The following is a 144,179-nucleotide window of genomic DNA, read 5'->3' as shown; positions in this document are numbered from 1 at the left end:
GTGCACCTTAGCAGACTTGTGGTAACAACAGTACACAAATTTGAAATAAATTATTTTGCTAATTTATTTATTATTTGCTTTTTCGGGAGCTATTTCTCTCATTACATCATGGCACATCAATGGAGTAGTATTTTTAAAGCATTTTACCATTATAGTTAATGCATATTAATTATCTAATTAACAACATTTTAACAAGTTTTAAGGTTATTTTATCCCTCCTTTCCCCATGCCTTCGTGGTGTAATTGGAAGCACCCTCTATGCGTGTTCGCGGGGTCCACGATTCGAGTCCCGGTAAAGGCAATTCATATTTTTACGTCTCTTGCTTTAAAAAAAAAAAAAAAAAAAAAAAAAAAAAAAAAAAACCTAATGACTCTACAAGGTAAATAATTGTACAAAATGCACTATGAATTTTGAATAATTACAAGAATTTTATAATAAATGTTTATGCTTGCTTTAATTTTATTTTTTAAAGTGCATACATATTCTGATACAGAACTACATATTCTGATTTCAAGAGTGACTGCAGTATCTAATTAAAAAAAAAGAGGAGTGTGAGGATCTCCTTTACTTATCTCAGTCTTGGAGTTTTCCGATAATTCATGCTGTGCCAATGATTAATCCGACTATCGCCTCATGTAAAAGAAAAATTTCTTAGGAATCAATAGTTTCACAACCTTATAATAGAGGCCTTATGTGTTTCTTTTAAAAATGCAAGTGTTATTACTGTAAGAATTCTAATCACATAATGGATATTTTTATTTTGTAATATAAAATAATGACTTTAAAATACTTTTATAAAATAACTTAACTGGATAAATGCAAATAATTCACAGATTAGTTCGGCTACTCCAGCGAGTAGTTCGGCTCTCTCGGCTGTGTTACATACTACGATGTCAGTGCCTCTGCCAAATCTTTTACGTCCTTGACGATGTAAAGGAAGTAGTGTAATCACGAAAGATTTCGGGCATCATATTTCAACGAAAATATCCATTTTGACCGCTTAATGAAGTTTTTGGGTGACATATGTACGTAAGGACAGAATAAGGCTCTCTTTTTTCCAAGACGGACTATAAAATGGATTTAAAATGGATTCAGAAGAGATTTTCCCGTGACGTCTGTGTCACGGGAGTACACAAGTACGTAAGTATGTATCTTGCATAACTCAAAAACGAGTAGCCTCAGAACGTGTACATTTTGTATATTGGACTGCTATAACATGCAATAATGCATTCTTTTTAGTTCGATTTGGCCGCACCAAAAATATATAAATATCTATTATATATGCATAGTTTATCACTCGGCTCGATGAACTCGTATTTTTGTTTCTTGAAAGTTATTAAATTGTGCATTTTATGCTTTAAAAAGTGATTGAATTGTTGTTATTATGTTCTGGGTAAAGGTTTTATATATTTAGTTAATCTACAGGCAATAATTGTAGAATTATCAATAATTTGAAAGTTGTTTAAAAGTACGGCAACCCTAACGCAAGAAAGAAACGTCTAACGGAGCAGCCGCATTTGTTAACATTTGAAACTTAGCAGAACAGTGAATTAAGTCAGTTATAAGTTTAAATGAAATGCAGCAAAACATGTCTACAATTTAATAGGCCGTACAATGATGTCATGTTGTGTCTTCATCATATTTTTGGTTAACGAATTATAACAACATTTTACGATCTTTTAACCTTATTCTTAACAAATATATTTCCAAAATATGTTTTATAACACGAAGGTTTGTTTGCGCACGGTTCCCTTAATGTATTTTAGCGTAATTCGTGATTAAACTGCTGGATTTACTCACCATTTCTCGCTTTCATTTTAAAGTAAGTAAATATGTAAACCGGAGCAGAATGAATAAAGCTGCTATGAACTAAGTTCAGAAACTGCCTGCATTCAATAACTAATATTTAATGCTATCAGGGAAGATCGTATGAAATTTAAACTGCGTTTAAATATATGCTTAAATTTAAGGTAAATTCGATGTTGACGCAGAAAACAGTATTTGTTTTCATTGATACATTATCAATTTGAAAACAATTGCTAATATAATCAAGATTATTGCATGGACGATGGAAAACAAAGCAATCTGAAGCATTCAGATTTGCACCATCCAGAAAAAAAATTAACCTTTTCACTGAAGCTAAAGCGAGTGTGATGATCATTTAATGTTCACCTATTATTGACGCAATTCGTTCCAGTCATATTTTCATTTAGAATTGTAAATATTTATAACCTAATCGTGCTTACAACACCATTAGAAAAATTTCTTCCACTTATATTATTATGCAGAACGCATATAATATAATAAATTTCGTAATATAATGACACTTACAGCGATGTTACTACGGTATTGATTCAAAGCCTGGAAATTCTAGTAACGTCAGATGAGTATAATAATCAGTTAAATGTTTAAAGACGATTGTAGTTGTATATCCGATTGGATTCATTGATTGAGGCAAAATATGCGACAGATATCTGGTCTAGGAAAGGTCATCTTTTTAGATTGTGTTTAAAGAAATCTTGATTCGCGTTCATGTTACCTTGTTCACTTTGATCCCAATTTGGAATGGCATTCTAATGTTCAACGCTGTTATCCACTTATATTAGTGGTTCATAACTTACTATAGATTGGCTCATTTGAATATTTGACTATGCAAAGCACTGTAGGGCTACCTGTTTTTGTGGAGGCCTTTCTAATGGAAACTGACACGAATCCACGTGACACATGAGAAAAACCATGAAACCGTACACATACAACAGCCAGTTCATCTGAAATCGAACCCAGATTAAACAACCATCATTCAGTGACTTTACCGCTTGGCTACTGGTGTCTCAGCTTATTAAAGAAACGAACTCTATAAAAGTTGCCAGACAAAACAGAGATGAGAATTAATTTGGCATTTATCTTTGACTAAAAACTTTAAAAGCTGTTTTAACTGAAACTAAAAACAACTAGTTATTACCATCTTTCTTAAGTAGGATTTGAGGAGAAAACTACTATAAACTACATATAATGGTTTACACATCCGACTGTTAATAAAATATTTACTTGAATGCTTTACTTGGAAAGAAAATTTAGAGAAATTTCCTCTTGGTTTCATTACGGAAATATTCCTAAAGAAATGTTGTAATATAGTATATGTTAAAGAAATCTGCTTTCACAAAGAGGGCTGTTGTGTACAAAAGGAAACAATAGCAATTTTAAAACATCTGCTAGCAAGTCTTTGGTAGTGCAACAGACAATTTAGGTCTGGATTCTGAAACAATTTCGTAACAGTAAAGGGAAGAACATTATTTTTAATAGCTTAAAGTATAAAACTACAAGGGGCAAACCTCAGCATATTGACATAGGAAATGATACTTTATTCGACTGCATTTGCTCAATTTCCTGATAAACTTTATATCCCAAAAAACCATCAGTCCAATAACAAAATAAACATTATCTTTAGTATCTGCTTATTCCGTTTCTTTTGATGATATTTTGCTGCTCTCTGTGACTCGATTTCTATTAAACTCTGCAACAGAAATGATGTACAACAGATGAAAATTTCGAATTTGTTATTGGACTATAATTTTGACTTAGATAAAATTGAACTTTAGAGAAACGGGCAATTATTAAATTTCCTGTTTATTTTTTTCTGAAAATCTCATTTCATGTCCTTACGTTCTGAACTCTCATGAAAATTGTCACTAAATTTAAAATAAGAATTTACAGAGTATAATAAAATGTATTTTAAACTTTTCTTTCAAAGGAAATAATGACTAAGCTAGGTTAATTTTACAACTGAATTAATTGTTTAATTTTACAACTGGTTAATTTTACAACTAATTTTACAACAGAATAGGTATCTGTAAGATGTATTCTAGTATAGGTAATAAAGTAGAATAATTAATTCCCCCTCCCCCCCAAAAAAAACAATCGTTAATGCAGAGTCACTGAAATTTCTTCAAGTTACATTCACACCAGAAACTAAAATTAGAAATATGTTTAACTTAAATTCAGTATTTAAAAAAATGATTCTTGGTAGTCATCAACTGACTGAATGTTTATAAACGAAAATTTTCTAGAAGAAACATATCATGCAGTTACGGCATGAATAGTTTCAGCAAAAAATTATTATATTAAATTAAAATATTTCAATGTAACCTGATGCAATGATTTTAATTTGAACTCCAAAATAAAGAAATACTTCCGCTTACATTAAACATATTTCTTTAATCCTTATTAACCACATGTTATTGTTGTTACTTAAGTTCACTCGTCTGATGTCATCAGCCAAGCTGACGAAATTCCTCGTGGCAAGGAGCGCTAGTTTACTCCTGCGGTTGGCAGGTGACAGGTGACGGAGGACGCGGACGCCTGAAGTTTAACAGAGGTTAACAGGCATATGTCCCGCGTCCTCCCCTGGAGTTTATTTAATAGTTATAAGTGTGGATACATGGCCATACAGGGCCAACTGTTTAACATCTGGCATTTGAAGTACATTTGAATTAACATACAGGCCCGGTAAAAAAAAATAAAAAATAATAATAATAATAATAATAATAATAGGTTATAACAAAAGAAGAAAATTAAACACCTAAAAATGGTGTTCAATTTTCTTCTGCTCCTATGCAGTCAGAGATTAGATGGTAGAGCATTAGAGTGCACCTGCGGTTGGCAACAGCCTTGAGCACCATTCAGATGACAGTGCGATTTAGCTCATTTCCGATGGCGACCACTCCTTGGGAGACGGATCCAAGGATCGCCCACCCTCTCCGCTTCCATCAAACCCGACGAGAAGACTTTCGGTCTTGCCACATATTTAGAGTGCCACCACGCCGCACCGACATATTGCATTTACAAACACCCATGCCTTTTCTGTCGAACCCAGGCCTTTCGGCAAGGCAGTCAGCGACACTAACCTCAATACCGGCTGGGCGGCGTAGTTAAATGCATGTTTGTTAAAACATACAGTTTCAGATCAATGAACCCATTTTCATAGCGTTACTTTGTGAGATGTGAATTGAAGGCGTAATGGGTGTAGTATATTGATTGTTCCAGAATCTGTATCACACACCAACAAGTCGTTGATGACGTTTGTCATAATCGTTTACTCATCGTGCACATTTCTGCAAATATCTTATGCGATCGACATAGGGATGCATAAAATATTTGCAATACATCGCAGTCGTGAGGCCTACTAAGAGTAAACGTCTTGTGTCTTAATAGTTATTAAAACAACTCATGCTCTCTTGCAATGTATAGTAGGCAGTAGTGAGAATAATAATCAAAATTTTAAATTGTGAAGAAATTTATTTTGGCAACAGATTTTAAATAAAACTATCAGTTTTGAAGGCATTCAGACACAACCTCCATGAAGGCATCCTTCCCATTAAGCAGATAGCCCTTATGTGCTTTCCCGTATTCGAAGAGGAAAAGTCTTTGGAACCCTCGATAAATATGCAGATGATTATATTTTCTGTAAACGTAAGCATCATAGACTTAGGAAAAAAGAAATAGTGTTGCTTTTTCCTTGCATTTCTGGATTTTCTGACTCATTTATGTCTTGCTTAGTTCTCACTTCAGATTTTATAATTAAGAACAATGATTTTGAGCTTTATAACAAATCTTTGCTCATTAATTAAAATTGTGCCTATAATTGAAACAGTTTCTTTCATTTATCTCAAAGTTTTAAAATTGTTTCTGATAAAAAAGAGTAACTTTTTATGTACCTTTTTTATAAATTGCTGTAATTTTTACTTAATAAGGCGACTTGGGGAGATGGAAAGCGTCAAGAGCACACACCTGGCTATAAGCCAACAAAAGCTGATTTGCAAGCGTATTAAATTTAGTCTTTTTAGGTATCATAAATTGTAACCAAACGTTCGATACAGTTACAGCGAATTTTCGCTAAATCTGAAATCACCCCCGAGACTTGAAACGGGTGTAAAACACTCTTTTGTTAAAACTAAAGACGAACAGAAAACACACCTGGTGCTTACAACTCAGCCAGCACTTATGGCGACATAACTTAAATACCAATAAGTTCAAATTTAAAATAAGCTAGTAATCAAAGGCTACACAATTCAATTTAACGTGAAGTTGGTTCACAAACCTAACCGGCGTAGATAATTAAATATCAGCAATTGAATCAGAAGCTGTAAAAAGAGGCTACGTGACAAAAGTCAAATAAATAGATAGTTGGTAATGATAGCAGTTGAGGGTGGCAATGCTTTACCGCGTGGTAAACAAGTGTTGCCTTTCGACTGCACCTTTCTGCATACCTAAGTGATATAGGAAATCCAAACTCTGTCTGAAACATGCAGAGAGTATCTAAGTGTGGTAAAGATCAGCTTTGCTTTGTACAATATAAATGGTCATGGTATGCTTTTAAGATGACTAAAATTTTTCCAGAAATTTAATAATTAATAACTTGTAGATACATAATTTTTTTCTAAAGCAGGAGAGAAGAAAAATGAACAATGCCCTGGCCGGGGCTCGAACCTCGGTCCTCTCGATTACGCGCCGAGTGTGCTGACCATAAGCCACGAAGGCATGTTAAGAAGGCGAGAGGAATACCATATAAACTTATATGTTAACACATTGTTGTAATACTTGAAAAATATGTATATATTAAAATTGTGGTACCCTTAAATACACTGATATCATTTCATTTTTGTTTCTTATTTTTTTTTTAACTTTTTATAATCCAACAACATTTATTGATAATTTGGCAGTATGCCAACATATACCTGTTCAACGAATGTTTCCTAAACAGCTTCTTCTTTTCTAGCAAGAGGTATTTCATTACAGTCACTGGAATTAGTTCAAGGATTTACCTTTCCTTCGAGATAATCCGATTTTAGCTTATTGTTTGAGAAGTCAGTGAAAAGGATCAGCAAGAGATATTTCATGCGAGAGGCCTACTCTCTTTTTCCTAAAACATCCATACTGCAAAATACAAAGAGTTTATTAAAGAAAACTTCCATTCCAATTAGATTGTTTTATATTATATAACAATTACATTAATGTTTTCTAACTTAGTCTCTTGCATGCAAAATCGGTCCAAAGAAAGTCTTAATTAACCGAATTGAGTAAACCAGGATAGGATTGGGATAATCGGCTTCTATACTTAGAAATGACTCTTTTAAGTAACGTATTTACTATTGGACATTATATTAGTAATTTGAGCTAAATATTCTTTGAGCTAACAGTAGAGATTTCTTATTAAAGTGTTAAGCATTTTATTTTCATATTAATTTATATTTTTGATGAAAATGAACAGAAAACACTTAGTGCTAGTAGAAAAGACACCTATTTGTTAAGTGTTATTATGATCTGCAGTTAACGGAGTTGCTGCTTAAGATTTCTTAACAGATTAAGCAAACAAGACTATTTGTATTTTGAAATAAAAGAGAATCCGCTACAATAAGGACCAGAAATACAAAAGCACGTTATATCCAACCAAAGGCGCATCAGGTATTTTACTTACCCTTAGTACGATTAATGTGCGCCTCTCTTTAGCTTACTAAAGTGAATCATTTAAGAAATTATTTTTTAATGCGCATTTTTCTATAATAGTTTGTAACGATTGCTATTTACATCATATGATTGAATAATAAGCCTTATTTCGAAACTTTTAACATAATGAAAATGTCTACTTCTTTTGCTTTTCTATAACCGCTCTGCATTTGAAATAAAACTTAATAGTAAGGAGGGAATTTTGTACTAAGGTAAAAGAGCATTTCATTATGTATACCTCTTTTGCCAATCTTACTCTAACAATAACTTGCATTTTTTACTTCCTGATACCTTTATGTTTACACTATTTTATGTTCAAAAACTATATACCAAAGTACTTCTTAAGAAAATGCGGCAATAGTGTTATTCTACAATTAGCATTATCAAAAATAGGTATCTATCATTCTAAAATTGGTCATTTGCAAAATTTAAAGTCTGCACTCGTTGTGTATGCTATCGTCTGCATAAAAAAATAAACCCTATAGGTACAAAAGAGTTTTAAAGTAACATATAGATCATAAGATTAAATTTAAGAAAGAAGTATATAATATATACACTTCCTTTATATACTTCATATTCTTCTCGATACACTTCTTTCTTAATTTTCCACATATGGTAATATAATATTTTTTTAGCTCAAAGGGCGTTAGTCTAGAAGGGTTATTTATTTCCTTTTTGGCATTTTGTGGCGTTTCACTTTTCAGATTATTGCCATCAATTATTATCGCCCTGTATTATATTTAAAGATATTAAATAATGAAGAATCTGCATAAATGTATGTATGTTTCTCGCGCTGTGCTAAAACAGCGGTACCTAGAGCCATCAAATTTTGAATAATGTAATACGCCATCCGAATATGGGCATCTGGAAGCCCAAATTTGGAATTTGCTTTATTATCTATTTCATATTTTGTAAGGCATTTATGAGTTTTTGATTAAGAAACTCAACGATTTCAAAGCTAGCAATGGCAACACTGTACGAAAAAAAAACATTTTTATCTCCAGCGCGGCGAGACTGTGTATCGGTAATCCTAAAATATGGTCTTTTAAATATTTTCTGATATTGTTGTTGAACTGAATTTTATGCTTTAAGCGCGAAGAACATGATATTTGTCTTTATCCTTTAGTGGGTAATTATTTCACAAGATACACTCATTTAAACTACATGCTTCTTTTATTATATATGCAAAATATATCATCACTCGCATATACACTACAGCTATTTCAGAATTACAGCTCCTCGCATTCCAGTCCTTTTCTTATTACTGCGCGCGCTTCCATGCCTGGCGCGGTGCCAGCTTTTAGCTTATTATGATATACACATCGATAGTTCTCGATGTACCACAATATTTAATAAATAAAAGTAACACACAAAACGTTAAAAAAGCCCCCTTTGGGCGTAATTAGAATCTGAAAACATTTATTTTTTTTTTTTTTTTTTTTATTTTTTTTTTATAGTTTCTCATTATGCCATTTTGCGTTAAAGAAAGATAAAAATAAAAACAGAAACTTTTAAAAATAATATCCTCACTGAGTCGATTTTTTATTTTATGTAATAATAAATTTTATCCTTATGAGTTGAGAACAAAAAATGTTTTTTTGTTTAAGAGAAGATGATTGATTTGAGTACAGGCAAAACACGCTAGAGCAATCTGCCAAGGAAGGAAGGAGTCATATTTTTGTTCATTTTGTTTATATATATATAAAACACTTAAGGTTCGAATGTAATTTGAATTTTTCAGACTGCAATATTTTCTTTAAATTCGATTCTTTCAGATTGCAAGCTTTTGCAAATTTTGGTTCATTACAAAAAACGTTTCGATTAAATTCATAGTTGTGCTTAGCAGTCTGAAGAAATATAAATTCAAGTTGCCAGGCAATAGAAAGATGAATTGCAACAAATAGAAACTACATAGGAAAGAAAAAACTAATAAGATAGTTTTATTCTCGGTCAAAATTTACTCTCGCCCTTTTAATATTCAGTTTGGTTAGGTCGGTACAGGCTGAGTCAGTACTTGAGTACTGATTTTTCAAAATACGGCTAAAGAAATCTTAGTTTCTAGGATTCGAACTAACTAATTATTTCTGCTATGTTCTAGGTGCTTACACTGCTGGACTATTCCAAATGACGGATTTCAAATGGTAAAGATAAAAATACGGCTTCTTAGTTTCTAGCATTCGAACTAACTAATTATTTCTTCTATGTTCGTAGGTGCTTAGACTGCTGGATTATTTCAAATAACGGATCTCATATGGTAATATAGCATAGTATTAAGCAATGGTTGAGACAAGGAAGGATAAATTATTCTTGTTAACATACTGTTCAGACATTAGAATAAAGGACATTTAGGATTTATTTCAGGAAAATATGGAAGGTTTTGGAACGTTCAGAAGTTAAGAAAGAGTTTTTTAAAATTTTAGATGCTGTGCGCAGAGGAATGGGAAAATGCATATGAACGACATGTAAAACCTTTGAGAAACGTGTCAATATGGTATATGTCCTTGTGGAATGAGATTAAACATTCCACACTGCACATGTCATACTTTGCACAATATTTTATGGATCAGCTGTTGAGGCAAGTGATCTCACTACTCTGTCAATACACGGATAAGGGTGTTCTTGTTCATTTCAGGATATTTTAGACTAGCAGGTCAGCTTCTCAGAGAATCCCACACATTTTCAAAGGTATCAGTTCTGGAGAACGTGCTGGCCATACCAGGCGTAAAACAGTCTCGCTGTCTAGATAATCCTGAACAGCGAGTGATCAATGCCATAGTGCGTTGCCGTCCATGAAGAGCAATTTATCACAAAAAGCATCATGGTAAAGGCAAACATGAAGCAGGAGAACTTCGTCAATAAGTAATTGGTAGACCATAGTCTTAGTTCACACTACATGTAGGATATGCGGCTATTGATCACGATGTCAATCTAGGTATGGCACGATGCTGCATCTGGAACACCGGCTCCTTTCCTCGATATTGTCTGAAAGGTAAGAGGTACCAAAATCATGCCATTTCAGTTGTGTCTACAATCTTATGACAGATTAAACCTGTCATCTGAGAATAGTACGTAAGCGCAGGTCCTGTTCAGTCCATACGATGCTCGCTACACCATTGCAACAGACTTAACTTTGCTGTCTGAACAAAGAAACACGCATAACGTATAGCACTCCTCCTTTCAAACGAATGGCTAAAGTTTTTCGGGTGATCCGCTGGCATGTTGCCATCTGTTGAGCTGTGATGCATCGGTTTCTTTTTTTGATGCGACAAAATACCTACTATTTCTCGCAGGCATCGTATATCTAACACGACTTCCTCTAGATGTTTCATGTCTACACATTCCAGTTGTTTTAAATGCTTTCCACAACCGCCAAACATAGTTTTGGGAGACATTGAACTCCCTGGCAACATCTGTTATTCTCCCTTCTTCTATCTTTCCAGCAATAAATGGAAAAACATCAAAGTGATGTCAAAAGGACATACCGAAACTTTCAAGATAGTGAATTAAATCTTTCCCATAAAACTTTTATTTGGCACGGCGACTGCCAGAACACATCAGATCCTTTCAATCTTTTATCAGCGCTATCATGTAATGAGCAGACACGAAAATCAAAATCTGCAATGCGTATACCTCTTCCTACTGTTTTGCGCATTTACTTTAATTTTCCACATCTTGCTTCCTTTATTTTGTTGTTGTTGCCTATGCTTACTTGTCAGACGTAGTCAGCCCAAACCCACTAAATTCCTCGGGACAAGGAGCGCTAGATTACACCTGCCATTGGCAACAGCCTTGAGTACCATTCAAGTGACTGTGTGATTTAGCTCAGTTCCGCCCGCAATTTTGATTGAGAGCTCCCCTGGGGGGAGGGTCTGAAGGTCTCCCACCTCTCTCCCCTTCCTTTCCCTTCTCTCTTTCCTTTCGGCCCGCCGCATATTTAGAGTGCTTCCATGCCGCACCGACATTATACATTTACAAACATCCATGCTTTCTTCGGGATTCGAACCTGAGCCTTTCGGGACGGCAGTCAGCAACACTAACTTGTATACCGGTTGGTCGGCTCCTTTATTTTGTAAATGCTAGTGATAGTGATAGAGTTGTCTGTCCTTAGTAGTTGTCCAGCAGTATATATATTAAGCTGAATTAGTTAAATTGGCTTTCATTTAATAAAAATGTATGCTTTTTTTTTTGGAGTGTTAAATCAAAAAGGAAAGCATATCTGAATTAAAAACCGAAACATTTATTTAAAATAGCAAGCCTTCAATGTCCGAATAAATAAAACCCCAGAATATTAGGGGCTAGTCCTGGTTTGGAATTCCGAGGCATGGGATACTAGTAGAAGTGTTTTCCTATTTTTGAAATGTGAAATTAAAATAAGAGCCGATTTTCCTTTGAATGGCATGCGCGAAGGTTTGATTTGTCTTATGAGATTAAGGTAAAGCACACTAGAGTTATCTGCCTAGGGGATGGATGACTTTGCGAAAGTTTGTCTAAGAGAAATTGCCACTTAGTCACTTATTTACAAAGAACTTAGTCACTTATATACAAAGAAAATCACGAAACTAGTCACTTATATACAAAGTCACTTATATACAAGTCACTATTAGTCACTTATATACAAAGAAAATCACGAAACTAGTCACTTATATACAAAGTCACTTATATACAAGTCACTATTAGTCACTTATATACAAGTCACTATTAGTCACTTATATACAAAGTCACGAATTAGACACTTATATACAAAGTCACGAATTAGTTACTTATATACAAAGAAAATCACGAAAACCCTTATGCAGCCAGCCTGTTCTCTGACACGTGAAAATAAATCTAATGATTAGTGTTGAGCGGTTTTATCCGCTCGTCCACTAGTCAAACGTTGTATGAAGGTATCCCTATTCCTATACTCCTATAACATATAACCTTAATGTTCTGTGTTACATTCAATTAAAGAAAACATATAACTTGAAACGGCTCGTTGTCTTTCTTGTCATATATTGTGTTAATATTCAGTACGTAATACAAAAGTAAATGTTAGGAGATGATGTTTTTAATAGTGTTATTTAAAGAGAATCATCACTAAATTACTTATAGAATAAATCGAAAATTGCAGAAAAAAAGATATTCTGGGTATTTGTAAATTTAATAATAAATATGGTGAAATAAATATAAGAATTCAATTTTTGAATTTCCTAATATTTTATGTGCACCTTATATCCACTTTATAAATTTTATCCTCATAAAAGCCATAATGTTTTAGAGACATTAGATATTTTTTGAAAGCAGGAAAGATGAATAATGAGTAACGCCTTCGCCGGGAATCCAACCACGGAACTCTGGAATACGTGCCCAGCGTGCAGACCACCACACCACGAAGGCATGCTAGGAAGGCAGGAGAAATGCCTTATGATGTCATATAAATATGCTAACATTTATTTGTAAATAATTTTAAGGCTATGCATGGAAGTTTCCAAAAAACGTTTACACAACGAAATAAGTAAATAAATTTCGATATCAGTATCTTATTTGTGACATCCATATAAATCAATATTAATAATTTTTAAAAGTAAAATAATAAAATAAGAATATTTGTTATTAAAATTTGAAAACTATTAAGAGCGCTGTTAATATTTCATTTCTTTTATTAAAGCATCGGACTAAGCTTTTGAAAGCAATATTTCGCTTCTCAAAATCTGCATGATTATAAGTATTCCGAAGGAAATTAAAACGCACTACTCTCAGAAAGTGGTAAGTTTAGCTAACAGCATTTCGGCTTAGTAATGTGTCTGCAAAACTTCTGACTATATTATTTTCCCCAAACAGCCAGAGTCCGCAGGGAGCCATTTCAGTTAACATTGCGAATTTTAAAGGGGAATAAGACGAGGAAGTTTTTCAATTCCCTTCTCTTTATAGCTTAGGGTTAGAGGAGTTATAATACTTTTATGTGTTTTGACTGCATCTGCCGGCCTTGAGGCTCCTTCGTGTGTCGAAGAATATAATTTACGAGATCACAACAAATATCTCGTTTTTCTACTTTAAAACAACTAATTTTGCGGAGAAAAATGTAAACAATGTGTGGTTTGTTTTCTAATGTTGAGTGTTAATGATGAGTTAAGAATAAGAATACAAGGTCTATGAACTAATAAAAAATATAATCTGGGAAAAATGTTTGCGAAAAAAAAGCAAATTCTTTTTATTACCGTTTAAATTATGAAAAACATATAAAAATTACTAATTACCTTACAATTTAAAAAGTGTTCTTCTTTTAATACTAACAAGTATAAAAATTAAAATTGAAGATATATTTCCTTAGGTGAACTTGATAAATCTAATAGTACTCTTTTGTTTTTGTTTTGATAGAGTTTCCACTCTTCTCTTCTCCATTTTCATTTTGTAATTAAGATTAGCATTTCATAATTTGGTATGTATCTTAGTTAATGAATTTTTCAAAGAATTAGGAATAAGAATAACAAAATTTCAACCCGTTTTCTACTTCTTTCATTTTTTAAAGCAAACGAAGGAACGATATGATCCTGAATTCTATATCTTTTCCATCTGACATCCATTTTTACTTCTTATTGAACTGCTTATTTTAATTTATATTATTAAATTATTTTATTAAACTAGTTTGCAATAACAGCTTAAATAAAAATGTTTGAACTAAAATTTTCCCTACCTTTTTTGTGCCCACCAGTGGTCGAACGGCAAAGTCATTGAATACTAGTAGTTTGACCTGGACTCGATTCTAGAAAACGGGCTGGTTGCCTGGGTTTTTTTGAAAGTCACTTTAAACTTTACTTTAAAATGTTACTTTATAAAAAAGTTTAACTTTTTAAAATATAAAAATTAAATTAAAAATTAAATTTTTATAAAATTAATTAAAATTTTATAAAAAATTTATATACAAATAATTTATAAAAAATTTATTTTATTAATTAAATTTTTATAAAAAAGTTTAACTTTTTTGTAAAGAAAACTTTCATTAAAAACTGTTAAAATTTTTCCCATGTATAACAAGCCAGGCTTCTATACAAGGCCTCCATAAAGGCATAACTTCCCATAAGTAGATATTCCTCACATGCTTTGCATTAATCATATAAACCAAAAACTAGTTTTTTACTTCCTTGTTCGAAGTAAAAAAGAAGTATTGTAATCGCAAAAAGTTTCAGGCAGCATATTTCAACGAAAATATCCCATTTTGACCTCTTTCAAATGCAATTTAACGATGTATTTCCGTAATATATGTACGTAAGGACAGAATAAAACACTCTTTTCCTCCAAAAAAATTATAAAACTGCTTTAAAATGAATTCTGAAAGAATTTTTCGTGGCGTCTGTACGAACGTATTTATGTGCGTAAGTACATGCGTACGTATGTATCTCGCATAACTCAAAAACGAGTAGCCTCAGAACGTTGAAATTTTGTATATAGGACTGCTATAACATGTAGATGTGCACCTCATATTTTGGTTGCAATCGGCCGCACCAAACGTATATAAATATATCTATATATATATCCACTCTCTTACCCGGCTCAGTGATCTCAGTTTCTTTACTCTTATATAGTTGTAAATTGTACATTTTTTGCTTTAAAAATGATTGAATTATGTTGTTCTTATCTTCCGGTTAAGGTTTTTATGCCTTTAGTAAATCTCTCTGCAGTAATTTTATAATTAACAATTTTAAAATTGTTTAAGTGCCGCTAAGCCTAATAATGGTTTTGATGGCGGCCATTGCTCTTGTTTACATTTGAAACAGCAGGATAGCGGATTTGTTGTCAATCTAGAGAAACTTAGCTTCGCAACAACAAAGATAACGCCTTCATTTATTATTTAAATCATGCTTAATCCTTTCTGGAATTTTTTCGAGGAAATAAGCGTTTGAGATTTACTTTGTAATTTTTAATACAGATATTTTGAGTTTTTAAAATTATTTTATTAAACTAGTTTGCAATAACAGCTTAAATAAAAATGTTTGAACTAAAATTTTCCCTACCTTTTTTGTGCCCACCAGTGGTCGAACGGCAAAGTCATTGAATACTAGTAGTTTGACCTGGACTCGATTCTAGAAAACGGGCTGGTTGCCTGGGTTTTTTTGAAAGTCACTTTAAACTTTACTTTAAAATGTTACTTTATAAAAAAGTTTAACTTTTTAAAATATAAAAATTAAATTAAAAATTAAATTTTTATAAAATTAATTAAAATTTTATAAAAAATTTATATACAAATAATTTATAAAAAATTTATTTTATTAATTAAATTTTTATAAAAAAGTTTAACTTTTTTGTAAAGAAAACTTTCATTAAAAACTGTTAAAATTTTTCCCATGTATAACAAGCCAGGCTTCTATACAAGGCCTCCATAAAGGCATAACTTCCCATAAGTATACGTATTATTTACGTATTTTTGCCTTGTCGCGAAGTGAAAACTGAATTAATTGAATGAGAAATACTCAATTGTCTGTGAAAAACTGTTTCTTTTTTGTTTCGTATGCTTAATTTCTTTTATACATCGTTCCAGCTTTATTATATTATTTGAATAGAACATGTGGCAACAATTAGATAATTCTTTAAATGATATACATTTTGTGCATTCTGAGTTATAATACGAACGAAATATAATACTATTAAGTGAACCTAGCGCCAGAGTGTCGCTGTGGTAAACAAAGTGAATTTTAAAGAATGCATTTATTCTCTTGTGGTTTATGCGTTGTCGGCGAAGTAGGTTTAATTCAATCTAATAAGTTTAAATGTAATGCAAGAAAAAATGCGTATAAATTAATATTCCGTACAAGGAAGTCATGTGGTGTATACATCAGATTTTTATTGAAGATACCAGCGAGTGAGAAACATGAGCCAACTTTACGTGATTGATCAAAGTAATTTCAAAAGTCATCTAATTATATGTCATACATAAATAACATGTAAGCTATTTGCAGGAATACTGATGTTATTATTAGTTTACAATGAAGAATGATTGAGGAATTTTTAAATTAAGTAATCATTTTAAAATTGAGTAATCATTTTCAAATGATTTACCACCAGTATGTTGCTGGAAGAATTGAAAGGGCATTCGTAAATTCCTCTATGAATCTAGTTAGACTCTGGTGGACTTGATTTAATGTTACTGTAAAACAAGTGAGACAAGTTGCAACAATATTCCCAGTCTCATTTCAACCGTAACGTTAGTAATAATGTTAGGTGAAACACCGAAATCTGGAGAATGTCGACTTTCACCGGTGACTACGTGAATGTGAACATTCACGTAGTCGCTTGGTGTATCTCCGAAATATTTTCCAAATATTCTTATTTCTCACTTACACCAGTAAATTTCGATATTCACCATGTAAAAATGGTGCATGTTGAACATATAAGAATGTAATATTTTCTTCTCCGTAATTCAGTCGCGAAAAAACGCATTTGAGACTTAATAACTTAAGAATATAAGAACTTAAAACACACAGTACATTCAAAATGAGTAAGGAAAATAATAGAAGTTAAAAACTTACTGAATTATGCCAGTATGTTCTAAACGAGAAAATAAAAAAATAGTAATAAAAAACTTACTAAATTATGTGATTCAAATCTTCTTTATTACAACAACTTAAACTACTATGACACTTTGAATTGTCGATTCCTCTCTTTCCGACCTACACCAGAGCATATCTGTGATTGTCGACATACACCGGTGAGGATCCGAATGTACAAGAATGTAATGCAATATTCGATCTTTCACAGATGTATTTGGTGAATGTTGACATTCTCCGGTGAAAGTCGACATTCATCAAGTCTTTCACGATAACAATAACACTATTTTAATCAGGATTACTAACAAATGATTACTAAACAACACTATATTGATCCGGATTCTTTTAATTTTTGTTTTAATGAACAAATGCTCACGATATAGGAAATAAAAATAGAGAAAAACATAGAAAGACGGCCTAACCGCTTCTAAAATGCTAGAGCAATGGTCTGGGTGATATTACAAACCAGTAGTGCCTAAATTATATGGCAGGACAAGTAGAGTAATAAACTACTAGACCAACTCTCATAATTCCAGTTAGCGATGAATGGTGACAAGCAGAGAATTCTGTTTCTCTAATCTTATCCAATTTAATTCACTGAGAAAGATGCAACTGCAGGCAGTATTTTATTGTTAGCGTTTCAGCGTCATGTAAGAAATCTTTTCCCAGAAGTTCTGAAACATTTTTTTTAATCTCAAAGATATTACCTTGAATACTTTTACTCTCAGCAGTAAATTCACTTAATTCATCTTCTTTACAACTCACAATAATCGAATCAAAAATTGCTTTTTATTCTTCAGATGACTGATTAGTTTTCTATTAAACATTTCTAGCTTTTCTAACTCAATAATTTCTTTGTTCTTTACTTTTTCTTTTTGCCATGTTAATTACTTTTAACCTCGCGTTTACGTACACGCAGTTGCTCCATAATAAAGTAAAAGAAATAAATGGAACAGACTTACCAATTAAAAATTTCGAACTCCCAATAGCAGCTCCACGGCGCGTTATCCACAGCACTCAGTATCCAGGAGAAAATAACTGCATATTCAACTTTTCACCGCCAATATGTCTCCGGTTCTTCCAGACCATAATCTGACAATGAAGAATCGCATTGTATTAATAAAATGTAATAATAGAATAGTTTTACGGGGTCAAATGTAAACCGCAAAAACCCATAATCCTTGAAAATGTAATAATAAAATGTGTAATCTAAAAAGAGGAAATATGAAATTAACGTAACTTACCCCAAACGATGACAGATATTACCAAATAAATTAAATTTATTTCTTCATCTTCGTTGCTGAAATAAGCCTTAACACAAATAAAAATTATCTACCAGATAGACAAATGAATGAAACTGAACATCAGGCACGAGTGATGCGCATCACCAAAATAGCGTTGCACTGAGAAGAAAGTTAATCTTTTTCCATCAGCGCGAAACAAGGTCTCTGTGCTAAAGGAACAATCAAATTTTGATGGCAGTCATTAGGTGTACTTGGTTAAACGTAGTATTATTGCCTTTTCTTCTCAGATCTCAAAAACCCATGCGCGCGAAGAGTTCTTGAAAGGAGGAAGGAGCTGAACAAATTACGATGTATAGGAAACTGAAGTAATTATTTTGTTGAATTTTGAACTAAAAATCTCACTAAAAAGGATTTTCGTGTATCAGCAGACAGCATCTAAGGAAGCAGCAACGAGGAAAATGGCACATCGCATCGGCCGTTTACACCTTCGGACCCCAGCAGCAGTGAGGGAGAAACTGGTTGTTGCAATTAATTTCGTCTTGTCATTCGGCGGTCGCAGTGAGCACACCTGACGCTGAATAATGTGGAGGCTTGCCTGCACACACATCACACAAGGTAGCCATAGATCGTTGGTTATTTAATATTCTAAATTGTTGTTACAATGGCTTCGTAGTGATAAGCTATGGACACACTATGCAACTACACTCCACGGCCATAGACACTCGGGGTGTCTCAAGTAATGTTTAGCCCCTAGATGTAAGGATGCAGCATGCGAATTCACTAAACTTATCCCTTAAGAGAAAAGAAAATTTCGGAGGAAAGACCTTTCATGTCTAACAGTTTGTCAGGTAAAAACTCAACTGAATCCTATAAATATCCAGATTATTTTGACTTGTAACCAGTTAGCGCGCGTGACATCGTCACATTTAATCCATGCTAAATAAAAACTGGAAAGATGTCCTTAACATATGTCGTATGTGTCTATTTAAAGAATATGTTCTTTACATATTTTCATCTTATTGGTGATAAGATTGCTGCAGAATAGTACTCCGTGCAGTTCACTTCCAAATGGATTTTCATTATTTTTCAAAAAGCGTCTTACTCAGCAGCACCACAAGTACTTGACGCCACAATTACTTCTCGCCAAATCGGCTACAATAATTAGCTTGATTCTCAAAAATGTCAAGGCCTTAGGGCTAAATTCTCAACAGATTGGGAAAATACTTAATCTGTAGTAAGCCCATGCAGCACCATGTAATCAGTGTTCCATGCTCTAACATCTATCTATCTACATATATATGTGTGTGTGTGTGTGTGTGTGTGTGTGCGCGCGCGCGTGCGTGTGTATAGGTTAAGTCAGGTTTTTCAAATAGGAAAAGCGCATTCTCCAAAGAGAAAAAAGTCTTCGTGGAGGACTATCTGCGGGAAACTTCTGCATATCCCCGTTACACAGGGGGAAATCCTTGGAAACACCTATGCAATCAGTCTGTTTTCCGAGATTGAAACCGTAGTAGAATTACCAGTACTCAGCGATCTTAACTACTTGGCCACTGGCGAGCCATCCAACAAATCAAAAACTATCTGTAAAATGTGTGCAATATTTTGTTTACTATGATATTTTCAACATGAAAACGTTGTTTGCAGTAGCAAATAGGAATAATTCTGATTTTTTTATAGAACTGATAATCTAAATTATTTTTAAGAAAAGACTTCATTTTTGATAACTGGTCAGTTACATTATTGATACCGAACTGCTCTAAATTAAATTATTCACTCTACTATATACACTAGTTTTAGATAAATCGTATTGCCTCGCGTATTCTTTCATCTAGCTCTTTCTACTCCAGGTTCTGAAAGGTTTTTAACTATTGAGTTAATTTTTCTTTTCTCCCAGAGAACGAGCTACCCTAAATTGTAATTTGTCCACGTAGCAATTCTTTTCGTCTTAATAACAAAGATAACGCTCGCAAATTATCTGTGAAGGTCTCACTTAACCTTTCTGTTCTAACTGTTGAATTTTATGCTACCCTACTACAAGTATCGATTAATTACAACTACAAATTGACATTCAGAATACGATTTCAATGAGTCAGCTGCACATTCACCTTCTCTAATTTTTATCGAGGATTTGAGACCTAAGGAGTAGTACAGAAAACAATAACAATGGGCGAGTTTCAAGTTACAAGAATGTAGAAATGAAGATAACTTATTAGATATTATAGTGTTAATATTGCTATTTATTCTTGCTGGAATGTAGGTTTTCTTAAAGAGATAATTACTGGTATAGTAACTTGTAGTTTATTCCCGACTACGTTTCTTTGATTGGTTCTTACTGTAGCCGCATCCTTTAGGAATTAAATTATTCATATAATTTTCGCCTCCCGATTCTAATGAAAAGAAAAGGAAAATATGTTATGAAATACGGTAATAAGAAATCCAAGTTATAGTTTAGATTGGAATTCCAAGGTCTTTTTTCTGTCCATATAATTTGTTCATATCTTAAAATTACTTCATGCATTTTTCTCTAAATCCTAAAATACATCTCAGCATTGGACAGGAAAATTACCTGTTTATACTTATTCAGTTATCCGCTTTTGCAAAAGTTGAACATTTCATTGAATAGAGTGAAGTACCTCATTGGCAGAGGAGTAGAAAAGCAAAACAAAAGAGCCCACAAAATATAGCATCTAAATTCAACTCCCTAAAAAGGTCAATTAATAACAAAATGTTGATGTGTGAAACACAATTCACTAGCTTCGCTCATTATCCTTCCATTAAAATACTTGACATACCAGAAAACGCTGCCTTCGGAGGCTAACTGTATTGACATATTTGCTTCAAATTCAGTGATATTATTTTGTGTGAAAACCAGTTAGAAGTAAAATTAGGAGCTACTTTCTGCATAGCTTAGCAGAATATCATATGCTATCACCTCCCCGAATAGTAATTACTCAATTAAGTAGCTATCAATTCACAAATAAAGCGATGATTGATAACCCATCCTGTGCTAACACGACGATGTTCGACAAGTAATCATCGCAGGAATAGAGCAGGTGTGAAGATTGTATTAAAAGGAAAACATTTCCTCTCCGTAAGCAAACGGCTCCCTAATGAAGAAGAGGGGACACGGACACTTGGCTGAGAAAAGTAGCACGTGGTCACAAATAGGCCTGTGCAAGTAGAAGCAAAAGCAATTACTAAAGTGTGGAGGAAGAAGGTATTTTTTTTTTCCACAAAAAAACTTGTTGCCTCAGTATACTTCATAGAATTTTATTTCTATTCTCCTTGTATACTGAAGAATAATCGGTTTCGCTAATACTTTGCACTATAGCAAAACTGACATTTAAGGAATTTAGTGCCTAAAAATTGTAAATGGCTCTTTTTGTTTTCATTTATCGGCATTTTAATGATAGTTCCATGTATATAACGAATAGTAAAAGAACAAAATAAAAAGTTTTCCTCATTTTAATACGCATTTGAACAACAATTATTTACAAATTTTATTTTTTTACTGTCCACTAAAAAAACTGTTTATGGGTATTTTTCGATTTCTCGTATTCTAACACCTTTCTAGCAGCCTTTTGCACTGTTCATGTCCCTCTGCAAATTAAAATGCTACGTTCAGCATTTTGATTACCTTCTGCCCATCGATGGCCGAGTGGTAATACAGTTTAACATTGACAGTCAGATGGTTGAACTTCACTCTGGAATAAAATCTCGGCGAACGAACTGACTTCATGGAATTTTCATAGTTTGAGGAAAGTTTCTCTTAAAACGTCATTCATGAAGGCATCTTTCCTCTTAGACTGCTCAACTTCGTATGTTTGTCTCCTACTCGGTATCGTGGTAGCGATGGGCCCGGGTTCAAATCCCGGAGAAGGCGAGGCTGTAACTGTCCATCTCTTCAAAGAAGGAAACGGTTACCAAATATTAGGTGCTTCAATAACGAAATGGCCCTCACTTTCATCACTTGTATTGGCTCATGTTAAATATAGCGCTCGGCCATTAAAAAAATGTTAAATGCTTTAAAGTAATTCAAATAACACCACATTCAGTTTTCATGATGTGCTGGCCAAGGAATGAACAAGTGATTAAAATGCGAATTGCCAGTAGTTCTCATTTTATTGCATTCTAGAATGTTCTCATTCCGTCTATGACATAGCGCCAATTTTCTCAGTAAATATCGTCAGATGAGCGATTTTAAGCCAAATATGGCAACCCTAAGTCCGCCGTTCCTCAGCCGGCAGACTTCTTTCTGCGCTCCGCTAGAGTAGTTTCTTTTTCGACCCGCTTTGCGGGGAAGCTATCTCACCGCGTAGTCGCTGGGCATTTCGTGACAATATTATATTTTGACATGTTTTGTTCACTCTGATTTAATAAAGAATATATTTTAAATTGTTCATTTTTCGGTTGTAAACTACAATATAATTTTAAACATTTTGTTACATAAAATTTTGTTCTATATGAAATTACTCTTATGTGCACGTTATGCCAAATTTCGAATTTTTATGAAAAATATATTTTTATGCCCACTTATTATCAGATGTTGCCTTTCCAGCAAGTTATTATTTATGTACAGTGTTTATATACAGTGTTTACCGAATACTCCTCAAACATTAACGAATGAAGAACAGAAAGAACAATAGAGAGCAACATTTTGACGAAAACGTTACTTATCTCATGATATTATCCTAATCCTTTTACACTTCATAAAAATTCAATTAGACTACATTTTCTTTCAAATAACTGCTTCCTTCTTAATAGTTTCCTTAAGTAACAAGACTGTGAATAGAATATGGGATTAAAACGAAATTTTTATCTTCATATTATACAGTAACGCCTATTACACTATGAAATAAATTTATATTTTAAGAAACATTATTTGAAATTAATTATATCATTTTCAAAATAATAAAAATAAAATACCAGCTAAAATGCTTAAATCGCATTCGAATGAAATAACCAAATTTTAGAGTTTTATAAAAATTGAAAAATGTTTTTAAATTAAAATATTTAGCAAATGAAGATTATTTATGTAATTAATTAGATTTCATACTACAGAAAAACATTTGCAAGTTGTATAATGAGAAAGGGTGTATTAGTTCCTTAGTAAGTAAATAGAAGTTCAACTTCAGCATTTCCCGTTATCACTACAAAGACAAATATTGATTACAGAAATATGTTTTATAAAAAACAATTCATGCTTCGTACATCGTTGCTCATTTATGTATACTTCTTTATACTTTGTAGAAGGTTGAGTTAGCAGTTACTGAATAATTTTTTATAATAAATAATAAGTCGCTTTTGTCTAGAATAATCTCTCGAATCGTTTAATAAGCTTTTACACTATTTATATATACACATACAAAGTGCAACATTCTTTCGCTACTAATGTACTCTAATATCTCAATTTTTTATAATGAGTTTTATAATAATAAATTTATTTAACAATTGAAAACAAAAGCAATGATTCAAAATTTATCTGAATTTTACTCATAATATTCTGTAACATGAGCTCTTGAAGTCCCATTATTCCCCCAGCCATATGAAGCTTTACGTCATTGATTAGCACCATAGCAATTTGGTGTTTATGCATCGAATGATAATGTGTGAGCTCTTATTTGAAATAAATATTCTAAATGATAGATTTAAAAAATAAGACTATTAAATGGATAAATATCCGATTTTTTCTATTCGTTTTTAACTTCTGAAAGTCACTTTTACTTTTGTAATATGAAACGAATGATCAAGGAACTGAAACTGTTGTTTTTAATGACATTTTTAACAGTTTGATAAATAAACTTACATGAAATGGAGGATTACAACACATGGATTAGCAAATATCCTATTTATGGAAAGTTTATTAATTTATCAATTATTTTTAATCTCTCAGTCCTACTTTTCTGTAAACTAGTCGCCACGTAGTGCCAAACATAAACTTTGTTGCACAATCTGATGGCAGCAGCTCTAATGATATGTCAAAGTTAAAGGAGAAAAATGAACTTAACAATACGATATCACATATAATATATACAGGGTGATTCAGAACCATTGTTAAAAAATTTAGATGTAATTCAGGGGCACGATAACAAGCAAGAATCATATAGGAACATATGGTCGTAAATAAAATCTAGACGCGTAACATGCCCACAAAGCGAGAGACTAAAGTATGCGAGACAGGACACAAATTATTATAATTTATTACACAAAGACGAGTTTACACTATATTTTAGTTTGCAAGAAATTTTCAAAGGTTCAAGTTCAACTATTATCCTCGTTTAAGGCATTAAGAAAACATATATAGCTATGATGGTTAATTAAATTTCCTAAAGGTACCAAAAGCTCTAAAAATTGAAGTGTTGAAAGCAAGCAAGTAACAATGTTGACATTATTACTTGCTTGTAGAAAATATATTTTTAAAATAATGATCTAGTTAGATTAAAGGATTTCTGTGGAACTCGTTAATTAAAGAAGCATAAATTACATAAAAAAAAAAACAGCAAATTCGATGATGATTCTTCAGAAGATCTGTTTCTGGCACTAAATGACAAAACTAAAGTTTTACAAGGACATGCTTCTGTTAAAAATGATAAAAATGTATTAAGGATGCAAGCAACTCCTTGTCTTGAGTCATTAGAACTTTCTGAGTAGAGAACGTGAAAAATAGGCAGTGCCATCACCGAGATTTGAACCTAGACCTCTCGAATAGGGGCCAAGTGTACTATCGTTACGCCACAAAGGCATGTTAGACGGAGGGAGAAAATACCTTATATACTGCCCCTTTTAAAGAGCGACTAGGGATCAATAGACTAAATATCCAAATCCTAGTGGTGATGAATTATTTTGCACCCCTTTTTTTAGTCTGAGAGCTATTTACTGAGTCATTAGGTTTTTCTGATGCAGGAGACGTGAAAAACGTACAGCGCTCTCGCCGGGACTCGAATCTGGGCATCCTGAATACGTGCCAAATGTGCTACAGTTACACCACGAAGTCCTGCTGGAAGGAGAGAGAAAATATCTTTTAGCCTTCCTGAAACAAATAATGCAATGAAAATTTTAAATGCCATCTAAGATTATGATACAGACCTTAAAATTATTTTTCTGTCTAATTTAGAAGCTCCCGGCTTGATAGAAGATTACTAAATCGTCCTAGTTTGTCCCGGGCTTGTTTCGTGGCAACTGAAGAGCCTTGTTATGGTAGGTTAGGTTACGTTAACCGATCAAAATAAAGATGTGCTATGAATAGGAATCTGTTTTCCCTCGAAAGTCCTCTGCAAAACGCTTTATAATCCTCAAGCGCTTTTCATAATACACAATGTGAACTTTCTGGGGACTCATACACCTTAAAATCCATAAGATCTTCGAATATGTAACTGTTGCAAGAATTGGGATAACTTACTTATTTTAAAAGCAATTACATCCAACTTCTTACAGCTGACTACATAATATAGTTGTTTTCTGAAATAGTAATCAGAAAGTTTGTGTTGCCACAAATATTTTTGTAATTTAATGCGCTTGGTGACAAAATTTTTCGTCATGTTTCCACCTTGCGCGCAAGGTTTAAAACATTCTTTTGCATAATTTAATACCATATTTAACATATAGCTTTTATAATATTTGGAAACTACTGTGAACCAAAATTTCTAAGAATTTCATGTTAAATTTTTATTTTATTTGGAGTTGAGTTTATAAAATGCATTTTATTAAAAAATCTGTAATGATATTGTGCATAATTTTTTTAATAATATTAAAATATTAAAAAGATTTTTGGTTCAGTTAGAAAATAGTGCCCATATAAAGAATTCCATCTAATTTCAAGTATGTACCATTAGCTACTTTTAAAATATCACGCGCGCAAGGTGGAAACATGACGAAAAATTTTGTCACAAGCGGATTAAATTACAAAAATATTTGTGGCAAAACAAACTTTCTGGTTACTAGTTCCCAAAGCAGCTATGTTATGTAGTCAGCTGTAAAATGTTGGAAGTAGCTGCTTTTAAAATAAATAAAATATCCGAATTCTTGCAACAGTCCCATATTCGAAGATCATAAGGGGTTTAAAGTGTATGAGCCGCTTTAACAGCAATATTATTTCTCACAGATTTTTATCATATGCTTAACTGGTTGGAAGGCCTGTACAACGTTCTTTGGAAATGTACTTTTATAAAGATGAAGGAAGAAGATTGGTTCGTAGCTTTAAGCAACTCAATTAGTCATTACACTTATATATAACTGAAATTTCATATGCAGATTTTAAGAAATTAAAATGTGATAGTTCTTTGCAAACGTGTGTTTAGTTTTATTATTTCTCGTGCTCATCAAGAGAAAGTTTTAATAATATAATAATTTAAATTATGTTTTCGGTAGTTGTTTTCTTCAAAATATTACAAATAAAAGAAACATCATTTGATGTTTGTGGGAACTAATTAACATAATAACCTTCAAAATTTTCTTAGAACTGATTTAAATTTCTATGCCCATCAGTTTTGGAAATGTAACTCTTATATGTAGGTCTTAATAAAGCGAAGGCTTGATATGGTTTAGATTTCCTATAAATTGTAATGTCGTTTACACAAGCGATTCAGAAAAGTAACATAAGATCGTTTTTATGAAAAAATGAGTGGAGAAGATATAAATCATTAAGGTAAAATAAGAAGTTAATTTAATGGTATATATAAAATAGTTTACGATCTGAATGGCTTTGAAAGAAATTTCTCTTCGTATTTAATAACTGATGCTTACGATGCAGATGCTGTACACTGATACTTGCAATGCTGAACCTTGAAGCTTACGAAGAAGACTGGTACAGATCAGGAAACATGCTCGGAGAGCACGCTGTTTCGATTATAGTTAGAGTACTTAAACAAGGAAATACCAGGGTTAAAATTCCGTCTTGGAAAAGGAAATTTCAAGTGAACTCTTGAATAAAAAAAATACTTTTACTGGTTTTGTTGCAAAAAAACACAGATTTATGAATTGTATCACTCAATTTCTTAACTAGCATTATGTAAATATAAGAATAAAATGTCATAAAAAATTGCAAGATATCGTAACATGCTTACGTGGAAAACATTATACAGAACACTTCTATTTATTCTTACTGGTAAGTTAATTAATACTGATTGGATAAATATGTCTATAAAATTAAGACTAAATAAATAAATAAAATAAGAATTCAAAAAAGGGGGGAGGACAGAGAATGACGAAATAAGCTTTTTTAATATAAAAAGAATAAATCCGTCTCACAATCTTCAAGATCCTGTAGTTAATATTACGTTTCGTAAATTTGAATCACAGTCCTCATATATATGTTCATCTGCAAATATTAGATCTCCTTTTGCGTACTCTGAGAATTAGCAAGTATACATATGCTCATCTTAAGCAGGTAGAGGATTGAATTGAAGTTTTTGCATTATGGCGAAATACTATCCAGGGCCATCAGCTTAAAAAAGAGGCTCCCTCCGTGGAAAATGTTTTAAGGGAACTGGATCATATTCATGTTACACATGGAGAAAACCAGGCAAAATTTTATGCAACTAACCCGTTTTTTCGGGATTTAAATCCCGCTGAGCTAGTAATGTTCTGCGATCTTACCCCTTACAGATAGTCTTCGGCCCCGTTTTTTCGGGATTTAAATCGCATTGAGCTAGCAGTGTTCTGCGATCTTACCCCTTAGACATGGTCCTCTGCCCCGTTTTTCGGGATTTAAATCCCGTTGAGCTAGCAGTGTTCTGCGATCTTACCCCTTACAGATAGTCCTCGGCTCCTTTTAATGACGATAATACTCGTTCACATAAGGCTCAGCTGGTCAGTCAGTAGCTGGAAAGTGAGGATAGTCGTCGCACGGATTTGCCAGCCATATCTCCTTACCTGAAACCTATGGTGTATGTCTGGAACGCTCTTGGGACGGCAGTTTCATCTCATCATCCTCTTCGAGAGCCATTCCGAAGTTGAAAAGTGCCTTGCTGTAAGAATGGGATTGACTGCAAAGAGACTCCAACTACCCACTGCCCGGTATTCCATCACGCTGCGAGATCTATTTAGTTGTGAAAGAGGACCATACCCCACATTAGATTCATTTTCAATACGATATCTCAACATGGATTTTGGAAATCCCTGCAATATGAGCTTTACTTAGAATCATGCGTACATAACATGACTTTTGAATGGTACATCTCTTTTCCTGTTATAAATGTCTATTCATAAAAAAATTCATTAAAATCTCTCGATTTGCTTTTCAAAAATTGGATGTAATGTACAAATTCTCTTAATTTTCTACAAGAGAATTTTTCTAGATGATAAAAATGGTAGTCTCTTACCTCTCACGTCACAACACAACTAGCGTCTCAAGAGAACGTTTGTATCGACAGATTTTAAATACCTCTATTTTACATATACAATATATGTAACATACATCATGCTCTGTCAGAGATTTAAAGCCAGGCCCACTTACTTGTGTAGAGAGTTAACTAGTCATATTGTCCACCGGAAATGTTACCCGGTGTAGAAATTTAGATTTCTTTATTGTGTCTCCTCAGTAATAGATTATACAGTTTATAAATTACACTCATGAGATTTTTTTCTTAACAATTTAATACAATGATCTGAATTACTGATTTTTAAATCTAGAAGCTTTTAAAGCGTTTTAGTATCGTCTTTTCCAAATGCTTTCAGATTTGTGCTGTGTGATTTAAAACGTATCAGGTTTTTGCACTTGGATCGTATGTAACTAGTAATGAAAGTTTAGGCGATGTAGGAATTTGGTGTTGGTAACAGACACTGATTTATTTAAAGTATATCCGCTTACATCCGAAATTGCTTTTCTCGGATTTTATTTGCCTAAGAACGCAATAAAACCGAAATATTTATTTATAAAAAAAATGTTTACTCTTTCACATTTCTAATACTAGAAGAAAATTAATCTTCATGTTTCATGCCCGTGGTAATAAAGGAAATTCATCTCGCACAAAAATTCTTACAAGATTTAATCTGCATAAAATATTCTTTTAAGTTTATGATTTAAATATGCCTACAGCTACGATGTTTTCCTAAAACTAGTGCAAAAAGTAACTTGACGGTAAGGTTGGCTCAAGAAATGTATTTAATCCAAGAACATTTTGGCCTTAACGTAAATACTGGAATTTTCCAATTTTAAACCCCGCCAGGAATCGAGTGAATAAGATTCCTGAACGCTGGTGATTCGTCTCTACTTTAACTCTTGGCGAACAACCTTTTTTTTCTTTTGAGGAAGCGGGGTTGCTCCTTATGCAGGGTTAATTTTCGGTCCTTTTGTGACTTTTTGTTTTCCCTTAATTACTGCATACTAGACGATACGGGAAGATCAAGTACAGTAACAAGTACGTATTCTGTGATTTAACAAAATCTTTCCAAGACCTGTTGTGAGAGAAGAACACACCATACATTATTTTTTATTTTTGTTAATTAACTTGCATCAGATTTCTCTATTTTGAATTGTCACTGATTTTAATTCAAAACAAGATTATAAGGAATTGGAACTTATCTCCGTCATGTAATTATTCCAATCAACCGTTGTGTTGTGATTTACTTGAAGGAAGCTTTCGTTCGCAAAAATCAGTACATGCTAACTGGTATAGTAGAAATGAAAGGAATGCGTGATCCAAGAAATTACATTTGGATTCAGAAAACTATTTTTACTGTACTTACGTACTATTATTCCGTTGACCATGAAACTGTCGCCAAGCAGCACAATTTGCCGCTAATTACAGATAAGTGTGACGTAACAACCAGCCATAACATACGTGCTTTCGTTTGATGTAAACCCGATTCTCAATAAACCTCTTTTTTATGAACAAAAATATAAATTAGTTTTAATTGCTCCATTTTTTTCCACTTTATATTTTGAAAAAAAAATCATTAAAATTTTGGACTTGAAATTAAAATTAGAACTGCAAGCAATAAATTATTTTCAATGTTATCGGATCCTACCATAAAAAAGTGCGTAGTAATGGACATGATAACTTCAGCTGCATAGAGCCAAAAAATATAATAAATTCAAACAATTGCGTGCGTAGATTTGTACTCAAAGCATTCTAAACATAACTTGTGATAAAATAGGAGGGCTAGGATATAGTAGAAATTGACGAAAGAAAGCATTTTTCTCAACTTCTAAAACGAAGTCGATCGAATACTCATTGCTTGTTGCCAACTTTCACCATTCAGCGGTAGCCAACTTTCAATTCGAAGGGATAATACGTATTTATTTTTTTTCTTTCCGACATGAACGAAGGATATGTAACCATTTTGGCTCAGGTCACATTTTAATTTCGTGAGATGGTTATTAGAACACTATCTTTTAAGACACAATAACACGCCGAATAAATACTAATTCAGAAGTCAAACAACAAAAATCAGCGTTATACCTACAAAATTTTCACAGGACTAGTTTCGATGGTTTTACCGAACCATCATCTTCAGCTGCAAAACCGCAAATGAACAAGATAGGAAATAATAATTAGATAAGATAAGAAAGCCTGGACAAGAATAAGCAAGTGGCGCCATCTGTTGGCGAAACCAGAACTAAAACATAATTTCTCTAAAAGCCGAAGGCAAATTTGGATTGGAATTAGGATCGTTAACTAGAACAGAAAGATTTTTATGAATGTGAAATGCCTCTAGAAAATCCAGTTCTCCAATGGAAGATGTTTTTTGAATAATTTTGGCAGCAGAAAAATTGAATGTGTGATTTTCGGACCAACAATGTTGAGCAACAGATTTTGCAGCTGTTTTGCAGCTGAAGATGATGGTTCGGTAAAACCATCGAAACTAGTCCTGTGAAAATTTTGTAGGTATAACGCTGATTTTTGTTGTTTGACTTCTGAATTAACACTATCTTTTGTTAAGAAGAATATCTGTTTACTGGTGAATCAGGAAGCCGTTTGTTCTCCTCTTGAAAAATACTAGATCATGAAATCCTTCGCAATTAAACCATTTGAAGGCCAAAACGCCCGAGACAAGCTTTCATTCAAACGACCACAATTACCTAAAACGGCCGATATTGCGATGTCGTTTTCTTCCCTTCTCCTAAGATATGTAGTAACAGGAGCAGTTTTGTCAAATGCATTTTATCAGTTAATTGCAGACAGCTTGTCCTACAACGCTAATGGAAGCTTCTTTCTTTGGAAGTAGAAAGGATGTCGTTTGAAATCTTCACACCTCTTTGTGCGTTAATGGATGAGGAGAGGAGGAAACGGACGGGACGTGTAATGAACGGAGGCGGGCATTTCGGTATTTTAAGGATATATGTTAAAGAAGGTTTCGGTTTTCTAAGGTATAAGAAATAAGCAAATAAACTGATTATACGAAAAACGTAGCTGTGCGAGCATTGACTACAGAGGCAATTATCGCCACAAAAGAAGGGAAATCAGATTGGAGGCATCTGGCTCGAAGATAATGCGCCAGAATAAAATAGCACCCAATGATTTGGCATTAACGGAAAGAAACCGAATTTTCCTCTGAAAATGCTTCATAATAACATTCTGCCTAAAGTATATAGTCCGATTAACCGTAATGGTATAGGGATAATGCTCACGTCCTCCGTTACTATTACTATTACTAAAGTATGAAGCACTACTTCAGTAATTAAATTTACTAATTTTATATCACTGAGTTTACACCCTCTACCATTCTTTCACGCTCTATCTTAACAACTCAAATAGGACCTAATTTTTTTTTTTTTTTTCATTTTATGAAACTACGGTTCTACTACTCAACTTGATTTAACACTTAACAGCAATTTTCTCTCTTTCCAGTGAAATGGATCACGTTTAATATATCCAATGGTCATCTCTTTTCACCGTTTTTTAATTTTCATTTTCCATTCATTTTTCTGTTTAATTAATTTAACTGTTATTAATTTATTTTCCCTTAATTTTATATCTTTTTTCCTTTCGATATATTTTGCCTTTTAGGCTGTAACGTTCCATTCTCAACAAGCATAACTTTGTTTCATTTCCTTAAATTTTAAAGATTTAATTGCTTTTATTTAACAGCAGTATTTTACCAGTTTTGCTATTTCTTAGGTCTAAATATTTCGAAAAATATTAATTTAGCTTATTATATTTAGTTTGACCAACATCATGTGAATGAATTTTTAGTTCTTGTATCACACTTTTCCTAAAATCTCGAATGAATCTTCATTGCCATTTATTAAATTAATTGTTTTTCCGAATATTCAGCCCTTTGCTTGCTGAAATATTTTAAAATTTCGACTAATAGGTTACATTCTCAAAACATTTTTCTAGCTTCGTTTTCTTTAATTATTGACTTTAATTGTTTTTAGTTTGAAACAGATTTTCACAGTTTTTAAAAATGTGAATTTAACTTATTACTTCTAAGCTGACCAACTGTTTTCATGTCTGTAACTTCGAAAATTTTAATTTGTTCTGTATTATTCGTTTTGATTCACGTAAGAGGAAATTATATTATCTTGATGATTTATTAAAAATTCTAAAAACATATTTTAATTAGTACTAATGCTTTGTTTTATTGCATCACATACCCATACTAAAAATTTTTAATGGTGTTGCATTATTTTAATTAATTTAATTTGTTTTTTATTTGACGCTTACTTTTGATTAAATTCGTGAAATTATAATCATCTAGATGTAATTCAGAGACGTGGCTTTGTGGAAAAAAATTCGGTGGCTGGTTAAAAAAGACCAAAATTTTAAGCTATTGGTTTTAATAATAAAATCAATATCTGAAATCCACATAAAGTTTGTGAAATTGCGTATTCGTGTAAAATTACCTTTTTAAGTTTTTGACTACATACTTTTAACGAAAGAAATAATGTTTAAAACAATTTTAAATCAGTTAAGAGACCTGTGCATTGATTTAACAGGAAATGTAAATTTTTGAAGAATGTTTTGCAAGGTTTTCGAGCCTTGATATATATTGTAAGGCATCTAGATTCCTAGGTATGAATCTAACTATACTAAGCTATTAATTATAATAATTAACATAATACTAAGCTAATATAATTTTTAAAATATACTTTCATCTCATCAATTTGAATGCCCTTAAAACTTACATGGTTTGCGAAATTAAATACATATTTTCTTGAAAACCACATGCTTTTCTTATCTGATTCTGATTTGAAATAAAGATTAATACATTAATGAAAACATTAACTGAGTGCTCAAAGTTGTGGTTAATTATCTTATATAACGTCCCCCCTCAAAAAGAGGTTCTGACGTCGATAAAAACATACAAGTAACTCAAGCTTGGAAACAGATCCAAAACAAATACGGAAAAGGGTACAGTGGATGATATAAATAAGGGTCTTAGTATAAATCATAATGTAAAATTACATTATCCTACATAGCAAGAAAAAACAATTAATTAAAAACGTGTGTTTATTTTATTTTTAAACTAAATCAATATAAATGAATGTTGGATGTTTTATTAAGAATCTATAATATGCAGCCTCATTTTCTTTCAAGTTTAATAGAAAATTTACCAAAAATATAAGAAATAAGTTCAAATATTGAAAACAAATGTTATTATTAAAAGCACTACTTAATTTTTCTAACTTTCCTTGTTATATCAATGGTTTTAGCTAGGCTAAAAGGTTATATAAAAGAAACCCCAAAACAATTGAAAAATTAATCGCAAACAGTCGAACGCATGCCCTTTTCCAAAAATTAATGACTTTATACTGGTAGAGAAAATTACTTCTGATATTGCAAGAGTAATTTCTAGATAATTGCTTTCGCTGTACTAGAGGTTAGCACTGAAAGGCATTTGACAGCCACCAACGCAAAGTAATAACAAACAGTTCTAAAAAGCACATTTCAACAATTGTCAGAGATATTAAAAAAATAAACTCCCAATCATTGAAGGAACCACATACGAATGAATCATACGTCACTGAAACGAGTGTTTTCCATTGGCCAGCAAAGTTGCCTTCGCTTCTGCCCATGCACCGTGACGTCAGGATCGTTTAGCGAAGATTCAGAGAACGGATTTTGGAAGCTGAGTTTAAAGGCGAAAGAGATCTGCAGAGCAACTGAACACTTGAAATTAACCAGTCTGAGACCAAATCAAGAATAACTTGTGAGAATTTTTTTTATTTTGGAAGATGGACAGCAACCTGATTTTGATTCTGACTCTTCTAATATTGGCAGAAACTAGTTTTAGTTTTCCTAGGTAAGTCTTCTTATATCCCATTCCTGTTTTTCCCAGCTCATAAGATGAATATCAACAAATAATAAATAACGGTAAAAGTAAATTATATGTGATTACTATATTAAGAACAAATATTTTACATTTAGTGATGTTATTCTAAATTATTCTTTAATTTTTGTTCTAGTGGAAAATGCTTTGATTTAACTTAATATTTAATACATATAATGCATATCAATGATTACAAAAGTTTTAAAATAAATGTACGGAAATGCATGAATAATTTAAAAAACCTTTACAAATGAAGTAAAACTGTTACATTTTAAGATTAATTAAAAAAATTAGTATGTAGACTGAAAGTAAATAACTTTGAAGCTTCACGAAAACATACACATTGACACTGAGAAGTAATTTGAACCAGAAATATAAGTTTGTAGATTTTTCTCGCACTTGTACCGTAAACTGTCTGTCGAATATAATATGAATTTTGTTATTTTTATATTTTACTTTAAATATTTTCTTCTGATAATACATATACTCATAAATATGCTTAAGATCAAAATAAATGATCTTTCAATCATTTATTATTCTTATGATAGCAGAATATGATTAATCATAACAAATAACTGAATGATCATTTACTGCGATCATAAAAAATAGCTTCTTTAATCAAATCGTAAATAGCCCTATTTTCTATCTTTTATGTTTTTTAAAATTTCAAATTGCTTCTTTTATCAGTTACTGAGAAGTGAAATTCAGTATTGTAAATAAGATATCATTTTACGTATTCTGACAATCACCAATTAAAAAAATATATTTTGATTATTAAGTTTGTAAATGAACTGATATATCTAATCAAAGCGCTGCGATGCATAAATGCATACATACTAATTTAAAGATTAACAGTTAATTTATTGAATTATTATAATGTAACATGGCGAGGTCCATTAATCGCTAAGTACACTTTATTTTATGTAAATGTATTGAATTAGCGATATAAGTTTGCAGAAGCATTCGTGTATTATATTTTTAATTTCCCTATTCTTTATTCTAATTGACTGATTTAAAGGTTAAGTATTTTAACCATAATGAAGATAGATCATAATTTGATTCTGCTAAATATGTCTTCAGTACACTTTTTTAATGGTTGTAAGCTTTCGACCAAACGAACATAATTACGCTTTTGTATACTTTGATGCATTTGGTTGCTGAAAATTTAACACCGCACACATACAATTTTATCATTTTATAATTATTTCTATAACTTACGGTTTCAGGTACACCAACAGCCGAGCAATAAAACAGCTGAACACTGGTAGTTTCGATCTCAATTCGATTCCACGCGAACAAGCTTGGCCGTTTTCCAACTTTCCCCCATGTCATCGTATATACGAGTCAACTTTCCTAAGAAAGTTCTTCACGAAAGCATCCCTTCCCCCAAGCAGATATAGTCCTAGTGTTGTTTGCCATAAAGAACTAAACCAAACCAATCGTAAGGCTGCAAGGATGAACTAAATACAATATAGATCCGATTTCACTTAAAATACACAACAAAGGTGCAGTTCTCGTAACTCAGTGTGCCAGCCAAGTTGCCCTGGCAGCGCAACACTGATGACTCTGTACTGCTTGATTTTATGCGGTTACACGGTAAAGTTGCATGAAATATTCGTGTTTTTTACGTCACATAAATAACGATAAGTTTCTCTTCTACAGTCTTCTGAGAAAATATCTTTTTCCATAGATAGATAGTTCGAACGTACTTTCCAATAATAAAACAATCCGATCCAATCCAAATGTTGAGCGTAATTTTGACAAAGCCTATTCATAAGTATGATTAGTAAAAATGATAGATTTAATATCATGCTGAAAAACTAATAATTACACAAAATTACACTCTCTTAAAAAAGAGAACAAATAATGATATAGCACCTTACACACCTCATATTAAAGCAAGTAAAAAGTTTTTAAAGTTTTTTAAAATTGTCTGCAGTATGTTTTTAGGTAAACAAGACAAGAAGTTTGGGAACTTTCGATAATATGAAACTTTTGTTAACATTCTATTGGTTATTTATTTCATACTAATATACAATAAATGACATATCTCTAGTATCATTTCAATTCCGAAATTTTTGCATTTAATTCCGTATATTTTACATACTTTCGTTAACAAAAGTGCCAAAGTATTTGTAAAAGAATATCTTCGTATTCCAAGAGAGATTTCCGAGTTGATGTAATTGAAACATTTCCTGTTTTAATGAATAATTTCCACTGTCTTTTAGCGTCTATCTGATCTAACGTTTAAGCGAGAAAACAAGGAACTGAAACAAACGCTGTCAGGTAAGTATTCCGTTTAAGCCGCTGTATTCTGATTCATCAGATGCAAGCTTTGTTTCTCAAAATTAAATAGACGTTTGCTGTTGACACCATAAACAAAGGAATCGGCAATAACGAAAGTAACACATGATCTAACACACTCCGTCGGTGTTTGGATACGTCTTCTTCTCTCCTGGTAGAAACAAAGACTGAATAGCCATTTTGGCGAGTAAATTAACATTAACAAAAAAAGTACTGTGACTTTAATTGGAGTTATCCAATTGTAATTAACAATTTCAATATATATATATATATATATATATATATATATATATATATGTAGGGTGATTCTAAATTGTTTTTACAAATTAAGAAGGATGGTAGTACTCATTCAGATGAGGAATAATTACCATAGAACATAGGGTCGCATTCCACTCTGGGAGGGGCCAACCAGCGGCCGAGCGGTAAAGTCGCTGAACACTGGTAGTTCGGTCCAAGGTTCGAATCCCATGAACGGGCTGGCTGCATGGATGTTTTCGTGGTTTTCCCCATTGTGTAACGTGCATATGAGCCAATTTCCCTTAGAAAGTCCTCCCCGAAGCCCTCTAGTACTTTGCTGTCATCAAATAAATAAAACCAAATCCATGTAAAATTGCAAATGTTTTACACAAGGAAGAATACTCTCAGACCTTGAAGGAAAATAAATAAGTTGAGAATTCAAAATAAAGTTATTTATTAAATTACAAAAATGACAGTAAAGTTAAAAATTTTAGTACAAGTACCAACTTCTATTACATTCACTAAAAATGTGCCAGCTGTGCTTCTCAAACATGGCCTTTTTTTCCGTTTTGGAAATCTGAAAGATTAAAAATTTCTTTTTCTGTCGAAATAAACATCAGATCTGCCACTGACACACATTATAAAACTACAAAAGTGCGAAGTTAACTTTATGTTATACTCAAAAGTCGGAAAGCAACAGCTAGAAAACTAAGTTCGTAAAGATGTCTTCAATGTATCATTTAAAATTTGCTCTTTCAAGTGATTAACTACTGATATTTTTTCAACGTTTTAATATTGAAACGAAGAATCCTCCACGAAGGCATCCCTTGCCTGAGGCAGATAGCCCTCGAGGCTTTGCCGTAATTAAATAATCTAACCTAACGTAACCACTCTGGGAGGCAGAAAAAAGGAATACTAGAATTTCAATCTGAACTTGCAACAGTTTTGGGAGAGCGAATAAACAAGACCAAAAGTTGCACAATCAGTTCAGTGAAAAACTCACGGAGATTACACAAAACGGATAAAACAGAAAGCTTGGCACTTGGCATTCGAGTGTTAATTCGAGTTCAGACTTGGCATTCGATTATCTATTGGGGGGGGGAACTGCTACCTTGATATCAAGTATCAAAGTAGCAGTTTTTTCCTCTTTGCCATCTTCTATCCTGTTGTCCTGGACTTACTGTGCAGCACTCATTCTATTTGAAGCGCTCTTCTAATGGGACACGAAGTTCTGACAGCCGGAAAGCAGCATGAACTTTTCATTCTAATCTCGGCATTCAGCGTAAGTTGGAGTTAGTTGATAATATTCAGCCCTTGATTAAGTAATTACCTTGTTACAATCGTTTGCGAGGTTGAGACCTTGCCGACCAAAGATATGCATCTGAGTGTTTGCCATCAAAGTCTGAGCTCGAATTAACACTCGAACGCAAGCTTTCGATTTTATCCGTTGCGTGCAGCAAGTTTTGGTCTCGTTTATTCGCTCTCCCAACACTGTTGTAAGTTCAGGTTTTAATTCTAATATTCCTCTTTTCTGCTTCCCAGACTGGAATGCGACCCTGTGTTCTATGATAATTATTTTTCATCGAGTACTATCACCCCTCTTAATTTGTAAAAACAATTTAGAATCACCCTGTATATATATATATATTAACACTCCGTAAATTCCGAAGATCCGATATGTATTAGAACTATCTACGGAACTTTTCTGTAGTAGGGGGCAACACACACCAAACATTTTTCTGTAGAACGATGTACAGACGAGGTTAATGCTTCCAGTGAGAATCCTAATCAGATCATTTCATATATAGCCGTATGAGACAAGGACCTACTAATGCTCGCATTACACTGACTAAAAATGTATTGGGTCATAAGAAAAGTTTCAAACACTTGGTAATTCAGATTTACATACTGGCTAAATATGTTTTCATTGCCTTGTGTATCTACATACCATATTACATTTATTATGAGGAATAACATTAAACTAACTGATAACTGAGATCTTTTAAATACCTTTTCTTTAAATACGCATGTTAAGATACAAATGTTACCGAAAAATTTCTGAGATTTTTGTTTTGTTGTTGTTAAGTGAACAGACTTAACAATTTTTCATTGGACTCGCGAAAAATCTGAGAAGATAGAAATTTAAAACAAGCTGAATCATTGAATTAAAAAAAGTCTGTTATTCAGTAATGATTTCGAAATGCCGTAGAAGGAATTTGACTAAAACAAACCTTATATTCCAGTCTTATTTAGCATATTTGGGATAATTTTCAAGATAAAATTAATAAATTCAGGATTTCCAGTTAGAGATGAACTTAGAGAAAAACCCACTACAAAACGTGGAAAACTGGAAGCAAATATACTTACAAAATCTTGTGATATCCATGCCGTCAAGAATTAGTGAAGTCATGACACGGAAAGCAAGCCCAAAGCACTATTAAAGTAAACTTTAGAATAATTTTTAGTAAGTATATGTGACCTAATTGTTTTTCGATCATTACGGTCTCGTTTGTACAGAAGAAGTGTATAATTTACGATTATTTTAATTAAACTTTAAAGTTTTTCGATTTCATTTAGCTTTTACATATTGTACTTAATAAAAGCTTTTCATTTAAATTAAATATCTAAAACTGTTATGAGATATAAGAATTACAAATATTACTGACACATAGGAAAAGCTGGCATACATATATTTATGTAATAAAAACAAATTTAGAAATAGTTATAAAGGAACTATGAGACGTAGAAACGCAGAGATACTGATTGCACAGCACGGAAATAACATAGATCCATATTGAATGGAAAGAATTTTGATTGCATAGAATGCGTAATGACTAGGAAACTTGGTAGCCGAATAAGATTAAGTATTCATTTTTTTTTACATCCATTGACATTTGTGGCCACAATTCACTTGGCACTCTAATCGTTCCTATTTCCAGAATATTTACATTTTGGATACTGTTGCGAGAGAAAAAGAACATAATGAAACAGCGTCCAAGCGGTACAGAAGCAAAAGTGCACAATTATCCAGTATAGAAGCTCACGAAGAGAAAGTTTTGGTTTAGATTTGAAAGGTTTCAGTTCTCATAATTTTGAGTTCAAGTTCCGAATTAGCTACATCAAGTACCTTACGCAAGCAATGTGGCATAAATTAATCTAGAAATAGCGCAGTCCAGAAACGTTATTACTGCTTTTAGAATACACAGAGGAAATACCCAAATTAAAAATGAGGAATTAAGAGACTATTACTAAATTAAATTGTAGGGCTGATTTACATACTTTTTATCTTGCATATAACATGTATATATATATATATATAGAGAGAGAGAGAGAGAGCTTTCTATGTAAAATTGTTTAGCCTATTTTTTCTTATAAGATAAATCTGTGAGTAAGTTAAAGGTTAGCTTAGTGAGTAAGTGTTAAAGTTTAGAATTAATGCTGATTTTAGGAAAATTAATCATAATCATTAGTTTATCATATATTTTTCTATAACCTTTAGATAAAGCTCTTTGGCAGGTAAGAAGTTAAAAATATTCCAGACTGCATAAAAAAATTAAGCAAAATTAATTCTAAACTTACCTAAACTTTTGCAGCAAATGCGCTTTTACCTTTTTTAAAATTATTTTGCAGCAAATACGCTTTTACCATTTATTGCAGGAAACAGACGAACGATTTTTTTCTGTATTTCTTTAGGTATACAGAAAAGATAAATTCGATATTCGATTCGGGTATACAAGATAAATTCGGACTGAAACTGCTCATGTTCTGAAATTCTCTAAAAGGACTTCCTTAGTCTCATTCTTAAGTTCTAGCTTGAAATGTTTAAGAATTTGAAAACTACTACTAGTACAAGGGTGCTTCCAAGGACTCGTGTCAAGTCATCCATCGTAACACTCTTAAAAACGTGCTTTTCACGAAACGTCAGAAATAAGATAGTATATTTTTTCTGCTCTCTCTTACGGAATGACGTCAAATAGTACTAAATGTTAGAATTCAATCTTTATCCATTCCGACGTTTATCGCCGGTTGCAAATCTCCCCAGTATATCTTAACGATGAAAACATGGAAATGCATATTTTGGGTAGATTTGTGGGACGATGAAGATTCAATAAACGTTAAATAAGGAACAGTGACTTAGCAATCAAATTAAAATAACATTAAAATTGCTTATATGTTTATTCTCATTGTAAACCATTTATTTATCGATGTTCTCTATAGAAAACATTTGTGCAAATGTTATTTAATTACGTTTCTAGTTTACGTCTTGAATCATTTCTGTCTATCAGCGTTTGAATAAAGCTGATTTTTAAATTGATTTGTTTGAACTGTTACTATAAATAAACTTATTTGGGAAATTTTGATATCGGTTTAATATTTTGAGATGGAAATCACAAGAAAAATTCAGAATCACGTTATTCAGTAATTATTTAAATTTCAAGTCCTTCAAATTAGAAATTACTAAAAAAAAGCTACTTAAAATCTGCTTGATATTGGAAGGATCGGATTTATGGATATAAAACGAAGATGAAAGTACTTTCCCGTTAACAGGCGTAAAAAGTAAAGTTTGCTTCAGAATCTTAGCAGAGCTAGAAACGGCAATTCTACCGATATTATATACAGCTTCCTGAAAAAAAAAAGTCTGTTTTATTAAATCTAAAATAAATGCAAGCAACAAAGATAAATGAGAAATTCATGAATAAGGACGTATGTTTCTTAACAAATCGATGGTTGATGGCAACAGCAAGGCTTCTACCAACATCAGCCTTGACATCAGAAGTAAATTAATTGGATAGCGATTAGAAAAGGAATGTGCGAACCTTCGAATCTGCATACGATCTATTAATTTCATATTTTATGAAACAATTTTTCGTTTAATCACCCTTTTTATAGTCAATTTCACTTTGTTGTTTTCCCATATGTAATTTCCGGTATGGTCATTGTCTTGAAATTATTCAATCAAGCTTCTTTTGTTTGGTAGTTTCCAGGTCGGATATTTTCTATTTATTCTTTCTTTAAGAAAAACAGTATTTCAATAAAAAAGGCTGCTGAAACTATACATTAATTTTAAAAGACGTCATTTATAAGCTACTCGTAAAGTGAAACAAACACGTAACCATATTTGGCGCTTTCTCCATTCACGGAAATATATTAGAATGAATTCCTAATCAAAAGTTATGTCAGAGAAAGCTCAGATATAGATGTTCTTGAATACGAATATGTTCTTTCCTACTCAAAAAAATGTATAGAAACATTCCGCCTCATAGAATGATCGATGGGGTTTTATGAATGAGGTGCCATTTAGGCCCACACATAAAAGTTGACACGAAATCTATCTAGATGGCGGAAATCTTAACGAAGGATAAGCCTCAAAGGAAATAATTAACTCTTAATAGCACTAATGGCTCCTGTAATAAATTCTATATAATTTTTAATGTGTGCAATAGCGAATTTGAACAAATATTTGATTTTTTTATGGGAAAGCACCAGAGAATTTCACAAATTCGGCATCGTCCAGAGCCTTGGTATTGGGCGCATTAAATATTTGTAAAGGTAATTCATGATGCGATGTTAACAGGATAACATATTTGGTGTTTCAACACACATTTGGCAACTGGCACATCTCACGACTGGCACTCTTAAATCATAAGTTTCCTTAATCATAAGTTAAATTATAAGCCTTGGGCATGATTAAAAGTAGGGCGGCGGGCTTAGTTTCCCGACCCCTGATCTAAAAGGACTGAGATAGAAGTAATATCACAGTAGGAATATATATTTATATTAAGACCAACTAACGTCTTTTGATGAACTAGAAGTATCGGTACATTAACATATATATTAAACAGTAGAATCATGTTCAAACAAACTTAGAAGCAGCTCAATGAATAGTGATTATTAACTTAACAGCAATAATCTGATCTTGCTGATCAAATCCAAGTCAGTATTAGCATAGCTATGGACGAAAGTTTCTCTTAAGTGGAATGTTCTACTCAAGGAATAAGTGCGTTACATTCATTACCAGAGAAAGTTTATTAAAAGGTTTGAATAGTTAAGAACATCATTAGATGACTTGGGCTTATAATTGTCCTTAGTAGTTCTAAAACTTTTAAAGATTAATTCGCAATGTATGGTAGCAACATGAAAATTTCATACCTATTCACTCAAAAGAATCTTATAATTTAATTATTCCTATCTGTCTTTCAAATGCTAATAGTATAAAAAAATGCAGAATATATGTAAAAAGAGTAGGCTAAGTTCATTCATTGACATAAAACTAGTAAGTAGAAAAACCCTATACTCTTTGCGGCAGTACAATTATAGTTAAATTTTTAATTCCGAGTTATTAAGCTTAAAGATTAATAGCTGCGAATAAGAAAACATAAATTTCGTGTTATATCCGTATAACTGAAATACATATTTAGTTTGGGTACATTTGTAAATTAATTTTCGCTTTTAAATTGGAAATATAATCGATTTTCCTAACATGAAATATTGTTATAAGAAATTTCCGATTGTAAACAAACGAAATAAAATTTTATTTGACACTGTATTAAACTTTAGGACGATTTTATATCCAATGCGTTGTCTATGTTTTTTTCTGCATTGACAGGACAGTGGTCCTACTTAGGAAAAGTGCAAATTTTATTACCTAATAAATCTTAATCTATAAATGCCAGAGTAGCTGAAATCCTTACATACTCATTCGACTTTGGTTGGTATCCTCAGGAATGTGGCACTGCATGGACGATTTTTGTGTTTTCTCCTCATGTACAACGTCCTTGGGAAGTCCTCTGCGAAGGCATACCTCCCCTTAAGCGGATACCCCTCCAGTTGGTTTGCCGTAATCAAATAAACCAAACCAAAAACCTTATGTGTAACGTGAATACTATTCGAAATTTGTGATCTCTTTTTTTTTTTCTTCTGAAAACACGCTCTGCTAGGATTAAACAATGAACTGATTTTTTTAAAGTAGTTTCCTTTTCTTAATTTTCTTTCAAAACCTTTTGCATTAGTTTTAGTATGACAATCTTTCGCATATCGATAGCATATTCGGAAGTATTATAAATGAAGGGAGAAAAATAGAAGAGAAACACGCCAAGTGAAAAATAAATGAGTATCACAACAACGTTGAGTTTGGTATAGATTTAAGTCAAGATCTCAACTGATTTCTACAGCAAACAAGTATCGATTCCTCTTCAACAGAAGCAAAGAAATTTACTGTCAACTATCCGGATAACAGGATTCTGCACTACAAGAATAAATATGGAGAATCAGGGTAGAACAAATAAAACAGGTTTCCTAATTAGGAAAGAATACTCGAGATTTAGCAAAAATCAAATTTAGTAGTCCAACCATAATATTTCCTCTGCAAAACTGTGAACATCTTAGTCTGTACATTCTAAATGATCCACAAGGAATAAACACCTCTGATAATACGGTATATTGCAACAATCCATAACACTTTCAAACCGCTAGAATGTACTCTAAGATTTTTGAAAGCCATCGACGACTCTACTGCCAGCGATAATATTGCTCCTGTAAAATCCGTGAATATCCTTGTCTGGTCTGTACTCTGTATGGAATCCACAAGAACAAACATCCGTAACAATATGTTAGGTTGATCAAGAATATGATAGAAAAGCCGATATAAAAACCAGACACGTAGTTATTCAGCGGCAGAGTTTGAATTTGAAGAGTACGGCAGTGTAAATTCTGTAGATAATCTCTCCTGAAATTTCAGTGATGATGTCAAATGGCCCATCCAAATCGCATATATTTTACTTCCTCTGACATACTTGAAATTTCTTTAAACTCCTATCCTCTAAATCTGTAAAGATGTGGAAAGCCTCTTTTTCTCTCTTTAAAGCTTCTATCTACTAAATTGCTTTTCATTACAAAATAGACACCTAGACTTACTGTCTGTAGTTAAGATTCAAAATAAGCAATGGTCAGAAGCTTTGGTTGATCTTTCAGAGTATAAATTCGTAGATAACTTGTGCACGAAATGAAACTCACAACGTAGAAAATAAAATATCAGATCATACGTTTCTTATCGCACTGGTTACATGGTCTGATATTCCTTACTGAATCCGCCATGAATTTAATAAGTCATCGAATCAATCATGTGAGCAAATGCTTCTAGTCACCTGCATGTAACAGTTTAAAATCACTCCGACGTTTAGAAAATCTGTAAAGTCTATTGACTCAATATGGACGCTCCTTCAGCAAAGGAAAAGGCCCTATAATTGTGTTCGGGACAGACAGAAACATTAGTTGCTGAACCTATATCTAAAACTTTCAGAATTCGATGAAAGAAAGATATATTCTTCTACAAACACTACAACAAAGCTTCAATATATACAGGTAAGTGATAAAAAATTTCTTCAATCGATTTGTAGATAATATATTTTTTTCAGGAAGGTAAACATTTGATCAGCATAACATGGGAAACGCAAACTACTCGCTTTTTTATGACCTTAAGAAATTGAATCGAAATTCATTAGCAGAACACTTCAAAATCTGCAAATTACTTTAACCCAAACAGCAAATAAAGGTATAATAATTATCCATCGCTCTATAAATCTGAAATTAATGCTGATTATATAACCCATAAGAGGTATGCAACTTACAGCGTTTTACTCATTTCTGGAACGGCAAAAGCACAGTAAGAAGTTGCTTTCTACCTTCATCTATACTCTTTACTTTTGACAAATCCTGTATCAGTATCTATAGAGAAGAGGATTCTCCGTTCAGTATGGTAAATTCTTATTTGAAATCATGTTTGTGGCAAGTTCAGTTCACTGGTACTTTTTTTAGATAGAAAATGATACTGCTGAAGCATTAGATCATGATGACACATTTATGACTTCACCTTGAAGAAAATCACGTGCTTTTTATAGGAAATGGTTTGAATTCTTCGTATTTAGATCTCATTTATAACAAGCTGCAAATGTTAAGAATATTGTGTTTTTAAATGACTACAAAAACTTGAATTTTATCATTTATAAACTAGTTTCTGTTACAAGTTAATTCGAGTATATAAGTCTAATTTTAAATTAGTCAACGATTCTTCACGACACAAATTGAAAATTGAAAGTATAACCAAATTTTAAATTCTTAGTCTTAAGTTTTTATTTATAAAGCGTATCGTCGTCTATGCCGTGAGTGTATTAAATGTCAAAGACGTCAAGAAATAAAATTACCTTGTATGAAAGAGAGAGAACCCGAGAAATCGTTTAATATTTGCTACAGAAAAAAATCTGGTATTTTATTCGTTTTGACAATTATATTTGTATTTTATAGAGCATATTAATAGTTTTGTCTTCCTATGCAATGTCATAGCTAAATCGACAATATTAAGAGATCAGTATACGATCTATTAGTTAAATCATGATAGCAAATTTAAAGTTTTTCCTAATATTTCAAGTACTCTAAATAGATTTTGGAATGAATAATAATAAAATAAGAAATAAAATTCCTTACGGATTGGAAAAATGTTTATCCGTGGATATAAGTGAAAAGCAGCTACAGATGGAGTGAACAATCCATCATCGTAAATTCTATGAATAATTGATGGAAATTTGCAATTTTAAATCCCATCATTCTAAAAAATATCGCTGACTGTTATGAAAGTCTCGGAGAAAAAGAAAGTTATTCACTTTTCATTGAAATATATTTGACAATATTAGATTAATAAGTATATTTTGTGCATTACAAAAAACAGATAATCTTATTAAAGTTATTTTGAAAGTTTTATTTGCACGACAGTTTTTTGCACCAGAGACCGTCTATGGATATTTTTATGTCGTTATTGATGATATCCAAAAAAACAAGTGTCTTATCTGGAAAGGTAGAACAAATTTAAAAATACTACGAGAGAAGAAAATGAAACAAAATATTTTCATAGTTCAAAACATTCTTCTTTAGAGATTAATGTATCACATCAAATTAAATAAATTGGATAAAGGCATTGCGATATCATTATTGCTGCAATGCTAATAAGCAAGTATGCTTATTATCAAATGGAAAATTTGTGATCTCTTTTTTTTCTTTTGAAAACACGCTCTGCTAGGATTAAACAATGAACTGATTTTTTTCAATTAGTTTCCTTTTCTTAATTTTCTTTCAAAACCTTTTGCATTAGTTTTAGTATGACAATCTTTCGCATATCGATAGCATATTCGGAAGTATTATAAATGAAGGGAGAAAAATAGAAGAGAAACACGCCAAGTGAAACATAAATGAGTATTACAACAACGTTGAGTTTGGTATAGATTTAAGTCAAGATCAGGACTACTATTCCTTCTAATTGCCTTTGCAAACATAACTGGAGTGCGTGTGTAGAAGACACGACACAAATGGGAAGGGTTTAATAACCCTTTATTTCTCACAATTTTCCCGCTCTTCCGGAATACAAAGACTAGTACTTATGGTCTGAATCGTAGAAAATAAGAAACAAAACTAAATTAAATAAGAACTAAACTCGGATATTTTACAAAGACTAGTAACACGGAGATTGGCCTTTTAATCTCTACGTATGTAGTGAGCAGAATGCGGGAAACTACAATAAGTCTTCAAGTAAAGAGAAGTAAGTTCTGGCCTCAAAGGCAGACAGGAACTGACTGAAAAGCGCGTGGTAATGTAGCGAGAAGTCTCCCTCTTGGCTAAAAGCCACAACTTAATACTTAACAGTTTGCAAGCTCAATTTGCATAACCAAATCTGTTCGCGTTTATTCTGGCCGGAAATGGAAAAAAAGAGAGGATAGCAAAGTTTTAAAATAAAATAAACGTTACTAAAACTTAAAATCCTTACAAGTTTAAGAAGAAACTATCATAAGCTAAACAGTTTTAACATTATTTACAATTATACGTGAATTAAACCAAAAGTAATAGTCTTGCATGAAAAATTACGAAATATGTTGAAATTAGTAAATAAAAGTTTTCTATTCATACAATGAACATTGAGAGTTTACTGAGAAGATAACCTAGCACATAGTTTTACAATACAAATAAAACAATACCTTGGCTTACGCATCGCGTAGAGTATTATTCTCCGATTAAACATCAGGTAATATGCGAAAGAAGAATTAAACACTGTATGAAAATGTAAATACAAATATGGGGCATTATTTATAAATATTAGTGTTAGTAATCATGATGAGCAAAAATGAAATACAGGTATTGAAATAGGTAATGATTTGTGTTTGCTTCAATATAAATACCGTATTTATTATAGAAAATTCAAACTAAAAACTAAACCATCACACACACGTATTTTCATATTAGACAGAGGCCTCACTTTGTAGTATAAATAAGAAGCTGTTATCAAGTAAAACGAAATAATCTTAAATTTATCCTATGAAAGGAAAGATTTGCAAAGATTTTTTTGTTAAATCGAAAGTTAATGTCAAACTTCGAAGGCTTTTCCTGAAAAACTATTCAACGAATTGCTTTAAAAGTAGGAATTCACATATTTATTACTCAGAAAACGTAAAGAAATGTTTCAGGATAGGAGGAAAGTGCATGGCCAGTTTACTGCTTAATTCTATGTTTATTTTTCTATTTTTTCGTTTTTAAAATACGGAAGCTTAAAATATTAACATGGTGCCCGTCTAGGGTCAATTTAAAATTCAATGCATTGATAAATGTTTTGAGAATACATATGTAACTTGTCTCAAGAATTATATTCGGAGCTAATATTTTTGGGCTTTTGTAAATTAATGTAAGCATTAAAAATATTGAGTTTAATAATTTAATTTTTGACAACATTGGTTTTTAAGGAGTCGAAATTAAAACTTTGAAAGATGTAAATTAATTTTTCTGAGTTATAGCAGAGATTCTCAAAAAAGGATTAAATTTTAGGGAATTTCTTAAATATCTGTAAAATGTATTTTATTAAATAGTTATTTAAACAGCTTTTATGTACATAAATAACTTCTTGTACCAATAATTGTATTTTCATAAACTATTAAACAATACTATTCAGTAACATTTTACATCATCTCATTTTACATAATTTTTAGAAATGTATGTACTTCACAGTATATATAGTATATATTTCTAAAATATATTCTATATATAAAATATATATTTCTAAAAATTATTTCTTTCTCTTTAAGAAATTTCCCTATTTCTACAAATTAGTTCTTTCCCTTTAACGTAACATGTCAAATGTATTATAAATGCTATGCAAATTTCGTCAAATTTTATGTTTTCTCAAATGAGACGTTTTATAAGTCATCTGTAATTTTCACCAAGTTTTCGGTTTTCTCAAGTGAGATGGGCTGCAAAAAAGGTACCAGTTTAGGATTTGATGTCATCAAACGTCCTAGGCAGTAAACATAAAACTTGACCAATGTGGATTTCTTGCGAAAGATTAAACACTATTTTCAATAAAATAAAGTTTATTAAACTTATAATTTCACTAAAATTATTAAAAAATTTAAAATTACTCTTAAATACTCAGATCGTTATTTTTTTAGTGCTAGTGTAATTTTTTACTAAAAACTCCATTTTCAGAGCCTTACAATTTAATAATGCCGTCTTTAATAAAAAATATCTGTCAAAACCAAGCACTTAAATACTAATGCATTAAATATTTTATAAGCAAATATCTAGTAGTAAGAATGAGGCTTAACCAAAAAGATTTCAAAAATTTATTTTACTGATTTATGAATTTCTAAGTTTATGCATATAAGAAAAAGTATCCTGGGAATATCTAAGAAGAGCTACCATCTTTAAGGGTTTTCTAAAGAAAAAAAAAAAGGCTCTTGCGATACGCATACCAAACGTTGCAAAAATATTATTGCAACCAACTGATAAAAATCGAACGTTAGGTTAACACTACTATTGCCCTTAACCTTTTATTCTGACCAATTTTATCGAACCTTTGAAGTCAAATGACTCCCATATGATTATTTGGATACACTTGTATACATAAACTTATTTATATCGGTACGGGAAAAAAAAAATTCGAATGACTTCAAACATGTAGCGGCATTTCAAATTGGCATGTTTCTATTCCATGTATACCAAAAATCTTCACTGTGATAGCACAATAGAGTAGTGGAATATTTCTATCTTCCTCTAAGTTTTTAACATATATAACAGTAAAGAATATTTTCTAATTTAATGCTAATATCTATAATTTGTGTTTGCATAGATTTTTCTATGTTTAAGTTCTGCAGAAATATGAAATTCTGTGAGAAGCTGCTAGGGATTAGGTTGTTGTTGTCGTCTTCTCCGTGTAATTTCATGCACGAATGGTTGCAGTGCCTCAGGGGGGTTAGAGTTTTACGTTCCATCCTAGTTTTGAAAGAGATCAACCCAGAAGGGCGGATCTCCCACATCTTGCATCTTTCCCCTACCACCAAACCACTCGAGAGGACTTGGTTCGCCATAAATTTAGAGTTCCCCCATGCCGCAAAAATACAATACATTTACAAATATCCATGCCTCCCCCGGGATTCGAACCTGGGCCCTTTAGGGATCAGGTAATTAACACATTAACTGTAAAAAATTACTTAATATTAAATTTCACTTTTTTCACGTTATGGTGTGTGTGTGTGTGTGTGTGTGTGTGTGTGAATGACTATGGCAAAGCCTCGAGGGTTATCTGCCTGAGGGAAGGGATGCCTTCGTGGAGGACTTTCTAAGGGAAACTGGCTCGTATACACGTTACACATGGGGAAAACCACGAAAACGCCCATGCAGCCAACCCGTTCGCTGGATTCGAACCTCGGACCGAACTACCAGTTTTCAGCGACTTTACCGCTCGGCCGCTGGTGGGCTCTCACGTTGTAGAGACATTGGGTTTATTTTGAAGCAAGAGACTTGAAAAATGGGCAGTGCCCTCGCCGGGACTCGAACCTCGGACTTCTCGAAGGCATGCTAAGAAGGCAGGAGAAATACCTTATATCCCCCTTTTAAAAGGAGACCGGGGATGAGGAAACCCAATCGACAGATTTTGGTGGTGAAGAATCATCATCCACCACTTTTCTTACTTCGGTCTTTACTGTAGAGACAAGGTTTTTTTCGGAAGCAGAAGTTACAAAAATGAGCAATGCCCTCGCCAGGACTCGAACTATGGACCTCTCGAATACGCGCCGAGTGTGCTGACCTCTACACCACGAAGGCATGCTAAGAAAGAGGGAGAAATGCTTTATAACGTCAATTATTTAACTCAATTATACTATTTTTATATTTCTAAAATATTTAAGATAGGATTATTTCTTTCCTCCTTATACAAGAATTTTTTTTTTAGTTTTAAATTAAAAAAAAAAAAATCTGCATGTTTTATATATTTTGCGAATATCATGAAACAAACGTTGATTTCGATAAGTTAAAGCATATCATTCAATCTCACTGAGTTAATCTTGTTATTCATTGTCACTGAGTGAAATGAGTGTTCCAAGAACAGAAAAAGGTAAGGTTCTCTCACAGGACTTGTTTTTTTTGTCACTGATAGCTGTTTAAAGTTCCATCAAGAAGAAAATTTGGGAAAAATTAACTTAAACGCATTTTAAATAATAAATCTACAAAACCTTCAAGCCATTAAAAACACATATTTATGTAGTGATAAATAGGAAATAAGCGATCCACTTTTAGAATATTTAAATATGTAGATTGGTTCAGATCATTACTTTGGAACAAGAGCTATCTGTCGTAAACTCTTCTTACAAATAATTATCTATTCCTACAAGGACACTGTATGATGATGACATGCATGTGCAGATTACTGACATTTTGGTGAAAGTCAATTACCATCATTTATTATTCATTATGAATGATAAAGTTCTTTAAATCTGATCATTTTAAAAGTTTTAGTTTCCAAACTTCTAAGCTTGTTTTGATTTAGTGATTACGAAATCAGGTTACACTTCATAGTGTAACCTGATTTCGTAATCATGATGATCTTAATGAGGTAGTATTTGATTGATTTGTGTCTTGATGATGATCTTAATGATGTAGTATTATTTAACTTAAAATTTTAATAAATACTACATCATTAAGACTATGTCTTGGCTTGAAAGCGTCGCGTTGACTTCACAATTCTTTTACACTTAGCAATACCTTTACTGTTTCTTTTACCTAGCAAAACGAGAACCAACTGAAATTAAAAAGTATGAATTTTTAAATGCCGTTTTACATAAAGTCATTGTCATGTTAGAGGAAAGTATATCATTTCGCCTTACGCATTTTCATGATGTCAAGTAGTTAGCAAGCCCAGCTAGACGGTAGAAGAGAATTTGGCTTCTCGATCTGAAAAGCATATTAGTCTCTCCTGAAGTAAAATGTGAGAACGATAACTAGTTAGCACTTAAATTTGACTAGCTGTGCCTTGTGCATCTCTTAAATAGAGCTTGAAGTATGGGAAGAGTGAAAAGAATTACCACATCCTCCGAACGTCCTCTCATAATCTTTAGTGGCTAGCGCATTTAGTTAGCAGAATCGAAGATCCGTGATTCGAAGTCCTCAGAGGATACAACTTAATTTCCACATTTCCTACAGTGAAAAATATAATAGTAGGTTCGTAATAGATTGAATGCACACAGAATTAATGTTAGTTTGATAAAATTTGTTTTACAAAACCAAACACTTCACCAGGTCTGTGACTTTCCACAAAAATACTTGTACAGTTATTCACAGTATCACAAAGTATAATCAGTAGATACACTTCAAGCCACTAAGAGCGTTAGACAGAACGCAGTGAAGAGCGCATCTTAAGAGCAAAGCTAACCCGGAGATATTTGAGTACTCCGAATTCACGTTGAGTTAATAAGTGAGAGCAGATGCTGTCTCCGGTCTTATATAGTTTTCACCCGGCCATTGAGATATTTCTAACACTTTCTGTTGAAATTTCTGGAAAGTATATGAGAGCCGAATACGGTTATAGTTACACAGAGCATAAATCACAGTTATTCAATTAACAGTATCCAATACAATTATACAGGCATTGGACCAAAATGTCGCCGAATTTCGCGACTTTTGGCGATTTTTATCCAAATTAGCAAGATAGCCATTTACTAAATGTTACATAGACTTAGTCCTGTATTCTTATTTTTCCGCAGAGCATCGTTACTCTCAGCTTTTAAAGTTATATTCCTACCAATAGCTTTTCCGACACTGTTACTTTAAAAAAAAAATTTTTTTTCGTTGTTATTTGTATCTTGTCGTGTTCCACATAGAACATGACGGGACTTGTACCGAAAATTCTTAGCTATAACATAGGAAATAATAAATACATGGGATAACAGAATAATTCAGCAAATATGTTGCAAAGTTCTAGTAGTAATTTTAAAAAATGAGAAAATTAATAAATTACATTAAGAACAACGTAATTAAAAACAAAGATTTTTTCTTTGGACTGTAAATGTTCAGAAAAAAATTGGTAGCCCAGATGGCAGTTAAGTCCCTTAAAATGGTCCGAAGTACCTTCACTTGCTACACGTGATGAATATACTCGATAAAAACGTAATTGTCACGTTTAGCGCCACTATTACAGCTGCTTTTAATAATTTTTAATCTTCTAAATTATTATCACAGCTGATAATAGGTAAAAACTCCTACGTTTTATGTTTTTTATAGTTTAAAATATGATAAGGAATCCAATTACTTTTTAGGCTTCATACACTTCTAGGCAAAGTCAAAAATGCACTACATGTTAATTTGATATCATGCAGTTTTAGCGTGATTACACTTCATAGAATACATAAATTATTGTATTAAATGAACAAAGAAAGCCAAATCATTATCGTTGTTGGTGACTAATGCTGATTTGTCTGACTACAAAATCAGCTCAAGTCCACGAAATCCCTCGTGGTAAGAAGAGCAAAATTACGCCTGTCGTTGGCACAGCCTTGAATTTGATTCTACGGGGCGACGGGTCCGAGGGTCTCTCAGCCCTCTTTTCCTCCACCAGCATCTCAAGAGGACTTTAGGCTTGCCGCATATTTAGAGTGCCCCCATGCCGTACAAACACTATACATTTGCAAACATCCATACATTCTCCAGGATTCGAACCTGGGCCCATCGGCAGGGTAGTTAGCAACGCTAACCACTGTACCGGTTGCGCAGCATCATTATCATTTTAGACAAATAAAAAAAGAGCATAGCTTACATAATAAATACAAATAAAATTAAAATGCTGAAATAATGCAGTTTAAAAGATTATATCTATAATAATGTGTTATTAAGTAATGGTTTGTTGCATTTTTAAGAATCTCAATTGATCTTATAGAATAGCAGCGTAATAAGCGAATTAGCTGAAACATTCAGTATACATAACTAATAAGGAATGCAAATTATGTTTCCTAAGAAATATGAAAGATACTCATAGAATTAGTAATATTCTTAAAACATACACCAAATGCATATAATTGAATTCTCCTATTTTTAAGTTATTCCATAAGGTAATTTCTCTATTTATTCCATAAGGTAATTCTCATGTTCTCATTCGACTTCTGAACGCCTCAATTAAATTCACCTTCTTCTCATCTAACTCATTCATCAGATCTTTGCCCTTTGTGAATGTTACACCTTCGGGTGTACTCTGTTTTTCCTGATAATTAACGACAACCAATGGATAATATGATAAAAGTGTACAGAAGCTCGACTTTACATCCACGAATGCGATATTTACCTGAGTGTGCTGAAACACAGAAAGCTTTATCGGCTTATTTTTCTACAAACATTCATTTTTACATTATTTTTGAAATCTTAAAATTATGACATCAGTGCTTCATTACATGTTCATCTCAGCCCGCTTTTATTAACTTGTTCATCTCCAAAGTCTTTGAAAACAGGACATTTTAATATTGCTTTTTTGTGTAATATTTAAGGGGTAAGCTTAAAATTTTACTTAATTTTCCATTAAGTAAATATTCTTCGGCCACGACTGCCAGCTTTATAAAATAACAAAAAGAGAAATAACCTGAAAGTATAAATTTCAGTTTCCACTTGAATGCTTATAAATATAATATACAATAGCTATCCGGTTAATGAAAAGGAAAAAACTTTATCAAACAGATTAAATGTGCCTCATTTTCCTCTTATTAGCCATGGAGCTTTTAATTGTCGTCAAAGGTTTTAAAATTCAGATTTTTATTTCCTGGCTTTTGATAATAATGCCAATTAGCAAGGCTTAAAATCCTGATTATCATAATCCCAATACTTGCCAGGTTGTCAAAATGCATCAAGGAATATCAACATATAAAGCTTCTCGTCTTGCCGCTTCTTTTAATATACAGACTTGCATGACCACACTTTTATCCATTTGTCAGCAACGGTGTACATATGTTCTGATTTCTGGAGAAAGCAAGTTTAAGGTTTATGTTATATAATGAAAGTAAAATTCACATAATAACTCCTAAACATGTATACAAAAAATTTTATCCCTGTTAAAAATTGTTATAAGTTCAGTTCTTGCTCTGGACACATAAATGATGCAAACTGATAAATATTAATCAAGTCTTACCGTCAAACTCATTTCGCAAATTATATGTTACATGCTTGGCATGCAACTCTTTTATAAACCAAACTTTAATAAATTTTATATTTATATTATGTTCTCAGCATATCAATTTATTACAGAAAATAAATAATGATTGGGCATTAAATATCAAAAATATGTTTTATCCGCCCTAAGAAAAGTTAAATAGCTGTAAAGCTAAAATCGTGTATTTCATAGCAAAGAATGAATGGCTATACTTTGTCGCAATTTAATTGCGAACCTGAAGCCATGAAATTCGGATTATATCCGAATTAATTTATGAACTTTACACAATAAATAGAAAACTAAAACTGCGATCCAGAAATTTTAGTAAATTTTGTATATAAAATAACGTTAATATTTAATACTCTGTGTAAATATACCGTTTATTACGTTGGTTTTCTTACGATGCCGCTATCATACGTTGCACAAGAATAGCAGTACAACGATGCACTCGCCTGACTGAAGTAAAAATTTGGTATCAAAATGAGTGGTACAGTGACAAGAATGCACTTACTGTCATTAAAAATTACTCAATGGGTCATAACTCCTTGTGTATCTCCAATATGTGTGCGCTGCAAACGGCTTAGCTGAAGCGCTCACCTTACCTCATTTTAACCAAGGCACCTCATTCTAACCAAGACAGAAAATGTTCTCATCTGAGAACGCAACAGATCTCCACTTCGGCCCACCAATGAGCACTAGCTTGATACCACCAAAGTCGCAGATGACGGAAACTGTCCGTTAAGTAATTGATTTGTTACAATTCGCTGTGTCGTTCTGGTATCAATAAATCTCGAATGTCAGTTGCAGATGCAGTGCGATGCACCACAGACAAGCGGTGAATATAGTGGCCTTCTCTTTGAGTGGTGGCACGTGTACTACCGGACCCAGGTCTTCTTCAGGCAGTACCTTCAGTTACCACTGCTGCTAAAACGCCAGCACCGGGGATACATCTCTACCAAGACTTTCTGCAGTTTCTAGAAAAGAAAATTCACCTTCTCCTAGCCCTATTTACACGGCTTCGTTCAGAATCTCAGTAATCTGCTGACACTGCTTCCTTTGTCACCTTAGAGACATTCTTGACGTCAATTCCGCTTATAACGTCCAATCCGGAAGATAAATAACAGTACGAAGTTTATGTAGTGCGTTTAAAGCAAATGTGGTCTGTATGTTCATAGTGCACTACTAGAGCCACGCTTTTTCGTCGGGTACGAAATTTGAATAGACGTCTTCTTTCAGGTGTGCAACACGGCTTACGAATTCCGCTTTTCTACCACAATTCCTTCTTTTTGTTGGGATCTCATTTTCAATCAGTTGCATATACAATTATGTATACTATGTACATACTACAATTATGTGTACCTGATAAGGCGGCTATTTCATTACCGACTTTGTGGACTGGAGAAAAAAGTTTGTTTGGTTGCCCTTTTTAATAGCTTTTAGATATTCTCTTTCATACAAATAATAACAAGAAAAATAATTATAATAAATTTTATGAGAGGACAAAAACAAAAATCTGTAAGAGCGATATTTACAGTTTTTAAAGAGGCTGGTTACTGTTTGGCAAGATGACAGGTTAAATAAAAAGCGTGTGTAACTTCATGAATACTCAGGCATGTGTATTGTACACATATACGTGAGTTGTTTTTTTATACCGTGTATACCTGGAAAGTTGCCAAAAAAGAACAGCAATTCTAAGGAGTATTGGAAATGATCATACAAGTAATCAGAAAGTAGTTTATAATTTAAAGTTAAATCCTATTACTGAAAAACAAACTATAGAAAAATAATTTAAATGCATTGGCATTAAAAATATTATATCTCATCATGCAACAGACCAAAAGATAATAAAGGAATAAAAATTTGGCGACTGAGTTTCACGACATAATTTTTAGAATTAAAACTGGATAATTTAGTAGATGTGCCAGTTACTCCACGAAGGAGGCAGAAAATGCCTTAAAATTCTGCAATTGATGAACAATTAAATGGATCAAAATCAGTCGCAGTTTAAGTGACGTATGTGTTCGAATGGGTCGAATGCATTCTTTGGCAGTTTGATTCGAAAAATGTGTCGAAATATTTTTTTAAAAAGTGCCGGATAAGTCCCATTTCGAAACTTGTGTCTAAGCTACTAATCTGATTACACAAATTAATGCAACTAATACATTTAAATGATGTAGTAATGCGACATTTCTCTGATGGTTACATGACCAAATTTGGTGAACTAGTGCACTGTCTTTTGAAAAGTTATCTCGAATCTCCTTAATTAACGGAAACCCAATGCACTTATATGTTATCTAGATTTAGAAAGAAAGCTTCAAAAGTTTTTAGTTAATTACATTTTACAATATTTAAAACTCTTTGAGGGTTATGGACGTAAAATTCCGTGACGAACGATGGCTTTCTCATTTGTTACACATGAAATTTTCTGCGTAATCCTGAAGGTTGGATGTATATTGGAAGAAAATAAGTTAACGTATAAAGAGAAAGGTTCCTTTCGGAATTATAATCAAAGCAATACAACTTATCATGACATTTTGGGGAACTTTGAAATTAGAGGGAAAAACCCGTAACGCTCAGAGTAGAATATGAGTAAAAAATTATATGTAAAAATATTTTCTTAATTTGGTACGAATTTTACTGTTATTTAATCTCGAAAACAATTTTTAATTTACTCATGTGTCTCAGTTTTAAGTATGGCTACCAAACTTTTGAAATTTATGTTAATTTTCTGACAGTTAAGTTTTTAAATTTTAAGCTGTCTATTTCTTCTTCGCTTCCGTCGCAATAAATATTCCAGTTCAGAAATATTTGCAAACCTCATTTATGTGGGCGCGAGTTTGAATTCGGCCATTTCTTACATGAAACTTATACTGAATTAGAATGAGACTTGTTATTGTTAAGAAAAATGCTCATCGTTTTGTGAAGTATAAAACAGCCTGTATTTAGGCTTAGAAGAAAGTTTAAAGGGTGAACACTTTTAAGAGTCTAACTCACTGAACATTCAAATTCGTGAGTTGTCGAAGGCATTTTGGTAAATGTTTGCGAGCTAATAATTCCTGGAAGATTTATGTTAAATAGCACTTTAAATTCAAACATAAAGTATGGTTTTGAAAAACGTTTAGTTATTCTTATTAGCTGTCTGCAATTTTTTTCCCTTTCCTTTTTTTCTGTTTGTTTTTTTGTTTTGTAGGCTATAGCTGTTCGAAATGCTTCGCATTGTTAATCGAACCGTTAAATTTTACACATTTGCTAAGCAGAAGATATAAGGTGAGCCATAAATTAACCAAGCTAATAAATAAATGACTGCAATTTTACACATTAATTAATTAAATTCAGGTTAGGTTAGTTTATTCTAATATGGCAAAGCACGCAAGAGCTGTCTGTCTAAAGGAAGGGATATCTTCACGGAGGAAGTTTTAAAGGAAAATAGCTTGTATTCATGTTACATATGGTGAAACACACTATGCAGCCAATTTGTCCGCGTGGGCTTGAAGTGGCCTAACTATCAGTATCGAATAGGGGCTCTCCAGTGGCCGAGTGGTAACGTTGCTGAACATTGCAACGGGCAGTCTGAATGGCTGGTTTTTGAGGTTTACCGCCCAGACGGTATAGTGTTTATGGGAGCCTACTGCGGTACCGAAGGGCCCGAGTTCGAACCCCGGAGAATGAATGAGTGTTTACAAATGTGTAAAGTCTTTGCGGCGTGGAGGCACGCATGGAGGCCGAAAATCTCAAAAGGTTGTTAGTAGGGAAGAGGGATGTGAGACCCTAGGACCCATCCCTCCAGGGTCAGTCCATGAAAATTCGGGGAGGGGCGGAACTGAGCGTAGTCGCACTGTCACCTATATGGTGCTCAAGGCTCTTGCCAACGACCGGCGCAATCTTGCTCTCCTTGCCACGATGAATTTCGTAGAGTTATTCTGATGTTACTGTCAGACAAGTGAGATAAGCCACAACAACAGCATATTTAAAGTGCTTCCATGCCGCACAAATAGTTGCCCCCCAGACGGTTTTAGTAGTTAGGGAAGCCCTTCGATATCGCAGTCAGCCGACTGCGATACCGAAGGGCCCGTGTTCCAATCATGAACCCTTCGGTATCGACCGCGGGCTTGTAAATTCTCTGTCCTCTGATGGAAGGAAACGGTGGCCGCCTATTAGGTGCCTTCACAATAGAATGCCACCATTTCTGGCCTTAGGAGTGGCCAGTGCTAAAAAAAGCAAGTGCCCGCCATTCGATTAAAAAAAGGTATCGAAACGGTCATTCAGTTATTTTGATTAAACTGAGAGTAAAGTACCTGAATATAATAATTGTATATCAAGCTCTGAGTTAGCTGTATTTTTATAGTTAGGTACAACCTGCTATTACTAAGACCTTGTAAAGTAAAATTTTTAAGTTACATTCGGAATATTATTCTATAACTTCAGACTGTCAGTAAACAAATTATATGAATGTCAGTTAAAAAGAGTATATGAATTTCAGTAAGTAAAAAGTACATAAATGTCAGTAAAGAAGTACATCAATTAGGAACACTGTTTACGTGTTACTAATTTAAATATCATTTCGTGACCATTTGACGCAGAAAGTTAATAACAATAAAACATTTTGTACTGAGGTTTGGGCCATTTCTTTACATTTCGTTCCTAAAACGAAGTGAAACAAATTGTTTGTGGAATAATATTTGATTTGTGTATTTTCCAATATTTTCAAAAGTTCATCAATTTTGTATTGTCAAAATTTAAAATTTAAAAAAAAAAGTTTTTCGTGTCGCTTTCACAGATCGGGGAAATGAAAAATTGCTGCATGGACTGAAACAACTTTGTTTACTTTTTCGATTAGATTTCGGATCTTAGTTTCGTGACTATCATTCTTGTTAACGAATAAATGTAATTTATTCTTTATAATCGAATTTATCTTCTTATTTCTTTAAACTCCACACAGACAATAATGATTAATGCATCATACAAATGTTATGCAACATCATTTCTATTCATAGTTTGAACACGTAGTGTAATAACGTATTACTTAATGTTCTGGAAACATTTAAATTCTAACTTCTTCTGTATAACTGAAATTCGTACGAAACAGGCTTATTCAAAATGGCTTATCATATTTCAAATGGATGTTTCTTATAAGCAAGTATAGTGGCATGTAATACGTAAAACGAAGGGGTTTAAGATTATTTAGATTATGGCAAAGCTCAGAAGATTATCTGCATATAGAAAGGAATGTCTTTGTAGAGGACGTTTTAAAGGGATCTGGCTATTTTTTATGTCACACATACAAGAAATCGTTAAACACAGACAGCCCTCTCCTCAGTGTTTGCATCCGGCTCAAATACGAATGTCAACGATTTAATCGTTTCACCATTTTGTTAGTCCAATATTGACTAATAGATTGACTAATAATAAAATTAAAGTATTGTTCAGGTGCTTACATGTTATCTCAACAACTTTAGTGGAAATCGCCAAATTTTCAGTTGAGCAATATCACCATATTAGCATGTTTTCTTTTTGTTGTATTTCGACGACTTTTAAAAATAAATCCTGATATTTTATGCCGTAAACTAAATTTTAAAAAATGCACCTGTGAAATTCGCCAGCGATGGGACAAATCGGGAAAGGTTTCTTCAGAAGTTCACAATTTTTTTGCGTAAAATTTTTAAAGGGAGCAAAGAGGAGATGCTTTTGGTAGATACTCGATGTTACCAGAGTTTGCGTGATGCCGTGGTTCTGCAATTCTTTTATGTTTTCTAAGTGTAAACAGATTGATGTGTGTTTGGGGAGAAAATAACAAAAAAGAAATACAGAAAGATTTGGAAAATTTATGTCTTATTTTTTTAATGCATCACGTAATACCTATTTAATAATTAAAATTTGCATTTTATATTACTAATATATTAAGTATATTTTCTTTTCATAAGCTGATAATGTATGCTAACTTACAATAAATATGGATATTTTGGAAACTTAAATTAAAAAAAAAAAAAATAAAAGTCGTGAAACTCGCTGTATTGCGTTGTCTGATACGTAACTTTCGCCTGCAAATCTTTTCGCCTGCAAAAATTCGCCAAGCTGGGCTTAGCGTTAATACATAAGTACCGTTATTCTTCTCTTTCTCATAACATAGGTTTCGATTTTCATAAAAAGTATTTCCAAAGCGTCATTCTGTTCTGATTTTTGCTTATTAAAATTGCTAATCTAATTGTGATATTTCTTATCACAGTCGAAAACACTGTTGGCGAAAGTTTGCTTTCTCGCTAAAAGTGTCAATTTGACACATACACTTTTCTAGATAGAATTATTTGGCACGAATTGTCCTGTAACAGATACTTAAAAAAAATTGTGTTTAATTACATAATGGCTTAAAAATCAAACTTTTGATTAATATTAAAAGTGCTGAATATATACTTATCCAAAAGTCGGAATTATGAAAACTAATTTCGTGCAGTTTAGCATTTTCAGTTCCAAATGGTATAATCCCGGCAATCGCTTGGATGCATGGGCGTTTTCGTAGTTTTCCCCGTATGCAAAGTGTATAAGAGTCAGTTTCCCTTAGGAAGTCGACCACCAGCGTCTTAGTCGCTGAACACTGGTAGTTCCGACCTGTGTTCTATTCCAGGCGAACGGGCTGGCTGCATGCGCGTTTCATAGTTTTCTCCATGTGTAACATATATACGAGCCAGTTTTCCTTAGAAAGTCCTCCACGAAGGCATTCCTCCCCTTTGCCGTGATCAAATAAACCAAAAAACGTTCCAAATGAAATAGTTATACGTGAGTAGGAATTTCAATGTAATAAATAATTTGATTTTAAATAATAGTACTAAATTTTAAAAAAGTAAAACTTTTTTTATGGCTTTTCATATTTATAACATAGTTTGTCTTGGTCAAGTTTGGAATTTATTTTTCTTAAGCGGGAAAAACGAACTGAGAATTAGCATGGTAAATATATTGATACAAGTTTCAATAAAGAAAAGTGTTCTTTTAACAATGCCCAAGTTAATATAAGAATGTTTCTACTTTTTAAATTCCTACTATTAGCTCACACTCTCAGTATATCTTGTTCAAATTTTCATTCTTTAATAAAATGCTTTTTATTCATCCACTCAAGTTCAAATACATCTTTTTAAACTTGTAGTGGATGACACTTGATGTTAATACAGTTTTTCCACGTATTAAAGTCAGTTCCTACTTATTTATTCATATTCTAATTTACGTTAACGAAAACGAGTTAACGTAAATTAGAATATGAATAAATCTTCAAAACAAGTTCACGTCAAAGCGAACTATCTTAATTTCACGAGTAACTATGAATAATTTTAAAAAATAAATTAAAATATTTCTTTGTTGACCTAAGTATTAATTGACTTAAAAAATTTCTTTTTATATTACTTGTAATTCAATAAGTCATGTTTTAATGAAAGTAAAATAGCTACATAACACAACAAAGACAATTTTGTTTTCTGCTTAATGAATTTTCTTACGTCAAAAAATTTAATCGTATTCGTTAACATTCAGAACCCTTAACCTGATACTTAAACAACTACTTTTTTCTCTCCAGGGTATATTTTTCTATTCAAGAAAGATTTAAAAATTATAATAAATTAAAGCATTTAAATAGCTTTTTGTTTTTGAAATATTCTCTTATAATTTTAGGTGGATCGAAAGTTAATATAAAATGCTAGACTAGAAACACAAGTATGTAGACTAGAATAGACAAGTATGTTTTTACATTCACAGGCAATATTTGATTTAAAATACTCTCAAGCGTTTTTGCTAAAAATATAATATACGTAAAATTTTTAAATTTTAGACACGAATGTTATATAATCTAAGAATAATGCGGAAACGAACAGAACGAATTTATTTTGGAGGTATTTTGAATTTGGCATTATGATGTAAACATAAAATTTTGCGTTTAGGAAAGAGAAGGAAATAAGTAGTACTCTAAAGGCCGGAGTTGTTTAAATTATTGCTTTTAAATTTAAGAGTAATGTTGCCGTCAAAGAAGAAAAGAATTTAGGTAAAGTTTACAGAAGGAATAATATTTTTCATTCAGTGCATAGATGCTGAAATAGATTTAAAATCTGCGGATTGCGTTGTTTAGACAAGAAACTAATGTCTTTGCGAGAAATTTCAGATGTTCCCCAAACCCAATTTTTATATTGATTCCTCTCTATGAGACTTTTATCTGTAAGAATATACATTCTGCATGTCATTTGCCATTAATAATAATAATCACAATTATTATTCGGCCCTAAGGCACTACACGGAAGGTTGGGATGCCTTTGTGGAGGACTTTCTAAGGGGAACTGATTCGGAGTAACACGTTAATAATGGGAAAACCATTAAAACGTCCATTCAGCCAGCTCGTTCGCGGGATTCGAGCCTCGAATCGAATTACCAGCATTCAGGGACTCCTCATTTGGCTCGGCCGCTGGTGACTCTTGTCATTAATAATGGACATAAAGATTTTGGATTCACTAAAACAATTTTAATGCAAATCATAATTTACCAAAATAGTTGATTTTCCTATGTTCCTCACCGTTTACCCATTTGCACTGTGAATATGGGCCAGTCTGTTCCTTTATGTTCCCCACGAAAAGATAAGCTGGTTTTAGGCAGATAGCCTTACATTCATTGGATTAAATAATGATGCAATAAATCAACATCCTATTCAAAGTATCTGTTATAAATTAACAGATACTTTGAATTCATGATGATGATTTGTTAACATCTACATTACAGTAAATTCATCATATCTCCATTAGTCATCTGTCTTTTTTATCACCATTTGCGTGTGGCACACCAACGTCTGAGCGGTAAGGTCGCTGAATACTGGTAATTCGGTTCGAGGTTCGAATTCCATAAACAGGCTAGCTGCATGGCCGTTTTCGTGGTTTTGCCCCATGTGTAACGTTTATACGAGCCAGTTTCCCTTAGATAGTTCTCCACAAAGCATCCCTCTTCTTAGGCAGATAGCCCTCGAGGCTTTGGCATAATCACTTACACCAACATTAGCCATTTGAATATTTTTCTCGAAATAGTATACGCTTCTCTCTGGAAAATTCTGTAGGCGTTGTATCTGCTTGCTTATACGTAATAAGCAATATCTTATTCTTCAGATCTTTAAATGAAATTGAATTTCAAAGAAATAAAATCACTTTATGAAATTTCTTTTGACACTATGAATAAGTAAATAAAATGAACATTACGGAATCCTTTAAAAGACTAATAACTGAAAATTCAACTCAACCAATCAGAATCCAGAGCTATTCTCTGAAAATAATTCTCAAATTAATAAAGATAGATAGATAAAAGTGTAAATGTATTTACATATAACCCAGAATTTATATAAATAAAGAAGATAGCCAATGCAATGTTAACAGAAAAAGAACTAATTCTGTAATTTGTCTCATATAAAATAATGATTTATTTATCTAAATAACTCTTTTTTTAGATAAGTGACGTAATCAAGTAGTCTTAGATATCAGATTTAAATTAATAGCTTTATTTCTCGCTTGGCCGTTGCCTATTTTAACCCTTGGCTGTTAAAAGTGTAGGTATACATTGAAAATGTGAGGTTATATAACTTCCTGTAAATGTTCTTAAACTTTTACCCGATCTTATGTGCTATTTATTACAACCGACGGTATCAAAATTATTACGTGCGTACGTGTTTGTAATAGATGCAGTGTACACAGCTCCGATGATAAGTTGATAAAATTTATTTTATCAAAAGAAGCACATCAGAGTTCTGGAACTTTCCACAAAAATACTCATACAACTCTTCACAGTATCACAGAATAATAGGGAAACTGGAAAGTAATGTCGTTTCTACGCATGTCGACAACAACATGCTAAGGGCAGAAGTGGAAGTAAATCCATGTCAAACACTCTTAACCAACCTTGGTCGACCATCCAAGAACATTTAAATCAGAATGGAAAAATAATCAAAGCAGGTGTTTATGTCCCAATTAATCTGTCCGAAGAGAACAAAGCCAACCGATCCATCACATGCAACTTATTGCTTCAAGGGCACCATACAGAACCGTTTTTTGATCATTTGATTACTAGAGACGAAAAATGGGTCCTATATGATAATTCAAAACCCAAAAGGCTTTAATAGGGGTTACAAAGGGTTTACATCTGAAAAAGGAGCTTCTGTGTGTTTGGTGGAGTATTCGCGGAATTGTTCAATATGAATTGCTGAAACCTGGACAAACTGTTAATGCAGATCTTTATTGTGAACAGTTGGATCGAGTGAACCAATCTTTAATCGAAAAATATCCGGCGATTGTGAATACAAAAGGCATCATTCTGCAACACGACAATGCAAGACCGCACTGTGCAAGACGGACACTGGAAAAAATTAAGGAATTGGGATGGGAGGTGCTGCATCACCCACCATACTCGCCCGATATCGTAGACTTGGATTTCCATTTATTCCTATCCCTACAACATTTTCTTAGTGCCAAAAAATTTGAAAATTGGAATGATGTCCAAAATGCCAACTTGAGATATTTTACTCAAAAACCAATTGATTTATATCGGTCCAGGGATTGAAAATCTGCACACTAGATGGCAAAAGGTTGTTGATGACGAGGGTGATTACGTTATTGATTAAAAATAAAAACGGGTTAAAAATTTATTCGTGTGAATTTAATGTAAGAAAGCGACATTACTTTCCGGTCCCCCTATTACAATCAGGAGTTACACTTCAAACTACTAACAACGTTAAATACAAGGCAAAGCAAAGTATTTCTAGTTCTGAGGTATTTCTTGTATTTTCTACTTCTCGGAATTATCGAAAGGCATATGAGGGCGGAATACGGTTACAGTTACATGTAAAATCAATTACAGTTATTCAGTTACAATATCCATCACAGGTATACAGGGACCGAATCTAAATGTCGCCAAACGGTCGCCACGTTTGGCGACTTTTGGCGATCTTTTACAAAATTTTGGAACAAAAATTAGTTGCCAAAACTGCTGCCAGCCTGACGATATCTCGCCAAATTAGCGAGATAGCCGTTTACTCAATGTTAAGTAAACTTGCTCCTGTGTTCTTGCTTTTCCGGCAAAGCATGGTCTCTGTAGATTTTTCATGTTACATTACATGGAAAAAATACCACAATTTCACATATAACTGCACTAAAATCCTATATGTATGTAGAAAATTCACAACATTATGATGACAACAGTCTCTTGGTGTAAAACTTTGAATGTTCTTGAGCGAACATAATTTTAAATTGCGATCCTCTCCAACTCTAAAATTGTACACATATCGCGTATATACGAGTTTAGTGTTAAAATGAGAAGTTATTAAGCCAACTTAAAGGATCATTTTAAATTTACTGATAGAACTTTAGAATTTATATTTCACGAATAGTTTGATTATTAGAATTCGTGCCTAAATGTATATACAAAATGATGCACACTTCTTACACTGCGTATATTACATACAAAAATAGTTCAAGCTTATCTCCAAATTTAAGGACGTCATTTTCTATATGTATGTAAACAACTTTTAAAATTTCCTTGATTATTTTTTAAAAAAACGAGAGTTCTAAAATAAAATTTTCATTTAAATTATGTGTTTCTAGTGAGTAAAATATACATGAGAAAGTCTGCTTTGAATTGCTTATTATTTCACGTTTCCTATTTTATTATTTATTATTTTCCTATTTATTATTTTGTGTTTATCTAAATGATTAAACAAAATGATTTATGAAGATGTTTGTGCAAAGAAATTATTTGACTGTTTCATGTTTATGCAGTATAAAATACTGGCTTCTGGAGTGAAAGTTTCAATGAACGGATAAATGTGAACAAAACTTGACAGATAAATCCTGTTCCTTCATCCATAATATGTTTCACCAAAAATAATTCAGTCCGTAATATAAGTAAAAAATTGTCAAAAGAATAAAATGCTATTTTAGTATAAAATTGAGAATACAAATGCAATAGGAATTTGACTACTCGAGCTTCAATAATTGAAGAGTTTCGGCACACAGAAAAAAAATGGGACAGCACTATAGCTCTCGTTCTATTGGACCGATTGACGAAATTCAAATCGCGTTTTTCATGTTTCGAAAGCGCGAATTAGGATATATATTACATTTATATATAGCATTGTTCTAATATAGGTGTTTTGACACAAAATCGGACTTTTTCTGAAATGACATGCCAATTCTTTCCATATTTCGATTATAGGACTCAAATTATGCCTAAATATTGCCTAAATTGCCAAATTATGCCTAAATTTGTAAAATTTGGTGCGAAATTTACGGAGAAATTCCAAAATTTATCTTGGCATATTTTTTTCAGTTTCGGCCACTTGGCGAACTTCTTAATTTATGGCAACCTATTTTCCTTTCCAATTTTACATTCTGCACGAGGGGGGGAAGGTCACATGTTCCTATTTTCAAATAATTTTAACAAAATGCGCAAACCACATTTTCGTTATTATCGCTTATAACAAATATGCAAAATTTCAAAATGCGCCAGTGTGTATATTCACGTATATCCTAGAAACGTTCGAATAAAAACTCTAATTTTTTGCAGGTGCGCTTAGAAATACATCTACTTGAAGATGATGGTAAACTTTTTATAGATTATAACTCAAAATATTTATAAAAGTTATTTAAAATACAAATTTTAAAAGTAAATCATATCAAAAAAAATCTGAGAGGTTCCAGATTTTAAATTACGTCCAAAAGGGACTTTTTTTAACATTTTATTTTATTGAATATTATATTTATTTATTGAATATTATATTTTTCCCACTTAAACCATAAAATTCAGTTCAACAGCAATGTCGCAAAAGAATTTTAAAATGAGCATATCTTTAGAATTTCCAATACAGAGTCTCGTGCGCTGAAGATAATTTTTTTTTTTTTTTTTTTTTTTTTTTTTTGGTACAGTATTGTCATTGCTCGCTTTGAAATCGTTTAGTTTGTTAATTAAAAATTTGTTGAACTGTTGCAAAATATGAAATCTATAATAAAACAAATTTCAAATTCAAATTAGGGCTACCACATGCCCATATTCTATGGAAGATTACGTTATTCAAATTCTGATGGCTCTAGGTACCGCTGTTTTATCACAGTACGAGAAATATACATACATCCATGTAGATTCTTCATCATTTAACTTCTTTAAATACTATACAGGTCAATAATATTTTATTGCAACATTTGGAAAAGTGAAGCAACACTTAACGTGAATCGGTGCATAATGCCAAAACGAAATTAATAGTTTTTCTGGGCAAATTGCCCCTTTTGACTAAAAATAGGCAAATTTTATTTAGAATGAACCTAAATTTCGAATTTTGAAAGAAGAAATGAAGTAAGTTTAATAAAAAAGAGATATTATTAAATATATATATATAATTCAATTAACATTGAGAAGCTAAAATTTTAAGAGCTAATTTTTTAAAACTACTCGTGCGGTTTTTAATAAATTTGGCAGTTTGGTATAATTTAAGTCGTATAATCGAAATATGGAAAAAAAAAAAACCATGTCATTCCAGAAAAAATCCGATTTTGTGTCAAAATACCTATAGTAGAACAATGCTATATATAAATCTAATACATATCCTAAATCGCGCTTTCCTGACATAAAGAACGCAAGTCGAATTTCGTAATAGAGTTTCGGCCCAGTAGAACGTAATATATAGAATTGTCCCAACTTTTTTTTTCCGCAGTGTACAAATACATAACAGATGAAATAAATTTAATGTAAATCTTTCTCGATAATTTGAATTCCCTTCTCTGGAAATATTCAGCAAGTTAATTGTTTTTTTTTTTTTTTTCGAATATCAATTCAATGATTTTTTTCCATTTATTTCTTGATAACCCAAAGTTGGACATTTTTAGAAACTTTAAAAATCAGATCCTAAACCTCTTTTGCAGGATCTTGAAATAAGAGTTAATTTGGTTTTCAAAGCACCATTGCTTCTACCGAACTTTTGCTTCTGCGCAGACTTAAAGTGCTATTTTAACCCTTTCCGGCACGCTATCTTTCAAACTTGGAGTTTTAATAAAAAAAAAAAAAAAAAAAAAAAAAAAAAAAAGGTAGGCAGTCTAACTAGGCCTAGAGGAATACACAAGTAAAATTTTGTGAAGATAGCACTTAATTTTTAATTCTATGGGTGTCCCCAAAGTAGGCACACTGATTGAATAGAGCTTTGAAAAGAGTGCTGAAATGAGCATTGTTACCAATTAACTGACCGATGAGATGCGGAGAAACGAAGAATACAGACTCTCAGTTGTCCCAGATTATCAGTGAATCCGGTCTGGGCACACCTAGTATTCGCCGTTTGATTTTAGGCAAGATTTCAAGGTAAAAATTTAAAACTAATATAGAATAAGGAGATTAGCATACAGCTAAAAAAATAACATAGAAATTTCTTTTCAAATAATTCCTTTCAAAGATTTTCAAAGAAATCTGGAAGATTTCTTTAAAAAATGAGGGTCTTAAAAATTAAACATGGCTAAAATATATGGACTGGTTTGTGTTGAGCTGCCATCTCATATAAATAAAGAAGGTTCAGATAACCTATAGTAAACTATAATTCCTTTTTCATTCAATTTTTCTGTGCGTACAGAAGGAAATTTTTAGGTGTGTCCAGACCGGATATGCTGTGCCATAAAGGGATAAAGCTACTTTTAAATTATTTTTAAAATGCTTCCGCTATTTTAATTCTAAATGCACTGAAATTTGTTTGATTCATTTTCTGTATTTTTATTCGTTGTTTTAATAAATATTACTTTATTTTTTTTTACTAATTAACAGCAACTTTCAGAATTGTTAAAGCTCTTTAAACCTGCTACTGAGCTGTTGTATTAAGTGATATTTAACAGTGAAATTTGCACAGTTATTCGCTTTTTTTCCCTCATTTTCATAGCTTTCAGATCACTAGGCTTATTTTTAATCAAATGAACAGAATAAGAAAAGAAGGGACGCACATACACACAAATATTTTGATTAATTCATCTACTGCATTCGAGCGAATTTATGCCATTTAACTCTATTTCAGAACAGTACCATTTCATAACATATTTACCTTTCCTAAGGTAAATGTAAGGTTTAAAGCACAAGAGAAATACGCCAAGTGAAACATAAAATTAGTAACACAACAAGCTTCAGTTCGGAGTATATTTAAGTCAAGGTCTCAATTGATTTCGAGGGCAGCCAGGTACAGGTCTCTTTTTATCAGGAGCAAAGAAATCTGTAAGACTTAGACTCTATAATTGACCGAGCTATTGCGGAGAGCAATGTTGCCGGTTCCAGAATTAAAGCCCAAGGGCACTTGACATAAATAAACCCGGACGTGGAGAAAATCTCAGATGAGAAAACGGAGATAAGGGGAAGAAGAGAAGTACCAAAAGGAGCAAGACAATCCAATCGGACAAGTTCGCAAAATGTGACGAGCGATCATAGCTTTCAAGGAGAACCCAAGACAATGGAAATCAATGACAACAATACCAGAAGATACACTACAGCAATAGTTCCAATGACAAATTCAAATACAATTAAATAACATCAATCAGTAGTGCTAAATACAACACAATACAAAACAACTATACAACACAATTTAAATACAATTATTCAACGAAGCTGCAGAAGAACTTCAATCAAAATCAGATGCATTGGAAGTATAAATAGCTAACAATTGAGGATCTAAGTGAAAAAGTTGCCATCTCCTCCCATGAAGGTGTGTGCTGCAAGTGGTCTGACGCTTCTATCTTCGAAGAGAATTTCATAATTAAAGACTTAAGAATAATTAACAAAGTCACATTGCACAGCTTTGTTGAAGAATTTTCCATTAGATCTTCTGATGTAATCTGGAATCGTCTCTGTGTAAAAATTTATTGCGGATAAGATAGTGTGAATCAGTAATAATGCGCAGAAATTTGTTTTGCACTACTTGTAATTGATGCAGTTGAGTTTGAGTGACCGTGTTCCAAGTAGGAGGAGCATAATAAAGTATCGGTCGAATGCAAGTGGTATATATATGTTTTTTGGTACGCAAGCTAAGATTTGAATATTTTCCAATGACCCGGAGAAATCTGCATATTATGCCCATGGCTTTGCTCTTGACACTATTAATGTGATTAGACCATGTGAGCCTTTGGTTCAAAATAATTCCTAAGTATTTGGCCTTTGTGACCAGAGGAACAGCTTCCTGAAAAAGGTAGAGGTCTTTAAAAGCAATGTTTTTCTTAGTTTTGCTAATAATTAAAAGTTGTGACTTGCTAGCATTGATTTTTACTCACCAATTTGTGCACAAGTCTTCTACGGCATAGAGGTAATTTTTTATTTTGTCTATTGCATGATTAGCTTGATTAATGGATTTAATTGCAATCGCCGTATCGTCGGCATAACATGCTAACAGAGAGTAATTGTCCAAACCAGGGTGAGGAAAATCTGATATGTAGAAAAGATATAGTACTGGACCGAGAATACTTCCTTGTGGGACGCTGGATCTTATAGGTCTTGAATTGGATTTTTCATTTCCTTGAGCGACGAAGAAAGTGCGGTTCTGCAAAAAGGAGAAGATCAGAAGAATGAGCTCTCTAGGAAGTCCCAAGTTGATAAGCTTGAAGACGAGCCCCTCATGCCAGACGCTGTCAAATCTGTAAAACTGACCTAACGGTCGTATTTATACTACACAGTAAAACGAACGAGAAGGTATCGCCATCGTATCGCCATCTATCGGCAAAAATATAAAGGAAATTCAAAAATTAAACTAATAGAATATAAAAAGCGTTATGAAGGACTGGATTAGACTTAAAGTCATTAACTAAACAAGATAAATCTTTGTGAATGTTAAAAGCCTCAAGAAAACTTAATTCAACATTTGAAGAACCATTTTTGAATGATTTTTACTGAACCAAATTCAAAATTATGATTAAATTTCCAGCAATGGTCAGCTATCGAAGATTTGTTAATTTCGCATTTTCGGACATAAGATTCGTGTTCCTTGATACGAAACCTTAACGCTCTTTTAGTTTGGTCGATGTATCTCAAACCACACTGATACACTATGCTATAAATTCTCCAAGAATTAAAGTTAGAAATGGAATGTTTAAGAGTCGAACCATGGATTTTATTGACAGGCGAGAAAATTGAACTTTTGAAGAATTCGTACAATTTTATAACTGATAGAAGGATAAAATGGAAGCTTGGCAAGATGTAAGTAACATTAATAATTTTATCGTGCTTCTATTTTATCCATACTCGTTCTATTTTATCCATTCCCGCTTTACTGTAAAGTGCAAATACGACCGTTAAGCCCACTGCTTTCCAGTTTTCAGATTTATTTTCTCCTGATGAAGAAAGCATTAATTACGTAGCAGTAAGTAATGAAACAAATATGTTAAAAATTACCGTATCAAATAATTATTTTTTTATTCCTAAGAACAACCATGTTGAATTTAATCACAAATTAGCATAAAAAACATTTTGTCTAGTATAAAATTTCAATGAGTTCTGTGCCATGACAGTTTTAAGATAGTCAATTATTTCAGTTACGACAGATAAGTTCATTTGAATAAATATCTCATATATAAATGATACAAAGTCTGGGAAATAAAGAACTATTAAAATGAAAACAAGTTTAGTACTTTTTCTCAGAATCTCAGTTATAAGTTTTCTTAAGAATTCAGTCATAAAAAAGCAGTTTTCGTAATTTTCACGTATTACAAGTAAGAAACTACGTATACATCGGGCTAATGTGCAGTTTGTTTTCTGTAAATTAGTTATTTTAATTTTTTTAGCCTGATTTATTATCTGATTATGTTTATATTTTATTTTGATTAAATTTGGAATAAATAAAAATTTGTTTAAAATTTTGTCTAAAGTATAATTTGATGCAATATTTTAAATTTTTCTTTGCTAGTTTTTATTTCATCACCAAAATTACGAGAAATGAGATGTTTGTGTCATTCAAATTCAGTTTTAATAACGTATAACATATGTCATATATTCAAACTCAGTTGTAATACATTCAAACTCAGAAGCAATGACCAGGAAATGGAAATTGGACACGAAGGCAGATTAAATCTTCAGTTTTATTTTCAGCAATATATTGCGGCTACACTCAAGTCGGCACATTAAATGTGCCTGTTTCAAAAGGCTTACATTTTTTATACCTTTGTAGCAAGAAAGCAGTAGCATACAGCAGTGTAGCTAGGCCAAAGCGTGGAAAGCACGTGCGTAATGCTCAGGATGAAATCTTAAGTCAAACTGAGTTAGTTTTGGTTCTCAAAGCATTTTGATTAGACAGTTAATACTGCTCTAAAATTACTATTGGTTGCCTGAGTTTTAGTTCCATTTATATCATCATAATTACGTAAGAATCATATGTCACAGAATATCTCGAAATGACGAAGGGCAGAGAGGAGTTAATATTTTTAGAATAGAGAAGGGAAATTTACGTTGCTAATTTAATCTTTAACATATTCTTTATTTTTCTTACATATGTATATATATATATATATATATATATATATATATATACTAGTACATATAATAATTGAATGCACTTAAAACTTTGTAACAAAAACGGTACTTTTTATATTATTTTTGCTAATTTTGCATAAACAAATTAGAAATGAAATTTATTGAATCATCTTAAACTCCGATTGGATACTTATAAGCATTTCTAATGCTATCACTACTGAAAATGTTAAAAAAAGTTCATCTAATAGTAATTTAAAAAAAAATTATCATTAAATATGATTTGATTTTCAGAAAAGCAGTGAGTACAAGAACTAAAATCCAAGAAACTTCAATATTAGATGAATAAGAAAAACATCACAGTATTTTCAAAATCAGCCGTGCTTTAATGGGGTAATACAGTGCAGTTTAGGGCAAAGTTTCAGAAGAAAAGTGTTGATTATACCTGTCAGTTTAGAAAAACGCACTTCTCTTTATCATTCAAAATAACTAATTTTCATATTTGCGGGTGAAAAATTAGCTGCTATTTAAATCTCGAATTCTGTGAAATTTTCCCATTTATGTTACCATTTACTGTCATAAACGAAGACAGAAATCTTATATCAAATAAGAAATACGATTTAAATGCAAAACTTTACATTGCTACCTCGATTTTGTTAGAGGAACTGATTTATTTGGAAATCATATATTTAAAATTATCGCTTTTTTCGTATTTGCACTGCATTTTCGCAAATACGACACGATAAATATATCATAATAATCGAGAAAATAATCTGCATTTTTCTACTGCTTTTTTGACAGTTCGTTGTCTCATAGATTTTTAAAAATACATATTTCAGCTTATAATGAATTGTTAAAATACTGAAATAAAAAGGGACTAATATTTCTTTATTCTAGTTAGAAATAAAATTAATTTTGAATTAATTTTATGCAAACATTTTTATTTCATTCATTTGATGATATCAAATAACTTCGAGTTTAGTTAACTTGAATAAAGAAGAATTATAACTTCGAGTTTAGTTGTTTTCGTAATGTATTAATTCATATTATGACAGATAAAGTAATAACAAGAATACTTTTTATAGAAGTACCAAGAAAATCCCTATAAAATCAATTATAAATATAAATAAATAAATCTTATAATTTAATGCCGTATACCATAAACTCGATTAATTCATTACTTAAAGGTTCTGTTTGTGTTCTCATGTGATGGACATATAAGTTTCTGCTCCTTGAGTTCCGATATAACCACAACATTTCTGGAGTGAGCGAGTATTAAGATCCCTCGTATTACACATTAACTGTTGTCTGTACATGAAAAGTCGACAACCTGCTTCTATATAGTACTCAACGTGAATTCAGAATTCAGAATGTGTAAGGTATTTTCTCCTTCCTTTCTGCATGCCTTCGTGGTGTAACGGTAGCACATTCGGTACGTATCCGAGAGGCTCTGGCGACGGCGTTGCTAATTTTTTTGTGTCTCCAGCTTCAAAAAACCTAATGACTGTACAGTGGCGCCCGAACTAAAAAGGTGGTGGATGATGGTTCTTCACCAATAGGATTTGGCGATTGGGTCCGCTAATTCCCAGTAGCCCTTTAGAAAGGGTTTCTTTCTCCTTTCTGCATGCCTTCGTGATGTAACGGTTAGCACACTCGGCGCGTATTCGAGAGGTTCAGGTTCGAGTCAAGCCCAAGGCAAGGTCATTGCCCATTTTTCATGTCTCCTGATTCAAAATGACCTAATAATTCTACCTGTGAAAGCCATAAGAAAGTTACTGTCATTTACTCATGAAATTATTGTGTGAAGCTTTGCCAAATGAAGTGATTTAATTCTGTTTCATTATTTTAAAGCATCATCACTACAGATACTGCAGGGATATGGGACTTTTAAACTATACATAATATGTATAATAAATAATGCAAAATACAAACTGTGATAAATATAAACTGCTTCATTAAGGTAAAGCTTTGCTTACTGTTAAGTTTTATTACACAAAATAAGTTATATATATATATATATATAAAAATCTCACTTAGGAAACTGAAATTCTAAATCTTGAGTATCAACTGTTTGCTGACATATTGTTAATCCCCCAACGAAAGAAAAATGATATATTCGTAATTTAATGCAAAAGACGCAGTCTTACTGTAGTAAGACAACATTTTCAGTCCTTATTTAACCTTGCTTTCCAAGAAAATATCCATTAGTGTGTGTATTCCATGAACTTATTCATTTGAAGTTAAATTCCAAAAATAATTTTTTTTTATTTGTATGGTTTTTGTTGCAAACGAAATAACGCATTCTTTTTTTGATAAATACTAATGTTAACTGTTATGATATTTATTATTTGAATAATCCTCAGTATTTATTTTAAAAAGTAAAGTTATCCTATTGAAATCCGTATCTTACAATTTTGTGTCACATAATGCACACTCAAGTGGGAAGCTGCAGTCAAAATGCTAATAAATTTCACTAACTAATAACCAAATAACGATATCTTTAGCTAAAAAAAAATCAAGTAGAAAGATCCAATAAAAATGTAGGCATTCAGAACTGAAGATCCTCTTTCAAATAGCTTTAGTTTAAAACCTGAAGCAACAAAAGTAACAAATAATGTATAAAATGAAGGGAAATTTTTCCTAGTTCTATTTACAAATGGACTATGCAGCTCCTTTCAGTTGTATAGATAAAATGAAGATGAGAATCAAAATCTTATTCTAGTGTACCTTCTGTTACTGTCTTTATAAGCATAACACTGGAAGTTTTAGATTGTGCAGGCTTTGGACAAAGGTGGCATGAATATAAGAGCAGGCTTAGGAAATCGCTAAAATAAGCCACATGATACATAAGGAACCAGAATGAAGCACGTTACGTGGCTAAGGACAAATGACTAATACTAACTCATCTTACATCTGCCCACCAGCGGCCGAGTGGTAAAGTCGCTGAACACTTGTAGTTCGATCTGAGTTTCGAACTGGTTGGCTGCATGGGCGTTTTCGTTGTTTTCCCATGTGTAACGTGTATACAAGCCAGTTTCTTTTAGAAAGTCCTCCAAGAAGGCATCCAGCCCCTTTAGGCAGACAGCTCTTGAGGCTTTGCCATAATCACATGTGACTAGCTTACCTTTACAGCTACAGAAAGCAGTGCGTGATAATCCTGCTTTTACCTATGTAAATTATGGATCACTATAATTTACAGATCACTATAATTTACGATATCTCCTAAGAATATTATTTATGAATGATGGGTCACTTACGTAACACCAAAAAAAATTGAGTAGTGTGCCTTTACCCGTAGAAATCTGGAAATAAAGACGACTGAAATTTATCTATTTCGAATTTCAGTAAGCACCATTCCGAGTTCTAAAGCCGAAATGCGCATATCACAGAAAGAAACTAAAATGAAAATTGAAAGAAAAGAAAAAGCAATTGCATGATATCAGTTACATTATGAATTTTCTTTAAGATCTGCTTATGTTTACTTTGTAATGAAAAATTTTATAATTCAGAAAGATATTCAAAACTATCTATTAAAGAAATTACAGGGTTATTCAAAATGAATATTTTAATTTCTGATTGCTTTATATTTAAATTTGCAGATAGATAAGTAATAAGCGAAATGAAAAGTAAATTATTCAAGTTTAAACTTAGTGTTCTGCAAGATTTCCTTTAGTTACGCGAACAAAATCAAGGCATCAATCATATGGCTGTAACATTTGCTCCAAATTATGTTTTGGTGCTGTCTCTTAAGAGTTAAAATGTAGTTTTCAAGAATATGGAGTTTTATGGGTAAAGCTGACATTAACATGACAACCTCGCAAAGGTGTATTTAATTAATTATGGCAAAGCACACTAGGGATATCTGCCTAAGGGGAGGGATGCCTTCGTGGAGGACTTTCTAAGGGAAACTGGCTCGTATACACGTTACACATGGGGAGAACCACGAAAACACCTATGCAGCCAGCCCGTTCGTGCGATTCGAACCTCGGACCGAACTACCAGTGTTCAGCGACTTTACCGCTCGGCCGCTGGTGGGCTCCTCGCAAAGGAAAAACGTCCTGTAGCTTAACTTCCGGTGAGCTAGGTGGGCAGCTATGTAGCATTCTGTCTTTCGAGTTGCATACAGAATTGTGCTGCCATCTTACATTAAGAAAAAGATTCTCGTTACTCAAATTGCCTAATTTTACGAAGAAAGTGGTTACTTTAAATCCCTGTGCCTATGATCCCATATGACAAAAACATTCTAGGGCATAAATATTGATTAAATTAAAAATTTGTAGTACACGAAATATTCTGCTACGGAATTACACTATAGAAACTCCTGTTTGGGGTTGTATTCAAAACTTATATATTTCTTTTTTCTTTAATGTATGACAAATCAATGCATGTTTATACTGAACTGCACTCTTTTAAAAACACATAAAAAATTTTAAATACTTCTGTTGAATTTTAACTGACGACCTGTTTGCTAATCTTTCTTGTTTTCGTTACAGCATCAACAATTTACGCCATCTTGCAATTTTCAAAATCTAAAATTTGTCGATCCAAGCGAACTAAGCTCCTTTATCCTCTAAAATATAGCAAAGAATTGCATGCATATAAAAATGGATATCTCATGACACTTCTGCATAATGTACCTAATACTTAAGAAATTGATACCGATGAGAAACGCCCAGCTGCGGTGCGAGAGTTTTCCCGCAAAGCGGAGATAGAGTTTCCAGAAAATAGGAGATAAAGCTGGGTTGCCAGATTTGGTGCGAAATCGCCCATTTGAAAATATTTGGAGAAAAATTGGAGATATGTCATAGGCAGAGCAAGAACATTCTAGAACGCATTTTTAGCGGTTTTCTCGGGAATATTCTAGAAGGTGGGTTAATGTTATATATACCCTTCTGTCTTGGGAAAGAGTAGCGTCTAGAGATTAGCTTGAGAGCGATCGACCGAGTCGGGAGGTGTACTATAGTTCTTTGCCGTGAAGCTGTCTTCACAGTTATAGCCTGAAAGCTCTGTTGCTGATTGTTTCAACGTCTTTATCGTAGTTTTTTTACGACTGCAAACGTGTATTGGAGCTGTCCTGTGTAATACCGGCAAATAAATTGTGCTTTAATTCTTCATCAAGTGTTATCGCCAATTACTTCAAATCCACGAACCCATAGAACGCAACAATATAATTCAAAAATGGCGTTTCGATGTTCTACATTCGCTTAATTTTTTAAATATTTGTTGCTTTTAACTTTGGCATTTGGATTGCTACATCAGATAGAAACTGTCTAAAATAGTAAAGGATGATGTAATTAAAGTGGGAAAATTAAAGACTACTCAATTTCGAAAATAATAAAGAGTATTGTTTTACGTAAAATACTAATTAGAGCGCAACCCTTTTATGCATAAATAATAAATTTTCTGTGAGTTGAAAATACTTCATGGGATTATCTCGGAGGGCCAAAATAAAATACTTAAGACTGAAAGGCAGATAAATAAATTAATTTTGCAGTTACATTCCTGTGTAATCCTATTCACCCAAAGCTCCGTTCTAAAGATTACTAATATTGCTCAATCAATAAAATTTAACAAAATGTACTTAAATTTATTTTAACTTACCATAAAATTAATATTATCGACACTTCCTGTATTTTCTGTTTCGTTTGATACTGAATATTTAGAGAGAAAAATGCCGAGAAGGTGAAAATTGAGCAGTATATTTCCATATATGTAAAACAGGAATTGGTTTACCAAAATTACTTTTCCTTAATTTGGTTCATGAATATTCAAAGTCACGAAATTCTCGTCAAACATAGATTGTTTAATATCACACCTAATCCGTTTTGCTCATAATTAAGATGTATAGTGATTAAAGGAATGGTTTACGTTACCCTCAACTTAAACATAGCTTTACAATTTAAAGCTATGTAACACTTTAAATATTATTATACACATTTAAAGGAAGGAATGTGCGAAAGGCAAGACAATTTACGTAATTTCGTTTTTTTAAGAGATACGATTTAATGCTGCAGATATTTAAAAAGACGTATGTCCTTATCGAAGGTATACCAAAAAGCTGATACAAATTTTATTTTCTTTATATTAATCATATATATTAATCATAAGTATGTTTCTCCATCTGCAAGATTTCTGAAAAAAAGTTGGGAGGCTTTATAGAAAAAAGCCATTTCAGGTCTGTGCGTAGATGATTCTGTGAATTAAAATTAGACTTTTCTTAAAGGAATGCTCAATCAAAATAATAAATTAACAATTATTAAACCCCGCTACGCAAACGCTGTGATAATTATATGTAGTGGCTTACTAGGCTTTTTTGTCCATTGATATTATTCATAATTTACTTCCCAGATGGTCTAGTGGTTACTGCCCAGATGGTCAAGTGGCTTCTGCGATAAAGAAGTGCCAGAGTTCGAATCCCGGAGAAGACATGGATGTTTGTAAATGTATAGTGCCTTTGCGGCATGAGAACACTCATGCCGCAAAATATATGACGATCTGAACATCCTTTCGAGATGTTGGTGGTAAGGAAAGAGGGGGTAGGAGATCCTTTGATCAGTCTTCCCCCGGGGTGCTCTCCATCAAAATTGGGAGCGGAACTGAACGAATTCGCACTGTCACATGTATTGTGCTCACCTGTATTGTGCACCTGTAGTCTCTTGCCTACGACAGGCGCAATCTTGCTCTCTCCTTACTATCAGACAAGTGAGATAAGTCCCAACAACAACAACTGTACTGATAATTTTTTAAAAATTAGTTTTTATATCTATTTTTATATATTTTTATATGTGCTGAGGTTAATTTTTTATTACTAAGGAGTAAACGCAAAAATGAAGTCATTTAAAAAGAAAAAATTTGAGAAGCGATAGTATTAATCAATGATTTTTCATATGAAGAAAAGCATTAGAATTAACTGACTTCCTTCAAAAGCGGCACACGGAGGCAAAATATATTAATTACATGAGCACTGAATTTATGCTTTCACTCAAGAAACATTATATATTTTTTCAGTGACTTGCTTATTTTACCTTTCATCTTATATTTAATACTAGTTTATTATTGTATACGTATTCTGAATATTTACAGGTACTATGTAATGGGTTTGACATTTGTTTTCATTGATTTATTTCCTTTAAAGAAACGCATATCACTGTGATGTTTATGATCGTAATGGAATATTACAATTCCTAGGAAACGAAAAATGTTTGATCTTAGAAAGCCTCAGAAAAGGATCAAAGAGAAAAGTTTTCGTCTGAATATTAAGAATAAAAGATTTTTCCTCTTGAAAGACAAAATTAAAGAAGCAGCGAAACTAAGAATGGTATAAAAAAATGACGGTGTTCAGCTGAAATTCGATGTTCACTTTTAGAGGAATTACATTATAAATCGATAAAATGCACAAGCATGGTGTTTTTTTTAAAGATATGGAAAATACCCCATTGCATGTGACAGAGTATGTTCTAATTTTTGCTAACTGCTTTTATAAATTACCCTTGACATGAACGTTCGATGAAATGGCCCTAAGATAATTATTATAATCTCATTATATGTATATCTAGTTAATTACAATAAAAGCTCATAATTATGATAACAGAAATTAGAGTAATTATGTTATGCCAGTTCTTCTTGTTAAATGTCGTACGTTTTCTCATTAACATAATTTAACGTGCATTTTTTAAATATGCTATTAAATTTCCTCCCGAATGCAACATCGAAATTTATTTTACTGTGGAAAAAATGTTTCACCGGCATAAAACAATTTGGCGAAAAGTTTATATGTGACGGTATATGAATGAAACTGCAACACACAACAGGAAAAATGAGTCATAATTTAAGTTAGACGTTGATAGCAAACTGAATGCAGAAAATTATAAAACTTGAGATCGGTTTAGGAATTTCTACCACTTCTAGCAAGTCTCTCGGCACCGTTACATTAGTTTTAGTTTGGAATGGAAATTATAAAAGATACTAAAAACAATATAATTAAAACAAAATAATTATTTTTAATGAAACATTATTTGAGTAGCATCGTAGAAGAAAATCATTCTGGTTTTTAGGAAAAAAATTATAAATATATACTATTTTAATTTTAAATTCTTATTTATTTAAATAGTTAGTGCTTATTAAAATAACAAGTGAATGAATAAAATTTTATTTTCAGAACTTTTGAGAAATATTGCATTTTATTTTTAATTTTATATGCAGTGATATAATAAGTTTTAATTAATTAGTAATAAGTGTTCATTGAGAAATCTGTTTACTAAAACTGGAAGGGAAATCTCAAAATGTAAAAAACAGATTAGATAACATAAAACACACATTAAGCATCTTTTAAAAGCATTTCGAATATAGAAAAGACGATGTTCACTTTCTGTAGGTTGCAATAGGTTCCGTGTAGCTTTATATTAGACCGATTTTACCATTTCCCCCTGTTTCTTAATTTCATATTAAATCCCGAGTTCTGTAGCAGGTCTCAAGACTGTAACTTGGTAGCTTGAAATGGCTTCATTTTCTTTACTATTACGGACACGTATCTCAGTATTAAACTTTCAATATATTTACACAGTTTTATTTTAATTTATTTTGTATTTTTTATATATAATGCAAAATAAATTAAATAATACGCTTAAATTTCATTTCATTTTCAATGAGGAATAAAACACATGCAAAATCCAAGTACGAGAAACAAAGTAGCAGAATTCAAGAAAAAGCAGGCCAAAACATGGCAAAGCCAAGAATGAAATAAGTTTACATCTTTCGCTGCATAGTCGTCAGTGAATTGGTGCAACAAACTAACTTTCTTTCGTTTCCCGCCTGATCGCCAACTTATCTGTACAAGCAGTTTCTCGTTCACGATGGAAAAGCTTGATACCTGGAATACAATTGTCTTACTAGCTTGTAGAAAGTGCCTTCGACATTCACTACAACTGCAAGACCGTTTCTTCTATTAACTCAACCTCTATCAACATTTAGTATAGAAATGCATACATTATATTTCAATGTTTGCTGATGCACATTTTGCTTAAGAATTCTCAAGCAATTTAAAACTTTGAGCTTGCAAACTAACTTCAACAGCTGACCCCTTTTTCTAGATTTCTTGTTTATTTATGACATAGGCCACAAGTATTTTCCATTACCCTTTGTCTGCTTCATTACTTATTGCACAAACTGCATCGAAATGTTTGCCGCATGATTCAGATGAATGGACTCAATTGTTACTTTTTTTGCACATTATATAGAATACTTTCCCATTGTTCTTATCAGGCAAACAGTCTATAATTTCGGATGCTTTTGCTGTCACAATTGCACTTTAAGGAGGCAGTACCTGCTTTTATACTATCTTGTATTTCTTATTCAAGTTCCTTAAAGTCTTCGTCTCTAAATTTGGGCAATTCTAGGTATTCGGACCCACTTTTGCTTTGCACCTAAATATCGCCTTATATTGCGACTGCTGAATACATTGGTGGAAAGGATGATTTTTCATAAATTTAATAAATAAGAGAGTCTCAGCTCAATGTTCTGATTCGTACGTCTTTATTCATGCCATCATCATGTTCTGAACATTCTGATTGGTACTTTCAATGGAACTTTGGCATACTTCAGTTCAGAGCACCATTTTTGAGCTCATTTATAAGACAGCTCTCAAATTTTCTTCTTTTGTCTGATTTAAACATACTTGGAGTACTTAGTTATGATGATATCGAGTACCTGGTAACAACTTCACTCTTCTGCTTTTCAGAGGTCGCAACAATACAAATTTCGCTAAATGATTCTTCTAATTTTATATTAATATGTACATGCCGTCGGGATTACTTTGCAGATCTATTACGCCTACGTGGAATCTACATGGATTGCGCAATTTTGTCTGTAATTGCTTCCATAAGGAGGAACAGAACGTGATGACTTCGCGAAATTTTTTTCTTAATTTTCAGATCTTTTTGCATTTGTGTGCGACCTCCGTGACCAATTTTCAAGTGAATATCGTACAGTATGTCGAATAATTATTATGCATAAATAAATGTCATTGTATCCTACAAAATAAACCCACTATCTCCTGTTACTGGCACACGCGGCCCAGCCGGCATAACGATTAGCGACGATGACTGCTGTACCAGTGGGCCCGAGTTCGAATGCCGAAGAAAACATGGATGTTTTTAAGCGTACAGCGTTGATGCGGCAACGGAGATTTAAAATACAGGAGCAGCCGAAAGTGTTTTCGAGATAATATTTCGTTGTTAAAAGCGGAAGAGTTGAAAAGGCACAATTGGAGCAGCGGGATTATATCTGTACGACCGACGGGTGAAATTTTGTTATCATTCACACTTCTAGCTGTACCTGTTAAAGGTGCACTGGTTTCATCTCAAGTCAATTTCAATAAAATCATATTTTCCTAGTAGACGACAGTCAATACTTTCTTTTTTCCAGCTTTGGTTTAGCTTGATTTACCTTCTCTATAAAAGTGTGGTATTTCACTGAGGAGAATCGAATTTTCTCGCAGCACTGTATTCAAATTATTCTAGAATTCGATAATTTTGATTTTCATATCAAACATTGGTTTCTTATTTGCATATACTCCAACTTTATCCTGAGTATTAATTCCATCCGAAGAAGGCTTGGAACAGCTTATGGAGACTATAAATAAAACTGTAATGAAAATATATTAAAAAAAGTCGGGTGATATTACCATATCCTTAGGAAATCAGCAAACATAGAATAAATTTATGCTCGTTCACGTCATACATTTATTAAAGAAAACGCACTAATCTTTGTGAATGATTTAATGTAAATAAATTTTCTTTCATTAACGTTATCATGCATACAATGTTTCCATTTTTATTCAATTATATTTTTAATAGCAGCGAAATTTAATTTGATCGTAAAATGTTTCTGATTGAAACATCTAATATCGTAATCGAAATGCCTCCAGTAATAAATCTAATATTTCAGTCGTAATATCTCCAGAACGCTAGTATTCCAAAGATATGGACTTTCTTAGTTAACTCTTGTATTGTTATCGAGATTACAACTGCGGGCAAAGTTCGAACCATTGTTGCTATACGAATATCCTGCACAAATATGATAAATGTACTCACAATGAAGCACTGATGAAACCACTAGTCATTACTAACAAGCGGGATTTTGCCTCACATTTAGGCCAATATGCGAAAAGAGCGGACTTCGGACTTTAACAAAAACATGTGCATACACTTATTTATAATTGAAAATGTATTGCGTTTGAGAAAAAGAATTCATAAGAAAAAGTCGCAAAAAAGTCAAATACCCCCCCCCCCAAAATGAAAATGAAGTGTGTAGTGTGTAGTACTACTCAAAGGATTCCTTGATTTAGGTTGTTTATTAGAGGATGAGTCCTCTATTTATCAGTATGTCAATAAAGTCTTATTAGCTATAGGTACTGCATATTTTCTAACATTCAGACTTGAAACTAGGAGATGGTAAAGCAAAACATTTTATCTTTTTTATAACTCCAAATATTCCTATATCGGTAACAAAATAGCAGCAATATGATAGCATTACAGTTGTAAAATTAATGCCATCAATGGGAATGCTTCACCTTGGTCTAAATCGTCTAAATCGTTATTTATTACATAAATACGATCTTCATAATTTTTTGGCAAACTATTTCATATTAATAACGGAATCGCTAAGATATTCAATAGCTAAAATCATACAATGACTTTTCTTTACTTCTTGAAGTTAATTCCAGAATCATAATAGGCATCTAGTCTGATCCTACTTCTTGTGTTACTATCTGTATCATTCTACTGAATGAAACTAACTAAAAGCTGGAAAATTCGCATTTTATCGCATTTCTCAATAGAAGAGTTTTTAAAATAAATACCCAGCTTCGTACGACATTGAGGATGTTAATGACAGTTAGTTTACTCACATTAGTAAGCTTATAGTAATATCAGCAGTGCAATGTTCCACCGAAATTACGAGATTATAACAGCGCAGTAGATATTACAACTGATTTTATGCAGATTTGATTACATTTATTCACAAATTTGGCACTGTCAGTAACATCAAATTGAATTCTGAAGTAGTTGCATATTTTCGCATTTGAAAACTTAATTTCCTACGACACATTTTTTGTTGGCAATTGATAACATAGTCTAATCACCTAATGATGTACTTAAATTCTTTTTCAGAAGCAGTTGTTTTATTATTAGTTATAACAAACGGTGAATTTCTTCTTGCTCATTACTTAAAGATACATCCATGATCCCGGTTATTAACGACCATTAGTAGATTGTGGCAAAGCACACTACGGCTATCTGCCTAAGGGAAGATGCCTTCGTGGAGCACTTTGTGAGGGAGACTGGCTCGTATACACGTTACATATAAGAAAACCAGGAAAACGGCCATACAGACAGCCCGTTTGCCTAGAATCGAATCCAGGCTGGAACTACCAATGCTTAGTGCTTTCACCATTCCGCCATTGGTGGGCCTTTCCATGATCCCGCAGGTAGTAGTAATACATGTGATTTTGTGTATTTTTCTCACGTAAAATATAGACTTAATATATTTTTAGACCGAAATAATAAAGAGGGACTAAGTTTGAAATATTTTTGTACTTTAAATGAATTTAAACACTTTATACAGGGACTGCCAATAGAAAAACTTGAACATAAGGTATTTTTGGATATTTTAAAGAAATTTAAACTTCTTTTGGAACAATATTAAGATACAAAGCGATTTCATGTGGGTAAGCAGTTGAGAAAAGTCACATTTCGTACATAAAATGGTTTCGTACTTCTCATCTCTACAACAATATGGGAAAAAAACTGTTAGAGTCGCCAAAAGGTATCGCAGGATTTCGATTTGTCAAAATTTAAATGCGTTATTCTTCGAACCAAGATTTTTAAAGACTTTTCTAATTTACAGATAATGCTCATTCTTTTACTGATGCCATTGAATTAATGTTTAGTTATTCTTTTTTCATAGATAAATGATCTCATATGATAACCTGCATATTCTGCATATCATCACTTGTATTGAAATGCATTAAAATCCAATTAAAGCATTTTTTAATATACCTAAGAGCTATCAATGAAAGATAGTGCCAAGAGTGGTTTAAGACATTCTGAAATTGAAATTTTAATTTTGAAGACGAGATTTAGAAGCGTGCGACCAAGAGGTAGAAGATGAATCATGTAGAGTCATTAGGTTATTTTGAAGCAGGAGACATGAAAAATTAGCAGTGCCCTCGTTAGGACTCTAACCCTGGACTGTCGAATACGCTTCGAGTGTGCTTACCGTTACACCACCAAGGACTGCTAGAAGGAGGGAGAAAATATCTTATAGCCAGAGATACCGATTATTTCAAATCCGCATAGAAAAGGTTTTCTTTTACTAGGCAAGGATTTGTGCATATTGAATAGCAATTGGTCACTTAAAATGACAAGAAAGTTTCCTGTACGACATGGGGACACTCTAAATATGCAGCGAGCCGTAAGTCCTCTCGAGAGGTTGGTGGAAGAGGAAGACTGGGAAACCCTCGAACCTGTCTGCCCGGGTTGCTCTCCATCAACATTGGGGGCGGAACGGAGTAAAGTCGTACTGCCACCTATAAGTTGCTGAAGACCAATGACAGGCGCAATTTTGCACTCCTTGTCACCATGAATTTCGTGGCTTGTCGTGATATTACTGTCAGACAAGTGAGATAAGACACAAGAAGTTTTCTGTGCTGTTGCATGATTTTTACATAAGTATGGTCTTGAAACCATCAGCAGTGAATATTAATTTTCAACTTCCTAATTTTTTTTATTCTGATCTTAATGTAAAAAGTGTGTATTTAAGTAAAATAGAAAATAAATTTTACAAGAACCAGAACTGGGTTCTACGATGTCTCTGTGCACATAGTAAAATATAAAAGTCATGGCTTATTTAAAATGTTTTGTAATATAGCATTAATTTAGGCATCTGTTGTCAAAGTGAAATAATATAGAATGGACCTTAACCACCAAACAACCTATCAGTAGATTTGCTTTTATCTTTCAGCAACAAATGCTTTAATAGTGGAAAATGCTTAGCATTTGCATAAAACTCCCCACTTAATATCCTCTTTCCGTCTCTTTGACGTTTTCTCGTTGGCAAAGGTTCCTCGGTAAAGAGAAATAGAAAATGTATAATAAACAACAGCTTGCGGAAAAACCACACTACTCCCCAACCCCCAAAAAAGGTTTAAGTTGTTTTGATTATAATTATTATTGAAAGCACACGAGAGCCATCGTCTAAGGCAGGGGTTCTCCACCGGTGGTACGCGTGCCACTGGTTGTACGCAAGAGAAAATTAGGTGGTACGCAAAGAAGCAAAGTATTTTTAACTATTAAATTGAAAAATTAATACACTAACATCCTGACTGAATTTTTTCTCTGACACTCGTAAATTTATGCGATCGGAGATTTGTTTAAGAGTGGTGGTGGTAGTAAAAGTTTTCAGGTTTTGTTCAAATGGTACGCGTTAGTAAAAAGGTTGAGAACCGCTGGTCTAACGGAAGAGATGTCTTCGTAAAAGGCATTTCAAAGTAAACTGGATCATATTCGCTTATACGTTAGAAAATCCTTAAAGCCTCCATGTAGCAAGCCCGTTCGGTGGGATTAGAGCCTGCGCCGAATCACCAGTGTTCAACGTTCTTACCTCTTTGCTGACAGTAAGAATTCTGCCATTAATAAGAGATAATTCTCAGGATTATAACATGGGCACAAAAAACGAATTGAAATTTTTCCTGACAAAAATGGGCAGAATTCATAGAAATTGTTGGCTTCTAATTTCATAATAAAACTGCTGCAACAACTTTTTTTCTTGCATTTTAAATTTTTTGCCTCAGTCATTCATTGTTCAATCAATCTGATTATTCGTGGGCACAGCGCTTCTCTAAAATAATTTGCAGATGAGATGGGGCAAAACGAAGAAATAGTTGTCGTTGTCTTGTCCATGTATTTCATGGAAGAATGGTTGTCAGAGCCTCAAGGAGATTGGACTTCTACCTCCACCTCAGTATTGAGGGACAGCGCACCAGAGAATGATCCTAGAGTCTCCCAACCCTCTCTCCTACAACCAAACCACAGGACAGGACATTCGGCTTCCCATATATTTAGAGTGTCCCCATGCCGCAAAGACACTATACATTTACAAACTACCATGCCTTCTCCGGGATTCGAACTTGGGCTCTTTGGTACCGTATTAAGCTCCCCTAACCACTATACCATCTGGGCGGCGAAGAAATAGTTAATATTTAATTGTATAGGAAGACTTCTCGGCCGCCCTCAAAACTAAAAGGAGAATTAAATAAAGTGATTAGAAATAGATTAGAATGTAAATGAAGTGATTAGAAATTTCATATGAAATTTGAAATAATGTTAACACAGCTTAAACAAGAATTTTGTAATGAATGTAATCCTCATATTATCAGAAATAGTGCATATGCACTTACACTTTCATTTCCCAAAAGGAAATATAATGAGCACGTCGAAAGCTTCCGAATGGAGGTTATAATGATGAGGTTCGTAAACTAAATTGTCGTAAATTAGATGCAGGAGATCAGGATTAGCTCTCTATATCTACAGCGTCTACTGCCTTACTTGCATCAGTAACGAAGGTCGAGGTTTATCTTCTGCTGTGCCCGATGTAAAGGCTTAGAATATGTAACCTTTTTGACTCTCATCATTTTATTTCTCCTACCGAGCAGTTCTTAGTAGTCCTTCAAAACATCTCTTATTATTCCTTAAATTCTCTAAACTAAAGGTGTACTTTTCTGAGATCATTGCATAAAGAAAACGTTGTGTACTTATTTCGTATTTGCTTTTTTCGCTAAAGAAAGTTTAAAAAAGTCACTATTAGTGTAAATCTTCCATTAAATGAGAAATGCCACAAAGATTAAAAATATTTACTAAACCCAAATACTTCTCTTGTACTTATTTCAGAATTCATGCCACATAAATCCAACTTAAATTCCTCATCACAATCACCTTCGAAATAATCTTTTTAGATCATTTTTCCATCTAATGATGTGATTTTTGATCTAAAAAGCAATAGATCTATTAGCTAAACATATAAAAGTTTAAGCTTTATAACATTCTGTTGGTACTAATGTAATGCTTTAGGCTTCTTTAAAACTGTTTCTAAAAACACCCAAAACACGTATGAAATGGTAAAATAGTCTTCGGTAATGGTGGTACATAAGCTAGAAAATCTGCATAGGTAGTATAGAAAATATCGCATTACAACGAAGAAGGAAAAAGCATTATTATGAGAAGGAAGAGGAAAGAAGGAAAGAGCATTTATGATAGAAGGAAAGCATCATTATTGGATACCTTTTTAAGAATGCTCAGCTGACTTTTCAACTTTCGTAGTGTTTCTTCTTTTTGTCCAATAACATTGCCGCTGATACCGGAAAAAGCAATTTGGGGGGGGGTAATAGCCGGCCGTTTTGTTTAATAACCATTAGCCTTGAGCCACTACAAGAGCCGCTGGTGATAGCCATTTTATTATGGAAGCACCTAACCGTTGCCTTCTATTAAGGGACGGACATCTAAGCAACGGTCAGGGAGTAATCACATCTAGCAACGGTCCCCGATAGACGGGACTATTCTGAGAAACCAGATTCTAGTGACATTGGTTTAAACGGTAGGATTCCTAGAAAAAACAGCTCCACTGGAAGTTAAGTCCTACCCAGCTACTCAAATGATGTCTCCGCTACGCGGGATATTTTGAAACTTCCCCGAAAATGTTCCGTCTGCAGCTCTGTCCCGGGTAGAGATCAACCAATCAGACGAAAGTTCTACTTCTGAAGGGTCCCACGATCACCATCTGAGCGATAATCGATTATTGTTTGGCGTTCAAGTCTGTTTAGTAAGTGAAAATGGTAACCTAGCTACGTAGATTTTGCAGAAATGTAAAGGTTTTCAGAAATGCCCCTTTCGACTTCCAGTCCCGCGTAGCGAAAGCCTTTAGAGGGACTTTACAGCTATGCCTTCTCCGCGATTCGAACCCGGGCCCATCGCTACAGCAGTCAGGGTTACAAACCACTCTACCGGCTGGGCGGCTGAAAAATGCTATTTTACTCTTCAGTAAAGCTATTAGTGCTGAGTCAAAGACGTGAATTCTTATTTCGATGCCAAACACTGGGTAGACTTAGAAAGAGGACTTGACTTAAAAATTTCATTGAGACATATGTAAAAGCAAAAATAACTATTAATTTTCAACTTTATTAATAAAACTACAGAAAACACTTTTGTAAGTGTAATAAAAGCTGATAAAGTGTTTCAGAAACCACTTTGCGAAACACAGACGAGATCAGAATGAAGAGAATATGCAACAACTAGAAAATAAAACCAAGAAGGCGGGATTTTGATTTTTGCAAGTGGTAGCTGTGTATAATTACATTCCCTCATTTAATCAAGTAATATACTCGCACGTGCTCTAGACATAAAAGTCCTCAACGGTACTCTAAATGAAGCAGAAGCAGCTTTAAGTTCCTAGCTTCAACTCACCTATCTGCGATCTTAAACGTTAGATAATCTTAGTAATTTGATTTTGTATCTCAGAGTGCTTCCTTTGCTTTTTAAGTAAGCGTCATAAAAAATAAAATAATAGGTTATCTTTTTTCATTTCTTTTCAGTTAATTGAATTATTAATTTTAAAAGCGGATAGTAATGAAAAATCGATAATTTCATTGTCAAAACATGTAGATTAGTGGAGCATGTTTTCATTAATTTTTAGATATTAATTTAAATGCGCCGAAAGCGTTGCCTGAGTTGGTATAATTTTTTCCAATAGGGATATATCGAGATCACAGAAGAACAAACTGTTGCATGAATCCCAAACGGATTACATCTGTTAAAATAATTATTGTATACCACCTATTGCTATTATTCTTCTTATAAAAGAAAATATTTTATTGGCCAATTCTTTTATTTTAAATGGAATATTAAAATACAATCTAGGAAGCATTTTCAACATGATAATCTGGAACTATAATCTGGCCAAATACTGTATGCTAAATCATTTACATATAAATAGATTTAAAAAAAAGTAATGAAACAATTCTGTACTTAGGTATGTAATTTATGGAGATAGAAACATTTATATTTGATGCGGTAATGTCTCATTTTCATAAGCTCTTTATATTATTTTGGATATGTTATAAATTACGCCAGTTTAACTACATCAGTTGGATACATCATTAAAAATAAAGATTTAAATTATTGAGAGAAGCTTTTATTTTTTAGAATTTGAGACATAAAGTGAAGATCTAATGCTTTGCTCAGTGGTAACATTCAGAAAAATGGGATATATGCGAGATAGCATAGAAAACAGATCTTGTTTTCGCAAAATCACAGTATTTGCGAAATTGCGTGGAACATAAATGCATTGATGTATAATGCAAAATAACTGATCAGTCCAAAATCTGTGGAAAATCTTTTCTGATGTCAAGATTGTCAAAAACGCGTGATATAAATGATGTATTTATTTGCGAAGTTGCGTGGAACATAAATGCAATGATGTATAATGCAAAGTAACTCATCAGTCCAAAACCTGTGGAAAATCTTTTCTAATGTCAAGATTGTCAAAAACGCGTGATATAAGTGATGTATTTATAAAACATTCTTATTAATGAGAAAATTTCTATTTATATATTATAGCGTCATAAGCTTCTTTTCCCAACCTAGACCTCTCAAATACGCTTCGAGTGATCTTACCGTTACACCACGAAGGCATGCTGGAAGGAGAGAGAAAATACCCGACATAGTAACAAATAACATAAAAAAAACAGTTTCTCATTAATTAGTTTAAACTTCGTGAAAACTCAAATTCACCAATCTAAAAAAAAATATCTTTTGATTGTAGTACTAAGAGAAAAAGAATAATATTTTCTAACTTAAAGGAAAGACTTCTTAAAAACAGATTTTTGATAAAATTCCATGTACCTTTATGATATGAATCTCTACTCAAAGAAAAAATACCATTAATAAACAAGAAAACGTTTTTTACTTAAATGATATTTCCAAATACAATATGATCAGAAGGGTATGGAAGAGAAATGAAAGTTCGAATATTATTAATTTCAGACATTCATTAACGACATAGTATTTTAAAATGAAAACATTAATAAAATCACCAAAACTTTTCTCGGTATATATAACAGCAAATCAAAAGCCTTTTGCGTATTTTTATAATTTAAATACATTATCTAAGACATATATAATACAAAATAACAATTTGTGAATCTTGAAACCGTAAGCCAACAAAGAAGAAAATATTTTTTTCACTGTAGATATTTCTTTAAGATTTTTAAGTGATTTTTCAAAATTACATTTTTCCAAAAGTAGGAAGACTTTTGATTTTATTGATAAAATCCTCACTGATAAAATACGCAACTGAATTCGACTTCACATGTACTTTGACGCTGCTTAGTATATTGTTTTTAATCTATATCTCTTTCTTGAGGCAATTTTGACAATTATAGAAATGACTGAAATTTATGTGAATGTTACTTTTGCTTTGAAAAAAGGGGGAATATACTTAGACTTCGGCTACCCATGAACCTAAGGTCACCGATTTACGAATTTCATAATTTCAAGTGGTGAAATTGAATTCCGAAAATAAATTTTAAAAAGTAAAAATTAAATTATGAAATATAAATATGAAACGAGCATTTTAAAAGTACGTAAAAGAGTAAACCGAAAATACGTAATAACAATAGCAATTTTGTTTGATTACAAAGTTGAAGTAACAAGCATGCATTTTAATATTTATAAAATAAAAATTTCAATATAATTTCAAGGAGAAATTGATAAATTTGGCAGCGTCAATCCATTAAAAATTTAGCTTTGCCATTTTGTCCACATTCTGTTCAACTTATAAACGCGAGCAAATATTTTCACGCATGAAATTTATTTTAAACTAGCGAAAATACCCGATGCCAGTTAAGTTAGATCGAGAGTAATGCACACAATAACAAAGAGAACGATACCGCTGTAATCCTTCTCTAATATCGATGCAAAAAATACGATTCATAGCCACACATTTTTCAATCTGATGCGGTATGAAACCCACATGAAAATTTCCTTAGAAAAATAAACTAATTCTCTCTCATTATATCAGCAACAATGGCATAACGTTTTTAACGATTTTCATCTTTCCAATCAAATGATCGCAAAGGCGCAAGTTCCATCCAATATTTCACTTATATTCAATTTTAGTCAATTAAATGTGGCAAAACATTTATCATAATTGATCAGAAATCAATAACGCGAACAAACAATCAAACACACAAACAGACATTATTCTTTATATGTAGAGATTTTGTAAAATTTACAAATTTTTAAATAACAAGCTATACGATTTGAAAGCGAGCAGTAGCAACACTTTTCGAAATAAAGCATTTTTATCTCCAACGCACGACACTGTTGCCACTCGGAAAAAATGAGTTCGAAAATGAACGCTTTTAGAGTTTTCAATTAATATTTCGGCTGATTAAAGTTGTACGAAGATGGGAATAGCCGAAATGGCTTCCCACGAATTTTTGGATTTGGGAATAACGTATTTAATGTTTGGCAATGCTATTTTTATTTCATACTAAAACTTAGAAATTTTTTATTAACAAACTCTAGCATTTGAAAGTGAGCAGTGGTAACAACTTTCCAAATAAAGCAGATTTTCATCTCCACCATGCGAGACTATTAACAATGTAAAAATGAGGGCGAAAATTATTGGTTTTCAGAGTTTTTAATTAATATATCTGATTTTTTTTTTTTTAAGTGGACGTCGATCTTTTCCACGACCCAGAAAAGAATTGTAGACAGTTTGGTGAGTGAATGAGTTATTAGAGGACAAACACACAAACTTTCTTCTTTATATACATATATATCGAATAGTTAAGAATAGGAGCAGCTTTAACTACCGACAATTCAGATGTTTGAATTAGTCTTAAGACTGCTAAGCATAATTCAGATCTGGCTGAACTCTCGTTTAGCATCAGGGGAGCCACTGTTATCATAAAGTAAATAAAGTTCATTTAGTTATGTTTGTTTTTATAATAATTAGAATAAGAATTTTAATTTTTATGTTTAAATTTTAAAGCAATTTTATATATTGTAGTAATAGGTAAACAAGTATGTTACTAAGTAATAAATTAAAGTAACTGTAATTATTTTCTCAATAAAATTTATTGATTATTCACCAAGAAAGTCTTTTAAAACAAAAATTACACTGACCCGAAATATCTTTTTAATACACTCATTTTGGTTGATTCCGACCGGCAGCGAAAAACGTCCGCCCACGCCCAAAGTTAACTTTTACCTAAAACCATGTTTGCATATAATAGGCTGAACGGGAATACTCATAGAGGATTATGTGTTTACGGGAATATGTTTATTTGATGCATTTTATGTTATAATTTTGTTGCGTATTTCTGTTTAATCGGATTCAGTATACTTACAACTTTTACTTTGTTATTTGTTCTGGAGATATCGTAATTCTGAAATGTTCGGTGTTTTAATTGCGGAGATAGTTCAGTTATAAGCTGAGATGTGACCAGAAACTCTTCTGTCGGACTTCGGCTACATCTACTGATTTCTTGCTATTTGTTCATCTTTTGGATATTTCGGAAAACCTCATTTTAGAAGCTCTAGAAGAATTTTTCCTGAAGCTTCAGGAAAGCTCCCCAACACTGTATAAATACGGTTGTGATAGTCAAGCCTATGTCCGAAGCCTTAGAAGCAATTTCCCCAGAAATTTCGAAACATGTTAGGCAGTCCAACAAATACGGTGTCATTTGAGCTGTAGGAGCTATTTTTATTTCAGTAGTACAGTGCTGCATCTCAGAATGGTGCAATTGTATCTGAGCTTTGCTCTGGGAGTGACTTTCCTTGTTTGTGGTAGTCTACACCTTTTAAGGAGTATTTGCTTTATCTCGGTTGCCCTCCTTCTACTATTAATTTCTAACTATTTAATTTGTTCCACTTTAGTAATAGGTTTTTTTTATTTCAATAAAATTTTAATATCTTCCTGTTAATCTTACTTAATACAGAAATCTCAACGATTTCGTAACTATAAATAACTATTGTTTTTAAACATTAAAAACTCTTATTCTTCCCATAAGTGGTGTTATTGATCACAGAACTTCAATTATTTCTTTGGAAACAAAATGACTTCCAACGAAAAATATTTCTTTATGACTTACTAAGCTAAAAATCTTATAAAATTACAATCGAGATATTAAGTTGCCACCAAAAATAGTCAATAAGCGAAAAATGGAATTTCATTTTTCTTATAGAACAAAACAAACAAAACGACTTACTTAATTACGTAAAACTGATTTTTAAAGTTTAACATAAATTACTCCTTTCTAGAATTTAGTTTCTAGAAATTTTGTTTCGCTCGTATGATTTCTTGCGCATAAAAGCCAGCCCTAATTATGTTTATAAACTATAATGAAACGTGTGCTCAAAAATCAGGTGTTTAATTCGCAGTAATATCACAAACGAAATACATCGGAAATAATTATAAAGCAAGCATGCTATTTAAAAATATCTTTATATGGTATGTTTGTTATTAAATAATTGTTCTGTTATTTAAAAAAGAACCCTGAATTTTAAATGACATATTACAAACGCAGGTGATTGGCAATACCTAGTTCATTTTCACTGTGACTGTTTTAATTTTTCTTTCCTTTTATGATGTGAAAAAAAATTCTGTTGTACCCATTTTAAAGTAAGTATTTTATGAAGCATGAATATACATTATCGTCTAATTTTTAAAATCGATGATAAATTGCTTTATGTACCAAACAGAACATGTGGAAGAAGCAATACGAATCAGCCTCACATGAGTATATTTACAAGATTAATAGTTTCGAAACTTAAAGAGAACTTTCTCCCTTCAGCTGCGACCGGAAACATGAGGCGATATAAATGAGTGTACGAGATATTATTTGAATATAGCAAAGCACACAAGTGTTTTCTGCTTAAAGACCTTTCGTCTAAGCCATTCTATAGGACACTACATCTACGCACTTTACACAGGTGGACAACCAAGAAAAGAAATCATGTAGCCAGGCTGTTCGGATCGTTTCGAACCGAGGACGAACTACCAGCGGTTAACAATCTTTACCCTCTCGGCAACTAATAAGGTTCGTGCTTCCGAGAGAAAACGAAGAACAAAATTTGAGAAGATTCTAACTAAGTGAAAGGAAGAGTGTTACTAGTTCTTTGAGCTAATGTAGTAGAAGCAGAATCCAAAAATAAGCAAAACGTAGCATGTGATGTCAGAGAGATCATGTGATTTTTTGACGTCAGTACGTGACCTCTGACTTCACCACAAATGCAGTCACCTTGTGTTCTATAGCTTCGGAAGGTGTTTCCTCACGGTTGAAGAGTCAATGCTATTATACTGTTTCCTTTAATCTGGCAGTTTATTCTTTTGATTAATTTTCCCTAGCTTTATTTTAACAATTTTATTTTTCGCTCTAATATTTGAATTTATTTCTCTTCATTAGATTATGATTATTAATAAACGCTACTATCTTGCACTGCTAAAATTGTTTGTGTTGTTATGTTATGTTAGGTTATTCGATTACGGCAAAGCCTCGAGGACTATCTGCCTAAGGGGAGCGTGCCTTCGTGGAGGACTTTCTAAGGGAAACTGGGTGGTATACACGTTACACATGGGGAAAACCACGAAAACACTCATGCAGCCAGCCCATTCGCGAGATTCGAACCTCGGACCGAACTACCAGTGTTCAGCGACTTTACCGCTCGGCCGCTAGTGGGCATTGTTTTGTAGGAATTTCATGTTACTTTAATTATTAAATATATACAGTTCAATGAATGCGTGATATTTTACTTTATATTTCATTATAATAAAATACATATCAACACAGATTCTTGCAACATGAAACATACGTAGACTTTTTCAGTATTAGAGAAAAATGGGATTTATTAATTTCCGTTGAGCAATTCAGGCGAAATAACTTTCTTTATAAATGCTGTGAATGTTGCACTGTGCGTGCGTAAAATCTCAGATATTGAATCTGATAGCAGTTATTTCATACAAATTTCGCTGATATGATCAATGCAAGCAGCAAATACTGTAAGTTTAAATTCAAATTTAGTTTTGCTGTTCCCACTTTTAAATGCATTTCTTATATTATTGGGAGGTAGGTTTTTTTTAAGAATTTGCTTATGCTTTAAAGAATTGTAAACGAACACTCTAAAGAATACTGCAAATATTTTTTGTGCTCTGTTAAATCAGGTTTTCACATTTAAAGCTTTTGGCTTATTTATTTTCCTTCTTTCTAGCCAGTTTTCCAACAAGGTATAATAAGTCAAGCATTTTGAAAGCTAGTAAACCTAATTTTCACGTTAGTCCTAATACACAATTTTAGCTAACACAGCAGTTGTTCTATAATATAAAATGCAAGCCTACTTGCAGATCATCTGCATTATAAACAAAGCAACCAAATATGAAAACTTACTTATTTAAATATAAATAAACTATTACTTAATTATTAAGTAATAGTTTATTTATATTTAAATAAATTTATTTATATAAAATAAATAAGTTTATTTATATAAAGTTTATTTATATTAAAAAAATAAGTTTATTTAGATAAAGTTTATTTATATTAAAAAAATAAGTTTATTTAGATAAAGTTTATTTATATTAAATAAGTTTATTTATATAAAGTTTATTTTAAATAAGTTTATTTAGATAAAGTTTATTTATATTAAATAAATAAGTTTTTTTATATTTAAATAAATATTATATTATTTATTTAAATAAAATAATAAATAAGTTTTTTTATATTTAAATAAATATTATATTATTTATTTAAATAAAATAATAAATAAGTCTATTTATATTTAAATAAATATTATATTATTTATTTAAATAAAATAATAAATAAGGCTATTTATATTTAAATAAATATTATTACTTATTATTAAATTAATTTTAATTGATATATTTATTTTCACAGATACGCATTTTACGATACATTAAAAATTTTAAGGTAGCGAAATATAGCACAAAATGATCGAATAGCAGAAAATTCGCAAAATCGCACAGACATAAATTTTAATGCGAGAAAGAATTAAGGATGAAATTCTACAAAATTTGGCAGTCACGTGTTGACAGGATAATTAACTCACGTTACTCTAATTCGTACTTCTAATTAGTTTAACTCTTTATTGATGAAATTTGTGCTTTTAATCAAGAGAAAATAATTATATAAAACACAAATTAATAAATTACTTTTAAGCAAAAAAGCAGACATTAAAATATTACATCAGAAAACTTTAAATTGCGATTTAAAACCTGAAAGAGGAATTTAACGTTAAAACTTTTTTTTAATTTTAAAATGTTTAAAATATAAAATGTTTAAAAAACAGGATCTACTATTTTTGGAACAGAGACAGTATAAACTAAACAGTTATAATATACCTGTTAGTTTAAGAATATATTATCTAGAAATTCAAGCTACGGAACACATAATCATGCATTTAAAAGGAGCCGCTGAAAATAACAATGCAAAGTCAAACGATGCTTTTCTACTCTAACTTAATATTGTTGTTGTCTTGTCCATGAATTTCATGGAAAAATGGTTACCATAACCTCAAGGAAACTTGACTTCCACCCCAATTTTGAGGTAGAGCACAACGACAGAGCCCGAAGTTCTCCTACCTTACCACCAATCCACACGAAAGGACTTTCGGCTAGCCAGATATTTAGAATGCCCCCATGACGCAAAGGCAATACACATTTACAAACATCCATGCCTTCACCGAGATTCGAACCCGGGTTCTTCCGTACCGCAGCAGGCTTCCGTAACTACAATACCGTCCGGGCGGCGTACTAACTTAATGCCATGGTAGAATTTTCGCTAATTTAATAAAGATTTAAATATTTAAACAGAAATATGCAGTTTCTTCATTACATCGCTTGTGCAAGAGAGTTGAAACAAATTTTCTCGCGAATGAAATAACTACCTATTCGGTACTATTCCGTTTTGAGGGCCGTAAAAAAAATTGCAGCGAAAATGTATGCGCAAAAGTGCCAAATCTAGCAAACGCGCCCATTTAACAGCGCGCCAAATCTAGCGTACGCGCTGATTTCAGATTGCGTAAGCTTATATAGTTCTATATTTCTTAAGACGCCTTTGAAATACTAGTTTAATTTTTAAATCATTTTTTGATGTTCTATGGATTTAACAATTTGGGAATTGCCCATGACGAAAAGTCTGCAATAGAATTTTGGGCAAAGTGCAAAATTATCCACTGCTTGACGCGTTTTTAAGAATTGCACATACTCGGTGTCCTTGTACACATGGACCTATTTTCACTTGAAAAAAAAAATCCCACAGTTGCACAAAAATGGCACGGCGCACACCCTTGATTTTATCTATGTACACATCGACCTATTTTCACTTAAAAAGTAAAAGAAAATTGACAAAAGTCCCATTGTTTTTACCCTTGTAAAAAGCGGCAAACAAATAAGTGGGTGATTCTGCACTTTATCAAGAACTCTTTCAAAGAAAAAAGCATCATTCATTATAGAAAATTATGTTTGAACAACCAACGAGATGAAATTATGCTTTAGCCATGACTCGGTAGCGAAATAGCGATGAAGGCATCCATTCAGTTATGCTTAGCAATTTTATATAAATTATAATAATGATTTGAAATAGTTATTTACTCTTATACTTCCATTCGGTAATGTTTAGCCTTTTTTTATATAAATTATAATAATAAAAAAGGATTATATGAAATCAACCTTTCATCTAAATTAAAACATCAATCTTACATAGTTATTTATTATTATACGACTTCCTTTCTTGCATTAGGGTTGCCGCAATTATTTTTGGCAGCACTGGCATCAACAATACTTTGGCGATTTTTTACGGCCCTCAAAACCGAATAGTACCATATATTCCATTTCCCCGGGAGTGTACTTTGCCGTAATTAAATACACCAACACCATTTTCCAGGGACTTTTCTATTTTCATATAAGGAAAATAATAACAGATTCTTTAAGAATAGATAAAAGTTTTAAATAGTTTACTTCTGAAGCAGCAAATAATTAAACACTAATTAAAATGTTTGTTTTTTTTATGAGATTTACTCTTTTGTAGATAACCTACACAGAAATGTTGATGCTAAAACTCTAGAGCACTAAAGTTACGGATGAAAACTCCGTGTAAAATGCTTTGTTGAAGTCAAGTAACTTTAATAATAAATATGATCTGGAATCGAAAATGCATTACATGGGAAAAGCGAAATTCTATTTACAAGTACGCTCAGTTTCCTTGTTTGCTGAAGCCTGTGGATATATTGAAAACTTTTAACACTTATTCCTTATTTGTTTCGTAAGAGCACACGATGCTGATACAGAACAAAATGTTTCAACTTTTCTCTTCGTTTCTAAACTTTTTTATCACATTTACGGTTTCGAAACTTCTCCACGGATGAAATACAGACGTGTAAAAAGAACGGAAAGATAAATATGGCTAGCATATGCTTGCTTTGTAGTGCAAAATCACATTTATACTTACAGCTTTATTTTTGTCGCTACACATGTTCTGAACATTTTTAAAAAATTAAATTTTACTATTCTTTCTCAGCTCTTCAATAAGGAAGCATGAACTCAGTGCCTTTCTTTCCATTTCCATCGGAGCTTTTAATATGAAAAATAAGCACATATTTCATTTCTATCTCTCTCTGTCTGTTGTTGCGTTTTTCTTTTCTTCTGACACCAGTTGTTACGTTATTTTCTTCCTTCACGTTCATACGGGGTTCGTGGATTTGGAGTGAATAAAGACGACACTTGATGAAGTATCGAAACACACTTTATTAACCAGTATTGTCAGGACAGCTCCAAAACACGTTTTGTAGTCGTCGATGAACTACTATAAACAGCTGACACGATCAGCGACACAGCCTTCAGGTTATAAGGCTATCAGGGTGGAGACAGCTTCCTGCAAAGCACCCGACTCAGCTTTCCGAAGTACAGCTCGGAAATCCACGTACTCTCGAGACTCTCTACGCTACAACTTGCGATGCACTCGACGACACACAGAGCACAGCTCCTGACTCTTCGGTTCAGTCGTTTTCGGAGCTCAACACGCTCTGTCGACGATGCACTAACCGCGATACTCTACGAGACTCTTTCGGTGCATTCGACGACCCACTCGGCACTCGCTGGCCGGCTGTCAACGCGATCGACTCCGCAGGGATTGACTCTCTAGATGAGACACCAACTCGATACTGACTCTCTCGCACTCTATGCGAAGCTCACTCGATGAGAGACGCAAACTAACTGACTTACTGCGTACCAGCAGGGTTTATATATAGCTTTCGGCTTGTGTTCGGAAACATTCCGGGCTAAACCGGTAAGAATTCGTTCCAGAAGGTTCTCCAACCGCACATGGTATATCGCCAATTTTGTCGCCAAACGTCGCCAAATGGGCGATTTCTCGCCAAATGAGGCAATTCTGCCCTTTTTTGCCATTTTATGGCAACCCTAAAACTGCTTTGCGGGGAAGCCATCCCACCGCGCCTGCACATTTCGTAACAATATATATATATAGCGTTTGCGATATCTTTTTGGGTGCTATTATCTTCACTTTCCTCAGATCCAAGAGGAAAACGCAGCTCTCGCCAGTCAACACATGATAAGATCTTTCGTTTACCTTCGTAATATGACAATCCTACTTGTCAATGTCACGCTCCTTAAAAATGTTTCAATATGCTTTGATGACAAAAAATAACTCTAACATTTATGACGTAGATATTACTAATATAACTCTCTTAATTACTTGGTTTGTAAACTGTGTTACTCTTAAAATGGTGCACTATTAGTTGCATGAAAACCAAACGTAATTATAAGTATACTGTTAGGTGTGATGGTGGTCGTTGAATATGTTTCTATTTTCCTTTTATTTTAGTTATGTCGACATACAAAGCATACATTACATTTTAGTTTTATTTTAGTTAAAAGTGTGAAATAGATGTTTTTCCTGTTGGCTTATATTTTAATTATTTTAAGTTCAATTTCTTAGAATCCGAAACTTTTTTACTCATTAATTTTCAAATTAATTTTCACAAGAGATATTTTTTATTTTATGAAAGGATTCGATTTCCATTTTACTCAATGTATCGTAAATATATATCAAGTTACCATTCATTTCTGGTAATTCAAGCTCGTAGGCTCTAGCGAAACTGCTTGGAAATATCGGGAGTACAAAGAAAAATTCATTTCACATATTTGCTGATATGTTACTTATTCTTTACTGAAACAAGTTAAAGGTAAACAATATCTCTTTTACGTGTTTTCTGAATACGTCTTCATTAACATGTAGATCACTATCTCAAAAGAACTGATCAATAACCACATGTTTAATCCTATTATTTTATATTTTAGTCAGTTTAATTTTCTTTCTGGTTTATAACAATCTATGTAATTCTTTAAATAGGATTGAGACTGTATTTTCAAATTGGTAGACAATGTTTTACTTTTTTATGTCGTATTCGTTGCTTAATTCATATCATGTCATAACGCCATGGCTAATGTGGAGGAATATTGAAAGAATACTTGTTACATAAGGTATAACAATAATAATAATAATACAAACTTTTTTCTCTGAATTGTAAAATGTGTGTTTAAATTTGTTCGTATTTGCAAAATTCGCAACTCTGATTTAGGGACCTCCAGCTTTTATTCAAATTAAAGTATCCGTTTTCCAGTTAAAGATCACATTAACTGGAAACGACCAATCACAACCTTATCATGAAAAACATTAATTTGGATTATTGCATTAACTCCTATACTGATCTCTCAGGTGTTAAACGGAAACGTAAAAGATCTAGTAGCCTTTTTTTTCTGCTTGTAGATGGCTCTAAGTTTGGAATACAAGAACATAATTATCATATGTAAATAATAAATGCATACATCACATTTTAATAGAATAAGTATACACCCATACAGTATATTTTGACCAAGACTCTCTCGGTATAAGGTGGAGGTTACTCAACGTCAGAAGAAAAGAAAAAAAAATTATATATATGCATCAATTTTTTTAAAGAATCCTGAACGTGTCGGAAGGAGGAGGATTTCAGAATTTTACCTCTAACAAGAGCATATATGCGATTCTTTTTCTGTTAGTAAGCATTTTAAAAAATCAGGTTTTCAAGACCAAATGTTTTAGTGCTATTGAGGGCAGTTTAATTGGCTGTTTTACAAAAGAAAATCTTTACAAAATAAAAATAAACAGTCCTTAAATCCTCGTATGTTTTGTAAACATAATTGTCTAGCTACCTATTAAAATGATTATTCGAACTTGTTTAAGGTAATACGGTTGTTTAATGTCTAACTGAACATGGCAAATCATACGAGGGTGGTTCAGCTAAGGAAAAATTGAATAAATTCAGCTTCATTTTTGAGGATTTTCTACAAGAAGCTGACTCTTATTCTCCTTATCCGAGGGAAAAACCAAAAAAAGCATTCGAATAACCCAACCTGTTCTAAGACTGAACTCGGGGATTTGAATCCATGTTAGACTGTTTATATTTCGCAGTCTTTCCCCAACGAGCACTGGCGAGTTATTTCTTATTGAGTACCTTTGCCTTTGCATATGAGAAACAATAATCTTATATATATGCGGCTTAAGTGTTTGTCGCCGATAGTTTATTAGTTGCTTGCGTAACTGTACTAGCCAATGGTTTCTCATACATTTGGTTTTCAAGTCCAAGTTCAGAATTTTATTTTATTGTTGCCAAAATTAGGTACGAAATATAATGTTGCCAATAAATTTATTTTCCTTTAAAATTATTAAATCTTTTTTTTGTTTTTTAAACTGAATTTTCAGCTGAACGCAAATCAAGCGTGTCAGGGAGAACGTGAACATTTGTTTGCATTGGCAATCATCTGTTTTTGAAATGGTTTACAATTGTAACTATATCTTTATTCCTCGGAATTTGTTCACGAGGATATTTGTTATTTAGTATTCTTGTCTTGTTATATAGTCTTAAATATTATTTATATATTTGTTATTTAGTATTAGAGTGGGATCAAGTATTTACACTTTTATTTTTGAAACAAAAATTCCTTTTGTGCAGTAAATAAACTAATTCAGATTAATTCAGTCTGAATTAGCAGACACCTTTGCACAAATAATTTTAATTATAATTTATAATATCTAAAACAGCATTCATTTCGTATCACCGCCGGGCTTTCTAGTCTAGTTATAGTCTATTGCCATACACTTTTTGTGAAGAATGTTTACGTAAATAAGAAATAGCATAAACAAACGTTTGCTAGGACATAGATGTTTATATTTTGTAATAATTTCTAAAGATTTAATGGCAATGATAATAATATAGCATAAACTGGCTATTTGGAAATGATTACAGTCCTATATTTGAAACTAATGCCAAACAGGATATAATTTTGCCTAATAATAAAATGTAAGTTGGTATGTGTTTGTGATATGTATTAATGCGGACCATATCATGCTTTTGATACCCTGAGCATTAAAATGACATCAAAATATACTGAACATCAGAACTTTAATTCATGTTGATCCTCCATATCTCACTTGTTCCAGCATTAGCTAGCAAAATATAGTAGAAAACTGTAAAAACGGGGAAAACCCAGCTTTCCTAATATTCTAAATTATCTTGCCGAAAAATGTTTTCAAAAACCATAAATTTGCCGGCAAAGCATTGCGCAGTATTTATGGTTTAAAGGGTATTCTTTAATTACAGTGATATTTATGGCTATCCTTTGTAGATATATGATTTGTTTTATGAGAACATTCCGTTTATGTTAATTGCGTTTTCTTTTAATTCGCTTCATTTTTTTCCTGTTAGCTAACAACATTCAAAAGAATTGTCAGTGTATCTATTGATTACTTCATTAGAAAACTCTGCATTTTAAGGAAATGGCAGTTTGAATTTTCAAAGACCTTAAAAAAACTAGGCCTTTAGAAAAAATATGAATATTCATACTAGCATCTTCTACTGTACTTCAATGAAAATTTAATTAATATTTTTGTACCCTTATCTTTTTTATGTAACTCATCGATGATTAATATAATTAAGGAAAACAGTAAAAATACGGAATTTTTTCCCATCTCAAGTTCGTCGATATTAAAAAATCCAGTCGAATAATTCTTTCCTTCTACTAAAGATGAATTATTTAAATGTAAAATTGATTGGAGTGAATTCTACTCCGCTGAAAGTGTTTTCATTAATGAGGATAAATGAATTTTATTTGATAGGATGATATGTCGCAAAGCAATCACGTTTCCAATGTTTTAATACTAAAAATTTTAATTTTTATGTTCAAAGATTTGTAATTAAATTTATGTAAAAGCTAACACGCTCACTAGAGCCATTTTACTAGGCTTTCAGAATTTGAAGTGAAGCGGGTTGAAATCAAAGACAGACGATTTTTCGTTGAGAATTGAATTATGAGGAAGGAAATTGTGGCAATAACTTAAGTTCTCTAAAGTAACTTAGATTGTAAATATTGATGATGCCTATTAATTCTAGAGTATAAAAATATAATATTTGCAATTTATATAACCTAAGAATATATGATTTTTTAGATTAATACATTTTTTTTACATTAGAAATGTCTGTACTCAACAGCAATCATATTTCCTATCAAGTCCAATTATGTTACGCTAAGCTACCATAGCATAAATTACCGACACACCAAACAATCAAAAACAGTTCTATCCTTGTAATATAATTTTATTTGCTATAGGGCACTGCCCTTCTGATAATTGGCGTTAACACTTCAAAAGATTTCTAAAATATCTTTGCTAGTAAACCTCATTCTTTAAGACCTATTGTCCCTATTATACAGCATAATTTAATTTTTAAACTATAAATGCATACTGCATATGAATACAACAAACTAAACGATTTAAAAACTATGAATATAGTTTGATTATGATATTTTTTATTTTTTATTTTCTATTTTTTGCCCGAAGGAGCAATTTGTCCAGAGGGGCTATTAATTTCGTTTGGGCATTTTGCATCAGTTCACTATAAATATTGGTTCACTTTTTAAATTGTCGCCGCCAAATACTAGAGCCCTGCATTTTAAAGAAATTAAATAACGAAGAATATGCATGAATGTATGTATGTTTCTCACACTGTGAAAAAAACAACTGTGCGTTGATACATCAAATTCTGAATAACGCAGTCCTCCACTCGAATATGAGCATCTGGAAGCCCGAATTTGGTTTCATTACCTATTTCATGTTTTGGAAAGCATTTATGAGTTCTTCATTAAGAAACTCAACGATTTCAAAGGGAGCAATGGAAACACTGTACCAAAAAAAAAAATTTTTTTTTTCATCTCCAGCGCACGAGACTATGTATCGGAAATTCTAAAAAAATGGTCATTTTAAATATTTTGTGATAGTGTTGTTGAATTTCATAGTTTAAGTGCGAATAACCTGATATTTAATAAATGAAGGTAACACACAAAACGTTAAAAAAAAAAACCCCGCTTTGGGCGTAATATAAAATATGAAGACTTTCAGATTATTTTTAATCATATTTTTGTTTAATTAATTTTTAATACATGTCTAATTGATAAGTTTTAAAAATATATCTATCTTTATATAAAGAACTGGGCAAATGTTTGCATATTGCAACTAATGCAAATCTGTTTAAAATAACTTTTAAGTCAAAACTATTTCAAATGGCATATATACAACTATACAGTGATAATTTCATCCCGGCCTACGTGCGGATTAACTGCATTTCTAATTCTTTCTATAGTAGTAAATAATTAAACAAACTATGCTAACCAGTTATAGTAGATCAAGCTATATTTCCCGGCTATAAACAAAGCAATAGTCTATTTGTGCCCGATGGGTTCTTTGGAGATTACTCCGATGCCGATTAGCCCAATTCCGAGCTAGGTAAGTTAGGAATGTTTGTGACTGTAGAATCTTCTTACGCCTCTTTAGAATCTGCACATAGATGGCATGGACACACACATGTCCTGTTACATATCCTGTTACGCATTTGCCGACAATGCGGGATTTGTTATCAGTAGCAAGAATATAGATAATATGCAGAAATATCAATACAACTTTAAAAACTCTCAACAGATTGCGTGAAAGCCAACATTTAAAGATCCTAACAAACAAATCCTATTTCACAATTACTAGATTAACATCTGCTAGCCTAACAGCTGTTAGATTTTCCAAACTTTTGGATAGAAAATACGCATATTAAAATAGTGAAGAACTTAGAACTTTTCAATTGAGAATAGGTCAATCATCCGCAAAAAAATTAAAAATAAAGCATACAAAGTAATTTAAAAAGAACTAAAAAAAAATCAGAAAGATTTCAGATTTTATATTACGCCCAAGAGGCCGTTTTTTAATGTTTTGGGTGTTACCGTTACTTATTAAATATAATTCTCTTCGCACCTAAACCATAAAATTCAATTTAACAGCAATATCATAAAATATTTAAAAAAGCATATCTTTAGAAATTCCGATACACAGTCTTGCGAGCTGGAGATAAAATACTTTTTTTTCTTACAGGTTGCCATTGAATGAAATCTTTGAGTTTGTTAATCAAAAATTCTTCAATGTAATTCCAAATTCCAAAGTAGGGCTTCCAAATGCCCATATTCGAGTGGAGGACTACGTTATTCAAAGTTTGATGTGTCTAGGTACCGTTATTTTTTCACAGTACGAGAAACATACATATATACATGCAGATTTTTCGTTATTTTAATTCTTTAAATATGATGCAGGGTTCTAATATTTGGTGTCAACAATTTGAAAAGTGAACCGACATTTTTAGTTAACCGACGCAAAATGCCAAAGTGAAATTAATAGGACTTTTGGGTAAATTTCCCCTTTGGGATAATAATACAAAACATAAAAAGGATGCAGAGGTTTAATTGAAAACTACTCTTCGAAGTTCTTATTCAGATTATTCAGTTCTTATTCAGTGGTTAAATGATCCTGTATGGAAATCCAATCTGAGCACTTCTGGTATCTTCTTAAGAAAGTGAAGCACTTTCATTCTGTCCACAGGGTTTCTGCTGAACATTACAAAATACTTCAAAATTAACTTATTCAAAACGCTCCCAGTTATTTTGTTCCCATTTAGAGTTGATTTTTTTTTTTTTTTTTTTTTTTTTTTTAAAAACTTTGTTTGGCTAGTCACCTTAATTTTTACTTTTACGCCATTGGCTTGACCCTTCCCCTCAAAAAAAATTATCTTCCAAATGCAGGACTTTCGAAATTTAAAAAAACGTAAACTTTCAGATTCTTTTTTGTGTTCCCTTCACCTGCCCCCGCCAAAAAAAAGTGTGTGAACTGCCGGCTATCTTGCAGCTGCTAAAAAGTAACGGATTTTCGTAGCAAAAGATTTTTAAATGATGGGGTCAGATTTCTAAATTTAAAACGGTTTTAAGTAACTGAATATCATCTAACACAAGAATAGTTTCCCTACAAGGAAAAAACAAAGTAAATTCTAATTAGAAACCTTATAAAATTCTCTAAAAAAGAAAACTCTATGTCTTTAAAAGATTTGAAAACGAAACTGAAAAAACAAAATACTTGAGTGAATTTTTTTCTAATTTTAATGTTAACTATATATATATATATATATATATATATATATATACATGTGCGCGTGTGTGTATTGTAATATAGTTAAACACTGACTGCGGTGTATTTGCACGAATTGTTTCGTTGTCCAAAGAAACTGTAGGTATTTCCCTTGTCTAGAGAATATAAGTAGTATCTACGAGTAAAGGCTGTTAGTTGAAGAGCTGTTTCCATAATATCCGCGTCAGTTATTTGTTTAGCCAACGAAGTAAATATGCGCTTCAAATAGGGAGAAAAGCGTAAGGAAGAGAATATTATTACGAAGAGAAATAAGAAGAGGACATAGAAGCTGCTTATCTGTCAGGAAAACTTACATAGTTATACAATTAACGAAAGTAAAATGCTGAATACAGAACAAGGCATTTCAGATTATAGCATAAGATAAAGCATAAGGAAAATAGAAGCACAACATGTGAAAAATAGATATGATATATGAAAATACAGAATTTATATACATATTATTCGTACATTAAAATATATAAAAATCATTAATTCTAATTTCTAATTTTAAGACGTAGAACAATGTGAAAATTTTAAGTAAGTATCAGACAAAATGACAGCGTCACGTGCAAAGCAAGTAAAATGAACATTTCTATTTTAAAAAGAATGCGTTGGAACGTTTTCCTTTGTCTGTATTGTCTTACCTTTATCTATTTTTAGGGTACATAAACATATTTGGTAATTGTAAAATTATTATAATAAGTTAAAGAAATATCAAAACTGCTAAATTTTTGGCTACTCTCTGCTGCAGGTCGTGACCCACAATTTAAGAAATTCTGAGGTATCATATCAAAATGCAATATGAGATTATCAGAATAAAGCATCCAATAGCCTTGATCTCAAGGATTATTACCCAAAATACCTAGTTTTTATTTATTCTCCGTTTCTTCCTATCATATTTATTCCCATTTCGCATATTTTATTAGTTTGATTTCCATTGCATATTTATGCTTATTTATAATTGTCTAATTATCAGTTATTTTTAGTTCATTAATGTTTAACCCAAAGGGCTATGTACCCGGAGGAGCTATTAATTTCGTTTTAGCATTTTGCATTTGTTCACTTTAAACGGGGTTTCACTTTTCAAATTGTTGCCACCAAATATTAGAGACCAACATTATGTTTGAAGAAATAAATACTGAAGAATCCTCATGAATATATACATGTTCCTCGCATTGTGAAAAACCAACGGTGCCTAGAGACATAAAAGTTTGAATAATGTAGTCCTCCACTCAAATATGGGCATCTGGAAACCGCAATTTGGAATTTGTTTTATTACCTATTTCATATTTAGTAAACGTTTAACAAGCTTTTGATTAACAAACTCAGCGATTTCAAAGCGAGCAATAGCAACACTCTACGGGGGGGGGATGACCTCCAGCATGCAAGATTATATTTACCGGAAATTTTAAAGATATGATCTTTTTTAATTATTCTGTTATATTTCTGTTGAATTGAAATTTATGATTTAAGTGCGATGAACGTGATATTTAATTAATAAAGTTAACAGAGAAAACGGTAAAAATACGCCATTTTGAGACATAGTATGAAATTTGAAAGGCTTCAGATTTTTTTCTATTCCTTAATTTATCAATTTAAATTATTGAAATCTTATTTTTATTTATCATTATTTTATTTACTTTTCTTAATAATTCATCACTGTTATTAAGGCTCCAGCAATTCTAACTTTAAGAATTAAACAACGACGATATAAAGCATTTATTAATGAATATATTTCATATATTCGAAAATTATAAGCGTTTTCTACAAAAGGAAATATTTCAAACTGATAAAATTTGAAACAGTAAATTTAAGTCATCTTTGCAGTTATACATTTAAAAGCCTTGCCTCTTATCTTCCATTTCTTAAAAATTCGATTTTAATTTGTCCGACTTAAAGCGTTTTTATTTCAAACATCAAATATATTCTCTGTGAAGAACTTTTAAGTGCAATCGATTTTGTTTGAGCATCTCTTTCGGTGTGCATTACATAGCAGAAAAACAAGAACAAAATTAGCGTTCAGAGGGGAAAACAGATATCGAACTAATGTCAAAATAGTCAGATAAAATGGAAAAAAATGTGACTACAGAACGTTTTCCAGAGCCTTTCAGATATACGTTGATTGATTACTACTCACTTTTAAAATGATTTTTCCCTAATGCATAATGCGAATTGTGATACAAAATGAAAAGATAATGCGGCATTTCTATTAGATGTAGGTTTCGAAAGTTATTTGGAATTTTTCTACAAGTTATTAGAATAGCTGTCACTTCTTTCGGTACTTTTTTTATTGAGGTTGTATTTGGAAGATTTGCAGTCTCCATTATAGATGTTGATTTACTTCAAATATAAATTTTTCATTGCTGTCAGCGCTAAGACTGAAAAAGGGTAAGTATTTCCTACCTGTTCTTCAGTGATTTTTTTTTAAACTTTGACAAACCAAATTAAATAAACCTCACTTAACTAACCCGTTAATCTCTGGTTTACTGTAAAATGGCTTTTTCTCACTATATTTATTAAGGCTTTTTATAACTAGTACATTCATCAATGACTTTTTTTGGTTTTATTACGTGCTCCACCGTTAGGCGATACAGGGATGCCCAGTGGAGGTCTTTTTAAGGGAAACTGGCTCTTATCCACGTTACGTATGGGGAAAACCACGGAAACGCCCATGCAGCAAGCCTGTTCGCCGGGATTCGAACCCCGGACCGAACTACCAGTGTTCAGCGACTTTTGCCGCTTGGCCGGTGGTGATCCTCATCAATGACTTGTAGATAAGACTGCATGGTGTTTTCAAGATTCCCTATGCATCTTATTTACGAGCTAATTCTTATTTGAAAATCACTCAGTGCTGCTAGAGCGGATAAAATCGTTGCATACTAACAGTGTGACCCGGACTGAAATTTCGGCAAACCACTTGTCTGCATAGAATTTTTGCGGGAAACAATGTACAAATATAGTAATTTTATATTTAGTTTAATAGTTCTAAAGCATTGTTTTTTCAAATATTATGCACATAGTTTTCTAGACTTCTATAAATGATAGAGCTTTTTCCGTTTCATCATCAACTCTTCACAGTATAATTTTGAGAGAAAAAATTTAACTTACTATGAAGAACAGAATAAATCCTCTCTCAGAGTATCCGCTGAAGAAAATACTTTTTGACAAAAAGAACATCTTTCTTTTTTTTTTTTTTTTTTTCCATATCCTCTTCTGAATGTAGACTTCTACGCTTTACCTATCAAGTTAAGATCAAACAATCTGCGGATAATCTAAAGAGCTCGTTTTAAGATCTTTGTTCTCCTTCTTACTCTGTTTAGACATTTCCTATTCCAAAGTTAGAAAATACCCTAAGATTCTTTCATGGGATGTACGATAAATACGTGTCTCGGAAAAGTACTTAAATCTGAAATAAATAGGAGTATGCTATTTAAAGTATGCTATTCTTTTCAAACTATTTATTGTATTTCTAATAACTGGTTTTAGAAAAAATGTACATATATCAATAGTTTCAGTGGTAATCTTTGAAAAACCTGAGAAATCTTACTGCAGGATTATATAAGATATCATATACGTTATCATTCACATTTCATGCAAATAATAAACCTGATTTAAGCTGCCCAGACGGTATCGTGATTAAAGGAGCCTGACTGCGATACCGAAGGACCCTGGTTCGAATCCCGGAGAAGGCATGGATGTAAAATTGTCTGTCCGTTCGTAGGAGGTAATAATGGCCGCCTAATATGTGCTTCCACAATAAAATGGCCACCACTACTGGCCTTAGGAGTGGCCAATGCCGTTATAGGCAATTGTCCGCCATTGGAAAAAATAATAAATAAACATAATTTATCGCGAAATAAGAGTACCGATGTATGTTGGCGTTCATTTGTAAGGGGTCCCCCTTCCGTACCTCCTGCTTTCATGTGTAAATAGAAACCACGTCCGACCAGTAATCAGATTCCTTGAGGGCATTTCATATATATACACTGGTAAAATAAATTAAGAGAATTCGCATGAAAAGAACTGAAGAAAAAACCACTGATTCTAGATAAAAAAGCAAATCTTTTACGGCAAATAAGTAAGCGTACACGTGTATGTAGGCGGACCCAGCAGAAAAACAGGCTTTATAAGCGCATGGAGGGGTAAGACGAATTGCATTCGCTAGCACACGTCGGCGAATTTCTTGGTGTTGTCTGGCAGCAATCGGTTAAATTCACATCGGAACAGTAAAAATGAGTAACCACAAACGTTTAGATGATGGAATAAGGTGGCAAATTGGAGGGGGGAAGCTAGAGGCAGGCCAATTGCAAGTCCAGATATGCAGAGAGTTTAATTTAACGCCCATCGTCATGTGTAACCTATAGAAACAGTTCCAGGATACTGGATCCATCGAGAAAAAGGTCCGGGGTGTAGTGGGCCCCAAGTTCATCTTACAGGATGATAACGCGAGGTCACATAGAGCTCTTCTGGTCGACGAATTTCTCGAGAGTGAGGATATTCGCCGGATGGATTGGCCAGTCACGTCTCCAGACCTCATACACACGAACATGTGTGTCTATTATAACTGTTGAATGTTTATTCAACAGTTATAATAGACACACACCAAATTATGTTTGTATTATATCAACCCATGTTCACACCAAATTTTATTAAAATCTGTCCAATCGTTCTGGAGATCGTAGATCAAATATGAAAATTTTCTTAATTTATTTCACCAGTGTATATAGTGTTTCCTGCTTTGATAAAAACCTAATGTTTCTACACATCTTGTACATATGCACAATACCAAGCGTAAGGTGGCCAAATATGCATTTAAAAGAATAAAATTAAGATATAATTTAGTAAATCCGCTTTTTGTCAGAGTCAAAGGTGATATCATTAAATAGTAAAACAAATATGTTCTCTAAAAGTCTATGTCAAATGAAAACTGAAGCACAATGAATGAAAACAAAGAACAAGCATTTAAATTTAAAAATCACATCGTTATTCAAATTCAAGCACAAACATGAATCAAAGATATTTGGTAAGTATATGAATATATCATCTTTTATACTTCAAAATAATATGTTTGCGTGATCTCAGATGATATACTCGCGCAGTACATGGTCATAATAACATAACGGTAAAATGCATACATTACATATTAGCTGCTTTGGATTAGAACACTTGCAAAAGCAAAAACTGACGATATTGAATTCATCCGTTAAATCTGAGAAGGGTTCAAAAATAGAATTTTTCATGTCCTCTATGACTATGCCTTATTTTAAAATCAATTTCTTAAAGCATAATGATTTGAGGTTTGAAAACACATTAGCAGAGGGGGGGATTAAAATAACTATAAAGGTATATTTATATTAATTCTGTTTAGTAAATTCCAATGAAAGGTCCCCACCAACCGCCGAGCTGTTAAGTGGTGAATTTAATTAAAACACAAACTATATGCACTGACTGCACCCTCGTTTAGTTTACGATAGATACCTTATTGCTTTATACGGTGAACTATTCGAGGGAGGCCCAATCCGCCTTGTCCCAGCGGGACCATATGACCATGCTTTATACGGTATACAAAATTACCGGTATAAATGTGGTATAAATATAAATTATACCTTTATGAGAAACATCTTAGTTACTGTAAGTACCATTGACAGCTGCATATGATATCTTTAGCTTTGTATTCTAAAAGCAATGTCCATTTCATTCTCACCCATATTGCTTCCATAATGTACTTCTATGTGTCAATACGAGAAACATTACTTTATCAATTCTTGTAGAAAAGTATGCTTTCGTGCACTTATGTACTCGTGTACTTTCGTGTACGATATATTTCATTTAATGAACGAAATCAATATGTTCATCTACAAAACTTTTCTCAGTAAGTTAAAAATTAAATTACCTTTAATTCAATGTTTATACATTAATAGTAAACTTTCTTAGAATATTACTATTATTTTCTTTCCGAGTGATAATTTATTATGCAGAAAAAATTAACAACATTTTATTGTATATCTGTCTGCTTAATTTTTAGGTAAACATTTTAGTTTTTAATTGTAATACAGTACATAAACCTTTTTAAGGTATTAAGATAAGCGTTATTAAAAAAACAGTGTGAACGTTATGTTTTGTTATGTTAAAAAGTTAGAAAAACACGCTAAAAGACAAAACTAGAGCAAATACGTTTTCCAGAAGCTTATGGCATAATCACTGAGATAAAAGGCAGTTCAGTTCTAGTATATGGTGCAGACGGGATTTGACGACATTATGATAAGCAGTAAACGCCGTATTTATGATGAGCAGTAAACGAGTCGTTTTGTTATTGTCGTTTTGTTTGCAATTTTCAAAATCGCTCAAAGGTGATACCATAGACTAAGATTTTACCCAAAAGGCTAATCCGATTTTAGATAACATATTTCACTCAAAAGGATGATTATGTTCACTTCAACACTTGGTAACAGCACATTTCCTCAGCAGGTTTACCAACTGTGATAAAAGTGAGCACGCTTAAATTCCCAGAAATCATCCAGTGGCCTCTTACCTTACTAATTATTCCATAAACATGTTATCTATTTATTTACCTTAACATTTGAACAGATACTTCACTTACACTAATTCAGTTATAAGGTACTCACTGTACTATCGCAACCGTCTTGGCCCAATTTCGATATTTTTTACGGATGAAAATGCAAAAGTTACTTAGCATGTGCAAACTGGTGGTTTTCGTGCCTTCTTTTTTAGAAAGATTCTCAAACTATCGAGATTTATAGTAAGTTTGGTTAACAGTATCAACATAGGAAAAGCAATTTAAAATACAAATTTGAATTATTTAATATTGATTACTTAAATTATTAAATAAGTATTATGGCATACATAAAAAAAAATAACTCTTACATTTTTCTTCGACTCGTTCTGTAATTTTTTTTCTTATCTTCTTCCGAAGTGTACAGCGATCTATTTCCACTTAAGAAAAACATCAGATAATTGCTGATACTTCGTGCAACCTTCACCAACAGCGGCTATCTAGAAACCGCATTTCCTCGTTGTTCCCTTTAGAAAAGTTTCAACAAAATTCTGTATTACTGCCGAAATTTTACCATAGTTACTTCCATTGCTGGCGAATTCCACAAGCTCATATTTTAAAACTAAGTTTAAGGCAACAAATGTCCCAATTTGTGCATAAAAACCGTTGAAAATTGGAATACAACAGAATAGAACGCATACGAAAATCGCGCCGTTTCTTGACTGAAACGATTATGAGCATGGTGGCCAGAATTTGGCACTTTCTAAAAATTTGGCTACTTCTACTAAGATGTTTATGATAGTACATAAGTACCCAATTATAGACATAAACGTTTCTTCTGAAAATACATCCTAGTCGAATAAAGTCTTTCTTTGTTCATTAAATAAAAATGCTGCTTCATAACATTCGTTCTGCCAATAAATCTTTAATTTTTTTTTTAAATTTAGTTTTTCCGTTTGGATTCTAATATTCTTGTTTTTCTTTTGTTAGCCCTATGATTCCTCAAAGATCATTAAGAGAGATTGTCAACAAGAGAAGACAGTTAAATTACATCAAAACTCTCCTTCAAGATCTTGACGATAAGTTGGAAAAGTTGGAGTAAGTATGCGTACATTGAAGTTGACAAAACCGTTGTATGCTAGACTATACGAAAAAGCGCAATAAATATCTTAAGAATATATTTAAAACCCTTATGCGAAGACTGAAATGTAATTGTGTATCGAATAAATAAATTTTTTTCAATTATTCTTGTAGTACAATTATTTGCTCGTTGCAAAATTTGAATATATAAAATATCCTGAAAATTGTTGAACAGTTAACTGCATTTTACCTCCTTCAGAACTGTTATGTTAAAGCTGATCTCATTTTTATTTCAACAAAAGGTTTGGTATTATTTTAAAATCTAAAAATTACCTCATGTAATTATATATTCTCTTACTAATATTATTAAATATTCTTTTTGAGATGTGCTGAGAGAAAAACTTAGTATTAAGGTATTGTTATTGAAACCCCATCTGTCTGCTATTTCACAATCCATTTGAATTTTCCAAATGTGATTTATATATTATTACTTGAAAGGTCTCCACTGGTATGTTATGATTTTGTATAATTAAGGATAAAAGAATTTCTGCCAATTTGAAATAGAAAATAAAATATTCCTGGCTTTTGCGTCTCGGTTTAATAAGGCATGTATTTAATTTCCTATGCAGAAGTACAGAAAAATAAAATGTAGGAACACACAGTATCTTTGTAGGAATAAATAAAATAAGCCAAAGCAATCAAACATTTCTGTACAAAGGTACACATTTTCTTGAGCATCATCTTAGAAAATAACAATTTTAATAACTTTCAGCTGAAATGAACTATGTTTTGTCTCATTATTTAGGATAGAAAACTGTTAGTCTCTCTAAATAATGAGATAGAACTATTTGAATCATGAAAACAAACATTGCGCTGTATTTATGAAACGTTTTATCAGGGAAAGTTTATATTGCGTTGTTCAAAACAACTTTCTATGCAATGAATTCTAATATCAATTCACGTTGATTTGCATGCGCAATAATCTACTGCTTTTTTGATGCGCTTGTTTAATAGTAATAAATCCTTTATAAATGAAATTTTTCTAATTCCTATTTAGTAGAGACATTTCCAGTCTGCTATCTATCAGATTATTAAAATTTTGCAAAATTTCATAGCTTAATATCCATCTGCTTTTGCTCAGTTATTATATTAATATTATATATAAAGCATACTTAGCTACTTTTGTGAAACTTCTTTATCTTTTAGTGTGTATAAAGCATTTACAGTGGGTAAAAAAAGTATTGGCAATTGCCTGTGATTGATCAATCTAGCTGTCAAAGGAAATGCTTGGCGATTTTAGCTGGACATAATGAGCAGAGAAGGAAATAAAGACAGGTGACGGAGGACGGGGACGCCTGGTGTTTAACAGAAGTAAACAGGCATATGTCTCGCGCTCTCCCCTATCTAGTGGCAGCAACTCACTGGAGCCTCATGTTTATTGAAGAATTTTACCTAATTGTGCATGGTCATACAGAACTATCGTTTTACTATGCCTTTTACACAAATACACCCCAAAAACGTAAATTTGGATGTCGAAAAAGTATTGGCAAGAACATACAGCAAAATGTGGGAACAAAGTTTAATATTTTGTATTCATACCTTTTGCATTTATAACAGCTTGTAATCTATTTCTCATAGAAAAACTGAAAGTCCTGGTTGTTGAAAAGTTATGTTGGGAATTCTGTGCCATTCTTACAGGAGTATACGCTTAAGTTCATCATTACACAAAATTTTATGTTTCCTGACTTTTAAGTCCAATTTTTGCCATAAACTTTCAATTAAACTGGTGAGGAGCGTTATAGAGTAACTATTGCCAGGGGAGGTTCACTGTATCCTTAGGGTCATTATACTGTTGAAACACAAATGGTGTTCCTAAGCCAAGTTTCTGGGCACTGAATTTCAAGTTATGGCGCAATATATCAATATACGTAGAGCTGTCATAATACCATCAATGAAACACAGGTTACCAATTCCGTTTGTGCTGCCATACAGCCGCAAGCTTCGACGCTCCCTCCAACATGTTTTACAGTCGGTGTTAAATGTTGTTTTTCCACTTCGGTGTTAGGCTTTCTTCACACATATTGTCGTCCATCACTCTCGAAAATGTTAAACTTTGTTTTGTCGGACAAAATAACTGTGTTCCAAAATTCGTCTGATAAATTAATATGAGATTTTGCAAAATCTAATCTCTTTATCCTGTTTATTTCTTAAATAAAAGGTTTCTTTCTAGCTGCCCTTCCATAATAACTTCCTCCATGTCACACCTTCTGTATAGTCTGTAAACTAAAAGTTTTATGACAAGTAATAGCAACATCTTTGGCTAACTAGGGTGCACTTATTTTAGGGGTTAATGCCACGTTTTCCCTTTTAGGAAATATTCGAGGCTGTGCACTTCTAATCTTATTTTTCGTCGATCTTGTCTTTTTGAACTTTTTTACGGTAAATAACCTTATGTTCAGTTGTATTCCTATAGCACGATAAAACCCTTATTTCTGAGCTAAATAATCATGTTTTGAATATTAACATCCAACTCCTCGACTTTGAAGCTGTATTAGCAAAGTAACGTTTTAAAAGTTTTGAAGTTGCACTTCAGGCTTTATATTAACAGGGATTCTTATCAGTCTAAACACGTGACTTTAGCATAACAAATTTTGCATAGCAGTTAGAACTTTGCCAATATTTTTTGACAACCAAATTTACGTTTTGGTGTATATTTTGTGTAAAAGGCATTGTAAAACAATAGTTTCGTTACCTCCTGTGTTCGTTATGTCTAGCTCAAATTGGCAAGCATTTCCTTTGTTAGGTAATATGATCAATTATAGGCAATTGCGAATACTTTTTTACCCACTGTATATACACGCTAAAAGATAAAAAAGTTTCACAAAAGCAACTAAGTATGCTTTATATATATGTGATAAAAATATGTGATTGTTTAAAAATTTTGGTTTGCGAATGTGTAATTGAGTAATGCTACTACTGAGTAGAAAGCTTCAATTTCACTTGCGTTATGTAATTATCATTGAACAAGAGTCATACGAGAAAGATTAGTTTTTAAATAACGCACTTTGATAAAAGCTTAATTAAAAAGGAATTTAAGGAGCTCCTATAAATTGAAATTGGATTTGTTTCTTGCATGCATATGAAACCGAGTTTTTAACTAATCGTAAATTGTGAGAAAAAACCATTTTACAGAAAGTAAGCGTACAAAATTAAATGACTAGAATAGATTGGTTATAAAAAGGTTCCAGTCTGGAGGATTTTCCGATTTACGGCCAACATGTCCATGAGATGGAAGGAAATTAAAATTCTGAGGTGTTAAAAAGTAAAATGAAGGTAATTCATAATGCACCAAAAAATTATAAGGCAGTGTAAAGAAATGTAAAAACAGAAAGAAGTATTAAAATGTCAATCGTACAAGAAAATTCAGAAAGGTATTAAGAAAAACTTTTTCTCTAAAATAAATGAAGGCTAGTAAATAGTTTGAATATATTTAATGAATCAAATCATGAAAATTAATCTCTAAGAATCCCTTATCATTCGATCTCTAAATTTCAGTTTATTATTAAATAAAGAATAAATTTTCAGCTTAATTTTTAAAATCTTTACTCCAGCTATTGGAAATTCTGCTGGATTATCTACAGCTTAACCAAAGTATATGCATTTCTCATTCTATTGTTTTTAATCTAGTTTAGTTTCATTCAGCTAAAGATTTATCCTCTAATACTTTTTCTTATTACTTACACAACAAGAAATTTTCTAGGGAGCTTCCTGATAAATTCAAGAATATTTATCCTCACGGATATTTTGTTTTTAATATTAAGCCTCTGCTCTTTATCAAAGTTCATGTGAAAAACCATTTCTCAAACAAGATACTGAGCTCTACATTTCTTATAGTTCAATTATTCTTATAGTACAATTATTTCTTATAGTTCAAATTGATAAATGCATTTCTTTGATTATGTATATTTTCTCTAAATAAGTATTTTCTAAAATAATTACTATCGCGAAATACAAGTACTTTTTAAACTACAAGCGTACATTCCTACTCTTGCCTTCATTTGTGTGCACCATTTTGAACCGAAATATTTCTTCAGAAAATGAGTTTAATCATTTTTGGCATCGTCATGTCATGCTCTTTCTGATTACAGCAAAGATTTTTTAACTTATAACTTAATCAATTATGAGCTTTAACTAATGAGCCCTACTAAATCTTCCAAAGAGCCTCTATTATTTATTTACATCTTTACCCTTGAAATTTCAGGCATAAATAATTGATTTATTTTGAACATGGAATTTACTGGAAAGAATTTTTATTTACATTGCCCATCCTGCTAAATATCTTTCATTCTTGTATTTTTTTCTTTTCATTTCCCTTCCGATTTCTTCATTTAGAGATAATTTTATGTTTGTTTGTGGTTATCCCACCGGATCGACAGTAACATCAGCTCCGAAATCAGAACAAGCTCACGAAATTCATTTTGGCAAGGGGTCAAGATTGCACGAGGTCGTTCTTGGACATCTTATAAGTGACAGTATGACTTTGTTCAGTTCCGCCCTTACCTTTGAAGGAGAGCACCCCAGAGAGACGGGTTCAAAGGTCTCCCACTACCAATTTCTTCAAAGGACTTTCAGCTTACTGCATATTTAGAGTCCTCCCAGGATGCACAGACACTATACATCTACGAACATCCATGCCTTCTCCGGGATTCAAGCCCATACCCTTCGCTACGGTAATGAGCGTCGCTAACCACTATCCAGGTTGCGCGGCTCTTATTTCATACTCTTACAAAGAAACTTATTATTTCCAAGACTATAAAATCTTCATTACCTAAACAGCATTAAAAATTTCAGAAGGCATATTTAATTAAATTCAGAATGTAAAATCCATTTTCTACAAACTAATTATTTTCGCGTGCGATATAAAATACTTCTGTTTCTTCGTTTTCAGTTCTACCTGTCCATTAAACAAACATACCTACAATTTAACAAATTGTTTTAAATCGAGAATTCTATTAAATTTATCTCTTTGAAAAATTAACTCTCTGTTATATAAGCTGAAATTTGATTTTAGAAGAGCTTAATTATTTACGATTATTGCAAGTTAAGTAAGTATTAAGCTTAAAGTAATACGTTGAAGGTGAAAAAGTTATTTCGCTTTTCACCTAATTGTGCCTTGTAGAGAATTTTAAGCAGATTTAAGCCAAACCTTCATTTGAAATGTAGCTTAATTTCTAATATCTATGCAGAACTTCTCTAAGCAATGAACTTCCTTCATCCTGAAATGAAACGCTTAACGTGTTGTAAAACGAACTAATTTCGAAGGAAGTAACAGTATTGAGAAAGCTAATAACAAATGCATTGCTTCACAGTGGAATTAGCAGTGCTCGTTGGCCCAGTACTTGAGTGAAGAGGGTTCTTCAATTCAAACCATATTAGCATCAACTAATTCTTTTACATAAGAATGTTATTAGAAGCTAAATTAATAAGGAAAGGAGGACTAATTATATTTTGCGTGTATTTTTGTATGTATTTTCTTCCTCCTTATATCTTCCCTTTATCATGAAACTGAAAAGCACGTCCAGCTAGAAATCAGAAAGTTAGTAATTCGTATCCCAGCAAGGCCATGGCACATTTTTAAGGTTTCCTTCTTGGAAAAACTTAATGATTCTAGATATTCCTTTTAGTTTAGAAAGCTAGTTGATATAACACTTAAAAAACCAGCTAAATTTGTTTTGCTAGTTGTCCCCTGTTGAAAGTCAGTTAAACATACCATTTAGAAAGCTAATTGATATAAGTCTTAAATTTTCCTAAAGCTTGAGAGGCAGTGAAATATAAAACACTAAAGAACTCTAGAATAGGTTATTAATTTGCAATCTAACAATGCAATAACTATTTTTTCTCTTTTAAAATAAAGAAATAAATTATATAGGTAGATTATGACGAAATCCTATATAAATATTTTACGAAAGCCTTCAGGAATGATGCTTACCGGAGAATTTAAATTTAAAAAACTGAAGCTGTTACTATTGTATATGAAACTTTAAAATTTATTGGTCGGCAGTAAGCATGTTTCTTGAACCTTAACTGTTCTTTCAAAGAACATATTATTCATCTTGAAACTACAACGTAATTTCAACAGTACGTAAATTATTCCATTTACCGATAACATTTAAACTGTAAAACTGTTTGCTTGTTTTTTTAGTTAAGAATTGTTACTTTGCTACCTACAGGAAGCGATCATGCCCGATTAACCTTCCTGGTATGGACTGTGATTATGGTGAAGTGAGCGGAACTGGAAAAGATGCCATAGTCTGGTCAAGCAGCCTGGGTCCCGGAAAGAAACGCAGGTAAAATAATTTTCTAGTATTTTTGAACTTAGTGTTAAATAGCTGTGCAAATTTTGTGAAGACTACATTTTATAACATTACATAATACTCTACCAAAGCGTAACGTTTTAATGTATATTAAGGACAAGCGCACGAGTAGAGTCAAAATCATTTTTAATATATGTAAAGACTGTTACTTCACATTACCAATAACTGGAATTAAACAAGGTTGACGAGATTGTGTTAAGGTACAGGACTGGGCGGGATAAATAACAAAGTCATAAAACTAATTCAAAAGACCTCGCCCTAACTACTTACAGATTTATTTAAGAAATGCCTTCAACTAGGAGTCTTCCCGATGTTTTCAAAGACGCGACATATCATACTTTTCTCCAAAAAGACTGAGATCCAGCTAATCCCTATTCATACAGACCCATTAGCCTGCTGCCAGCAATTGGCAATATTCTGGAAAGCGCCATTGTCGAAAGAATAAGGCTCCACTTTCATAATTTGAAATAATCCGCGAAAATCATAGTATATAATCGGTATAGTTTCATGCCAAATTGTTCTACATCCCACTCCGTAGACGAAATATTGAGGACCATACACCACAATAAATCATAAAATCTTCATTCTTTGCCTTGACTTAAAAAAAGCATTTGTTTCCGTCTATTGGCCTGCCGTACTTCAAGCTCAATATTACAACCTAGGAATCAAGCTTTCTTCTAGAGACTAACTCACTATACGGATAACTTTGAATTCCCGAACCCTCCATATTCTCATCTCCCGGCAAATTCTCCTACATCAAAATATATTTTAAAAAGTCTAAAAATATCAATACATACCATAGAGGGTTTACAGATGGATAAAAAATAGATGAAAAAGGGTGTCAGCCTGTATTTTTCTTAAAGCCGAAAATCCGTAAATGCCCTGAGTTTAGTTTAGAATAGAGTTTTTCAAGCTGAACGTTTAGTCATTAAGAAGTCAATACAAATTCCAATTAGTAATAAATACGGCTAGTTCACAATTCGGTCAGATTCTCTTTCTTCGTTACATGCAGTAATGAACTTCAAACACCTTTCTCCAATAGAACAAGAAATCTTTGATCTCCTCCAAGAAAGAGCCAAATTAAAATTTTGCATGGCAAGGTGAAAGCACGTGCGCGGAATGAAGAAAGCGAAGACGCCGATTTCATTGCTAAAGATGGCTAAGACTCTTGATTCTGAAGACATGAAATTAAAATGGCCTAAAGTCATACATTAAAAAAGAAGCACAAAAGATAAATCAAATCTGCAGAACGAATGTAACTATGTTCCCCAAGGCAGGAGAACGTAGGAACTAATCAACATAATAAATGGGAAGAATGCTGAGTATTCTCCGTTTAAATCAATTCATATCAGGACAATATCATTTCTCCACTTGCTACGAGAGAAATATTTCTTCCTGAGGCAATTAACTGTGTTTGCAGCGAAAGAGGATATCCAAAACAGTATATATTCTCATGTCCATTAACACAAGCATATCATGGCGTTCAAGCGAACTCATGTTTCAAAGCTATATCATAAATAATCCACACTTTCATCATAAGATCAACAATATTGTAAAATACCTTTTGGAACAAAGGTAGGATATTTGTCAGCAATAACTGTTACAAAAAAGTCTTTGTATTAGTATACAAATTTTCTATATTATAACTGCATAAAAATGTTTTGGGCAGTTTGCCCGGAGCTTCTTTAGGATGCTTCACTGGATCAGTAGCATCACAGGATAGTACTTGTATCACCATATGCTAAAGTTCTGATGTCCCGTATGCTTATTCCTGTTCACTCAATTTCTCAAGTTGAGGCTATTACACCACTGTTTTAGAATAAATAGAAATGTTTCAAAATTCTTGAAAATACTATATTACGAAATGATAGAAATGCTTTTAAATAAATATGAGAAAACACAAATGCTAGAACAGGTTTTCTAGTTGTAGAGTTGACAAAGACTGCATGCTCTAGTTATTACATTTGTATCTCAAAAATCATAAGATAATTAAGTAACAAAATGTTTATAATATTTTTGAAGTACTATATTATGAGTTATTGAACATTTCATTAAACATGGATTAAGGTATTTTCTCCTACCTTTCCGCATGCTTTCGTGATGTAACCGAAAGCACTCTCGACGTGTATTCGGGAAGTGCAGAGTTCGAATGTCGGCGAGGGCATTGCGGATTTCTTCAGTTTCCTGGCTTCAAAAATTCTAAATAACTCTACAGTGGCGCTGGAACTGAAAAGTTAGTCACCCCCAGAATTTGCAACTGCGCCCAATAAACACCGGTCACCCAAAGGAGAAGTGCATAAGGTGAATGAGTAATTACATAGTAATATACAAGTGATCCCAAAATTATGTGTAGCATAATTACTGGGCGATTTCTATAGTACAAATATCATGTTGTAAGATCAATTGTGTGCGTATACCTATCACTATTAAGTATCCGCACTAGTGATTTTACAAAATCCATTGCAAAATATATAAACAAAATCAGCTAACTTACTAAATCAATATAACACTGCAGATACACGTTGCAAAGTAATACAATAAATATTACTATGGTCTGCAATTGAAACGAATTCATTAAGAATTAATACTAAAAAACAGATTTGCATATATTATCTGCTATATCTTGTGCTGCTTACTATTCTAATACAATGTCTCCTCGCACAGAAGGAACTAATTATTACTATACAATACTAATTTTTACGAAAGATCCAGCTCACAGGGAACTAATTCTACCCCACACTAAGAGTGCATTTTTCTAATACTATTTACGGATAGTTAAAGACCTATGTTAAAATTCTTAATCGTAAGAAGGGAAGAAAAGGCGCACACGTCATATAACAATAAACATATACAACATATTACAGTAACATTACATATGAAACCTCTACATTAAGAGCTGCAGTTAGATACAGTAGCATATGAATCCAGTATACTGAGTACAATAAAGGTTTACATATATGCATTGCGGCAGGTTATATACAGAACAGAATGAAACTAATTAGTTGAATGCGGGGAGTAAAACCTAAATACTACTCTGTGCTGTGCTTACTAGATATCTGTATGTTGCTAATGCTTTTTTGGTTTTCTAAAACACAGAAGGGATCGAGTAGATACAAAATAAAACTAATTATATCCTACGGTAGCAATTCGTATGGAAATATTACTTCAAAGTGCTTTTTACAAATCAGTGGATGTTTAATTTGGACATTGACTCTCGGGGTTTCTGTATCTGAAGAGAGCCTGGAACACGATATCAGCCCTCCCTCATGAGGAAAAAGGATCATTATGATGGTGCAGATGTAATGGTTTGGACCGGCATTATTTTAGGTGCCGCACACTCACACCCTGCATGTATTTAACAATACTTCCTTGACTGCTGTGAAGGTATAGAGAGATCTTACATTCCTATTTTCGACTTTTCGGGGAGGCAATTGGTCCTTGGTTCCTGTTAATGGAAGACAAAACTCGTCCACATAGGGCTCAGCTAGTCGATGATTAAGTGGAAAATCATTGTATTTGCCGCATGGATTGAATCACGAAGTTGAAAAACCGCCTTGCTGCAGGAGTGGGATCGAATGTCACAGGAAGGTCTCAACAGCCCCCTGTCCAAAATGCCGTCACTCTGCGCGACCTGTCTGGCTACGAGAGGGAACGATACCCCATATTAGATTCATTTCCAGTTCGATATCTCAACGTGGATTTTGAACATCCCTGCACTATAATATAATGCTGATAATCTCCTATGCCAACAGAAAAATGTACTACAGCATCCATCTACGGCAATCTAAACAATATGGAGGGAAATACTTTCTGACATGACATTGGATCTCCTAATTTGCCATATGGCGTTTGTATAGAAATTACACGTGAAACTGTTGAGCAATTATATTTAAGCAGTTGTAACCATAAGCCTTTTTCAATTTAATTTAATTTACGTAACAATGCAGTTTTAATTGGCAAGGAAGTAATTACTTATAACATTTTATGCTGATATTGTAAGGTATAAAGTAATGTTATTAAGATGAAAGTTCCCTCGTCAGTGATAGTATATTTAGTTGTCTAATACATTCCATACTTAATATACAATAATGGAACAATACAATTACTGGCGTCTTTTATCCAAAAATCTCGAACATCAGTAACAAGAAATTAAGCATGAAGTTCAAAAATAAACACTTCTATCTATTCATTAATCTTTTTCATTTTCTCTCTGTTGACAAGATTCAATCATAAAGAATATACACTCACGTTTGTGAAAATTGCAACACCAAGAAGGAATCGTCATAATTGAATGCAATTTAATACACAGTTGAGTGGTAGTGGTACAAATAAATGATTAAATTTTCAAAGCAAACAAACAAGAACAAGAGATCAGAATCAGTATTTTGTGTGGCCACCACGCGCCGCAATAAGTGCTGCTACACGACGTGGCAGGGAGTCAAACAAAGTTTGAATGTCTGACTGAGGAAGAGCATTCCATATCGTTTGTACGCGTACCCAAAGTTCGTCTGCAGACGCAACAGGACGAGGATCACGAGCAAGACGCCGACCAATGACATCCCACACATGTTCAATTGGCGACATATCCGGGGAACACGCAGGCCAAGGAAGAAGCTGTACCTGCTGCGCTGCAAAGAAGGATTTAACAATCCGAGCAGTATGAGGGCGGGCATTGTCCTGTTGAAATACAGCGCCTGGCAAGCTTTGAAGGAAGGGAACAGCTTCGGGCTGTAGAACTTCACGGATATACCGGTTGATGTTCAGATTGCCCACAATTCGTAGCAATTGAGATCGTCTATGATATGCTATGGCGCCCCAGACCATAACTCCGGGTGTTCGTCCACTGTGGCGTTCGATAATGCACTCCGGAAGGTGGCGTTCACCGGCATAGCGTCTGACACGAATGCGGCCATCATGGTACCACAAATTAAAGCGGGATTCGTCAGAAAACACGACATGCTGCCAATCAGCACGCCAGTCTCTATGCTGATTGGCCCATTCTAGCCGCAGGCGGCGATGGTCGTGCGTTAGGGGGATCCTGTATAAAGGAGTCCGTGCGCGCAGTCCACACTGCAGCAGACGTCTACGAATTGATGAAGCACACAATGAAACACCTGTAGCTATTGACCACAGTGCTGCCAATTGTCTAGAGGACTGTCCGTCCGCGCCATGCGGACCAGGTGTCTATCATCGCGAGCTGACGTCACATTTCGGGGTCCACTCCCGGATTTCCGAGTTGTCCGACACTCGTCCGTCCACTGCTTCCAAACGCGCATCACTGTGCTGCTGTTACGCTGCACACGAGAGGCTACTGCACGATACGACAATCCAGCTTCACGAAGGCCGATGATTCTCCCTCGTTCAAACTCTGTAAGTTGTTCAAATCTCGCTCTCTTTCGTCGACGAGGCATAAGTACAGATTGAGTTAACGTTTACCACTAGCAGATAACCACCGATAACCATACACGCCTCGCTACAGCCGTCTATTTATTCGGATCCATCAGCCGTTCAGAGGGCGCTGCTCAGCATACGCATGCGCTACGGATTTGCAATTCTAATCATTTGCATATCATGCGCTACTTTACATTTCCTGAAAATTTCAGCTCACTCGCGTAAGTCCTTCATGGTGTTGCAATTTTCACAAACGTGAGTGTATTTAATAAGTAAACAAAATATAATTATTATTATAGTGTAATGGTATAAACATTAACTTTGGCATTTCATCCCTTTTGTTATTTTTGATTCCTTCTTTAACTTGTATTTCTTATTTACTAGATACAGAAGAGCTTTGCAGTATCTTCTTTAAATCTGCACAAAGAAACATGCCAGAATATTTGTCAAGTTCATGTGCAAAAAATGCATTTCGATGAATCGTCTATACCCTATGTCCAAGTTTCTTTTCATCAACTGTTTGTTAAAAATGAGTGTATACTTTTTATGTCATTTGTGTTAATAGACCAACAATTATTGAAGTATTTTGAATAAATTTTCTTTTATTTAAATAACACTTACCCTGTATGTAGTATAAAGTTGAACAAGAAATATATGTATATATAAAATTGAATAATTTACCATGATATATTATCTCATTAATATTTAATTTTTTTTAATCTTTATTTTCATACTTTACGTACATCATCATATAAACTTATTAATTAATACATAATAGTCTTGAGTTTTAATATGAGATCTTTTCTTTTCTGCAATTTTCACTTTTTTTTTATATTTTAAACAATATCTGATGCTTAAATAAAAATTAAATTTATGTAAAATAATCCAGCCTAAGTACAGTACTATCTTAATTTACGTGTTTTATGTATTGTAATCTATTGCTCTTCATTGGCTGCTAGAAATTTCAATAAATTATGCAATTTCGTATACAACACGAAGATTTTCAATGCTTTTAAGAAGATGTAAGGCCTCCCTGAGCCACAGATCAATGAAAATGAATATGTGTGTAATAAGTGAATAGATTTGTGTTGTACGTTATAAAATGTTATTTTACCCTATTATGATGTTGTTTTATCAATATATATATATAGTAAGCCATAATTAAAAGACAGGTACATAAACTAAATCGCTCATGATAACACAAACTTTCCAAATATAGTTATTTCATGCTTAATTTATACTAGAAGCATTTAAAAATCACCAGATATGCATAAACATCATTTAGTTGTCTTCCATTTCCATGTCAAATGCAATACGTTTCTGAAATTTCTTTTTCTTTCATATTTTTCAATTGTTGTTATTTATTATAAGTATTTAACCCTTAGAAAACCGAAGCCCTCGTTAACTTATATGTTTAAAACACCCTTTCCCCGTCCATTAACGCACAAAGAGGTGTCAACATTTCAAATGACATCTTTTCTAATTCCTAACAATGAAGCTTCCATTCGCTGTTTGCAATAAACTGATTCAGTACATTTGAGAAACTAGTCTAGCTACTGTATACTTTAGGGAGAGGGAAGGAAACAACATCGCAATCTCGGCTGTTTCGAACGGTTGTGGTCGTTTTAATGAAAGGTTGCCTCGAGAGTTTTGCCCTTCAGAGGGATAAATGGTAGCGGGGTAATAAAGTACTTGAAAGATGCAAGATGTGCATTTGTCATGGAGCAGAAATCATACAAATAGGATTTTACATAGCTCCATCCAGAACTGTCAAATACCAAACCTAAGAGCTTTATATTACTTTTCCCTTCCATTAGTTTCTCAGGACAACTTTCAAGTCGACGTGCTTAAGCGCTGGATTTAGGTACTTCCACATGAAGCTTTTTATCTTACCCAGAATATCTTTGCTAAGTGCCAAAATGTCTCACTCGCTTTTTTTTTTTCATTTCTCACCTTATACGAAGTGGCCTGGGCATCACCGATTCAAGGCAAAAACGGGATCCCTTCTTCAATTTCTTAGTTGGTTGGATATATTGAATTTTAAATTATTACAACTCTTTATGCTTCAGAAAAAAGAGAATGAAAGGACAGTATTTCACCTATTTAAAATAATTAATTATTTCAATCATCTTAAAAAAGCTTAATTATATGTTAGCAACAATTATAAATAAAATAGCCTGCTTCCACACCAAGCGTCTGAGTTCCAACCGCAGTTAAAAGATGCACGTGAGCTTTTCTAGTGCTGCACCAAGGAAAAGAACTTAACGTTCCCTGAAAAGAAAGTCCTTTAGAAAGAATGATGGAAGGGACCTTTTAATCCATTCCCCGATGATTTTCAATCAAAGCTTCAATAAATTTCATAAAGTTGTACTACTGCCGATTGATATTCTAACTCTATGTATACCGACATATTCATCCTAACCTGTTAAGGATTTAAACGAATAATAGTATATTAGTAGCATTCCAGCAGAAACTAATGTGCACACATGCGCAGAAGAATGAAATCATAGGTATTTCGTTTTACTATTACTAATGATAAAATTTTCCATTAAAAAAAAATCTTCTTTACCCTCAGAGATTCTGAGCATGTAACATTGTTAAAATGAAATGTTTCATTAAATGATACATATTTATCAAAACTTATTATAGAAATTAGCACACTAATCCCTATAATTATTGTTACTAAGGCCATAGTAAAAATCCATCGAGGGCACATAATGTAATGTTTGGGAAAAACAATCAAATTACTAATTTTCTTTTTTAATTGTAACTATTAATAAATAACAAAATATTTTTGTTCCGATATGTGTATAATTATACATATATTGTAATGATTATGCACTCGTATAACAATTACAAAATGAAATGTACATAAAATAATGTATGTTTTGACGTGCCAATAGTAAGGGAGTATCTGAAATGTGCCAAAGGCATCATAGCGACGAGTTGCTTATTCCTGATCTATATTATCCAGATCTCATTTAGAAGCTAAATAGAATAGAATAATTTATCTTTCAGTTGGACATTTTATAATCTAACGTATTTCCTGTTGCATATTGCACTTATATATTGCATATATATATCTTCGGAACATAAAAATTTGGAGTTTTGAAAACTGTAACACAGCTTTATATTAGAATGTTGTCATAATTTTGATCTAAAATCAATATAACATTTAAAAAGGTACTGTGCTAAATACCAAGCATGCAGTTTCTTGTACAAAACTATTTAACACACTTTTTATCTTCGAATACTTCAGTTTTACGTTTAACAGCACATAAGTTAGTATTCCAAACTTACTTTCTGTTATGGAAGATTAATATAAAAAAAAAACGATTCAAAATTTCTCGTTAGAATAACTCCTTAGAAACGAGAAATTTGAAAATATGGAAATATTAAAAAAACTCTTTACGAAGTTTTATGTAATTAAATGCGATTGAATCTCATACAAATAAACTTTTAAAATCTAATGCAAATTACATTATAAAGGAAAACTTTCGTATTTATTAAGAACTTTCTCCCTCAAACAGAATTTTAAGAAAGGGAAAAACACAATTCTGAGAACATATTCATTATTATACCAAAAGTATTTTTAATCAAAACTGAAGGAATGATTTTTTGTAAAAGTGGAATTTTTCTCATTTTTCTGTGTAAGTAAAATCTCAGACGGTGGTAGGGCATATGCAGGTAATTTGAAAAGAATAACTAGATAACTTATTTTTTTTAATTGATCTTACAAGTGTTCCTTATTACAAGACTTCATAAAATAATATAGATTTATAAAATCGCAGCACTGTTTCGTAGTTATTAGAAAATAAAAGCTACCTTTTCATATGGAACATATGTAGTCCAAATTCAAAATATTCACTTTGTTTTAAAATATTAAAGCAAACAAAAATAATAATTTTATTTGCAAAATTCGTATCTGATGTTAACGGGTAAGCTACAAATTCAATTATAATTTTATCTTTACAAATGCTTTCCAGATCTGTTTGTTCTCTTTGTTGAATTATGTCGGAAATAAGGATGGGGAATAGACTAGTTTAATAGATTATACGTCTTTGCTCAGTACACCATAAACAACATGAAATGTAAGGTCCATAACACATGCAATTGTTCCACACGAACAACTGTTTCGGACATTTTTTCTGCCTGGTTTATTTATTGAAAGAAAGACGCGCGATTTTTTCCTTCCTTTCGAAAAAAATTGCAAGTTGTTCGTTTTCAAATAATCATCTTCGAATGCTACCAGCTTATTTGCAATGCAGAACCAGTTTTTATTTTACATGTTAACTCCAGAGTGATGTGTGGCAATTGGTTGTTGTGACAAAACAGAAAAATTGTTCCAAACAGTTGTTCTTCCAAATCAAACAGATGTGTGATAGCAGCCCAAAGAATAAGGAATTGGAATTTTTATTCAACAACGATTATATTATAATACATCAGATTTTATTTTTTACAAAACTCCGTCCTCTGGGCGTAGAAGCTGCCGTGCAGTAAATTTGCTTAGCACTGGTACTTCGATCTGCGTTTTCAAGAATTTTCCCCATGTGTGATTTGAATAAAGCCAATTTCCTTTACAAAGTCTTCCACGCAGCCATTCCTCCTTCAAGATAAATAGCCGTCGCGTTTTTTGCTATAATCGAACCAAACCAAACCAAACCAAACCAAACCAAAACTCTCCACACACTCTTGAGGTAGTAATTCATAAAATTCTCTTTTTAATTTAAAGAAGCTTTGTGTTTTAAAATACATAACTAGGACTAATAGTTAAGGAATTAAAACACGTAGCCACGTTTCTTTAACAGGGTGTACACATATATGGTTCAATTTCGAGGCTATAATAGATGATTATAGTTGAAGGATTACAAAGGAAGTGTATCATTTCCGTTTGATACATCGGCATAACTTTATTGAAAAATATCTGATGTGTACACCACGTGACTTCCTTGTACGGAATTAACAAATTTTGAATTAAATCTACTTCGTCGATAGTGCATAAACCACAATAGAATAAATGCACTCTTTAAAGTTCATTATGTTTTATTTACCATAGCGACACTTCGACGCTAGATTCGCTAAACAGCGTTACATCTCATTCATTTTTTTTTTTTTTTTCCATTTCTCATTTAAGTCAGAGTGCACAAAAGTTATATCATCTGAAGAATTACCACATGTTCTGTTTAATTTCTATAGTAAATCTAAAATGATACATAAAAGAAATTAAACAAATAAAAAAGAAACAGTACTTCACAGACGACACAGCGCCGCTTACCTAATGCGCATATGCTACTAATTAATTAGGTTCTCACTTCGCGGCAAGGCAAAAATACATAAGAATTTAAAATATTTTCATTAAAAATTGAAAGATATAGAAAAATATAAAACACCAAGTACAGTGAAAACAATTAAAAAAAACTTTTACAATTAAAATTACAGTTTCTACGCAAAGACAAGCTAATAACTTAAATGATAATTCCAGAATAAATTAAGCATAGTTTAATTCGCAATAATATAAGAAGACGTGACTTTGTTGTTGCGAACTTAGTTTCTCTAGATTGGCAACAAATCCACTATTCTGTTAAGTTCCAAATGTAAACAAATATGGCTGCTATGTAAACGAAAATTAGGCTTAGCCGCACTTAAAAACTTTTAAATTGTTGATAATTCCACAATTATTGCATGTAGGATAACTAAAGGTATAAAATCCTTAGCATGAAGATAAGAGCAACATAATTCAATAATTTTTAAAGCAAAAAATGCACAATTAACAAACATATAAGAATAAAGAAACTGAGCTCACCCAGCCGAGTAACAGAGTGAATATACATATACATATATTTATATGTATACTTTTACCCCGATTGTAATCAAAATGGGAGGTGCACATCTACATGTTATAGCAGTCCTATATACAAAATTTCAACGCTCTGAGGATACTCATTTTTGAGTTTTGCGAGATACTTACATACGTACAAACGTATATACTCACATACGTACGTAAGCATGTATGTAAGTACGTACGTACATCACGAAACAATCTCTTTAGAATTCATTTTAAATCAGTTTTATAATTTTTTTTTGGGGGGAAAGAGTCCTGTCAGGCAAAAAAATCGTTAAATTGCATTCGATAGCGGTCAAAATGGATATTTTCGTTGAAATATATACCAGCATTTTTTCACGATTACAATACTTCCTTTTTACTTCGTACAATGATGTGAAAAATATATGTAGCTATATTGACTCAAACCTCGAGAAGAGTATTCCGTAATTATAAACGCGCATTCGGATATCCATAGCATTACAGAAGGTGAGAATAAGAAGCTGCGGATAAAGCGTTAACTGCATGAGGTAGGTGTGAAAGGAAGACTACGCTAATTGAAATAGAATAAGAATGGTGAAGATATATGCTGTATTTCTCATTAGAGGGCTATAGTGTCTTTTTACTGCTATTGATTTCTCTAATTGATTCAATTATGATTGATAATATTTTACTTTCACTTCTGCGATTATGTTAATGAGCGTTGTATAATGGTCATTTATTACTATTTTTAAGACAGAAAAATGAAATAAGAAAAACTAAACATGGTATTTACGGAACTATTACAATTAAAGCTTAAGGCTTTAAGTTACCTAGATATATATTAGAGAGAGAGAGAGAGAATGAATATACGCTGTAAACATTAAAATGCAGTGATTTTATGGATTGCTACAGGATTAAATTTCGAATATTTGAATTTCGTGAGTAACCGATCATAATTTTAATTTAGTTAAAAAGGATGTAAAATGAAGAGAACAAATCTGTGCGAGATATCAGTTTATGTAAAATATTCTTTAGATAACAAAGATCTAATTTTTACAATCTAATTTTTAATTTTAATTTTTAGATCTAATTCTTACAACTGAGAAACTTCAAATAAAACGTTAACTCAAAACATATATTAAAAAATGCATGGCCAGTTTTTTTCACGAAAAAAATATTGGTGCGTTTTTCTTCACGTAGGTTAAGGATTCTTGGATTTGGAGTGAATAACGACGACACTTAATGAAGTACTGAAATACAATTTATTAGCCAGTATTCTCAGGACAGCTCCAAAATCAAGTTTACAGGCATCGAAGAACTACTGTAAACACGCTGAGACAATCAGCGACACAGCCTCCAGGCTATTAGGCTATAACTTTGGAGACAGCTTCAGGGCAAAGCACCAAAATACAGTTCCCGACTCTTCTCGGTCGCTCTCGGAACTCTACGTACTCTCCAGGCTACAACTCGCGATGCACTCGACGATACACTAGCGTACAGTTCACGACTCGGTTCCATTCCATTCCATTGACGGAAGACGCGAGCACTGTACCTTTACCATAGGGTGAATCAGTTCAGCAACGCGCCCCCCAAGATCTAGAGCAGCCAAAGAGGCCACACGAGAGCCGCGCACAGAGAGACCAAGCCCAACGCCGGATCCACCCAGGGCAGTTCAACGAACCAAAGGCCCATAGGGGCCCACACCCCGTCGCCCAGGCGTCAGATTTATAAAAGAAATATTTACATGGCCAAACAAGGGCATAGAGAGATACAATTAAGTACATTAATAATATATCAAGGATTGTACAAATTTAACAATAAGAGGTAAAGATTACAAGATTACAAGATAAAGCAAGTTACAGGAAAATGAGTACAGAACACAGAAGGCGTGTTATAAGTTAAAGGCATCACGATAAGACAGAATAGGCCTATTACTGGTTAATGACATCACAATAATACTAAATCTGAATCAAAATTAAATATATTAAATAGGCCAGAGTACATTAGGGAGGATAAAGTAATGGCATGGGTACATAACAAATACAAACCAAAGATATGAGTGCATGTGAGTAATAGAAATATAAGGGCAGTACACTATAAATGCGTTACCAATTCAGTATAGAACAATTCAGTATATGACAATGCAGTTAATATTAATCAGAACATAACCGATACAATACAAAAATAAATAAATAAATAAATAATATAAAAAGTCAGTATAAATCAGGTAATACAAAGTCAATGCGTAATAAATAGAATCAGAATGGATCAGCACTTAACCAATACGAATAATATAAATATAAATAGTACGCTACAAATGACAATATTCAATAGATAACAGGTAAATCAAATTCAATGCTGTAGAAATGCAATCAAGATAAAACAGCACAGAACAAATACGAATAAAATAAATACAAATGCATTATAAATTCAGTATAGAACAAGTAATACAAATATAATAAGTGATACAAATTCAGTGCATAATTAATCTAATCAAGATGAACTCATATAAATGCAATATATAATAGGTAATGTAAATTCAGCGCAGATGCGATACAAATTTAGTATATGAGAGGTAATACAATTCAGTATGTAATAAATGAAACCAAGACGAATCAGCACATATCTCACGACTCGGTTCAGTAGCTCTCAGAGCTCAACACATTCTATGATGAAACTCGACGAAGAACTAAGAGACTCCCTCGATGCACTCGACGACCAGCTCGGCGCTAGACTACGAGACACTCTCTCTTAGCTGACTAAACTAGGTACTCTGACTGACTATCAATCCAATGGACTCTCGGGGTACCAGCAAGGTTTATATAGCTTTTGGCTTGCGTTCGAGAACATTCTGGAGTAAACCAGTAAGAATTCGTTCGAGAAGGTTCTCCATACGTCTATGGCATATCGCCAGTTTTGTCGCCAAATGTGGCAACCTTGTCTTCCCTTGCCATCTTCTGGCAACACTAAACCTGCTTTACTGGGAAGGTATCCCACCGCGCCTAGATAGTTCGTAACAATGTGTACATACAACTATAGACCTGCCTGCGATCTGATTTCTATCTTATATTTCTCATTATTTTGAGAATTTAGAATAGAATTAAAATAAAATGAGTTCTTTTCCACAATATTTATAATAGAGTAAGTAATATGATCCAATCAAATAGTTTACAATCTATCCAACAAGATAAGAATAAAATCATTGGAAAAATTAATGTAAGGAGAGCTGTAAGAACAACTGAAAATGGAAAGTAAACCACTTAACAAATCACTAATAAATTAATAATAAAGAACGATTAATTAAATAATGCTATTTCAAATATATATACAGAGAGAGAGAGAGATGCATTGCCTTCGCTTTGGTGCCCTGTAAATTAATTAATTCAATATTGCAAGTCTGAGATCGAAAATCAACAGAAGTGATACTGAAACTTCACGAGAAAAAAATTATGAGAATTCATGAAATAGGATGAATGAAGAAATCTTAAATGATAATGACATTTATAGACCCAAGATAACATTTTACAGCAAACTAAATCATAAGTTGTTTCAAAACAAACCAGATAATAATTTTTTTTCATCCGAAATTAAATGCTGAACTAAATATTGAACAAAGGACTAAACTTTGATGCTTAGTCATAACTATAACTTGAAGTAAACCGACTAATCACACTAAAATAATTGACATGATTTTTGTTATACCTAATGTTCTCCCTCATAGACAACTCGTTAAAACTCTTTTAGCTCTCTTTTCTTAAAAATATGTTTTTAATAGAACAAAATCACGCAAAGTCACACTTCTGTAATTGGTTAATATAAATTTGTAATCATATATCTGCTGACATGTTGTACATGTTTATTGACTGTTTTTTCATTATTACATTTTTTTTCTTGTGGGAAACTCTTTTTCAGTCCTCCTTTTATTTTTAGAGTAACTATACGATTATCGTCTACGATAAGTGACCGCTGTACGAACATGGGTCACGATAAATCACAGCACAATGCATATGTGTCTCGATGATGAAAAGTCTGGAAAGCTTTCTTCCAGTGTTTTTGTTAACGTTAACACTTATATGATGATCAGAAAATGCACTTAAGCTTGTTGAGATCTCGAGAGCTAATCAAATGCCCGCATCAAAAAGCAGTTCGAATAACAGAATCCGTCGCACGGGAGCTCTTTTCCAGCAGCGGTAGTTTTTGGTAGTCAGTGTACAACGTAATCGCTACAGGTTGTGATATTTAACAAATTCTGATGGTGGACACCACATGACTTCCTTGTACGGCGTATTAAATTATACACAATCTTCGCTGTACTTAATTTCTTGATTTTCATTAGAGCTATATTTCTCATTTAGTCAATGCGGTTCTCAATTCTCGGCAAGACAAAAATACATAAAAATGCAACACATCTTCATTAAAAGTTCTAAAACACACACACACACACACAAAAAAAAAAAAAAAAAAAAAAAAAAAAACATGAAATACGAAAAACAGTTAAACAAAACAAATTTTGCAATTGAAGTTAGAATTTCTACGCAGGAGCAAGTAATTCCTTATCTTATTTTCCATTTAAAGGGCAACTGGGGATAGGCAAGACACCTTGTTGACAAAATTCAGGTGATGATAGGTAATATTCCATCACATTTGAGTTCAGACCTCATTATAGAGATCAATAGGTCTCACAAATCAAGGAAATATTGAAAATCAACTGGGCTGTCATCAGGATTGGAACAACGAATCTTCTAATTACTAGCTGGTAACTACTTATACCATGAGAACACTCCCGTGTAAATATTGATAGTATCTTCCAATATAATGGTTTATTATACAATAATAATATAAAAAAGTAACATTCGAAATATGTATTTTATTTCGAATGTTACTTAAATAAAGTAACATTCGAAATAAAAATTATTAATTTTATTAATTTTTATTCGCTGGATATTAACATGACAATTTAAAATGTTTATTAGCCTATTGCTTTATGACAACGAGAATGTACTATTTAATTAGATTAGTGACCTTATCAGGTTCTGTGTTCCGCCTTACTTGCTTGGGGAACATTCAAGAACCTGACTCAGAACAGGGAGCTTACTAAAGCTATGTTCAATAAATGTGGGAAGTAGACAAGATACACAGGAAGGGTATACGAAACCCTTTATTTTTCACTCTTTACAATAATTTCCGAACTTCGGAATACAGAGACCAACCACTTGTGGTCTGAACGTAAGAATATAAAAATATTAACTAAACTCTAACTTAACTTTGGAATAATAAACAAGGGCCTACGTGGAAGATTGGCCATATATTAACAGGAAGCCGTATGTAGTACAGAGAACTGTTAACACTACAATACGTTTAAAATTATTAAGAGGATTAAACCTCTGGCCTGGAAGGCAACCAGCAACCGAGTAAAACTGCTAAGGCAAGCGGCCTGCTTCTACTAACTCCTTCCTCATTCTCGCTTGGCAAAAAGCCACAACTTAAGTACTTGGCGTTCGCCAGAGAAATTTGCATAAATAAGTTAAAGCTTTTAATTCTGGCCGGAAGTAGAAAATAAGAAGTGATAGTAAAGATTTAAAATAAAATAAACGTTAGTAAAACTTAAGATCCTTACATACTTCCCGCCAGAGTTAATTAGTTTGAAACTGAGGTCTAAAACGACCTTGTTGAAAAATTTTAGCTCTAGAATCTAATGCGAGGCCAATCTTTTACAAACATTTCTCACTAGAAACTAGAAATTTAAAAAAAAATTGTTTTTACATTATCAGCTCCATGGACAATTACTTTTCATCTGTACTGCACCTAAACAGGAGCTTTTAGTTGAAATCTGCTCTGGAAGGAAAACTAGTTTAATGAAATGTTACACAATTAAATGGCAAGTCACATGAATATTTATATTTCTCCTAACATTCCTTATTTCATTCATGACTTTTATTTAATTATCTCTCCCCGTGCTCTCTGACATGTGTTGTAAAAGAAAACACCGAACACGAATGTGTTTATGTACCAGTGTTCAACACTACCGTCTACTATCAAAACACTAACGTGTTAAAATTCAACATAACAAGACCTCGTAACACACCTTATCTTCATATCTAAACCCTGAGGTACTATTCTGAAAGTGGCTAACTCTGAAGTGTAGCGTCAGAGAGCCTAACTATATTCATTCAACCTTTAACACATATTCACAATACTTTTCTCTTTTTTTCAGTCACACGAATAAGTTTAAAATTTTTGGCATTACTTTCACTTTTACCATATAACAGTATTTCTTAACATTTAAAATAACAGTTCACATTCTATATAAGAACATATTAACATGCCGTTAATTTTACGCATTTTAAAACATACATTAGTAGTACATTGTTAACTTCTATTCTTTTGCATGCAAGTGCCAATTCTTCTACATTCAAATACTACATTTCAAAAGTCTTTCAGACTAAAACTTCTTTCTTGCCAGAATGTTTTAAATAAAATTTATACAATAACTTTTACAATATTCGAGTATTTACACATTCCTATTATACATCAACTTTAGTTTTACTCGCGAGTAATTGAAAAACATAATACCAAAATAGGTAACAACTCATTTCTCGCCTTTTTGGCGATAAAGGTAGACCTCACATGAGGTAAAACGTCTTGAAATCTGCCACTTGCAGTAAGAATGAAAGATTAACTTAAGTTTGCAAAGTAACATAAAGTTTTACTTATCTTTGTGATATTCGGACATTCTTTTCTCTGCCCAGTCCTGGAAGGTAGTAAAGATTCGTGTTTGATTTATCCTCCTTGTTGTGCGAGCTCGCCCTTCAGTTCCTTCCTCTAGGAGCTTTCTTTTCCCTCCAGTTCGGTCACCCTTGAATACCTTCTTTTTCGCCTCTGCCTGTGGTCTTGGTCGTTTGATGGCCGCTGGCCTTGGCGGAACCGGGACACCTCTCTCTCGCTCCTGCCAGGATGCCGCTGCTGGCCGTTCAAATTTTCCTTGCATCCCCTCCTTTCAGGAAATATATTAACCATGTACTATCTGCTTTTTGTAGCTAGACTGTTAATAACAAATGAAATATAAGTTTGACTGCATCACGTTAGTTTGTGTGTATCGAACTCCATCTATCACCTTTTCAGGTTTGTTAGAAATTTTTATTTTTATTTTTATTAATCTATATATATATATATATATATATATATTTAAGCTATGTCTTTACATAGTTCTCACATTGGTTTGATTGTACTGTACTCTTCTATCGATAGTATGCTTTTCTTATTAAGTTGATTGTCTATAAGACAATCATTATCTTAATCATTGTATCATGCTTACAAGTATCTTCATTCAGTATAGTATTATTAGTAAATTATGTTGGTATGTTGTATTGTAATGTATAGTGAGCCTTTGTACTATAACAGAAATTGTAAATGTTTATTTGATGGCATCATGTTAATCTAACTGTATTGAAATATGTCTCATGTTGTAAGACTCTGTCTACTTTTTATTTAGTACACAATTTCAATATCATTGTTTCTTGTCTCATGTTAGCTAGTTTCATTCTTAAGTCAACAAGTATAGAATTATCAGTGAATAATTCTAGTCGATCTGCAAATATCGCATTCAGTCAGTAATATAGTTCTGTCGGTACTATAGTTATTGTTGACAATATGGATAGTTTCAGTCAGCAAGTATAGCTTTTTCCGCAAATTCTTCTTTATTTTGTATGCAACTTTCTGTCTTTGTATATGTTTTTGTTTAACTATTGCATATTTGAGCCTAGTATTTTTACAGTTGACTTGTTTGTTTGTTCCGTACTCTCCTACTGTTCATATGCATTTTTTTTTTTTACCTTCCAAACTGTGTATCATTGCAAATTATGTATTCATTTCAATTATGTATCATTGCAAATTTTGTATTCATTTCAAATTATGTATCTGTTTGCTAATATCAATAAACGACTGGGATCACGTAGTGGGAAGACGGCGCTAAACCAATTAACCAAATGGTAAAGGCGTGGTGCCCGTCTTCCCCGTTCCTAAATCCTAAATCCTAAATCCTCCGCCGCTGGTGGTCCTTCCACAATTCGGCGACATTTGCTGCGTAGAGTCCTGTCCGATGAGTAGACCTTCCGTTTGGGAGCCGGGTTATAGTTGCCGTTATTTCTCCTGGCTCTCTTTGCATTCGTCGTACTTCTCCCTTCTTCATTCTGGAGGTGGTCGTGCGCTCTCTTTTCTGGACGGTGGAACGGTTTCTTTTTCTTGTTACCTTCAATTTTCCAACGTGGAAACTTCCTTTTCAATTGCTCCTGCCTCCTAATGGCTTGTCCTTGTGCTTGTCGTTGTTTCACCTCTGGAGCCTATGCCTGCAGTGCCAGATCCTGCAAAAGATCTTTAAATATTTGCATTTTATTACGGTCATAGTATGGTTTTATTTGGTCAATGTTTGCGGAGCATGTTTTACCATTCCTGGCTTTTAACACCACTACAGCGTGAGTTATTTTTTCTATGACATATGGTCCTTCAAATCGTGGAAAAAATTTGGCGGTTTTATCTTCTGGTGCTGAAGAAACTGAATGCTTAATTTTTAATACTTCATCTCCTACTTTATAAGTTACTCCCCGTCGTTTCATATCATAATAGAGCTTCTGTTTTCTTTGTGCTACTTCAGTGTTCTTTTTTGCTTCTTTAATTAATTTTTCTATATCACCCATTTTAAATTCTGGGGCTCTTTGCTGAACATAAAATAATTTATCTAACGGCGTTATAATCTTTCTGCCTAAAAATAACTCAGCAGGAGTTTTGCCCGTCGTATCACGTTTTGCGGTCCTAAGGGCGAAAGCTAATTCATTGACATAGTTATCCCAGCTTTTATGAAAATTTTTAACATAACTACGGATAATTTTCACTATATTTCTATTGACCCGTTCCGCTATATTTGATTGCGGCCAATACGGGACCATTTTTAAATGACGTATGCCAGTTTTTGGCACATGTCTTCAAATATATTACTTACAAATTGAGGACCATTATCCGATATAACTTTTAGGGACGCCACGTATTTTAAAATATATTTATTTAAAATAGAATCAGTAACTAATTTCGCGGAGGCTCGTTTTAAGGTAACAATTTCGGTCCACTTACTAAAATGATCAACCATAACAAGGAGATAGCGACTTTTATTTAACTGACTTTTTGGGAAAGGGCCCAATAAATCGATGCCAATTATTTCATTTGGAAATTGGGATTTAATACTATTTAGAAACCCGGCCGGGAGGAAATTAATATAATTAACTGCTTGACATGTTGGCCAGGACTGGACATACGCCCTTGTTAACTTTTGCAGTTCAGGAAAATAGACTGCCTCGCGTACGCGTTGGA

General features: G+C 32.7%; 1 protein-coding gene across 2 annotated transcripts; it reads left to right on the top strand.

Annotated features, from left to right (window-relative positions):
* The first annotated feature begins 34,279 nt into the window (after positions 1–34,279).
* LOC118195518 (uncharacterized) lies at positions 34,280–130,134 on the top strand. Of its 2 annotated transcripts, none has more exons than XM_035366845.2 (4): positions 34,280–34,457; positions 117,162–117,269; positions 123,482–123,598; positions 129,401–130,134. In XM_035366845.2, the coding sequence occupies exons 1-4, from the start codon at positions 34,390–34,392 to the stop codon at positions 129,429–129,431; spliced, it is 324 nt and encodes a 107-aa protein (XP_035222736.1). In that variant the 5' UTR covers positions 34,280–34,389; the 3' UTR covers positions 129,432–130,134. The 2 variants fall into 2 exon arrangements, with proteins under 2 accessions (XP_035222736.1, XP_035222742.1); XM_035366851.2 differs by lacking the exon at positions 34,280–34,457 and adding an exon at positions 111,794–112,045.
* Positions 130,135–144,179: the final 14,045 nt, after the last annotated feature.

Source organism: Stegodyphus dumicola, chromosome 5, assembly GCF_044657685.1.
Source record: "Stegodyphus dumicola isolate Sdum_Otavi_A_Nest chromosome 5, ASM4465768v1".
Lineage (NCBI taxonomy): Eukaryota > Metazoa > Arthropoda > Arachnida > Araneae > Eresidae > Stegodyphus > Stegodyphus dumicola.
The sequence above is the reverse complement of the archived record's forward strand: the minus strand, read 5'-3'. Positions and strand labels throughout refer to the sequence as shown.

Bases quoted from the DNA above. Each gene is read 5' to 3' on its own strand.
- LOC118195518 (XM_035366845.2), top strand. From the start codon at position 34,390: ATGGACAGCAACCTGATTTTGATTCTGACTCTTCTAATATTGGCAGAA. The intron at 117,270-123,481 runs GTAAGTATGCGT...TGCTACCTACAG, and splicing joins GATAAGTTGGAAAAGTTGGA to GAAGCGATCATGCCCGATTA. The intron at 123,599-129,400 runs GTAAAATAATTT...CTTATTTACTAG, and splicing joins GGTCCCGGAAAGAAACGCAG to ATACAGAAGAGCTTTGCAGT.